Source organism: Oncorhynchus gorbuscha, linkage group LG16 (genome assembly GCF_021184085.1).
Source record: "Oncorhynchus gorbuscha isolate QuinsamMale2020 ecotype Even-year linkage group LG16, OgorEven_v1.0, whole genome shotgun sequence".
Classification (NCBI taxonomy): Eukaryota; Metazoa; Chordata; class Actinopteri; order Salmoniformes; family Salmonidae; genus Oncorhynchus; species Oncorhynchus gorbuscha.
Window position 1 is genome coordinate 29,144,239 of NC_060188.1, and position 124,626 is coordinate 29,268,864.

General features: G+C 43.8%; 4 protein-coding genes across 12 annotated transcripts; 3 read left to right on the forward strand and 1 right to left on the reverse strand.

Annotated features, from left to right (window-relative positions):
• Window positions 1–21,591: 21,591 nt before the first annotated feature.
• Window positions 21,592–43,591, forward strand: LOC124000810 (chromobox protein homolog 1-like). 3 transcript variants are annotated; one of them, XM_046307432.1, is made up of 6 exons: window positions 21,592–21,804; window positions 23,856–24,014; window positions 36,080–36,254; window positions 39,025–39,208; window positions 39,333–39,427; window positions 39,537–43,591. In XM_046307432.1, the coding sequence occupies exons 2-6, from the start codon at window positions 23,906–23,908 to the stop codon at window positions 39,679–39,681; spliced, it is 708 nt and encodes a 235-aa protein (XP_046163388.1). In that variant the 5' UTR covers window positions 21,592–21,804; window positions 23,856–23,905; the 3' UTR covers window positions 39,682–43,591. The 3 variants fall into 3 exon arrangements, with proteins under 3 accessions (XP_046163388.1, XP_046163389.1, XP_046163390.1); XM_046307433.1 differs by lacking the exon at window positions 21,592–21,804 and adding an exon at window positions 21,898–22,149; XM_046307434.1 differs by lacking the exon at window positions 21,592–21,804 and adding an exon at window positions 21,919–22,128.
• A 61-nt stretch (window positions 43,592–43,652) lies between these two features.
• LOC123999741 (endoplasmic reticulum membrane sensor NFE2L1-like) lies at window positions 43,653–57,508 on the reverse strand. The gene is made up of 6 exons (XM_046305772.1): window positions 57,242–57,508; window positions 54,918–55,706; window positions 48,128–48,283; window positions 47,356–47,445; window positions 47,136–47,264; window positions 43,653–46,948 (listed from the first exon to the last, which is right to left on the reverse strand). The coding sequence occupies exons 2-6, from the start codon at window positions 55,455–55,457 to the stop codon at window positions 45,629–45,631; spliced, it is 2,235 nt and encodes a 744-aa protein (XP_046161728.1). The 5' UTR covers window positions 55,458–55,706; window positions 57,242–57,508; the 3' UTR covers window positions 43,653–45,628.
• A 343-nt stretch (window positions 57,509–57,851) lies between these two features.
• On the forward strand, window positions 57,852–67,962 carry LOC123999509 (coatomer subunit zeta-1-like). Of its 6 annotated transcripts, none has more exons than XM_046305373.1 (10): window positions 57,852–58,103; window positions 59,659–59,727; window positions 59,874–59,958; window positions 60,782–60,873; window positions 63,055–63,110; window positions 63,836–63,913; window positions 64,282–64,333; window positions 65,280–65,318; window positions 66,134–66,166; window positions 67,097–67,962. In XM_046305373.1, the coding sequence occupies exons 1-10, from the start codon at window positions 58,044–58,046 to the stop codon at window positions 67,142–67,144; spliced, it is 612 nt and encodes a 203-aa protein (XP_046161329.1). In that variant the 5' UTR covers window positions 57,852–58,043; the 3' UTR covers window positions 67,145–67,962. The 6 variants fall into 6 exon arrangements, 4 of the variants coding, with proteins under 4 accessions (XP_046161329.1, XP_046161328.1, XP_046161330.1 ...); XR_006832472.1 differs by lacking the exon at window positions 66,134–66,166 and adding an exon at window positions 64,663–64,783 and having other exon boundaries at window positions 57,923–58,103; window positions 60,779–60,873; window positions 67,097–67,190; XR_006832473.1 differs by lacking the exon at window positions 67,097–67,962 and adding an exon at window positions 64,663–64,783 and having other exon boundaries at window positions 57,923–58,103; window positions 60,779–60,873.
• A 21,173-nt stretch (window positions 67,963–89,135) lies between these two features.
• LOC124000585 lies at window positions 89,136–100,241 on the forward strand. Of its 2 annotated transcripts, none has more exons than XM_046307078.1 (7): window positions 89,136–89,526; window positions 89,654–89,752; window positions 90,386–90,448; window positions 90,558–90,663; window positions 90,875–91,146; window positions 91,893–92,079; window positions 99,482–100,241. In XM_046307078.1, exons 1-7 carry the CDS (start codon window positions 89,410–89,412, stop codon window positions 99,646–99,648), a joined length of 1,011 nt encoding a protein of 336 aa, XP_046163034.1. In that variant the 5' UTR covers window positions 89,136–89,409; the 3' UTR covers window positions 99,649–100,241. The 2 variants fall into 2 exon arrangements, with proteins under 2 accessions (XP_046163034.1, XP_046163035.1); XM_046307079.1 differs by having other exon boundaries at window positions 89,139–89,526; window positions 90,389–90,448.
• Window positions 100,242–124,626: the final 24,385 nt, after the last annotated feature.

The following is a 124,626-nucleotide window of genomic DNA, read 5'->3' on the forward strand; positions in this document are numbered from 1 at the left end:
TGAGGATCCCTACCTTACGGTGTCAATGCAGCTTTAATCAACCTTGCTCTGAAGCACCACCTGGTGGTCAAAAGCAGCAAAGCATATAGCTGTAAAGCATTCAGTATCTGACAGAGGAGGTATATTAAGGTGCCATTAACGCCTGGGGTGGGAGATTCGTATTAAAGCCTGCTGTAAGTAGTGGGCTTCGGTTTATCGCTTAGACAAGCCAGCTGAAATAATAATGTATTGATTTTTCTTCTTCCCTGTACGACAGTGCAAGCCCTCGACACACTAGACTAGATAGTATACTACAGGATAGGGGGAGTGGGGTACAAAGTGATATACACTCCCAAGGGCACATAGGCTGAGTACGCACTCTGCTCTGGTTGTGCTCTGCTTGTAAATATGTCTATGTTTGGGAGATGCTTATGTAATATTGCTGTAGCTACACACAAAGAGGGCAGAAACATTCAGTGAATTGATTGTGTGTGTGTGGACACATTCTCATACACCGTCACTGCTCTCGTGACCAATGCCTGACTCAGAGGGGTTGGGTGAAATGCGGAAATGTCCTTTCCATGGGATCTGTAGTGAGAGAGTCAGGACCTCGTTTTTAACTGTTTATATCTGTTTCAACGTGTCCTTTAACTGCCACTAAGACACAAGTAAATCATCCAATACTACCTGTTGCTACAGCAACATTTGACATGAACCCAATCTCATTAAGCTTCCTTATTGACATGGGATAACAATTCTCGCAAGCAGTCATGATATGCAATTGAAATACCCCCCTTAATATCAATTGATACACCTGATTACGCACACGGAGTGTACAAAACATTAAGAACACCTGCTCGTTCCATGACAGACCGACCAGATGAGTCCAGGTGAAAGCTATGATCCCTTATCGGTGTCACTTGTTAAATCCACTTCAATCAGTGTAGATGAAGGGGAGGAGACGGGTTCAAGAAGGATTTTGAAGCCTTGAGACAATTGTGACATGGATTGTTTATGTGTGCCATTCAGAGAGTGAATGGCCAAGATAAAAGATTTAAGTGTCTTTGAACAGGGTATGTATGGTAGTAGGTGCCACCGGTTTGTGTCAAGAACTGCAACGCTGCTGGGGTTTTCCTGATAAACAGTTTCCTTTGTGTATCAAGAATGGTCCTCCACCCAAAGGACATTATTATTATTATTATTATTATTATTATTATTATCCAGACAACTTGACACATCTGTGGGAGGCATTGGAGTCGACATGAGCCAGGATCCCTGGGGGATGACAGAATACCCTATAGTCCGTTTTGCCTAATGACAATGGTGCCACGGATTCCCTTGGGCTGTACTCTGCCAGAACCCTTTACTTCAGTATAATGTTAATTGCAATTGTTCTACATGTCTATTGTGTCAGTGACCACCCACAGTATTTGTTGAACGAGAGCACTCAACCCTTTTATCCACAAGGTGGCAGCATTGAATAACCTTTGGGACTCATCCTTCCACATTAACCAGTGTGGACAATCAAATCACTTTTTTTTTAGTCACATGCGCCGAATACAACAGGTGTTTGTTTACCTTACAGTGAAATGCTTACTTACGAGCCCCTAACCAACAATGCAGTTTAAAAATGAAAAATAAACAAATAAGAATGAGAAATAAAAGTAACAAGTAATTAAAGAGCAGCAGTAAAATAACACTAGTGGGACTGTGTACAGGCGGTACAGAGTCCATGTGCGGGGGCACCGCTTAGTCGAGGTAATTGAGGTAATATGTACATGTAGGTAGTGTTATGCCTAGATGATAACAACAGAGAGGAGCAGCGGTGCCACTAACGCAATGGAACGCTAAGAAGATGTGCGCTGCGCTGTATTCAAATCAAAGTGTATGTGTCACGTGCGCCAAATACAACAGGTGTAGGTACACCTTACAGTGAAACGCTTACTTACAGGCTCTAACCAATAGTTTGGAGAGAAAAATGTGTGTGTGTGTGTGTGTGTGTGTGTGTGTGTGTGTGTGTGTGTGTGTGTGTGTGTGTGTGTGTGTGTGTGTGTGTGTGTGTGTGTGTGTGTGTGTGTGTGTGTGTGTGTGTGTGTGTGTGTGTAAGTAAGTAAAGAAATAAAACAACAGTAAAAATACATTTGAAAATAAGAGTAGCAAGGACATATACAGACACCTGTTAGTCAGGCTGATTGAGGTAGTATGTACATGTAGACATGGTTAAAGTGACTTTGCATATATGATGAACAGATAGTAGCAGTAGCGTAAAAAATAGGGGTTGGCAGGTGGTGGGACCCAATGCAGATAGCCCGGTTAGCCAATGTGCGGGAGCACTGGTTGGTCGGGCCAATTGAGGTAGTAAGTACATGAATGTATAGTTAAAGTTATTGTGCATATTAAATAAACAGAGAGTAGCAGCAGCGTAAAAGAGGGGCTGGGGGGTGGGGGTACACAACGCAAATAGTCCGGATAACCATTTGGTTACCTGTCCTAGACTTGGCACTCCGGTACCGCTACAGTCTATGACTGGGGTGGCTGGGGCCTTTGACAATTTTCAGGGCCTTCCTCTGACACCGCCTGGTGTAGAGGTCCTGGATGGCAGGCAGCTTTGCCCCAGTGATGTATTGGGCCGTACGTACTACCCTCTGAAGTGCCTTGCGGTCGGAGGCCGAGCAATTGCTGTACCAGTCAGTGATGCAACCGGTCAGGATGCTCTCATTGTTGCAGCTGTAGAACCTTTTGAGGATCTCAGGACCCATGCCAAATCTTTTTAGTTTCCTGAGGGGGAATAGGCTTTGTCGTGCCCTCTTCACGACTGTCTTGGTGTGTTTGGACCATTCTAGTTTGTTGTTGATGTGGACACCAAGGAATTTGAAGCTCTCAACCTCCTCCACTACAGCCCCGTCGATGAGAATGGGGACGTGCTCGGTGCTCCTTTTCCTGTAGTCCACAATCATCTCCTTAGTCTTGGTTACGTTGACGGATAGGTTGTTATTCTGGCACCACCCGGCCAGGTCTCTGACCTCCTCCCTATAGGCTGTCTCGTCGTTGTCGGTGATCAGGCCTACCACTGTTGTGTCGTCAGCAAACTTAATGGTGGTGTTGCAGCTCAGGACCCTGGGACTGAACACCTCCCTCTGCAACTGGATCCTGGACTTCCTGATGGGCCGTCCCCAGGTGGTGAGGGTAGGTAGCAACACATCTACCATGCTGATCCTCAACACTGGAGCTCCCCAGGGGTGCATGCTCAGTCCCCTCCTGTACTCCTTGTTCACCCAGGACTGCATGGCCACATCAACACCATCAACCCAGACACCCTGGACACTCTCCAATTTGCATACACCTCCAACAGATCCACAGATGACACAATCTCTATTGCACTCCACACTGCCATCACCCATCTGGACAAAGGGAATACCTACGTAAGAATGCTGTTCATTGACTACAGCTCAGCATTAAACACCATAGTCCTCTCCAAGCTCGTTATAAGCTCAGGACCCTGGGACTGAACACCTCCCTCTGCAACTGGATCCTGGACTTCCTGTCGGGCCGCCCCCAGGCGGTGAGGGTAGGCAACAACACATCCGCCACTTGGACCATCTTAGTCTTAGTCCTCTCTTGTAGTCCCTGTTCACCCACAAGTGCTGGCTATGCATGACTTCAACAACATCATCAAGTGTTCTGACGTCACGGCAGTGCTAGGACTGATCACCGACAATGAGGCAGCCTTTAGGGAGGAGGTCAGAGATCTGGCAGTGTGGTGCCAGGACAACAACCTCTCCCTCTATATCAGCAAGACAAAGGAGCTGATTGTGGACTACAGGAAACGAGCGGCTGTAGTGGAGTGGGTCGAGAGCTTCAAGTTCCTCACACACACAGTTGTGAAAAGGGCTTGACAGTGCCTCTCCCCTGCAGGAGGCTGAAAAGAGTACTCAGATAAATCAACAAGTTCTACAGCTGCACCATTGAGAGCATATTGACTGGCTGCATCACCGCTTGGCAGAGGTGGCACCACAGGTTCAAATTGGTTTGGCAAAATTAGTACGTGTCTTTCCTGGGGCAGGGAGTTTTTCCCGATCTCATGAAAGTAAATTACGTTCCCTCAAATAAATAAGCTCAGCGAGTAGATTGATGGGCGCTTCTTTTTGTTCAGGACCGCTTGCACGTGCTGTGAGCGACGCTATCAGCTTCTGTACTGCTCGACTCCAGTGCTCAAGAAGTTGTGAGTGACTCGCGGGAGTGTCGTGGTGCTTGAATGAACGGCCAATCACATGGCTAACTTACAAATAGCACAACTTTTCGATGGTAGGACTGCGACAGAGCAGGTAAATGTTCAACTGGAACGCAAAAATGCACTGAGAACTGGCCCGGTCGGTGCTGCTGCTGCTCTGCCGCCACACCAGATGGAAAAGTACTGGGGCAAATGCGGTCTTGAGCTCCCTGCCATCCGGGAGCTCTATATCAAAGACTCCAGCCACCCTAGACATAGACTGTTCTCTCTGATACCGCACGGCATGCTGTACCAGTGCACCATGTCTTGAACCAACAGGACCCTGAACAGCTTCTACCCCCAAGCCATAAGACTGCTATATAAGGCTGCTAATATAGCTAATAATCAAATGGCTACTCGGACTACCTGCATTGAGTCTGCACAAACACTGGTCCAACACACACACAAAACACATGTATATTAACATCAAACACACGCGCGCGCTGCTGCTCCAGCTCAGTCTACTATCTATCTAGTGGCGACCCGTCATCCAGGGCAGGTGGGTTGAGCCCCACACTTTTAGGTAAAAGTTTGTTTTTGGGCGGGGGGGTGGGGGCTTGCCTGTTTTACTTGTTAGTTTTGCATTAATGCGTGTCACATTTCAGTTTGCAAACAGTGTAAAAAAAAGAAGAGTCATTGAGTTAATGAAAGCCGCATACAAACATGGTCTCTTTTTTGCTTTGAGTAAGGCAGCTCCAAAATGCAGGTGTTTCAGCCAAGCTCAGTGCTTTCTGTGGTGGTGGGGCTAGGCAGCAGAACATGTAGAGCGTTGAGGCTGATTGGCTCAGTTTTCTGTCATGATTGGCTCAGTTTTCTGTCACTCATGGGACAGTACGTCATCCCCAATTCTAAGGTTGGAGCTTGAAAATCTCAGCCCCTTGGGTTCTGTCGTAGAGTTATATTAGAAGTGCCCATCCAAGAAGGCTCAGGGTCATTGGCCTCAGATAGAATGGCATCAAATCAGTAGCTCTGATTGGACTGATAATAATCTGGTCTATTTTCACCAACGCAGCATTGGAAACACATCGTTCGTGGCCGGTGTGCTTGTTTGCCAATAAGCTGTTTTAGAGAAATGTAATCATCGAATATTGTACGAGCTTTCATTGTCTGTTTATATGTAAGAACGGACCATGTTCTGAATTCTGTCGCTGTACATTTCAAAAGTGCTGAACAAATAGTTATATTGACTACATCTATCATCTCTCGCTCATTAATGTCTTAATTGAAATCACGGATGGCCTCTTATCCGCTCATTGTCCCCTTATACCAAAGTTTGTACATCTCAATTGTTAGTAGAAACCACATTTGTTTTAAGCAAGTCAGCCATTTAAGCAAAGTGTTTTTTTAAAGGCAGTAAATGAGGCTGAATGAACTGTAGCAGTGGGAAGGTGTTGGGACTGCTGTTGGGCCCTAACAGTTTGTGGGCACCGTTTGTCACTGTTATAGTGCAATTAATGTGTTGTTTAGTGTTGTGTCGTGGCTTTGCTGGCATGCATCCCACATTTGTTTTGTTTGCCCCACCAATATTTACGTTCCAAAATCGCCACTGTATCTATCTATCCTCTTGCCTAGGTCACTTTACCCATAGCTGTATGTATACTGAACAAAAATATAAACACAACATGTAAAGTGTTGGTCCCATGTTTAATTGGGCTGAAATAAAAGATCCCAGAAATGTTCTTATTTCTCTCAAATGTTGTGCACACCTTTATTTACATCTCAGTTAGTGAGCATTTCTCCTTTGCCAAGATAATCCATCCACCTGACAGGTGTGGCATATCGAGAAGCTGATTAAACAGCATGATCATTACACAGGTGCACCTTGTGATGGGTACAATAAAATAACACTCTAAAATGTGCAGTTTTGTCACACAACACACAGATGTCTCAAGTTTTGAGGGAGTGTGCAATCGGCATGCTGACTGCAGGAACGTCCATCTGATCTGTTGCCAGATATTTAATGTTCATTTCTCTACCGTAAGCTGTCTCTAACGCCGTTTTAGAGAATTTGGCAGTACGTCCAACCGGCCTCACAACTGCAGACCACGTGTAACCACGCCAGCCCAGGACCTCCACATCCGGCTTCTTCACCTGCGGGATCGTCTGAGACCAGCCACCAGGACAGCTGATGAAACTGTGGGTTTGCACAGCCAAAGAATTTCTGCACAAGCTATAAGAAACCGTCTCAGGGAAGATGATCTGCGTGCTCGTCATCCTCACCAGGGTCTTGACCTGACTGCAGTTTGGCATCGTGACCGACTTCAATGGGCAAATGCTCATTGTGTGCTCTTTATGGATGAATCCCGATTTCAACTGTACCAGGCAGTTGGCAGACAGCGTTGTGTGGGGGAGCGGTTTGCTGACATCAACACTGTGAACAGAGTGCCCCATGGTGGTGGTGGGGTTATAATATGGGCAGGCATAAGCTACGGACAACAAACAGAATTTAATTTCATCGATGGCAATTTAAATGCACAGAGATACCGTGATGAGATCCTAAAGGCCCATTCATCCGCCACCATCACTTCATGTTTCAGCATGATAATACACAGCCCCATGTCGAAAGGATTTGTACACAATTCCTGGAAGCTGAAAATGTCCCAGTCCTTCCATGGCCTGCATACTCACCGGGCATGTCTTTCATTGAGCATTTATTTTTAGGATGTTCTGGATCGACATGTACGGCAGTTTGCAGTTGCCGCCAATATCCAGCAACTTTGCACAGCCATTGAAGAGGAGTGGGACAACATTCCACAGGCCACAGTCAACAGCCTGATCAACTCTATGCGAAGGAGATGTGTCACACTGCATGAGGCAAATGGTGGTCCCACCAGATACTGACTAGTTTTCTGATCCAGGCCTCTGCTTTTTTTGTGACCAACAGATGCATAACTGCAATCCCAGCCATGTTAAACCCATAGATTAGGGCCTAATGAATTCATTTCAATTGACTGATTTCCTTATATGAGCTGTAAAATTGATACATGTTACGTTTATATTTTTGTTCAGTGTAAATCAAATTAAATTGTACAGGTCACATGCACATATTTAGTAGATGTTATTACGGGTAGAGTGAAATGCTTGTATTCCTAGCGCCAACAGTGCAGTAGTATCTAACAATACACAACAACACACACAAATCTAAAAGTATGTCACGCCCTGACTGTAGAGTGTTTTATGTCTCTATTTTGGTTTGTTCAGGGTGTGATTTGGGTGGGCAGTCTATGTTCTATGATTTTCTATTTCTGTGTTTGGCCGGGTGTGGTTCTCAATCAGAGGCAGCTGTCTAGCGTTGTCCCTGATTGAGAACCATACTTAGGTACCCTTTTCCCCCACCTGTTTTGCAGGAAGTTAACTTTGTCTTTGTTTAGGGCACATAGCCCAAAGCTTCACGGTTTGGTTTTTGTTCTTCGTTTTGTCAGAGTCATTTTTGAATAAAGAGAAAATGTACGCTTACCATGCTGCACCTTGGTCCAGTCCTTCAGTCAGCCGTGACAGAACTTCTCACCACCAATGGACCAAGCATCATGGTAAGGTGGACTCCTGGACATGGGAGGATGTTCTGAATGGCAAGGGAGTCTACGCATGGGAGGAAATCCTGGCGGGAAGGGATCGCCTTCCATGGGAACAGGTGGAGGCAGCTAGGAGAGCAGAGGCAGCTAGAGAAAGGCTGTCAAGGAAGCCCGAGAGGCAGCCCCCCCCCCCACACACACAAAAGAATTGGGGGGAGGCACATGGGGAGTGTGGCAGAGTCAGGAAGCAGACCTGAGCCAACTCCCTGTGCTTACCGTAGAGAGCATGGGACTGGTCAGGCCCCGTGCTATGGGGTGATGCTCACGGTGTCGAGGCAGAGCATTCACAGGCTGGTGTGCTCGGTGCCAGCATCCCGCATTTGCCGGGTGGAAGCTGGCATCCAGCCAGATCGGGTGGGGCCAGCTCTGCGCTCGAGACCACCAGTGCGCCTCCACGGCCTAGTGTATCCGGTGCCTCGGCCAAGGAAGAGGCCTCCTGTCCGGAGCTGCCAGAGTCTACCTCCTGTCCGGAGCTGCCAGAGTCTGCCTCCTGTCCGGAGCTGCCAGAGTCTGCCTCCTGTCCGGAGCTGCCAGAGTCTGCCTCCTGTCCGGAGCTGCCAGAGTCTGCCTCCTGTCCGGAGCTGCCAGAGTCTGCCTCCTGTCCGGAGCTGCCAGAGTCTGCCTCCTGTCCGGAGCTGCCAGAGTCTGCCTCCTGTCCGGAACTGCCAGAGTCTGCCTCCTGTCCGGAGCTGCCAGAGTCTGCCTCCTGTCCGGAGCTGCCAGAGTCTGCCTCCTGTCCGGAGCTGCCAGAGTCTGCCTCCTGTCCGGAGCTGCCAGAGTCTGCCTCCTGTCCGGAGCTGCCAGAGTCTTCCTCCTGTCCGGAGCTGCCAGAGACTCCCTCCTGTCCGGGGCCCGCTACGAGGGTCCCCGCTCTGGGCCGAGCCAGAGGTGGAGCGGGGTCTATGTCCCTCGCCAGAGCTGCCACCGCAGAGAAATGCCCACCCAGACCCTCCCCTATAGGTTCAGGTTTTGCGGCGGGAGTCCGCACCTTTGGGGGGGGGGGGGGTACTGTCACGCCCTGACCATAGAGAGCGTTTTATGTCTCTATTTTGGTTTGGTCAGGGTGTGATTTGGGTGGGCAGTCTATGTTCTATGATTTTCTATTTCTGTGTTTGGCTGGGTGTGGTTCTCAATCAGAGGCAGATGTCTAGCGTTGTCTCTGAGAACCATACTTAGGTACCCTTTTCCCCCACCTGTTTTGCAGGAAGTTAACTTTGTCTTTGTTCAGGGCACATAGCCCAAAGCTTCAGTTTGTTTTTTGTTCTTCGTTTTGTCGGCGTCATTTTTGAATAAAGAGAAAATGTACGCTAACCATGCTGCACCTTGGTCCAGTCCTTCAGCCAGCTGTGACAAAGTAAAAGAAATGTATTAAGAAATATATAAATATAGGACGAGCAATGTCGGAGTGGCATTGACTAAAATACAATAGAACAGAATACTGTATACACCTATGAGATGAGTAAAGCAGTATGTAAACATTATTAAAGTGACTACTGTTCCATTACTAAAGAGGATAATGATTCCAGGTCTATGTATGTAGGGCAGCAGGGTTGAGTAACCGGGTGGGAGCCAGCTAGAGATGACTATTTAACAGTCTGATGGCCTTGAGAGAGAAGCTGTTTTTCAGTCTCTCGGTCCAAGCTTTGATGCACCTGTACTGACCCTGCCTTCTGGATGATAATGGGGTGAACAGGCCATAGCTTCAGATTGTCAGTGATGCCTAGGAACTTGAAGCTTTCCACCTTCCCCACTGCAGTCCCATCGATGTGGATAGGGGCGTACTCCCTCTGCTGTTTCCTGAAGTCCACGATCAGCTCATTTGTTTTATTCATGTTGAGGGGTTAGTTTTCCTGGCACCACTCTGCCAGGGCCCTCACCTCCTCCCTGTAGGCTGTCTCGTCAATGTTGGTAATCAGGCCCACCACTGTGTCATCTGCAAACTTGATGATTAAGTTGGAGGCGTGCGTGGCCACGTAGTCATGGGTGAACAGGGAGTACAAAAGATGGCTGAGCATGCACCCTTGTGCGGCCCGTGTTGAGGATTAGCGAATTGGAGATGTTGTTTCCTGACCTACCTGTTTCCTACCCTACTTGGAGGGAACTATGGTGTTAAGGCTGAGCTATAGTCAATAAAAAACATTCTTACGTAGGTATTCCTCTTGTCCAGATGAGATAGGTCAGTGTGCAGAATATGAATTTGAATATGTCCCTAAACACTCCAGCCAGCTAGTCTGCACATGCTCTGAGGACGCGGCTAGGGGTGCCGTCTGCGTCGGCGGCCTTGCAAGGCTTAACACGCTACAAACGTCTCACTCACGTCAGTGAGAGCCCAGAGTACTTGGTAGCGGGCAGCGTTGATGGCACTGTGTTATCCTCAAAGTGGGCGCAGGTAAAGCTCTGCCTTATCTCAGCTCACTGGTCACGATAACAACACCCACCTGTAGCACGCGCTCTAGCAGGTATATCTCACTAATGTCTGGAAAAGAGCAAAACCATGTGTTTGATGTTGATACCATTCCAACTATTCTGCTCCTGCCATTACCACGAGCCCGTCCTCCCCAATTAAGGTGCCACCAATCTCCTGTGGCACCCTCTGGCTGTTCTCCAGACAGATGTCTTGACCACCCTCTGGCTGTTCTCTAGACAGATGTCTTGACCACCTCTAGACAGATGTCTTGACCACCCTCTGGCTGTTCTCTAGACAGATGTCTTGACCACCTCTAGACAGATGTCTTGACCACCCTCTGGCTGTTCTCTAGACAGATGTCTTGACCACCTTTTCTCTGGCTGTTCTCTAGACAGATGTCTTGACCACCTTCTCTCTGGCTGTTCTCCAGACAGATGTCTTGACCACCCTCTGGCTGTTCTCCAGACAGATGTCTTGACCACCATCTGGCTGTTCTCCAGACAGATGTCTTGACCACCTCTAGACAGATGTCTTGACCACCCTCTGGCTGTTCTCTAGACAGATGTCTTGACCACCCTCTGGCTGTTCTCCAGACAGATGTCTTGACCACCCTCTGGCTGTTCTCTAGACAGATGTCTTGACCACCCTCTGGCTGTTCTCTAGACAGATGTCTTGACCACCCTCTGGCTGTTCTCCAGACAGATGTCTTGACCACCTTCTCTCTGGCTGTTCTCCAGACAGATGTCTTGACCACCTTCTCTCTGGCTGTTCTCCAGACAGATGTCTTGACCACCCTCTGGCTGTTCTCCAGACAGATGTCTTGACCACCTCTAGACAGATGTCTTGACCACCCTCTGGCTGTTCTCTAGACAGATGTCTTGACCACCCTCTGGCTGTTCCCTAGACAGATGTCTTGACCACCCTCTGGCTGTTCTCCAGACAGATGTCTTGACCACCCTCTGGCTGTTCTCCAGACAGATGTCTTGACCACCCTCTGGCTGTTCTCTAGACAGATGTCTTGACCACCCTCTGGCTGTTCTCCAGACAGATGTCTTGACCACCCTCTGGCTGTTCTCTAGACAGATGTCTTGACCACCCTCTGGCTGTTCTCCAGACAGATGTCTTGACCACCCTCTGGCTGTTCTCTAGACAGATGTCTTGACCACCCTCTGGCTGTTCTCTAGACAGATGTCTTGACCACCTTCTCTCTGGCTGTTCTCTAGACAGATGTCTTGACCACCCTCTGGCTGTTCTCTAGACAGATGTCTTGACCACCTTCTCTCTGGCTGTTCTCTAGACAGATGTCTTGACCACCCTCTGGCTGTTCTCCAGACAGATGTCTTGACCACCATCTGGCTGTTCTCCAGACAGATGTCTTGACCACCTCTAGACAGATGTCTTGACCACCCTCTGGCTGTTCTCTAGACAGATGTCTTGACCACCCTCTGGCTGTTCTCTAGACAGATGTCTTGACCACCCTCTGGCTCTTCTCTAGACAGATGTCTTGACCACCCTCTGGCTGTTCTCTAGACAGATGTCTTGACCACCCTCTGGCTGTTCTCCAGACAGATGTCTTGACCACCCTCTGGCTGTTCTCCAGACAGATGTCTTGACCACCTCTAGACAGATGTCTTGACCACCCTCTGGCTGTTCTCCAGACAGATGTCTTGACCACCCTCTGGCTGTTCTCTAGACAGATGTCTTGACCACCCTCTGGCTGTTCTCTAGACAGATGTCTTGACCACCCTCTGGCTGTTCTCTAGACAGATGTCTTGACCACCCTCTGGCTGTTCTCCAGACAGATGTCTTGACCACCTCTAGACAGATATATTGACCACCCTCTGGCTGTTCTCCAGACAGATGTCTTGACCACCTCTAGACAGATATATTGACCACCCTCTGGCTGTTCTCTAGACAGATGTCTTGACCACCCTCTGGCTGTTCTCTAGACAGATGTCTTGACCACCCTCTGGCTGTTCTGGAGTTTGAGGAAGGTGGAGAAATACACAACTCAGCACAAATGTAAGGCATATGATGAGTTGGTGACTCACTGGTCCAAACTTGGCATCCTCTGCCTCATTGATGTAGTGGTCCTGGGCGATGAAGTAGAATAGAAGCCTGACGTATTCTCTCTCTACACTCTCTCTCACACACACACACACACACACACACACACACACACACACACACACACACACACACACACACACACACACACACACACACACACACACACACACACACACACACACACACACACACACACACACACACACACACACACACTGACCTGTCTCCTGAGAACAACTGGAGTGAGAGAGAGGAAAATAAGATGTCAGAAAATAAGATTCAACTGTCAAATGAAAAATGTCATTCAAGGGAAGTTTTTAAGACTGCAGTGGCAGTCTGTGCTGCTGCTCCAGTTTCCAAATTTGACCATGCTGGTCATTTACATTTGAACATCTTGGTCATGTTCTGTTATAATCTCTACCCGTAGCATTTCTTCCTAGGTTTTGGCCTTTCTAGGGAGTTTTTCCTAGCCACCGTCCATTTGTTTGCTGTTTGGGGTTTTAAGCACTTTGAGATATCAGTGGCTATATATAAATAAATTTGATTTGATTTGATTTGATTTGATCAAAAGAGACAACTATGCATAATCATTTAGCAAAATAAGTGATAACACATGTTTTGGGACTGAGCTGAGCTGTTGGGCAATTCCACAGTACAGAGTGATGATGACAGTCAGATTTTTCACTTTAAAATGTATGTAAAACAAAAAACAATGATTTCAAAGTGAAGCAAACCATATAACTTTTAACAATTTGCGATTTTTTGAATCCCACAGTACCTTCTCCGCTGTGCAATCCGGTTTCCAAGCTGGTCACGGGTGCACCTCAGCCATGCTCAAGGTACTAAACGATATCGTAACCGCCATCGATAAAAGACAGTACCGTGCAGCCGTCTTCATCAACCTGGCCAAGGCTTTCGACTCTGTCAATCACTGTATTCTTATCGGCAGACTCAACAGCCTTTGTTTCTCAAATGACTGCCTTGCCTGGTTCACCAACTACTTCTCCGATAGAGTTCAGTGTGTCAAATCGGAGGGCCTGTTGTCCGGACCTCTGGCAGTCTCTATGGGGGTACCACAGGGTTCAATTCTTGGGCTGACTCTTTTCTCTGTATATGTCAATGATGTCGCTCTTGCTGCGGGTGATTCCTTGATTCACCTCTACCCAGACGACAACAATCTGTATACGTCTGGCCCTTCTTTGGACACTGTTAACAAACCTCCAGATAAGCTTCAATGCCATACAACCCTCCTTCCGTGGCCTCCAACTGCTCATAAACGCTAGTAAAACTAAACGCATGTTCTTCAACCGGTCACTGCCTGCACCCGCCCGCCCGACTAACATCACTACTCTGGACGGTTCTGACTTAGATAAAGGGACAACTACAAATACCTAGGTGTCTGGCTAGACTGTAAACTCTCCTTCCAGACTCATATTAAGCATCTCCAATACAAAATTAGATCTAGAATCGGCTTCCTATTTCGCAACAATGCCTCCTTCACTCACACTGCCAAACATCCCCTCGTAAAACTGACTATCCTACCGATCCTCGACTTTGGCGATGTCATTTACAAAATAGCCTCCAATACCCTACTCAATAAATTGGATGCAGTCTATCACAGTGCCATCCGTTTTGTCACCAAAGCCCCATATAATACCCACCACTGCGACCTGTACGCTCTCGTTGGCTGGCCCTTGCTTCATACTCGTTGCCAAACCCACTGGTTCCAGGTCATCTACAAGTCCCCCCTTATCTCAGCTCGCTGGTCACTATAGCAGCACCCACCTGTAGCACGCGCTCCAGCAGGTATGGTCACCACCAAAACAAATTCTTCCTTTGGTCGCCTCTCCTTCCAGTTCTCTGCTGCCAATGACTGGAACGAACTTCAAAAATCTCTGAAACTTGAAACACTTATCTCCCTCACTAGCTTTAAGCACCAGCTGTCAGAGCAGCTCACAGATTACTGCACCTGTACGTAGCCCATCTATAATTTAGCCCAAACAACTACCTCTCCCCCTACTGTATTTATTTATTTTGCTCCTTTGCACCCCATTATTTATATCTCTACCTTGCACATTCTTCCACTGCAAATCTACCATTCCAGTGTTTTACTTGCTATATTGTATTTACTTATCTCACCTCATATGCTCACATTGTATATAGACTTATTTTCTACTGTATTATTGACTGTATGTTTGTTTTACTCCATGTGTAACTCTGTGTTGTTGTATGTGTCAAACTGCTTTGCTTTCTCTTGGCCAGATTGCAATTATAAATGAGAACTTGTTCTCAATTTGCCTAACTGGTTAAATAAAATAAAGGTGAAATAAAAAAATAAAACAATATGCAACAGTTTGGGCCTTCTGGCTCGTTGCGAACTGTGTTTCTTTCTAACAAAGACATTAATTAATTTGCCAGAATTGTACAGAATTATGACATAACATTGAAAGTTGTGCAATGTAACAGCAATATTTAGACTTAGGGTTGCCACCCATTCATCAATATACGGACAGGTTCCGTATTTCACTGAAGGAATAAATGTTTTGTTTTCTAAATGATAGTTTCTGCATTTTAACATGTTACTGACCTAAGGCTCGTATTTCTGTGTGTTTATTATATTATAATTAAGTCTATAATTTTATATTTGATAGAGCAGTCTGACTGAGCGGTGGTAGGCAGCAGCAGGCTCGTAAGCATTCATTCAAACAGCACGTTCCTGCGTTTGCCAGCAGCTCTTTGCAATGCTTGAAGCACAGCACTGTTTATGACTTCAAGCCTATCAACTCCCGAGATTAGGCTGGCAACACAAAAGTGCCTATAAGAACATCCAATAGTCAAAGGTATATGAAATACAAATCGTATAGAGAGAAATAGTCCTAAAATAACTACCACCTAAAACTTCTTACCTGGGAATATTGAAGACTCATGTTAAAAGGAACCACCAGCTTTCATATGTTCTCATGTACTGAGCAAGGAACTTAAAGGTTAGCTTTTTTATATGGCACATATTGCACTTTTACTTTCTTCTCCAACAGTGTTTTTTTGCTTTAATTAAACCAAATTGAACATGTTTCATTATTTATTTGAGACTAAATAGATTTTATTTATGTATTATATTAAGTTAAAATATAAGGGTTAATTGTTTATGTAACGGTCGTCGGCGGAAGAAGGTGAGGACCAAAGCGCAACGTGGTACATGTTCATGTTATTTATTAAAACTGAACAGCATCAAACAAAGAAACAAAAGAGCACAACCAAAACAGCACCGTCAGGTGCAAAACACACTAAAACTAAAGTATTATCACCCACTACTCAAGGGTGAAAACAGGCTACCTAAGTATGGTTCTCAATCAGGGACAACGATTGACAGCTGCCTCTGATTGAGAACCATACCAGGCCAAACACAGAAATCCCAAATCATAGAAAAAAGAACATAGACTGCCCACCCTAACTCACGCCCTGACCATACTAAAACAAAGACAAAACAAAGGAACTAAGGTCAGAACGTGACAGCTTATTCAGTATTGTTGTAATTGTCATTATTACAAATATATATAAAAATCGGCCGATTAATTGGTATCGGCTTTTTTGGTCCTGCAATAATCGGTATCGGCGTTGAAAAATAATAATTGGTCAACCTCTAGCTACGACAGCAACTGAAATGACTGCAACACTTAACAAAGAGTAGCAGTTAGTTTCAGAGTGGGTGGCAAGGAATAAGTTAGTCCTAAATATTTCTAAAACTTAAAGCATTGTATTTGGGACAAATTATTCACGAAACCCTAAACCTCTACTAAACCTTGTAATAAATAATGTGTTAATTGAGCAAGTTGACGTGACTAAACTGCTTGGATTGTAAACTGTCATGGTCAAAACATATTGATACAACAGTAGCTACGATGGGGAGAAGTCTGTCCATAATAAAGCACTGCTCTACCTTCTTAACAGCACTATCAACAAGGCAGGTCCTACAGGCCCTAGTTTTACATTTACATTTAAGTCACACCTGGACTACTGTTCAATTGTGTAGTCAGGTGCAATAAAAAGTGACTTAGGAAAACTACAATAGGCTCAGAACAGGGCAGCACGGCTAGTCTTTGGATGTACACAGAAAGCTAATATTAATAATATTCATGTCAATCTCTCCTGGCTCAAAGTGGAGGAGAGATTGACTTCATCACTACTTGTATTTATGAGAGGTATTGTTGAATGGACCGAGCTGTCTGTTTGAACTACTGGCATACAGCTCAGACACCCATCCATACCCCACAAGACATGCCTCAAGAGGTCTCTTCACAGTCCCCAAGTCAAGAACAGACGATGGGAGGCGCACAGTACTGCATAGAGCCATGACTATATGGAACTTTATTCCACATCAAGTAACTGATGCAAGCAGTAAAATTATATATTTTTTTAAACAGATGAAAATACACCTTATGGAGCAGCTGGGACTGTGAAGCAACACAAACCTAGGCACAGACACATGTATACACACACGATAACATGGATTTTGTACTGTAGATATGTGGTCGTGGTGGAGGGCACACAGTGTGTTGTGCAATCTGTAAATGTATGGTCATGTTTTTAAAATGGTATAAACTGCCTTAATTTTTCTGGGCCCCAGGAAGAGTGGGGTCCATAATAAATAAAAATACAAATACTCTTTAACTGTGGAATTTCCTTGTACCAATCCACACCACTTGTCAGTCAGCATGGCTCAGGATTGAACAGCCTGCTGCCATTTCATGCCCAACCCACCTTGTTTAGCAATGATTATCGCAGACATTCATTATATAACCATCTTTCTAACCAATAGACAATAGCTGGTCATCATTCACTCTACGTGACAAATGTAATTTGCACAATGCCTTCATACAGCATCAAATAAATGTGAGGAAGTCACAGTACCACTAATGACTAAGGGGGTGATTGGTGGATGACATGGTTACCTGCAGGAAGTCTCCAGAGTGCTGTGCATAGAGGAAAGTCAAGGTAACCTACTTGGAACAGAATGGACTCCTGTATCTCCAGTCTCTGTCAACTGAGAACAACTTCACCACTACATGTTGGTGACAGTGGACCTGCATGGAAAGAAGGATGGAGAGAGATAAATGGTTTATATTTATTGTAACGGCACAAAAACGGACAGAGTGAAAGTTATACAAATCTTTCATCTTTATTTCAATCAGATTGTATATCAAATTATGCGATTAGTAGTTTACAATAATGACTGTTATTTGGTGACGAGCCTGACCTCTCTTGGCTCCTCCTCAATCACTGATCTCTTAAAAAAAGAAAAAAGTTCATTATTTACATTTAATCTTTATTTAACTCGGCAAGTCAGTTAAGAAGAAATTATTATTTCTACCTGGAAGACGCTGTGCCAATTGTGCCATATGGGACTCCCAATCACAACCGGTTGTGATACAGACTGGATTCGAACCAGGGTGTCTGTAGTGATGCATCAAACACTGAGATGCCGCTGCGCCACTCGGGAGCCCTCTTCCCCTGTCGGTTCTCACCTTGCCCTGCTTCTCACCCGTCTTCTGCAACCCGGTCTTGCTGGTGTTCCACACCCTCCTCTTTTACTAACCCCCTCCTCAATTTAGGTACAATGCTCTTAGTTTAACCAGAGATGGTCTATTAAACTAAACCACATGGTTAAATGTTAGCTAGCTAACATTAGTTAGCTAACGTTACCTTCCTAGCTAGCTGACGTTAACCTAGCTTGCCTCATCAATAGCCTGCTTTAATAACAGAAGACCAAATAACTACTTACTTCAATTTCGATATTGAAATCATAGTTGATTAGCTAGGACCTCTATTGGAAAACTTTTGAATTGACCTATTTATTATTGTCAGCCATCATTCACCTTTCGCTGACCCTTTTTATCTATATGGTCCAACAACCTGACCAAGTGCATTTCAGTAGACTGTTACAGGCTATGTTCATTGGCTAGAATTTCCCTGTTATAAAATTATAGTAAGCAGTTGCGAAAGCAACATTTATTTGTGAGAGCAAACTGGAAAATTGGTGTGAGAGGGAGAAAAGACATCCGTGTAGGGATGCAGTCCTTTCTGAGTCTTGACAAGAAGTAGGTATTTCTTCAGGCGAACAAAAATCTCTGCCCTGTATGCAGAAATGCAGTTGTGGTCACTCAAAGTTTACACTCGCAAGCTCTCAAGTTTAATTTGCGGATATGCATGTATGGTGTAGCTACCTCAATTACCTCATACCCCTACTCATCGACTCGGTACAACCCTGTATTAGCAATGTTATTTTTACTCGTTATTGTTATTCATTATTCACCGTGTATTTATTCCTCGTGTTGCTATTTCTATATTTATTTTTTCTTATCTTGAAGTATCCAGGCACTCCACATAGCGCATAAGAACTTAGCTGTGATATATTGGCCATATTCCACACCCCCTCGGGCCTTATTGCTTAATTATAATAGTTGTTCCAATGGTAGCACATCATCTAGGTTGATATCGTGCTGTTATCACTGTATGTAGATTTGTAGACACTTTTTTCGACAACACATCACTTTCTCCCTCTTTATTTTTCTCTCTTCATCGGACCCTCTCTTTTCCTATTACTCTGTTTCTCTATATCTACCCCTCTTTGTCTCTCGCTGCCTCTCTCTCTCTCTCTCACTCCCCCCACCCCTCTCTCTCACTCTCTCTCTCTCATACACAGGGCCACTGGTCCTAGTGAGTAATGGGGTAATTAGACCAATCATGCTGCAGAGACACAAGATGAATTCTGTGTGCTCTCCTCTTTTGTTCTCTGCTAAAACCCAATCAGGTTTCTTTCCTCAACATTACCTGAGAGAGACCCTATCACCCCTCCTCCCCCTCCCTCCTTCCCCACCTCTCCCTTCACCCCTTCTCTCTCTATAGCCGCTTTCATCCTACTGAGGTAGACTTCACCCCTCTCAACCTCGGTTATCCTCTCCTCTTTCAGTAAGATCTCAAACTTGTCCTTGTCTTCGTGAACTGAGATTGCTGTTTTCTTTACTGTTTTTTCTAACAGACATTGTGGCAAGTGGCAGCAACATGCTGATTTGTGAGTACAACTTACATTTGAATATAAAAATGGTCAACACTTAACTAAAACACAATCATCAGCGACATAGACTAAGGACGGACCAGACAATCGGAGCAGTTCTTTGGCCACTATATAATCGATACAAATTCGTTTTTTTCTTCTTCATATACCATGAGAGTTAGGATTTGTTGAAAGTTCCCACCAAAGTCACCTCCTTCCTACTTGTAATTGACTTGGGGTCCTGGGTGAATAATGGGCTTCCTGTTAAAAGGGGTTGCTATTCGCTAATGAAGCTGAACGTGTTGTTTGTCCTCCTCCCCCTACACATCTCCCTCCTCTCCCCCTCTGCATTTCCTTCCTCTCCCCACTTACTCATACTTCTAATGCAGACACCTTTTGTGTGCATGTGTTTGTGTACATGCAAAAGGGGGTAGGGGTGCAGTGTGTGTTTGGAGGGGGAATAGGTGTGTTTGCATGCGTGTGTATGTGCATACATGCGTGTGTGTGTGGTATGTATTCATGCATTTGAAGAACACATGCGTTACCTAGCCTCAGGAGACAGGGGACATGATCACACCACTTGGCATCCTGCCTGACCCTTAACGCTTCTCCACACAGTCAAATCAATTAGGGATCTACATAAACAAATATACATTATACTGTCCACCTGCCCATATAGACCTATGAGTTCATTCCTTCTCCTCTATTTCAATCCTATCCAATTGATTCAATTCATGGTTTTGATGGGAAATGAAGAGGCATTTGCATTTCCATTCCAAAAGTACAGCTCTTTTTTTTGTGTCAAAGGAACAAAGAGGATATGGCCCTGTGTGTGTTGACAAGATCACATACTGTAGATGTGGAAGAGCATGCAGAAGTGATCCTGTTTAAATGGCTTTTGTTTGTGCATTCCAGATACAAATAATAATAATAATAATAAGATCACACATATCATCATCTCTTACACACACACACACGCACGCACGCACACACACACACACACACACACACACACACACACACACACACACACACACACACACACACACACACACACACACACACACACACACACACACACACACACACACACACACACACACACACACACACACACACACACACACACACACACACACACACACGGCGGCAGGGTAGCCTAGTGGCTAGAACGTTGGATCAGTAACTGCCCCACAAGGTACAAATCTGTCATTCTGCCCCTGAACAGACAGTTAACCCACCATTCCTAGGCCGTCATTGAAAATAACAATTTGTTCTTAACTGACTTTCCTGGTTCAATAAAGGTCATAAAAATACAAACACGTTGGATACAGTGTCAGCTGGAAGACCAAGCTCTGCAGCAGTGTAGTCTTCTTTTTAACAAAACTTTAACTAGTGCGTGTGCAGGTAATGCAAGCTTTTTACTGATATTTTGTTAGCATGCATCACTGCCCAGCTCTAAATATTTTACATATTAATTCTGTGTTTTTTTTCGTCTGTTCCTTTTGATTTACATGACAACATAATGAGTGCACATTTTGTTGTCTATCTCTGGAAGCAATGTCTGTCTGGGCTATTGACTGTTAAGTATTATAATTAATCAAACAATTAACAGGATGGCTTCTAATGATATCCCAAAGGACACAGAGAGTGTGAAGATGGCACCTCTCATGGGTGACATCATCATTAGAGGTCTGAGTGTTTTCACATACAGCAGTTTGCCAGTCGGGACATCGGAGATGCTATACCTTCAGTATATGTATGATATAAATATTGGTGCAGTCATGCAAGTGCAGTCAGATGAAAATAAATCTGGCAATGGAGGAGGAGAAGAGAAAGTCTGCCAGTCGCTTTTCACTGGCTGAAGTCAGTGAAGGCTAACCAGCCAACAGGAATAGAAAGAGAAACATGGAGAGCAAGGTGGGGGGGAGACGTGTTCAGGATTCCACAACTGTTGGTGTCATAGGTTATTGAATTACTACTGCTTTCTAAAATGTGACTTTTTTTAATGGTAAATTCATCAATCAATCCTGGAATTCTAGAGAATAGAACCAAGTACAAGACATTGTAAGTAAAGTAATTACTCTACTCATTGACATGCTGGACCAATAACTAAACATTGAAAATAAAGATCATCAAACATCTCTGAGTCATATGTGTATAATACAGAAAAGAAAGAAAAATAAAATGTTTAAAGACTTCATCTCCCATGGTGCCACACAATAACACGCTGCGTAGCCACGCTCGGCCGGAGTTGGCGGGTACGAAGGAGGCACTGGATGGCTTTTGTCTGTAGCTTTACGCTTAAACGAGAATAGTATTTTAAAATAGAGTTTACACGCTGATATTTATATAAGATAAGCACTAAAATTGTTTAGATAAATCATTGGTATCCATTTTATAAAATTAACAAAATTTCCGACCATTCATTCATTCGAGTCAATTCTCTGTAAAGGTAAGTGTCTAGTTACTTCACCATAGCCTTCTGCGCTTTAGCGGTTTTCTCCCCCCCCCCCAGCGTTAACCTTCTATTATGCACAATGCGTGATAAGCACATTTCAATAGGCCAATATATTGACCCTGCCATGTGCATCTTGCTACATTGTTGCATGCGGATTCTGATTTTGAGTATTCACTTACATTGTTTTCGCGCGAGGTCGTGTAGATTGCTCGTGCTATGATTCAGGTCAACATGGACGACTAACGTTAGTCATTCCGTCTCCAGAGCTCTGGGGGGAAAAACCCCTAGCACCACCATGTGAAACGGCTGCGGGAACGGGTTGGTTAATACATTGCAATTGTGTGTAGTCCTTTGCAGTTACCGTGTTTGTGACCATGTTGTTATTTTGTTGCATTGCGTGATTGCCCGTTATTATTGATGCAGGAAAACGATTAGGTTGCTACATTTCATTGCCTTCTTTCGAGCAGGAATGTGTCTCGTCGAATTGGCTAATCATAAAAGAGAGGAAACGTGCGGTAGCAAAGAAATGACTGCTTATGGTACAAATATATTTGCATCGATTTACAAGTGGCTACATTTGCATCATTTATTGGCATCGTCTGTTAACGTTAAAGCCACCAGCGAACTGCAGCGTGCACCTAAACTCAATTCTACCCAAATAGGGCAATGGAATCAGAAATCATCACCTTCTTGAAATTACTTACATTTTTAAATAAGCTGTTGAATTGCACATCAAGGCTGCCATTCAAATGCGTTGTTTAGCCTACAAAATATGCCCTATTTAATTATGTTTTTAATACATTTGCGTTGTCAGTGTTTTGTATTATAGTGACGTTTTACCCCAGCTTACCCCAATGTTCAGTTAAGAGGGGGTGGGGGTAAGCGTTTTCTTGGTGTTGGTTATTCTAAAGGATGAGAACCAGGATGTGTGTGCCACCCCCCCCCCTTTCTTCCTCCAGACCTTCTTGTTCTCACCATGTTGTTTTCTGCCAGTGGTTTGTAGTGATTGTGTGCTTTAGTTGATTCGACTGTATGTGGCATTACTGTGCGTTTGATGTCTAGATTTGAAGCTTGACCCCTTCACCTGCTGAGTCTCGTGTAATGTTATGTGTTTGACTGCATGATTGCTGGTCTGATTGAAATGATTGTGCTTCTGACATTTTAAACTTTCCTACGATATTGGTAGGTGTGCATTAGTCTACACCAAGTCAAGGCTACAGCCCAATGGAATGTTAATGAACTCGTGTAGTCCCTATCCCCTGCCTAGATCATGTATTTGAGACTGGTATCAACCCCTAGTGTCTGGAAATAGTGATGACAAACAGAGTGATTCTCGTCAAATGTGTTTTTCTGTGTATTTGTTTGCATTAGTTGCAGACTTGCAGTACAATCAATGCATGCCAGCTCTTCTAACAGAAATATATCTCCACTCCATGTGTTTAGTACTGACCACATAGTAGGAGCTCTAGTCAAAGATAAAAAAAACTGACCCAAGATAGACCACAGCCTGCTTTCCAATAGGTGAAAATGAATCATAGGCAGAACAAGCAATGAGTTTGGTAGAGCCAAGCACGAGCTAGCGAGATCTTATTGGCGCTTTCTCGTATGTATTTGCATATTTCTTTTAGGGAGAGCCTAGCAAAGGATAAAGTTTACAGAAGTTAGTCCATTCTGTTTGTAACAGATTCTGATTTTGGTCACAACTGTATTGAGATCAAATGTTTTATAGATGAGAAAATTAGCAAGATTTTGGCCATCATCCATCTCGCTCCATCTTCGCCCACATGCTGACCACTGGTCTTCCTCTCATCACCATATTTGGTGGTGAGTGGAAATGCCAGCTGGATGCTTCACATTTATACATCCGATGAAACATCTGTCTCATTGTTCTATCTGTGCTGTAGTGGTATGCATGCATTACATGTTAGAGACGACTGAGAGATGAAACCATGTGTTCTTCTTACCAATGCCATTTTCTACTTCCATCTGTGATTTCTCCCTTATGCCTCTGATCCATGACCCCCCCCCCTTCTCATCCTGTATAGCTCTGTTGACAAGGAACCCACTGGTTCCACTGCCTCCTCCCAGCCTGAAAATGAGTGAGCCTATTGCTGCCGCTACAGAAGCCCCGAGTGATGTGATCCCCAGTGTTACTACTGGTGTTACCACTGAAGGTGTAGATCCACTTTCTACTAATGCAAACGGTAATCCATTGTTTCTGTTTTATGAATGCCATAGGGTTGGGTGGTGGACAGGCCAGATTTGGCAGAATTTCAACACACACAAGTGAAAATTCACATTTGGGGGGGGGGGGGGGGGGGACAATGGACATAGCTTACCCATGATGTTGCACAAGGATTTAAGTTGTTCGCCTTAGTCAATGTATGATTATATTTTGGTTTAAAGTGGTATCTACTTTCCGTGTCATTGCCATGTGTTTTCCCCTATGAGATGACGTGCTAATACTTTTCAGTCTGCATTTTTTTTTCAGGGCTGTGTTTTATTTGAATGTTACAATCAACTAGGTTGTCATTTGTTTAATAATAAGAAAAACCTGCAAAGATAGGTGTTGTTTTTGCATCTCCACATTTTTACCAGCAAATTATCATAATCTATTGGAGAATTTGTAAGTTTGACTTATTTTTTAGCTAGTCTGTAAAAAACAAAACAAAAAAAACATTTTGGGACCCTGATTCCCCCGTCGCCCCAAGTTGAATGGTTTTGACCACTAAAGTTTTGGGTGAATTTGTTTTGCAAGGCACGGTGTGCAGGGTTTGCTATTTTTCGACCATTCCATTGGTCCTTAGAAGAATTCTCTGTCCATCTGCGGCAAGAGAATGTTTCCCATTGCTTCACAACACGCTCCACTGCTTTGATTGGTGCAGCTAGAAACCACAATATCCTATAATGAACATTTCAAGGAATTTGTCATATATTTTGTTGTGTTACATTTGGATTGGTGTTTCGTGTCCGATGCACTTAGGATGTGGTTGCATTTAATTTGCGTCTTGCATCATGAGCAAAGTCATTGAAGTCTCATTTCACTTCCTCTGTGAGAACCATGAGCACGGGCTGATTTTGCTTGGCTGTAAACGCAGCCAATGCCTGTTTGCAGCCCACCAACCAAATATTGCACTGTCCGTGTCCATTACAATGTAGAGAAACATGTCTCTAAACCTTTCATAGTTATCCATATTAAAGGAGCTTCAACTTAAAACTTTCTATGGTGGATCAGCAGTCACAATTTTATGGAAAATCCCAGAACTTTGGAGACCACAATAGATGGCGAAGTCAAAGATAGAAACCACTATCTGTGGTGAAGTTTTCTGTAAATGCTTATGACAAATCCAGAACCAGCCCTAGCCACTTGGCTAATCTTTTGAATACGGTGTAGTTAAAAATACCTAGCAACAACCGATAACATTAGCTAGCTAGATGAGGTTAGCTAGATAAGGCTATCATGCTAGCTAGCTACACTGACAGCAGTCAGTGCCATATTTGTTGATGTTTCTCCACTCCATGTGGAAATCACCTCTGGAAGATCTCAATTGCATAATGCTCGCGTCCTCTCCTCGTCTCCTTCGCAAAACCCATTGGAGGATAATGTCAGAGGGGAGAGACCACTGGCTTTCTCATCCAATGGGTTTTGAGAAGGAGAGAGGATGCAAATATTATGCAATTGAGATCTTTCCCTCTGCATTCCTACTCACCTCCAATTCTTGAATATGTAATGTAGCCTGCATCATTCTTCAGAAGTTGAACCGAAACAAGCGCTTCTGCTCTAGAACAGGAATTACCTCAATATTTTTGCGTGGGGCATCCAGAGGATTCTCTCTGACTTGGCTGCTCACCTTGACAAGATTAGGGGGATATGTGCTAGGCTTGGGCGCTATCCAGATTGTCATACCTTTATACCAACTTTGCCATACTGGGATATTCGGTATACCGGCACTGAACACAAGGGCCGCTGTTTTCAAACCCCACTGGTAAACAAGTACATTTAAAATTCCATAGAGAATGCTAACAAGCGCATTGAAAAAAATGTGTACAGTTTCTGACCTAAACTATACAAGTAACTCAAATGATACACAGTTTGCTGCACACGAATAACAAATATTAGCCAGCAAGGTTCTTGATCCAGGAGGGGATTCTCAGCTGTTAACAAGTGAATGCTTGATTTTGGAAGAATCTAACCACTTAGCTAGATAGCTAACAAGCTACTGAATTAGCAAACCAACACACCACTGCAGAGCATTTAGCACATTTTATTTTTTATATATATATTTTTTTAAAGTAACCTTTTTTATTTAACTAGGCAAGTCAGTTTAGAACAAATTACTATTTACAATGACGGCCTACCCCGGCCAATGCTGGACCAATTGTGCGTCACCCTAAGGGACTCCCAATCACGTTCGGATGTGATGCAGCCTGGATTCGAACCAGGGACTGCAATGACGCCTTTTACACTGAGATGCAGTGCCTTAGACCACTGCACCACTCGGGAGCCCTTAATAGTTATAAGATATCTAGTTGGCAAATATTTAGCTGTGAATTCCATATATATTATATCACCTGTCGCATGCTGTACGACAGTGAGTGACTCAAGGCTCCGGTCTCGTCTTTTGTGTGCTTGTAAACAAACACCAGGTGACTGGGGACTAACGTAAGCTTCATAATAATGTGACCGCTGAAATGAACGCAATGTTATTCTTCCCCGACTCTGTGTTGCACAAGTTGGCTGCCGGTATTTACTTAAGTAGCTACAAATATTCAAATCTATTAAAACATTTTCAAATAAATAGTTTAAATTAGGGATGCACGATATATCGGTGAACGTATCGGAATCGGACGATATTAGCCAGAAATGACATCGGTATCGGCCCAATGTCTAGTTTAACGACAATGTGAAAAACTGATGTCAAAGCTGACGTGCATATTTATATAACTTAGGTTCATGACGTAATGACGCAACGTACAATTTTGCGCTGAACCTGCAACACAGCATTCCTGACCTAGCCCACAATGTCTGCTGTGTGGATCGAGCAGACAACAATTTGAAAGAGTAAGTCATTTCAGCAAGACAACTCAAAGGCGAAAATACATTAATGCCAAGATAATGGAACTCATTGCACTTGACAATCAACCGTTCTCTGTCGTGAGTGATGTTGCCTTTCGTGACTGGTCGAGCACCGGTACACACTGTTACCAAGTGTGCTATTGTTCAGATGTTGCCCCTACCGGAGTTACACAGTAATAGTGTCACTATTTGCGTCACATCATACTATGTAACGCGGTTTCGGTCTTTGCGTGTCAGAAAATATATACGTCAAATAACACTATTTGACTCGTTAAATAAGCTTTTGATTTGACAAGTCAAATAACAGTTCTATTATAGAATGTTGTGTGTTCTAAATTTGCAAGTGCTAGCCAAGCGCCACCACTACTATCAGTAGCACTGTCAAAGCTGTACAGAAAAGTCTGCAAACACCGGCCACGAAACGATGTGTTTACAATATCGCGTTAGTTAAAAAAGCATTATTTGTTCAACCGCAACTTCTGGGGTAGCTAGCTTAGCTTTAGCTTGGTACCTAGCTAGCACCAATACAACCAGTCTGAAAACAATTAACAGTAGTAACTGCAGTCATTTTCACTATTCTTAGGGGTGATTTTGGTATCATTGTAAGTATTGTTGTTCGCTTATTAAAATTGAGTTCATGAAAATAAACAATAGCTTGCCAGCTACTTAACCCTGTTGCCCAAAGCTAACGTTACAAGCAGCCAGCTAGCTTCATCTGGCTAGAGAGGCCTGACCGGGTTATGTGTTGTAAAGTTAGCCACAATAAGGATTAGGCAGAATAGTGGAATTTGCAGTTTTCCTTCAAAGTAAAAGTACCTATTTGAAAGTGATGCAGATGGTGGATTCATGCCATATTTAGACTAGATAATGTTAAACAGGGTTGGAATGTGAAGCAATGAAATGGGTTATCACTACTCGCTGACACCCACAGAACCCAACAGTGAAGGTTTTACTCAAGCATTAGCGTTGTAGCTCTTATTGCGTGACTGTGACTGTGTGAAATCCCCTCCACAGTCAATCTATTGTGTGTATTGACATTTATACTGCACTATACAGCTTTAAAGGATTGTGGATCAATGAAATGGGGTAACCGGCTACTCTATACCCAATTTTTTTCCCAATGTCCTCCTCAGTTATCAGACTCCAAGACAGTATTGTTTTTCCTCAGGAATAGTGTTCAATACACATAGGTTGACAAGACATCTGTCTCAATTCAGTTTTTTCAAGAGTCCTGCAATAAGAACTATGATGCTTAATGCTCTCTCGGTGTCACTGAGTAGACTGATACCTCATGTCATTGATCCACAATCCATAGGTAAGGCTGTACAGTGAAATATGTATGCCCCCAATGCCACTCTAAAGTATAATACATTGTGTGATTTAAACAGATTTTTATCAAAGTAACAAATTGTCTTTTGTTATTATATAACAACATTCCAACCTCATTTAGCATGATCTATTCAATTATGGCATAATTCTACTATTTGTATGCATTTGCATCACTGTCAGTAACTTTTATTTTGAAGGCAAACCGCAAAGTCCACTATTGTGGCTAATCCTTATTGTGGCTAGCTTCGCATAGATGGGTCAAATAAGAACTGTCTTATAAATTAGGGTTATTTTAGATGACACTTAGCTATATAGTTAGCTAACTATAGCTACTGAAACAGAGTCGTTTTGATATGTTTTTGGGGAAGAACATTGTTTAAATCCGTGAGCTAGCTAGCTTTTTTAATGACCAGCACTGTAGATGTGCGAGACAACTTTACCAGCATCATAGCATACGTATCGGTGAATCGTTGTGACATGAAATACGAGTGATAGTGTAATAACTAAAATTATGAACATGTTCAATTATTATGTGACATGCAGTCCTATTCAGGTCCAGATTGGTCAACAAGCTTATTTGACACGTCAAATAGTGTTATTTGACGTGTCTTTTTTGACATGCAAAAATCCAAACAGTGTTCCATAGAAATCCTGGTTGAGAATGAAATGACTGAACAACATAGCAAGTAAGTGAAAGAAATAGGTTTTGATGATGTTTTACTGGTAATGGGGATATATGCAAATGCCAACAAAATAACTTTTTGGTCAGTGTATGCGTGTGTGTGTGTGTGTAACCTTTAACTAGGCAAGTCAGTTAACTTCTTATGGTATAGGGGACGGTTGCGTCCCACTTGGGCAAAAAACAGGGAAAATGCAGCGCGGCAAATAAAATAAAAATTGTATAAAAATCCAACTTTCATTAAATCACACATGTAAGATACTCAATTAAAGCTACACTCGTTGTGAATCCAGCCGACATGTCAGATTTGAAAAGGCTTTTCGGCGAAAGCATAAGAAGCTGTTATCTGATGATAGCACAATAGTAAACAAAGAGGGTAGCATATTTCAACCCTGCAGGCGCTACACAAAATGCAGAAATAAAATATAAAACATGCCTTACCTTTGACGAGCTTCTTTTGTTGGCACTCCAATATGTCCCATAAACATCACAATTGGTCATTTTCTTCGATTAATTCCGTCCATATATATCCAAATGTCCATTTATTTGACGTGTTTGTTCCAGAAAAAAAGAGCTACCAAAAAACGCAACGTCATTACAAAATATTTCAAAAGTTGCCTATATTATGCCAAAATATTTCAAACTACTTTTGAAATACAACTTCAGGTGTATTTTTAAATGTTAATAATCGATCAAATTGTAGACGGGCCTATCTGTGTTCAATACAGGAAGACAACAAGCCAACGCTACGTTTCACATCTTGCGCAACTCTCAACAGTGTTACCCAGCCTTATATGTACTGCATTGTGTCCACCCTCCACACACATTTGTCAACTATGCACTCATCTGTTACTGTTTGCTTTGATCATCATCCTTTACACGATCTCGTTTGTCTTCAGATTTCAGATATCCATGAATCATAAACTCAGCAAAAAAACATCCTCACTGTCAACTGCATTTATTTTCAGCAAACTTAACATGTGTAAATATTTGTATGAACATAACAAGATTGAACAACTGAGACATAAACTGAACAAGTTCCACAGACATGTGACTAACAAATGGAATAATATGTCCCTGAACAAAGGGGGGGGGCTCAAAATCACTCAAAACTCAAAGGTAAGTCAGTGTCTGGTGTGGCCACCAGCTGCATTAAGTACTGCAGTGCATCTCCTCCTCATGGACTGCACCAGATTTGCCAGTTCTCGCTGTGAGATGTTACCCCACCTGCAAGTTCCCGGACAATTCTGGGGGAATGGCCCTAGCCCTCACTCTCTGATCCAACAGGTCCCAGACATGCTCAATAAGATTGAGATCTGGGCTCTTCGCTGGCCATGGCAGAACACTGACATTCCTGTCTTGCAGGAAATCACGCACGGAACGAGAAGTATGGCTGGTGGCATTGTCATCCTGGAGTGTCATGTCAGGATGAGCCTGCAGGAAGGGTACCACATGAGGGAGGAGGATGTCTTCCCTGTGACGCACAGCGTTAAGATTGCCTGCAATGACGACAAGCTCAGTCTGATCCTGTAACAGAACGCCCCAGACCATGACAGACCCTCCACCTCGATCCCACTCCACAGAGTACATGCCTCGGTGTAACGCTCATTCCTTCGACGATAAACGCAAATCCGACCAACCCTGGTGAGACAAGACCGCGGCATGTCAATGAAGAGCACTTTTTGCCAGTCCTGTCTGGTCCAGCGACGGTGGGTTTGTGCTCATGGGCGATGTTGTTGCCGGTGATGTCTGGTGAGGACCTGCCTTACAACAGGCCTACAAGCACTCAATCCAGCCTCTCTCAGCCTATTGCAGACAGTCTGAGCACTGATGGAGGGATTGTGCATTCCTGGTGTAACTCGGGCAGTTGTTGTTGCCATCCTGTACCTGTCCTGCAGGTGTGATGTTCGGATGTACCGATCCTGTGCAGGTGTCGTTACACGTGGTCTGCCACTGCGAGGACGATCAGCTTTCCATCCTGTCTCCCTGTAGCGCTGTCTTATGCGTCTCACAGTACGGACATTACAATTTATTGCCCTGGCCACATCTGCAGTCCTCATGCCTCCTTGCAGCATGCCTAAGGCACGTTCACATGGATGAGCAGGGACCCTGGGCATCTTTATTTTGATGTTTTTCAGAGTCAGTAGAAATGCCTTTAGTGTCCCAAGTTTTCATAACTGTGACCTTAATTGCCTACTGTCTGTAAGCTGTTAGTGTCTTAACCACCGTTCCACTGGTGCATGTTCATTGTTTGTGGTTCATTAAACAAGCATGGAAACAGTGTTTAAGCCCTTTACAATGAAGATCTGTGAAGTTATTTGGATTTTTACAAATTATCTTTGAAAGACAGAGTCCTGAACAAGGGACATTGTGCCCTTTACTTTTTCAGCGGTGCAGTTTGACCGATTATGATTTTTCAACGCCAATACCGATACCAATTATTAGGGGACCGAAAAAAAGCTGATACCGATCAATCGGCCGATTTGTTTAAAAATATTTTGCATTTATTTAAAAATATATATATTTTTCATTTGTAATAATAACAATAGAAAATTAACACTTATTTTAACTTAATATAATACATCAATAAAATCAATTTAGCCTCAAATAAATAATGAAACATGTTCAATTTGGTTTAAATAATGCAAAAACAAAGTTTTGGAGGAGAAAGTAAAAGTGCAATATGTGCCATGTAAAAAAGCTAACGTATAAGTTCCTTGCTCAGAACATGAGAACAAAGACAGCTGGTGGTTCCTTTTAACATGAGTCTTCAATATTCCCAGGTAAGAAGTTTTAGGTTGTAGTTATAGGAATTTTAGGACAATTTCTCTATACAATTTGTATTTCATATACCTTTGACTATTGGATGTTCTTATAGGCACTTTAGTATTGTCAGTGTAACAGTATAGCTTCTGTCCCTCTCCTCGCCCCTACTTGGCTCGAACCAGGAACACATCAGCCACCCTCGAAGCAGCGTTACCCATTGCTCCACAAATACTGCAGCGGAACAACCACTCCAAGTCTCAGAGCGAGTGACGTTTGAAACGCTATTAGCGCGCACCCCGCTAACTAGCTAGCCATTTCACATCGGTTAAACCAGCCTAATCTTGGGAATTGATAGGCTTGAAGTCATAAACAGCGCAATGCTTTAAGCACTGGCGAAGTTGGCTGTCTTTGTTAGGAATAAATAGTCTTCAGAGTTCGCGAAAGAGCCAGGTTCGCAGGCAATATTAACTAAATAAGCAGGTTTAAAAATATATACTTGTGTATTGATTTTAAGAAAGGAATTGATGTTTATGGTTAGGTACACATTGGAGCAAGACAGTCTTTTTCTGCGAATACGCACCGCATCGATTATATCCAACGCAGGACATGCTAGATAAACTAGTAATATCATCAACCATGTGTAGTTAACTAGTGATTATGATTGATTGTTTTTTACAAGATACGTTTAACCACTTGCTCCTACCTGGCACGCAGGCGTCCCATCTAGAGCTCTGGAAATGCAAATGCGCTACGCTAAATACTAATAGTATTAGTTAAAACGTTCATTAAAATACACATGCAGGGTATTGAATTAAAGCTACACTCGTTGTGAATCCAGGCAACAAGTCAGATTTTTAAAATGCTTTTCGGCGAAAGCATGAGAAGCTATTATCTGATAGCATGTAACACCACAAAAGACCCGCAGGGGACGTAAACAAAATAATTAGCACATTCGGCGCTACACAAACCGCACAATAAAATATAAAACATTCATTACCTTTGACCATCTTCTTCGTTGGCACTCCTAGATGTCCCATAATCACTATTGGGTCTTTTTTTCGATTAAATCGGTCCATATATAGCCTAGATATCGTTCTATGTAGACTGTATGATAAACGGGAAAAAAGAGCGTTTCATAACGTAACGTCATTTTGTAAAATTCAAAAAGTCGACGATAAACTTTCACAAAACACTTCGAAATACTTTTGTAATGCAACTTTAGGTATTAGTACACGTTAATAAGCGATAAAATTCATCAGGAGGCTATGTAACTTCCATAGTGTCGTCTGGAAAAAAACATGGCCGAGAGCGCTCGACCAAAACATCCGGTCGGAGAACGGAGGGAAGGAGTTCCCTTGAACCGGTTAGACCAAGAATCAATTGCGAATCAAATGACAAGACTCTAGAGAACGTGTGCTGCTGTAGGCGCTGAAGCCTCGGTCTCATGTAATTCGGTTCACTTTGAACAATTCCTGGAAGTAAGCGCAAGGATATTTATTTCCATTTTCAGTGATCAGGTTTTCCTGCGCTATTCGATGAAACTCACGCTCTGTTAAAGTCACAGCCGTGATTTAACCAGTTTTAGAAATGTCAGAGTGTTTGCTATCCACACATACTAATAATATGCATATACTATATTCCTGGCATGAGTAGCAGGGCGCTGAAATGTTGCGCGATTTTTAACAGAATGTTCGAAAAAGTAGAGGGTCGACTTAACAGGTTAATGCTAGCTAGCAACTTACCTTGGCTTCTTACTACATTCGCGTCTCCTCGTGGAGTGCAATGTAATCAGGTGGTTAGAGCGTTGGACTAGTTTAACTGTAAGGTTGCAAGATTGAATCCCTGAGCTGACAAGGTAAAAATCTGTCATTCTGCCCCTGAACAAGGCAGTTAACCTACTGTTCCTAGGCCATCATTGAAAATAAGAATTTGTTCTTAACTGACTTGCCTGGTTAAATAAAGGTGTAAAAAAATAAACGGTGTCCAAAAATACCGATTTCCGATTGTTATATGAACTTGAAATCGACCCTAATTAATCGGCCCATTCCGATTAATCGGTCGACCTCTAGTGCAGTCCAGCTCTTTAACATTATGGTCCAAGCTAGAGGTGGATTTATAGTTTCCGAAACCTTGGTTATTCTTTTTTTGGGATAGACTACAGACTATCTGTAGATGCTCTATCTGTAACATTTAAACAAATGATCTGCTAAGCCTAACCTTAACCTTTATCCTAACTCTAAACGTGAACTTTACCCTAACCCTTATTTTAAACCTAACTTTAGCATGCAGTTGCTTATCAACAGATGAACCGTTTGTTGATAGACCATCTGTAGATGCTCCACAGATTCTATTCAAATAAACTGACCGAAACCTTTCATTGGCTTTGACGCCTCTTATCCTTTGCCCAACCTATCTATATGTCCTTGAAATGTTCAATCCTTGGGTCAAGTCCCCATACCGGACACCTTAAAACTACCCCAGGAGAATACCAAACTAATTTAACCTCCTCTAAAAACAAATCCACGAGGGTCAGTTGGAGGATCTCTTTTGAATACAGAAACCCATTGCTATGGTTTGGTTATATTGACAGTTACAAAAAAAAAACAATTGAAAGTGGATCAGTCAGGTGTTAGTGATTCAGAGCCAGAGATCTTGAGGCACACTGAAGCCTATGTCAGAGAGCCCATCTCTGACATAGTCCTCTACAATTACATGAGCTGTAATGAAGAAAGGGTTGGCAAACAGGGTTGATAATTAAAAGGTACGAAGGTTGCAGGGACGAAAACTAGTCACCTTTCGGCTGTAAGCCTATGAGTGATGTGCATTTGGAGCAATACCGGCTGTATCAAAGGCTCAGCCAATGGTTTTACATAACATCAGAATGCAGCGCAGCAAGCGACTGCAGAGACAACCAATTTGTGAGTTTCAACATCTGTGCGTGATCTGGAAAGACAGCATAGAGTAAAAAGGCAGTTACAGCAGCTCATCCCCAGAACGATAACGAAGAGGTAACGTTAGGTGAGCTGCCTGACCACGGAGACGGGGGTGAGGAGGTGATGATGCCTACCTCATGAGCAGTATCCGAAAACCAACTGGCATTTGGAAAGTTTGAGGTGAGGTAGAAAGTGGGGTGGAACAAGTATTATTAGCATTGTTAAGTATCTTGCTAGCTGGATCAAATTCTACGTTCGCTAGCCAGATAAATGTTGAGCAACATTAGCCAACTTAACTGATCAAATAATTGAGTTTTTTGTGTGAAAGTGAGCTGGCTAATAAAGTCTGCAACATCAGATGAGCTAACATTAGTAATCTAACCAATTCGCTAGTATTAACTGGTTTACGACTCCTTGCCATTCCTCACGTTGTGTTAACGTTGCTTACTGGACCCTGGTAATCTGTGTGAAATGCTAACGAACTAACCACTATCTGTCAACGCATGTTTTCCCTCTACAGTATGTGGTTAATTTTCAGAATGAGAGAATTAGGTGAGAATGAGGCATTGCTCGTTAAACACGTGGATTCAGGGATCAAGTGTAGCTGGGCATGGCTTAAGCTGGATGCCACTATAGAGGTGAAAGGAACACCACACACACCTCCCTCTTTCTCACTTTTTCTGGCACATTGTAGAACAGATGTCCACATGCAGAAAGTGTATGATGTGCAATGTAGCCCAAATATATTGCTTTTGTTGTGTTGAACTTGCCAGTAATGTGTGTGTGAGTGAGGGGGGATTATATATATTTTTTTAACTCAATGAATGTATTGCACACATGTAGCCTTGTGCACTTGATCATCTACTATAGTGGCCAATATAATAGAGCAAAAATAGACTGCCTGTTTGTTTCATTCTATTTCTACTTTAAGATGTTTTTTCCCCAACTGCAATATAGGTGTGTGGTCACAAGTGTTCTATTATAAAGGCTGTCATAGCTAACTGCAATATTACTGTATTGTTTTTTTTTCTCACGACGGAAAAGTCTAGGCAACAAATAACATTGGATTGCTTTCTTTACATGTTTTAGCTGTGAGTTAGGTTCACATTAACCACTTATTTTACACTGATCATGTAGATCATTCTTTGTTGTTCAATTAGTTAAAACCTGCCTTCCTCCTAGCACGGATTTGTTTTCGCATGTTTCAATGCAATTTTTTTGGGGGGGGGGGTCACCTTTTTTGGGCCCTCACCAGTTTGCATCCCTGAGGTTTCCATGCTTGAACTGCTGCTTAATTGCAGAAAATACATAATTTTGTATTTTGATTGGCAAAGCAAGTCCAACAAATGTCTTTGGGACGATTCCCACCTGTGTAACATGACTCAACCTGACCGTAGTGAAGTGTGACCATAATCATTCGGACGTATATCTGTGAACAAAGTCTGAAGTCTAACCAAACTGTTCTGCACTCCTCCCCTTCACCAGAGCCTCCCAAGGAAGAGGTCAAGTTGGCGGCAACAGCAGGCAAGAAGCAGACCAAGAAGAAGGTGGAGGAGGTGGTAGAGGAAGAGGAGGAGGAATATGTGGTGGAGAAGGTGCTGGACCGACGGGTGGTAAAGGGACGCGTTGAGTTTCTGCTCAAATGGAAAGGGTTCTCAGAGTGAGTGAAGAATGTAATGCTAGTCACATATAAACTAAGTTGGCATACATTACATACAATCCTGTGTACATTTTATTGGTTTATAATTTTTCATCTCTTTATTGGTACCCATGGGGTAGTGTAGCTGCGGGTCTTGTCACCATGCAACAGGATTTGTCATACCCCCTGGGCCCTCTGGATCTGCAACAGGCCGGGCATATTGGTTTCCGTTTTCCTCACAGAGCATGTTGTGCAAGGTCAACAATGGTTTCCACGGTCTCTGTCTTAAGACGAGTGGTCGTGCGGAACACTTGCCAGCGGTTGGCAAAGTACGGTGCATTCGGAACGTATTCAGACCCCTTTACTTTTTCCATATTTTGTTACTTGATGAAGCAAGATCGTGTTTTTAGAAATGTATACAAAATAAAAAAAACCTTTGGCTGTGATTGCGGCCTTGATTCTTCTTGGGTATGACACTACAAGTTAGGCAGACCTGTATTTGGGGAGTTTTTCCCATTCCTCTCTGCAGATCCTCTCGAGCTCTGTCAGGTTGGATGGTAAGCGTTGCTTCACAGCTATTTTCAAGTCTCTCCAGAGATGTTCGATTGAGTTCAAGTCCGAGCTCCTGCTGGGTCACTCAAGGACATTCAGAGACTTGTCCCGAAGCCACTCCTGTGTTGTTTTCGCTGTGTACTTAGGGTTGTTGTCCTGTTGGAATGAGAACCTTCACTCCAGTCTGAGGTCCTGATCACCCTGTAGCAGGTTTATCAAGAATTGCTGTACTTTGCTCCGTTCATCTTTCCCTCTATCCTGACTAGTCTCCCAGTCCCTGCCGCTGAAAAACATCCCCACAACATGATGCTGCCACTACCATGCTTCACCGTAGGGATGGTGCCAGGTTTCCTTCAGCTGTGACACTTGGCATTCAGGCCAAAAATTTCAATCTTGGTTTCATCAGATGAGATAATCTTGTTTCTCATGGTCTGAGTCTTGTTGCCTTTTGGCAAACTTCAAGCTGGCTGTCATGCCTTTTACTGCAGAGTGGCTTCCATCTGGCCACTCTACCTTAAAGGTCTGATTGGTGGAGTGCTGCAGAGATGGTTGTCCTTCTGGAAAATTCTCCCATCTCCACAGAGTAACTCTAGAGCTCTGTCGGTGACCATAGGGTTCTTGGTCACCTCCCTGACCAAGGCCCTTCTCCCCCGATGGCTCAGTTTGGCTAGGCGGCCAGCTCTAGGAAGAGTCTTTGCATGTCTCTGGAATGATTTTAGAGACTGTTGCATGTCCAATACAAAATTGGAAGGACAGGCTCTTGTAGGTCTCACCTGCACAAAGACACTGATTACCAAATAAGGGTTACAAACCAAGACAACAAGTCAACCCAGCTAGCTGCAAACTTAACTAGCTAACAGATACACTTGTGTTTTATTTAGCATTTAAGAGCTCAGAACATTATATGGGCATTGTGAGAAAGTCAACCATGAAGCCAGCTGGCTATGTATGCCCACATGCTAGCCAACACCAAACATTAGAAATATAGCTGCAAGAAACATTTTAAATAATGCTAGCTAACATATTGTTTACATGTTTTGTGTGGCTAGCATACATAGTCAGCTGGCTAGCTTTTACTTGTCTTCATGGTTGTCTCTTAGGCATCGTGACAATCTAATATCAAACATTTTAAATATTAGGATGGCTATCGCTCGCCAGTTGCCAGGAATGCTGTCTTTTGAATTTAGTATCTTGCTTCCCGATTAGAGGGGCCACCAACTCCACCAGCTGGGAAAGATTATGGAAATGGACTACATCACCCAACTTCAGCTACCGGCAAAAGTTTGCGTAGGCTCCTTTAGGGCCCTCTAAAAATGGTTATTTTTTTACCTAATTCCGTTAGCCCCCCACACTTTTGAGGTCTGGGAAAAATCTAAGACATTTACATTCTTGGGTGTAGATACCCTTTATATTAAAGTGTGCAGTCTGGCACCAGCAAAATACCTATAGCACACAGTATTTCAGATTTGTTAAACAAATCACTACTGGATTCTTGCAAATAATCAATTCTGCCAGGTAGGCACAGACTAATTTTGTAGTTAACATTTAAATGAGAATGTTTTTGGGAAAGTCTTTCCATCTGCCTGAAGACTGTTGTAAATCGCATCATCGCTAATGGCTTTGTGGTTAGACAAACGTGCGCACACGGGCTTTCCCGCACCGTTGCCTCTTCTAAGTTAACGGAAAATACGAATCCCGTAGGCTATTTGTTCAGGTCTTTTTTATAATCTTGGGTAAATAAATATTCTAATAAATACAATACATTTAGTTGATGTCCTAAGTTCAATACATGTTTGTCGTTGAATTCCATTTCTCCATATCATAGATTTTATAGGGCCCTACTCTTTGGGCTTGGCACTGCATAAGCCAAAGCCTGCTACCTAATCTCCTTTCCTTTTGGTTGGCTCTTTTTGCTCTTGTTGGTTGTTCTCATTGTTCGACAAAAAGTCAATAGCCATCTCAAACACTTCCAACTTTTTCTGGTCCGTGGTGACACAGTGACTTGCTTGGTTGGTCTTCAGCTGCTGTATATTTGGCATCTGTCTGTTTTACTACTTCGTCTTCCAGTGTTGCGGTGGTAGTCCTGCCACCCTGGGCCCTGCCCCTTTTTTTCATGCACTTTTATAACATCGGACTGATTTCAATTGTTAGTTGGGCTGGGGAATGGGGGGGTTGAAATGGAATCTGATGGTTGTAGCCCAGGTATAAATGTACCTTTTTTACACTTTGTTTACCACAGTGAGGACAATACATGGGAGCCGCAGGACAACCTGGATTGCCCTGACCTGATTGCTGAGTACATGCAGAATCATCATAACAAAAAAGAAAGTTACAAGAAAGAGTCTGGTGGCAAGAGGAAAGCTGGTGAGTCTGACACAGAGGCAGGGGGTGAAGAAGGCAGGCCCAAGAAGAGGAAAGATGAGGTGAGAGCCTGTACTGCGCTTCAATATTAAAGAACATGCCTGAAACTATAGACCGTGAACGTAGTCCTGTACTGAACCTTCTCCCCCTTCTCTCCGTCGCTCTCCTCATCTATCATTCTTCCAGGCAGAGAAGCCCAGAGGCTTTGCTCGTGGACTTGACCCCGAACGGATCATTGGAGCCACAGACTCCAGTGGAGAGCTGATGTTCCTCATGAAATGGTGAGTTCTGGGCAGCATTGGGATTTTGACACTTTTCGCTATACATTACTGGGAGAGTGGGACATACAACTGGTTTAAGTGGCTTCACCCTTAAATTCTGTCTCCACAGGAAGAACAGTGATGAGGCGGACCTGGTGCCGGCCAAGGAGGCCAACATTAAATGTCCACAGGTGGTCATATCCTTCTACGAGGAGCGTCTGACATGGCACTCCTACCCCACTGAGGAGGAAGAGAAGAAGGATGATAAGAACTAGCCACAGGTCCAGGGTGAAGGAGAAGGGGGTACAGAGGGTGGGGTTTAGAGTTGTGGGGAGGGACAGAGAAGCTGATTTGTTTCAAAAGCTTCATTCTACAAACCCGGACTGTTGAAACTAAAACAGAGGTTGACAGATGGGTGGGGATGATGGGAAGACTTGTCAAGGAGGTGGGTTGGGGGGCATGGGTAAATAGAACTCGTAAGTCTCAAGATCACTGTATCAGGCCTCACTTTTGGGTTTTATCAGCTAAGACCATGGGATATGTCATTTTCAGTCCCTGAGCACTGAAATGGCTTTAAAATCACCAGCTCCTCTTACTGTAGCTTCACCTCAGAAAAGCTTTTGTCGAGATACACTTTTGAGTGAGCGAGGTATCCCTACAGCAGCTGAGTTTACAAAATGGAAGGGTCAGATTCCAAAACATGATCCAGCAAACGTTCTCCGCTAATTGAATTGAAATAGCCAATCTTATTTTCCAGTTTTCCTGTGTGAAATGTTGAAGTTGATTTCTAGTCAGAACATTATCTTGTACCTACACATCCCTCATCGAGCAACTTGCAGGGGCTTTTTGTTTCTCTTTCGACGTTTTAAGTGTTGGCACCTGCCCTCCCTTGCCATATCATTATCATATAATGTGTAAATAGTTGTGGTTTTATTTGGTTATGAGAGCGATCTAAGAAGGATTCTATTTGAGTGTTTTGGATGTTCAGACTGGAGTTAACCTAGATTCTGGTCTTTAAGTGTTACGCATAGGTGTATAGAGTTGTGAACAATGGTGTGAAGCAGGGTTTCCGCTAGGAAAATGTGGTGCTGGACATTATAGACTGGCAGCATTTTAATTTACCGGACATTTGAGACATTTTCCCGGCCCATATGAATTGTGCGTGTAACCTGTTTAGGGCGTACAGCCATGGTGATTCACCTGAAAAGAACATGCAAATCGAGGATGCAACTGCGTGCATCCTTACCAAATTCCGATGCGCACTTTGAAGGTGTTAGAACAACTGTCCACATGTACTTGTCCTCAGCCAACAAGACGAGTAACGAACAGCAACAATCACCTGCCTATGTCAGTCTACTATCCCCCACAGTGGAACAATAAACCTATTTATTGGTCAGCTTGTCGTTCTGTGCGCGAAAGAAATGGTCTACTCCAAACAGACTCTGGGACAGTTGTGGGACGACAGATCCCAAATTCATACAACCCGTAGGCCTAGGCTACAACAAAACAGAAACGTTAAAGCAACGAGGCTGATGCTACCGATCAGAACGTTTAGCTTAAAATGTTCATCAACTATTATTTCTTCAACACTTTGCGAATGTTTGTCCCGTAATGCAATTGGCAAGAAAACACTGTTGTGTGCGGCTTCATGGGATGAAAATATCCATTTGATCTCCCCTCTTAGTCTAAAGATGCAACAACTAGCATGTGTTGCTAATATGACTAGGATTGTGCCTTTCAATACTGGACAATGAAAGAAAGTTGATTTGAAAACCAATAGAAAATGAGAGAATTAGGCTGCTGGTTTCAATGGCATACGGAACTCTAAATTGCCTTTACGTTTCTAGGGTCGGATGTTGGCTAGGCTACTTTGAAGCAAGGGAAGACATGCCTCATAATATGAAGAAAAACATTCAGGTTTCAAGCAATTTTTAAAAAAGCATCCTGCCTCCATTTCATTGCTAAGTGGTGTGTGACGCGCTGAAGCCTGCATATTGTTGCCTGGGCACTTAAAAGAAGGGTGCTTCTATTGCCAGTTAAGAAATTAAATAGTAGCTATTTTTAATTATGGCCATCATCTTATTTCAACACACGATTGCATTTAGTTGTGCAATGATTGGGCTTGTAAAAACACGTTTGACTCCGGTAGCAAGGAACACGCTGTTTGAGAAGCTGTACCAGCAGCTCCTCTGTTCTGACAGATTTTCCGCTCAAATTAGGCTCTGCATCTGTATGCTGTGTGCATGTGACGAGATGCATAAAGACTAACGAAAATACACACAGCAATTTAATTCGACCAAATTATGCAAATGAACCTATAGACTGATAATCTTGACCGGTCATATGTATTTGCATCGACTGGAATTTCCATCAATGAATAGGCTAAAAAGCCATTTTCAATGGGATTTTTTTTTCTTCTCACAGAGAATTGTCCGGCTGCATTTTTATTTATCGGCATTTCACTTTTTTTAAATCTGCCAAAAGCAGGCTATTACTAGCCAACAGAATCCCTGGTATGGAGCAACTCACTTTGTTGTAGAGCACCAGTGTGACCTATGTAACCTGAGTTGTTTGTAGGCTCGTACCCATGGCTAATAAAACTTGATTGGTGTGATCCACTTTCCTGTCAGATAACATACTCTCGGAAAACCGGCAATAAGTAAGAAGCTATAGACGAAGATGCGAAAGACGGGCTTTCACTCAGATTCATCTTTGGTGGAAAGCTTCATTTACTATAACGTCCACATAGTCTGTCTCGCTTTCTTGTCGAGCTCTTCCCATGTGCAGTACATGCTCACCATTCACAGGCTTGAGGTGATTGGGGCTTTTAGGAGGTTTGGCATTGCCATCAAACTGCACTGTAAATATGTGGATTTGGATTAAGGGGGTGGGAAGGGTTGGGCCCAGTCAATGCCTATGGTTGGCTGTGATTGTGAAGATGGGATGGACAAAAAAAAAGTGTTTTCTTGCAATGCAACCAACATAAGCCAGTAATGCAAGTGTCAAATCTCTCCCAAGAGGTATACACAGAGGTAAATGTAGTGTCTATGCCAGGGCTCTCCAACCCTGTACCTAGAGAGCTACAGTCCTTTATATTTTTGCTCCAACTCTAATCTAGCGCACCTGATTGTCATAATTAGCTGGTTGATAAGCTGAATCGGGTCAATCAAAACGGGAACCTACTGGAGAGTACCTCTCCAGGAACAGGGTTGGAATACCCTGGTCTATGCACATGCCTCTGTTTTACTAAACCCTTGTTTTAAATAAAGACTGGTCCCTAGGTATAGTCTATATTGTGATTCAAAGTAAACACAACAGTTTTATGGTGACCTGTTTATAGTGTAAAGTAAATATATTCAAGGTGTTGACAGCTCACGTGAATATAGATCAATCTAGCAACTTCTCCATCTCACACAGCTGACAAAAAGATGATGGGCCTCCTGCCCAAGAAATCGCAAGACCAGATCATGATGGCCTCTCCAACTAAGCTTAATTCTACTTTCAGACTTTACCTTTGAGCTCTGATGTTAATACTCGCCCAGTCTGCACCTGTTATATTAAAATGAGCTGCCAATTAAAGATCTGACACACTCGCAGAGGTGAGTGGGTTATGTTAAACATCTGACACCCTCAGAGGTGGGTGGATTATATTTGAGTTTGGTTTGTGGGGCTTAGCTACCGCTGGCTTAATTTCAGAATTGTTCACTGCTCTACTGCATCTGAATATTCCTCTTCTTTAAAAAAAACTAAATTGTTAAGTAATCTATTTTAATCACGGCTAACAATAGCTTGAATGAAAGTGTTAATCGATTGAACTGATTAATCGTGACTAACATTTTAAATGTTGAGGTACTGAAGACAACCACCTGTACCAGGGGTTTTACAGCCCTGGTATAGAGCCTGTTGCCTTGGATTGATTTTGCATTGGCATTTTACTGCTCATTTTAACATTACAAAGAGGGCTGTATATCTTTTCTACTATACTAGACCGGAAGATTTCTATATATATACACAGTATATCCTAGACAAGTGGCTCATATGTAACCTTTTAGTTCTTTTTGTCTTTGACTATTTCTTGTGTCTACTGAAGATGCATGTTTCTTGCTTTCAATCAATGTCACCATTTGCAGTGGTTACTTTTACTTGTATAAATGTTTTTGGACAATAAATCTTTTTTGTTAACAATGGCGTTTCATATAATTTTATGAAACAAGTTAACTTGTAATTCTTTAGTACATATAAGTATTATTACTAATATCACTCAATCGTCAAGGCAAAAGGGGTTAAATGTTTTATTCACCCAAAAGTAACATCCCTTGGTTGCCAGGAAGTACTCAAAAGTATGAAACAGGGGTGAGAACCTCCTAAAACACAATATTGTTATTTTAAAACCAATAATACCATATAGCACCCAATTCAGGGTTTAAATATATATACATTTTTTTTAAAGTACTTTTATGATATTGGACACTTGACAAAGCATAAAGGTAGTGTGAAGCCACAATCACAGTACTAGTAGTGGCATTTCATAAATTTTACTGTTTAACATTTATGAAAATGCTGTGATATTTTATGCAGCATTAAGTTATATTCCAGTATGATACCGGTGATAAAGGCATTCAATTTCAACTTGTTACAAATAAAAGTCCACAACCATATCATTAACACAATATTGTTGGCACTGGGCCGGAGTAGATATTATATTCAGGTACTTTAAAGCAGTCTATTTCCTGAATATCATTGTACCATTGTCTGCATCATGTCACATCCCCTGAGAACCACAGATAGCTGTGTGGGTAACTAAGGCTTTACTAAAAGCACTATCCAACTCCTTCACTGACAGCCATAATGCACCAGTTAATGGTAACTTGTCTGTTGTGTTCACTTTAGACCGGAGCAAATATTTTTGGTTCCCTTTTGTTCTCAACCAGGCTCCCCTGTCCTTTTTACTTGGGTATACACTCACCGGTCAATTTATAAAGGTACGCCACCCTGTTCATGAAAATGGCTAACTCTTACAGACAAGACAGGGAGTCTTGTGGCTGAGGCTTGCTTTGTAAAGCTGGCAGATTGGCATCGAGGCATTCAGTTGCTATTTGTTTGAACGTTAGAATGGGCAACGAGTGACCTGAGCGTGGTATGATCGTCAGTGCCAGGCTCACCAGATCCAGTATCTCAAACTCTCACTCCCACAGTTTCTCACACACAACAGGGTCTTGGGTTTACCGAGAATGGTGCGACATACAAAAACATCCAGTCAGCGGCAGTCCTGTGGGTGAAATCAGCTCGTTGATGAGATGTCGAAGGAGAATTGCAAGAATCCTGCAAGCTAACAGGTGGGCCACAAACAGGCAAATAACGCTGCAGTACAACAGTTGTGTGCAGAACGGCATCTCGGAACGCACAACTTGTTGATCCTTGTCACAGATTATTGCAGCAGACACCATACCTTGTTCCACTCCTATTAGCTAAAAACAAGAAGCGGCTCTAGTGGGCATGTCATCACCAACACTGGACAATTGAGGATTGGAAAAACATTGTCTGGTCTGTGGAATCTCAGTTCCTGTTGCGTCAGAGTCAGGACTTGGCATAAACAGCATGAGTCTGTGGACCCATCCTGCCTGGTACAAGCTGGTGTGGGGAATGTTTTTCCTTGATACCAATTGAGCAACAAACGTTTCCGACACGTTGTAGAATCCATGCCCCGAAGAGTTCAGGTTGTTCTGGAGGCAAAGGGGGCTCTGAGATGGTACTAGATGTGTACCTAATAAACTGTCTGAGTGATGACTTCAAGGAACCTAGGCCTACCCTCAACATATAGGCACTGGAAGACTGGGACAGCAATGTGCTCGCATTGCGCCAAGAGCCCGGTCTTGTCTGTTGGCTGAAGGCCGTAGGCTAGCCATTCCTCCTTGTCACCTTAGTGGTTTATGTACTGTATTTCTTTGGAAGGCTGACATGGTCCTCCCAACAGTTATTTTGCCCCTGAGACAGGTTTTCCCTTTGTTTTTCCAAGATGTTCACAAGATTCTTGCATGATCATATTTGTGCTACATGTCCTTTCCAGCAAATAAACTATCAGAGCAGATTAAACTGATTTAGGTTTCCTCTTACATCTTTCCTTTTCAGTTCCCTCTTATTGTGAGATATTTAATCTTTACAGCCATCCCCTTGTCAAGCGACTCCTTGAGTGCTACACCAAACTGCACACCCAACAAATGTTCACTTTTTTCTGCTCTTCTGTTTCTTGTGGGGCTTGCGGTTTTGTTCACTGGCTGAACCGTTCCGTGTAGCAAGCAGGACCTGTCCATCATTGCCAAACTGGAGGGTGTAGTCAGTGGCAGGCAAGGGTCTTCCTTGCTCATCCCGCAGACGGGAAAAAACCTCCTGGTAAAGACCACTGAGCCGCTGCTTCATTTCCCGGACAGAGCGAAGGTTCTCTGCCTTTTGCTTTAACAGACGGGCCTTGTGGCGGTATAATCCTTCTACTCCCTCCTCGAGCTCAAACAGGACATCAAGCTTGCGTCGGCGGCAGTTCTGAGCGGCCATCTTGTTTTTGCCCCGCCTGCGAATGTCTCGGATCAGGTTGAGCTGGGCCTCACTGAGACAATGCTTGGTCAGAAGTTCATTGAACTCCTCCACGGGTAGGTTGACAATGAGATCGTTGGAGAAGGGGATCTTCATGGCGAGAGCCCGGCGCTCATCACGGCCCCAAAGCTTATCGGAAATGTCATGCTCATAGGTTTTGCTGTAATGTGATTTTCCCTGCGTGGGAGAGGTGGCCCTTGGCTGGTTGTAGGTATGGTCGTGGCCCACTTGTTCCAGCCAAGGGAGGTTGTTGAAACGCCCAGGCTTCTGGTAGCTGCACATCTTACGGACTTTTGGGGAGTAGCCTCCCACGGCACCTTCCTCTCGCGTCACAATATCCTCCATGTCAGAGCTGTAGCCCACAGCCCCTTCGTCAGAAAACACAGAAGAGTCAGATGATGAAGAGGATGAAGAAGAGGAATAGGATGCCTCTGAGCTGCTAGGGGATGCAGGGCTGTGGCTGAAGTTCAGAGAAAGTCCAGAGTCAGAGTCTAGCTCCTCAAGTTGGGAGGCCTGTGTTGGGTTGAAGCCTTCCTCCAGAGCCAGGTCCAGGAAACTAATCTCATCCAGCAAGGCATCATCCAATAGGGAGCCGAGTGGGCTAGGCAGGATTGGTTCCTCCAGAAAGAGGCTTGACTGAATGGAAGACCTGGGGTTGCCAACTGTGCCATTGAGTGTCAAAGGAAGAGTGTTATCTGTCAGGTCAGATGGGCCAAAGGTCAAGTTATGGTCAAAGTCAGGTCCGCTGGAGGACTGACTGAGCAGGGCTGGCTGGAGTGGGTCCTCCAGGGGAACACTGCCCCCAAAGCTGGAGTTGAAGGGGTAACTATCCTGGCTGCTTCCGGGCAGGATTGCCTGATGAAGGCTGACATCCTGGTGAACGGGGTCCATCAAGCTGGAGCTCTGAATAGATCCAGATTGCATTTCATCTCTGCCAAGGTCCATATCCATATCCTTCCAAAATAGTACAAGAAGTTGGATTACATTTATTTTGAATTACTTTCAGGGCAAGGGTATTTCAACGTTTATACACCTTCTTGACATTTTAAATAAATTATGATGTTTATGAAGGGGATAAAAAAAAAAAATCAGAAACCACGTAGAACTTACTTCTGGCTCCATGGTGGCGAGAATATCATGCCACTGCTGCTCCAAGTCCAGAGAGGGTTCCTCGTGGGACAGCAGGGGGGGACAGGAGAAGCTCTCGGACAGGGGTTGGGTCCTCTCCGCTGGCGGCTTCCCTCCGACCTACGCCAACTGGGTCTGACAGCTAAAAACAGAAACATCACAATGGTTATCCTGTGGTCAACAACCCTATCAACGGTCATCTCTTACCCTAGTACCATCAAATAAAACTGTACCTCTGTCTCCTCTCCAAAAGGGAAGGTGTCTTCCAAGAGCCGTAGACATTCCTGGAAGGACATTGAGGACTGAGCTTCCAAGCTGGCAAACTGAGAAGAGAACAGGAGTGAGCAGAGAGCTACCTGGATGTTCTGGATGGTGACAATGGTTCCTTTTCTTCTGAGCTGAACTGATACAGATGGTGGAAATGATTAGGCTTTTCCAGAACATGTTATGGCAAGAGGGTAAAACTCAACAGTTGGAACAGCGTGGCTTTATCTGAAACGTTTTGTAGTGTGGTATCAAATGTTAATTTCATTTCACTATACTGTATTTCTCCTTGGGTCAAGGAAACTCATGCTCCAGCTATACACCACTGATGAGTGCAAATGCCTTTTAATGGTATGTGGCTGCCCCTGTTCCCAAAATTAGGTTTAGTGGATTAGCAAGAGTTTCAGGTCTCTTCTAACCCATAGGAGTGCAAGAGATTGGGGCTAGAACCCAGAAACCTGCAGTTCATGTTCTTATTGTACACACATGGGAAGACTGCTTCCTATCTCCACCTCATCTACCCCAAACACTCTATCCTGCTTCACGACACACAGCCAGGATAGAAAACTCATATTTGGTTTCAAGCAACCGGAGCATTACTCTTTCCCAAAGTGCACCATGTCTTACATTTCAACATGTGCGTTTTATAACGTAATTGAACCAGGATGTCTAAGAACAAGTCCAAGGGTACAGGTATGTATGAAATATGGACATTTTATAAGCCTCCGGACTGAGTCCCACCTGATCAGATAAATCCTGTGCAAGTTCTCTATTCGCAAGGTCATAAGAGCGTCCACCATCCCTCCAGATTTCTCTCCAGGTGTCCCCCACCAGCTCCTCCTCAGGCCTCTGATGACGTCCAAGATCAGAGTGATCCTGCCAAAGCATATCTGTATCCTGTGAACACATAATAATAATTGAAATGTTAGGTGCACCGATGTTATCTACACCTTATTAAGCATATTAACTAAGATAATCAATCATCCATACAATGACCAATGTATCCTCGTATGTTTTATTCAAGTTCTCTCTGTACTATTCTGCCCTACCAAGCAAAAAGGCAGTAACTACTAATTTGGTTGAAAATGAGTCATTTGTGTTACATTAAATACATGCTTAATCATGTGGACAAGTATCCTGCCTCTATTGTGAAAGTGAAAATGGGGGTCATATTAGCAGTAACTGCATAAGGTTACTGTGAAACAAAGGTAAATAAAAGCCATTTTTCCCCCCCTTAGTTCCACGCTATGAGCAGTTACTACCTTTTTGCTCGGTAGGGCAGTATTGTTAGATAGGACACGGGCCAGGAACAAAAAGAGAAAGGGGATCGCAGCCACCTTGCATTTAATCTACTACAGTTTATTTTTCCATACAGGCCCATACATTAGTAGACATTGCATACAAACGGTGAGATGGCTATGAATAGACTTAACCTTTTCCTTAAGTTGGAGCTTAGTGATACCAACTGTTCCAGTCATGTCCCTAAACCAGTTCTAAATTTGCAGCTGATCCTCTCGCCCTCCACCGAAAGGGACTATTGGAGTTCGGGATGTTGCCATTTGTGATGCCCCGATTCTAACCTTACAGTACAGCGACCTGAGTGAAACTGATTGACTTTCTTTGCCTGTTTACACTTGGACTATTTGGAACATCTTGTGACCCCTTGAACAGTATTTGACAACATGTTTGAGGTCGGACCAGGGGTTGGAACTGAAATTATATACTACACATTAGGAATATTCTGGTAACAGAATAACATTATCATGGAATGGTCTGCCTACCCATGTGAGAGACGCAAACTCGGTCTCAACCTTTAAGTCTTTACTGAAGACTCTCTGAAGAATCTCTTCAGTGGGTCATATGATTGAGTGTAGTCTGGCCCAGGAGTGTGAAGATGAATGGAAAGGCTCTGGAGCAACGGACGGCCCTTGCTGTCTCTGCCTGGCCGGTTCCCCTCTTTACACTGGGATTCTCTGCCTCTAACCCTATTACAGTGGCTGAGTCACTGGCTTACTGGGGTTCTTTCCCTTGGAGGGGTGCATCACTTGAGTGGGTTGAGTCACTGATGTGATCTTCCTGTCTGGGTTGGCGCCCCACCTTGGGTTGTGCCGTGGCGTAGATCTTTGTGGGCTATACTTGGCCTTGTCTCAGGATGGTAAGTTGGTGGTTGAAGATATCCCTCTAGTGGTGTGGGGGCTGTGCTTTGGCAAAGTGGGTGTGGTTATATCCTTCCTGTTTGGCCCTGTCCGGGGGTGTCATCCGATGGGGCCACAGTGTCTCCTGACCCCTCCTGTCTCAGCCTCCAGTATTTATGCTGCAGTAGTTTGTGTCGTAGGGCTAGGGTCAGTTTGTTATATCTGGAGTACTTCTCCTGTCCTATCCGGTGTCCTGTGTGAATTTACGTATGCTCTCTCTCAGAGGACCTGAGCCCTAGGACCATGCCTCAGGACTACCTGACATGACGACTCCTTGCTGTCCCCAGTCCACCTGGCCGTGCTGCTGCTCCAGTTTCAACTGTTCTGCCTGTGATTATTATTATTTGACCATGCTGGTAATTAAAGAACATTTGAACATCTTGGCCATGTTCTGTTATAATCTCCACCCGGGACAGCCAGAAGAGGACTGGCCACTCCACATAGCCTGGTTCCTCTAGGTTTCTTCCAAGGTTTTGGCCTTTCTAGGGAGTTTTTCCTAGCCACCATGCTTCTACACCTGCACTGCTTGCTGTTTGGGGTTTTAGGCTGGGTTTCTGTACAGCACTTTGAGATATCAGCTGATGTACGAAGGGCTATATAAATACATTTGATTTGAACCGGCTCAAGGTTAGAAAATAACGGTTCTGTTCCGGAAGAATAAAGATCACTTTTGCTCTGTTTCCCTTCCTCAAATTTTTTTGTCTGCTTTTCTGTTCCCTGAATCGGTTCCAACCCCTGCCTTTGACCATTCCCTGAGGCCTGTGGTACTGCTACTCTGCAATCACTTATGGGTTTGGGTCAATGTGTACCTGAATGTGACTGGAGGGGTTTACACAGCATATTTTCCTCAAGCATAAGCACAACACGAGAATTGTTGGGGGGGGCAAAGAAGGCAGCTCTGGACAGATTTGGGCATTGGGTGGTGTCCAGAGGGCTCTGGGTATAGGGCTATACATATACATGTGCTTGTCTGAAGAGGTGATATACTAGTAGCCTAAGCTAGTAAACAAGTATTGTGAAATCAAAGGTATGAATGTGTGCTAGAATGATGCCACCTCGTGTTACAAAACAAACGAGCTGTGGTCACGGGTAATGTTCTGAGTGAAATATACCTACAAAGCACTCAGTCCAAGTTTCCAAGACAAACATCTGTAGTTACAGCCGAGCTGGCGAGTCAACACTGACGTTGTCAGTTTGCCACTTTCCACAATATTGACATGTCACAATGTTACTTCCCTGAGAGGCTCAGACAAATGAGCCTGGCAGCACTTCAGTGTTTCATTGAGCAAGTCAAGGTAATAGAGCAGAGATTAGTTGTAATAGAACTGAATAATAAGTCCGGGAAGTTAAGACAAATGATAAACTGGGTAGTTCGAGCCCTGAATGCTGATTGGCTGAAAGCTGTGGTATATCAGACCGTATACCACGGGTATGACTAAATATTTATTTTTACTGCTCTAATTACATTAGTAACCAGTTTATAATAGCAATAATGCACCTTGAGGGTTTGATATTTTTATTGAACTTTAACTAGGCAAGTCTTAAGAACAAATTCTTATTTACAATGACGGCCTAGGAACAGTGGGTGAACTGCCTTGTTCAGGGGTAGAACGACAGATTTTTACCTAGCTCGGGGATTCGATCTAGCAACCTTTTGGTTACTGGCCCAACGCTCTAACCACTAGGCTACCTGCCGCCCCACTGATGGCCAATATACCACGGCTAAGGGCTGTGGCCTAAGAACAGCCCTTAGCCTTGATATATTGGCCCTTAGGCGTGGTATATTGGCCATATACCACACCCGTCTGGCATTATTGCTTAATTATAGCTCATGGCTTAAGGAGAGGTCCTTGACCCCTCTATGTGTACGAATGAGCGGAGAGGGCAAAAGGTTCACAGAGCAGTATCCCAGTGGAAGCTTTGTTGACCTTTCTCCTCAAACAATACTGTAGGACTTGTGATGTCTGGCACTTTAGACATGTCCAGCCTAGCCCTGTAGCAATAACAGCATCTATAAGAGGGGGAGATGTGTTGGCATGCCCCAGACAGTACAACACATTTCTGCCATAATATGATGCAGCTGGAGTTTAAAAAACAATACAGCCCAGCTGTCTCCGTGCGGTTGCTGCTTCCCGGATGAGTTAGTCTGGGTAAAGGTCATTATCAGGGACGAGTCGTTCCTTGGAGGGAACTAAGATAATCAGTGTGTCTGAATTGTTACATCATGATTGCAGCCCCTAACTTAGTCTCAGGTGGTCAGTTCAATATCACTTACTGGGATCTTGGTTGACCCAGAAAGCATAACCATCGATGGAAGGAAGAGCATAACTATGTTCCAAAACTAAATATTTTTCAGCAGGAATACATCCATGGGGAGGGTTGGTGGGAAAACATGAGGCATGTCAATTTTGAACTGAGTACCAGTTAGCAATGCCAAAAAACATGCCCTCCTGTCCAGAAATAGCCAACAGGGCTACATGTCGAGTCTGAACTGCATACTTGGTCAACTGTGACATTGGACAGGCCAAATGACACAACTTTCTCTGCCCTGAGAGTGGCAGCTGATTTGGGAGGCTAAAACTAAAGCCTCCCCCGGTGTCTGCCGTCATCTTGGCTGAGACTGGGTACGCAGTCAAATGGCCCAAAAGACCAGAAGCCAGAAGATAGCAATGACACACAGAGGACTAAAACAAAACAACCCCCATACTTTCCCCAATCCAAAACTAGCTCATTATGGAGTGTTGAGGAGTCCAGTGTAGGGTGCATACTCAGGCATGTTGCCAAGCAGATATATATTTAGACCCTACAGTGACTGAAAACTCCATACACTCCCAAAGTGACTAATAGTGTACCTCAGTGCTAAATGAAAGTGATTTGGGAATTCCCCTTCAAAAGTCTAAGTTGGAGCAGGAAAAAAAATGTCCCCTGTGTTTGCAATATTCAATAAATAAATACATGTTTTAACAGTATCTTCTGATACTATTATTTCCATAGTAAATTCAAGTATTATTGTGATTGCACTTCTAAATATGATTGGTGTACAAATACAATTAGCCTACACAGAATGTGTGTACTTATGATGACTATACCAGCCAGTTTATTCCTACACCAAATCAGATGGGCTGTGATGGGTGTGGAAAGCTGTATGTATGGGACAAATCTGAACAGCCAGTGGCTAAAGTGGGACACATTTCCAGTCACACACCCTTCTCTGGTCTACTTTCCCCTGACACACAGCAGCCTGGGCCTGGCCAGCGCACCTCTCACAGTTAATGGAACATATAAACAAGCAGCTCTCCTCAGCTGTTGAAAAACAAGAGGAAGCCCAGCCAAGCTTTCAGCATGCTGCTGCGTTAGCTCCGCGTGATTCTGTCATTGCCCAATTAGTGTTTTGGGTGCCAAAACACAGGCTCGAACAAAAGTGAGCAAATGCTAAAACATAATGATGGGGTTGGGACTTGGGTTAATTGTAATGTCTTACAATTAAACAAATGTAACTGTTGCAATACACATCAAAAATAGACTAGATAAAACAAGACTGTTGATATTTTTCCTGTCTTTAAAGTGATTCAAGTCTTGTTTTCAAGTTCAGCAAGTCCTCAGAGAATAAACATTGACTAATGACCTAAATAATTTGCCTCGTCATATTGGTTATTATACTTCTGCTATTGAAGTCTTAAGAGGTCAGCCCAACAAACACCATGCCTAATATACAATTACATGAACTTTTTTACTAGAATAAAACAAACGTTATAACATGAAAAATATTTCACTTTCAGGCCTTCCCACACTGTACGTCGGATTCAGTCTGTTACATGTTACCAAATCAAAATCTTTATCAACCTGGTCAGATTGTATGATTTGCTTCAGTTTTGTCATCACATTCTGCGATTGGCCTGAGAGGTTACGTCAGCTGACGTAAACTAGACCAACTGCAGCGGTGTATTTGACCAGCGCATGTACCGGCACCAGCAGTGCAAGTCTCCCACACTTATGCACTAGTGAAATGAGTTCAGAAACACTGGAATGTGTCTATTAATTGATTTCACATACAACCTTTATATGTCAGAATCAAACATGCTTCCCAAAAATAACATGGTCACTGTGGTAAAACGTTTATTTTGATTTGCGATTTTGTGCATTTATCAAAATCCCATTAGGTAGCCTGATTTCTGAAGTCATGTAAAGATTAGAGAAATTGTTCTTCTTGCAAAGCATGTAAACGTTTAAATCAAACTGTTATACTAATCTGACTATTCCATCATATTATTGTGGGCATACTCTGTGCCGGCTGTGTTCCTGTTGGTCAGTCACTGGGATTGGCTTGTAACACCAGCCACACGATATAGGCTCAACACTTTGTCGGAGGCTACGACCACACATAGTGGTACTTAAATCGGCAGACCTAGACCCTGTCGCACAACAACCGGATGTTCCGGTTTTCAGGGGAAATGGAAGGAGCCTGTGACGCTACTTCCTCTTTTGGATGTTAACAAGGCTACACTCCATCTTAACTCCTCCTCCACATGTACTAGATTGGTTGAACAGTGCAGAATGGAACCTCCGCCAACATTTTTTCCCCTTCTCGTCAAGACCAGTAGGTAGGGGGATCTAATTTCAGGCATGTCTTTTACGCCTGCTAAGTTATGTTTGATTTTATTTGTTAGTCACACTGAATAAGCCAAGACGTCTGACAATCGTTTACAACCTAAGAATTTGAGCACAACGTGGAAATTGTGGCACAAAACGGCTGAAATCGTACAGTCTGAACGGGCCTTTAGGATTAGTTATCAGTCACTTATTCTGAAAAGTAACCTACACTTCATTCTTGACTTGCAATCTTAGATGCATTCCTTAATGCTGTAAATTAAGGGAGTTGTAAATGTCTTGCAATCTCTTATGCAGGTTTGAAATTAACAGCATGATACAGCAAATACAACCAGGAAGCTTTCACTTGCTTGAATCCGAGGAGGGTGGGAATCCCCACTGTTTAGTGTAAGGCTGTTTTCATACAAGGGTGTTCTTCTCTCCCAGTTAAGCCTCCTTTTATAGAGTGATCCTGCCCTTGATCCATAATGATATATGACAGGCGTATCACTTGCCTTCTGTAAATCAACAGTTTGATAGTTGCCTAATTGAACACACTTCTCTAGTGGCAGAGTCTTGGACTGGTTTGCAGTAATGTAGTTCACTATTGTGTATCTAAGGATGGAATTAATTTGTTTAAGGCACTGCATTGTATTTGAACATTGAATAAGCTCTGACACAGCCAATTCTCTTGAACACTACTCTATGCTGCCACTGGTCTTACTGACATAGAGTATACCATAGTTTACCTCTTCATAGAGATCTTCATCCTCCTCCTCGTGGCTTCTTCTTAGAAGCGGCGCTGTGGTGTCCAGACTGTCCTCTCTGATTGGCCCGTAACCCGACTCCTGCGACCCCGCCACCAAACTTGACCTCATGACCGACTCCACCTGGTCACCCGCATGATCCTCCAACCCACCTGCCCCTGCCTCCAGGGGGGCTGGCTGACCTTGAGCCCCCACCACCAGGGCATCAGGCTCGCGCCGCACAAGCCAGGTTTCTAGCTCCGAGCTAGGCACCCAGAGGCGGTCCAGGGAGTGGACCCAGCCCAGGAGTCTCCGGGCTGTGAAGAAGCCGTCCAGATCTACACTCTTGGGGTGGAGGTCCTGGCCATCCAGCTGATTGTGGAGGTTGTGGAACTGAGTCTGGGTGAGGGCAGAGGTGGGGCCCAAGATCATCTCGTTCCAGGGGGGCAGGTAAGGGCCCACATCTACTCTGACGCCAACCAGACTGAGCAGGATGGCTACCTGGATCAAGCCCTCTGTGAAATATTTCTTCAGACACACCATGTCTTGTCTTCGGAGTTTACGGGGTGAGTGCAAGACACGAGGGAAAGGGAATGGAGATGTGGTGGGGTGGCAAAATGCCAAGTGTAAGCCTCTGATGACTTATTGTCTGTTGATGGGTTATCTATAGCTTCAAGTCAATGTAATAAAGAGGGAAAATAAGGCTATTTAGGATACACCAAAATAGACACTATGGTGAAATAAAAAAGTTGTGTATCCTCTCCTCTTCACCCTTCCAAATATCGTTAAATCCTATACAGACAAACACAACATGAAAAAATAAAGTTAGGTAATTCAATTAATTGACAAGTTATTTCAAAAGAATATCACATTGAAAAGATCATTCATAAAATTACAAGTAGTGAATACAACGTAATTGATGTAATAGCAGAGGAAGAGGCTGCTGAATTCAACACTGTACTATAATATCAGGGCCGCTTTTAGGCATAGATCAGGGCCGCTTAGGGCCTCCGGCCGCTAGGGGGCCCACAACCCCAAAATAAAATATTTTTACATTAGTAGTTAGTAATCATGGCCGAATACCGACTGGGCCCTGACCTCCATGAGGCCGCCAATCATTTTGTTAGTCATTCTCACTCAGATACTATATTAATATGGCATAAGTAATTGCGAGATTTGTAGAATTGCATGAATGTGCTCTAAAACAGCAGACATTTCTCCACCCCATAGCAAAATGTGTAGAATTGCAGGAAATTGCTGTAAAACAGATTTGTTTTGTCTCTGCCCCATGGCAAAATATGTAGAGTTGCATGAAATTAACTTTAAAACTTTCATTTCTCTCTCCACTGTCAAGAGGGGGGCCACTAACATGTTTTGAGTAAGGTAGGAGGCCCCCCAACCAAATCTCGCTTTGGGCCCCCAAAATATTTAAGTCTGCCCTATATAAGATTATTGTACACTTAAGATTAAGACACATTGGGCATTTTGAAACACTCTCCCTAAAGATGACAAACATGGAAGTGTTCTTGTTATCAACAGATACCAGTGACTTCACTTCGACCTACTTCCTTCTATTCGTTCTAGAAGTTGTTTGGTAGATAGCGCCAGGGCGGGTACTAGACAGACAGTGGTGAAGGTTACACCACATGATGTAATCACACTGTAACCCGGGAAATAACAAGCATATTCTGCCAATCAATGGGTCAATGAATGACTTGACAACACATTTCCTCATCATTACTTCGGCAACTGTAGACTACTGTTTGTAATGCTATATGCCATGTAAATAAACTAGTGACCAATGGTATTCTGCAATGTTTTCCATAGGCAAGTATATTGCATTTGTTCCTGCATGAAACATCACCTCATATGAGGAGACAGTTCAACAAAATATGGTTTAAATGACTGAACATGAACCTGTCTGACAGGAAGAACGTTGAGAATTTAACCTGTAGGCTTCTTCATCGAAGGCCACTGAACGATCCCGCGAAATCATTAGAGGTTCATTTAAAAATATCTGGAATTATGTATGAACGTCAAGGATCTAAAAACCGTTGACTATACTTTTTCACCCCCGTTATTCAGAAATTTCCCACTTTAATTGGCAAATAGAAATGGGTCCAGCAACTGAATATCCCATGTAAAACTGTTATTAACTGTTATTATTAACTGTGCCATAAACTCCACTTCATCTCAATTTAAGGTATACAATGTGTATAGCCTGTTTACATATTTATTTACATGAATAACACCAGTATTAGGCCGACATAACCGCCGAATAACACAAACGAGTAGGTAATGTCAGTGTCTTGTTTTGATTCTCTTACCGGACTATGGAGACAAAAGTTGTCAACAATAGGCACATCACTGGAAAAGCAGCAATCCTTTTGGAAGATGTTGTATTCTGACTCTAAATCGGAAAGTGAAGAGTTTTAAACCCTGCTCAGTTCACCACGCAGTTTGCTGTCCCCTCCCTACATGACGTAAAGCCTACCGTTTCACTTGTCTTTTTTCTAGAACTGTGCGGCGTCAAAAACCATGCCTCTCTATAGACTATACCGCCCCAACCCTACCAAATCAATGGCTAAACACACACACACACACAGCCACGCCGTGCGCAGGCTCGAAAGTAGAATATCATACTGTCTGTGCTGTCTGTCAATCCATCCCTATGTGCATTGCTGCCATCTGCCGTGTTAGAATGAACTAGGAAAATAATGACATCCGCGCTGGGCAACCCAGACATGCCTCGCAACATGGATTGAATCACATATTTTAGAATAAAGTAGGCTATCACTTGTAACAAGAGTAATTCACGTATGACATGCACTAAACACATGCGATTAAATATACTACTGATAGGATTTATATGCATAATGTCCCATAATGCACTGCTTGGCCATATGAAGTAGGTGAAGTCACCAAAAACCGAATCGGTGTTAATTTTGGAGTAACGCGTAAAAGCACCGCTATAAGAAACGGACACCATTGTGGTTCCTAGAGAACAAGGACCTAACATCATTCACGAACTAGAGGGAGCCAACATGGCCGAATGAAGGGCTTGGTTTCGCGGAGCCTCCTCCAGGCCCGCCCACCCATGAGTCAGAGGATTTTGCGAGGTCTACTAGAATGACAGCTCAAACCTGTCCACGTCAACACCAGAGAACCACTATGGAGATCGCGTCTCTGGTAAGCAATCGGTAGGGATATGGCGCTTTAAACATATTTATAAACGAGCATTACCTTGCAAACGCATGTTTAGGCCTCGTCGGCCATTGCTTGAATAGCCCTTTGCTGCGTAAGATGTTGTATTCAGTATTTTACAGTATGGACAGCCTAAGATGTGATTGTTTGAGGTCTCTGACTGGCTGGATCTAATCTTTTCAGGTGCGATAGCAGACATTAGGAGGTACTGTATTCTGCACGACTGTCGTTGTTATCTGAATGTAGTCTATGCGCTATTTGAGTGTAGCGTACTGAAATTCCACAACCAGCAGCAACATGTGTTGTACTTTTTCCTCGTCAATGGACAATTGCTGTTGTACAAACTCGAACAGTTGCCAAATCATCCCAGAGGGGCATACTGTCTGAAAAGCTACCCCGTGTCACATATCTGATATTATAACCCAATTTGTAATGATTTACACTTAAATGAATGGCATGAGGTGTCGGTTATGCGTTATACTTTTACTATAACTGTGACATCACCCTGCCCAAGCATTGAAGGGTGAACACTGGATATATTGTGTGCCACGTCTACGATATTTGGTTTCAACCAGAGGAGGTGCGTTGCGCAGCATTTTACGCTTACCAAAAACTTGATTCCACAGGTGGGTTTTTAACAAAATATGTATAGAATAATTTCACACTTTTGAGCTAAACTCTAGACAGATTATCATTGTACTAAGATAAATTAAGGTTTACGTTTCGACTTTACAGTTGTTTTTTTATACTGTAATTTAAACTTTAAATAATACAAGCAGCGCTGGACAAGGCCGCAATTACTTTTCGTTGATTACACCCGCTGTACACCACTTGACCCCCAGCCTCAAAAGATCTCTTTCTCTCTCGTATATATACACACTTTTTATTTATTTTTATTTATGCTGATATCATTTCAACTGATGTATTGCTCTATGTAAATTGAAGTGTTTTCTGTTAGTAGGCAGTAATTAATGGCTGCAGAGTACAGTGTCTGGATGTGGATTTCAATTAGTTATGCACTCTTGATATTGATATTCACTGTACTTAATGCATAAAGTAATGTTGCACAAAGGACCACAGGACTGGTTACCTGACACCTGCACCTCATTGAACTGTTCAAGGAATTTGTTCCACTATTGACTGTTTCTAATTGCCATAGACATCTGGATGACTGGTTTGGACTTTTCCTCCAGTTCAACTCTAAAGTCCTGAATGTGATGTTCCTGGCCCAAGTTCTGTGATACACTTAGGCTCTGAGTCTGTGGTAGTCAGTGCATAACAGAACTTTGGCCCGGTTCAACCAAGGCACCGTGGGATGGAAGTAACTGAAGGCTCTGGGACCATTGTCATCTACACTCCCATCTCTTCCTGATCTTGTCGTATTCCTCATGCTTTTGAATAACTTGACTGTATTATCATCACCAATATCATCATCAGTGCTCTAGTAATAACTGTTAGGAATGTGTTCAGTATGCCTAGGTCCTATGGAAATGCAAATTGTCCTTGATTCTGGTCAACATGTGGTCATACTGTCTTTCAGGAACCCTCACTGTACACAGTGAAAGCAGTCTTCATTTTGGATAACGATGGCAATAGACTTCTATCAAAGGTATGCTAATAACAGTTGTCCAATAGCGACCCACGTTGGTTATTGTTGTGGAGTCGACATTGTGAGTTCTGCCCCAAATGAGCACTTGTTGTAGATGGTGTATTAATCATAAGTAATGACTCAAAATTGTCTTTGTTGTGTCTTAGTACTACGACAAAGAGCTCTACCCCTCCATGAAGGAGCAGAAGAACTTTGAAAAGAATGTTTTCAACAAGACACACAAAGCTGACAGTAAGTTTTTACCCCATAAAAATGTCCCAGGAGACTATTGGAGTGGATAGTTGAGCTTGAGGCCTGATATTCTGGTCCATTTTATAGTTTTAATAAACCACTAAGATAAAAAAATGTATATATTTTTTTAAAGCTTCTAGCAATGTGGTGAGAGTTGAGAAGATGTGCACTGTCAGTGAAATCAGTATCAACAGGATCATAATGTAAATCATTGCATTTGTGTACCAGTCGTCTTTGGCTTCTCATCAAGCATTATTAGGTCATGACCTGTTGTACACACACCTTCTGTGTATCCTCCACCATAGAAAACCATGAGGCAGTGTTAGCTGTATAGTATTAGCCTGTGGCTCAACCCTCATTGGTTAGTTTGTCTAAAAGTTGAGAAACAGTATTGGTTCCTCTGGGTTCTTCAGTCCTCCCAAGCTCACCTTACAGTGAACAAAAGGGGAGGGAACCAGTTCAGCGACAGACAGCTCTCACACTCTTTTGTTCCAATGAAATTCACAGCAGTCATCTGACACCCCGGGTCCACCTGCCCCTAAGGAGGATACCCACTCTCTATCTCGATATCCCTCCTTCCTCTCCATCCCTTCTTCCCCACACACATAGGAGATTAGCATTTTATGTGACAACACTCGTTTAAATTGGAAGCCTCCATTATTGGCAACATCCATGAAACCTCTCACTTGGGTATGTCTCTATATGTGAATAAGGTGTGGATGTGCTTTAACGTTGCAATAAAGGTCACTTGGTGGCTTGAAATCTCAGCGTCTCGCTCTCTCTCGCTCTCTATCTCTCTCGCTCTTTCATTCTCTCTAAGCAGATGAGATTGCCTTTGTGGAGGGGATGACGATCGTGTATAAGTGCAGCATTGACCTGTTCTTCTACGTGGTGGGCAGTTCACAGGAGAATGAGGTAGGTAATGTGCTTCAGATGCAGAAGGAGTACAAGGCTAGACTGGTGCTTCAAAGACTGCATTATGGCCCGGATCCTGACTTGAGATCCGCAGTCCGCATGCAACTCAAGTTTTTTGCACTAATCTTGCATTGACATCAATGCATAATTCACACAAAGTCAGCGTTAAGCCCTCGCATATCAATTTAGAATTCGGATCTCAGAAAGCAACATGTCATTTTCAGTAGTGGTGCATGTGTAAAAATGGCTTCCCCCCTATTACAACCTGTGTTGTGATAATTGCGTTGTTTCATCTTTAACCTGATAATTATTATGTTGTGTGTGTGTGTGTGTGTGTGTGTGTGTGTGTGTGTGTGTGTGTGTGTGTGTGTGTGTGTGTGTGTGTGTGTGTGTGTGTGTGTGTGTGTGTGTGTGTGTGTGTGTGTGTGTGTGTGTGTGTGTGTGTGTGTGTGTGTGTGTGTGTGTGTGTGTGTGGCGTGGCAGTGAAGTCTAGTGGTTAGAGTGTAGGACTAGTAACCGAAAGGTTGCGAGATAGAATCCCTGAGCTGACAAGGTACAAATATGTCGTTCTGCCCCTGAACAAAGCAGTTAACCTACTGTTGCTAGGCCGTCATTGAAAATAAAAACGTGTTCTTAACTGACTTGCCTAGTTAAATAAAGGTAAAATAAAAATGTATGTGTGTGTATATATATTTATTTATTTATTTATTTATTAGGTGTGTGTATATGTGCCTGAAAGCCGAGACAATAAGAAGACTCAGTGGTAGAATACATTCAACCACACCTTTGTTTTATCACACAAAAATCCACAAAGCGCTGCCTCCACTACTCCAGCACCATTTCAACTTCAACATCATCAAGTCACCCCTGATTAGTCTAATACAGTGACAACTAAAAGATACCAAAAACAATTTAGTCCAATCAACGTAAGCTATATATGATGTGGCTGTCCATGGTTCGGATTTCTGTGTGAGTGTGCATGTGCATTCGTGCGAGTAGGAAAACTTGTTGACTCACCCTACTTGTAGAGAAACGCCAATGCCATCCTCCTCTCTTTCATGTTGACAAAATGGTCTATCACTCTGTTATACAGTACACACTTATTTTTTGTTGTCCTAGACTACCTGGCAAAAATGCTTGCTAGCTAGCCTAACTTCCTTTCATAGGCAACGTTAGCTAGTTAACATTAGCCTACTACACCTAGCTAAATATTGAACTTCCATCCTCTCAGGCCAGGGGCACAATGTATTAATTAATGGTTGGATCAGAATCTCCATTATAATCATTGTCCAGTACAGATAATTCTTTACAACCACAAGTCCAAATCCCTATCTCTATCCATGGCTAATTTAGGAAAGTGTCAATTTGAGCTAGCTAGCTACAACAATACAACAATACAATGAGATGCAACAATTGAAGTTGTTTCTGTCAATGACGTATGCTCACAATGCGATTTGATAGGAGTGATGCCAAAATCCAGACTGGCTTCCCTTTTTTTTTTGGTGCGCCAGGACTATTCACAGTTAAGCTCAGTTTAGCTCAATGTTGATTGGCAATTAAAAATAAAATACAAATTTAAACAAGGAAGGCCAAATGCTCACTGACTTCCCTTGCATTCAATGCTACAGGTGGCAACAATGTCATTCTAGTTTGGACCAGATGGCATCAGATAGATGCCGATACGTAGAAACAGAGGGCTGCTGTTTGGCTCGCTCGGATGCTTTCTCCGGTGAGATGCATTCAGCCTCTTTTGGAAATTGAATGAAAATGATTAAACTCGGAGAGACAAAAGATTAAAAAAATATATACTGTATATATTGGTACATTTTTGGGGAAGCCTGACTGCCATTGGCATCCATGAATACATGCCACAGGTCATTTGTCTGCATGACGTCATCAATGGAGACGCTATATATAGAAAATGCCCATGAGAATAAATGGCTGATAATTTCATTTTCTTTAGCACTTCTTGTTGCTGTGTACATTGCAAAGCGAAAGACCAGCCCCTTTATGGCATCTCAGCATTTATATACAACAAGCAGAGTGATTCAACCACACCTGACTTTTTGCTCTCTCTTTCCCACACCCTTTCTACGTTTATTTCTCCTGGCTTCCATCTATACCTCTCAATTCTCTTGTTTTCCTTTCATCCTCCACTGCTCTCTCTCTCTCTTCCTATAGCTCATGCTCATGGCTGTACTGAACTGTCTGTTTGAGTCCCTCGGTCAAATCCTAAGGTAAGCGTACAAGTGTTGTCCTATGTTGAAGTAACCTCACATTTTAAAAGTGAGGAGGTCAGTCAACCTTTAGAGGCTAACGATTGTAGTAACATCGAGGAGAAAAACTTAACAAAGTCAACAGCCACGCAAGAAACGATTATTCCAGTTTTTGGGGTAAATAATTAGTGAAAACATCACTCTTGTAAATATAGGGACAGGTCAACAAAATGAGAAGTTCATTTCTGATTTGAGTAACTCTGGTGTAATTGTTTCCTTCATGCGTTCAAAATATGGAGAACCGAAACAGTTGATGCCCGCAGTAAGTTAGTGATTGTTTATTTTGGGTTAATTGATGATCGGATGACAGTGACACACCCAGAGCCCTCTGTGTAGTGGAACAGCTTGACAGGGGCTGGAGCCGTTACCATAGAAACCAATGCAGTAGCAATGCAGGGAGGGAGAGAGTCAATTCATCTGTTTGCGCTCTACTCATTTCATGCAGTTCTCCTATTTAACAAAAACAAAATGCCAACTGTTAAGTATCATTTCAAACCTTGACAACTGGCACTACAGGAAGTTAATTTAAGTCGGTGTTTGAAATGTACAGAATTGCCTACGGTGACATCGGCAGTAGTGTCCCCTACATTTCTGGTCACAAGGCAATAATATGAGACCCAATCACAGATTGGGCTCCACGTACTAACTACAATTCAAGTAAGTCAGTCAAGTTTTCTTACTTCCAGGAAAAATGTGGAGAGAAGGTGTCTATTGGACAACATGGACGGAGTCTTCTTAGTAGTGGACGAAATTATCGACGGGGGGTAACGTATAGATTGCATTTGGATTACTGTTACATTGCTATTTGTGTTGATAATTGGATTCTTTCCCACATTTCTTGTTTTTATTTTTTATTTTATTATTTGTGTCCTTGTTTGACATTTTACTGCCTTGTTAGGAGTTATTAACATAATAATTAAACTGCACCCGCTATAACATCTGTTAAACTGTGTACACGACCAATCAACTTTGATTTGAGGTATCATTCATGGGATGGGTTTGGGAGTTACTGGTACAATATCTTACATTTACATTTAAGTCATTTAGCAGACGCTCTTATCCAGAGCGACTTACAAATTGGTGCATTCACCTTGTGTTCTCTGAGTTACTGACCCTAGCATTGTGTTACCAGGGTGATCTTGGAAAGCGACCCCCAACAGGTCATCCAGAAGGTCAATTACAGGGTAAGACATCTACAATCACGGACTATGTCTACTGTATGGATGAATACATAGATTCTGATATGAGTACAATACTCGAAGACAAAGATGACTATAGGAAATTATGATATTTTCAGACCGACTGAGGTAGGGATTGTGTTTAGTGGGATTGTTATGGAATCTGATAACCTGTATGATTGATGAAAATGAATGAACTTATTTGATGTCACAACACCAAATGCCAGTCTTCAGCCCCCCTCCCCACCATCCCCTCAACACCCAAGTCCATCTCATCTTCCTCTTACATGTGTCCTCTCTCTCCCCTGACCCCACCCATCTCCTCACACTGTCAGCTGGATGGTTCAGAGCAAGCCTACGGCTTCGACCTCTTTGATTACATCGTTGGTAACATTGATGGACAGACGGACAGAAGCCAGTGTGCATAGCAACAGACTGCCCCAACAACCAGAGAGGGCGAGTGAGGGAGTGAGGGAGGGAGGGAGGGGTTGAGGGAGATCCAGTGCAGGTAACTGCATGGTGAGAGAGCATGCCACTTTAGGTTCACAATGTTGGAACAACTGTCCACTAAGTCTGTCTTGCTAGGGTTTGTCAGTGGTTAGACTGAGGTTACCCAGAGTGTTTCAAGGAGTCCGTATGGGGTTCCAGGAAATCCCATAGGTGTTGGTACACTTTAAGAGCAGCGGGGCCCTTTGTAGTACTCCCTTGCACAATGCATGCCTTGTGTGAGGCAGCCATTTTGATTGGATTGCGGTGGTCATTGACATATTCACCAGTGTCAGAGTGCATTTACATTAGCAATGCAAGGCATCACATGATTGTTATAAGGGTATTATGTTATCTTAGTTGTTGCTTGCTTTATGTGTTTGACTCTTTACACACACACACACAGCCCCTAATGGTGTGTGACTGCTATGACGTCATGTCCCCTCTTTTACTGTATCTATTCCAGGCGGATGAGAACCCACTGTCAGAGCAGAGCGTGGCTCAGGTGAGGTCATAAACACACAAACAAAGCAATGTCACTGCATGTATAGACTATGATTATCTTTTCCATTGATACAGCTTTAGCCATTAATTTCAGCTCACACCTGATGACATAACCTTCTATTCTACTGTCATGTACAGTATATTAATTGCATATAAACTATAACATGAGTCTTATCAGGGTTGGGGTCAGTTTGATTTAGAGTTTTTGTCAATTCGGTAAGTACACCAAAATTCAAATTATCTTCAATGCTTTGGAATAGGAATTTGGTGTACTTCCTGAATGGACTGGATTTGAAATGGATCTGACCCCAGCCCTGATTCGTGTCTTTCCAGTTACCCATTTTCATCATTTCTATACTAAATGTTCTGTAGAATAAAGCCACAGTACACAATATATGGATAATTGTCTCCCAGTATTGTTCAATTTGAAAACGATCATATTACTACTCATAGTACCTGATTGTTTGAAGGTTGATTTAAAAGATGGGGTCCAGTTATTGACATCATACTACAATAGGGTTTCCATTTGACTAAAGTCACTGCATTCATACAGATTTATCCATTTGAATCGTATTCTTTGAGTGCCAAACACACTGCATTCATACAGAATGCTTTCAATATCATTTTGCCAGCTTTGCCAGCATGAATTAACCTGCATCTGGATTTGATGCCATGCTCACACCTGCATAGTAAATTATGGAATGGGCCACATTGCATGATCAACATGGCTGCTGAATTGCTCTTACCTTCATGCAATGTTCTACCTGTTCCTTCCTCTTTCCTTCTTCTCCTAACCCTCCACTTTAACCCTCACAGCACATTACGGACAAATTGGCTATGACCTCCAATGTAAGTCCTCTCACTCCTCACCCTCCAACATGGGACATTTTGAGTCTCTATTGGGGTGTGTTCAGAAGACCAGAATGTTGCAGATAGATATGAAGTGTATAGAATGGGCACATCATGACTGTTCTATACTGGTCATCTCTCTGTGTGACTTTCAGACTGCGCTTTACTCCTGGGTCAGACCCTGCTTGCAAGCAAGGGTTCATATCCAAAGCTATTAACTATTTGTCTTGTGGCAGTTTCTCTCCCTTGTTGGAACCAAACGTCAATGACAATACCTTTTCGATCCTCTAATAGAAATGGAATTGTCATGGTGCCTATATAAAAACACTAGACCTTGACAATAAACCTAAAACAATAAACACTAACATTAAACGAAACCGTAAACGACTAGAGGCAGACAGTAAACGCTAGTCACAAGTTCATAATTTTAGCTGGGTTCCTTGCGCCCCCTGGTGTTTAGTTTTATGCTATGCATCTCTATTTCAACAGCCCAAAAAATGCAGTTTGTTTCTCTTGTGGAATTTCGTTTTAGCAGGAAGAGTGACATTTTATAAGTCACTGAGTCACACTTACATTATGTCATTGCCGATGTTGAATAGAATTAAATTGTTTCTAAGCAAGATGAAAATGCATTTGTCTGCTCAGAAGCTGACTGTCACTTTTTTGTGTCTACTACACAAAATACACTTACAACGTTTGATGTTACACTTGCAAGTTAAAGGAGCTCATATTTCATGTAAATAATGAAAGTATGAGCAGTTCCATTCAAATTCACATTAATACAACAGTGACACCTACTGGTTGAAGTGTCACAATGAACAATAGATATAACACTGCATACTATAATAGGCTACTTACTATATGATCTGTGATAATGTTGTTTTTCCACATTGAATCTGAAAGTGTTCTTTCTGGGGTTTTTCTTTCCAGATAATGCAGTCTGCCAAAGAACAAATAAAGTGGTCAATACTCAAATGATCTACACCGCCTGTCCAAAGGTCAAATGTCTTACATTCGTACTGTTGATTCCACTGTATGTGTAAATATTAAAGGTGTATTTAGCGCTTTATGCTTAAATAGGCTATATTTATGGTGACTAGTGGCAAGTATGGGCATTTTTCATATGAAGGCAAGCTGACATTTTGTATGTATTATTTTGGAAATTATCTAATTAATTTATTTGATTTGCAATAAATTGCAAGATATTATGCTAGATTATAGCATATGATTTTGTTAATTTCCCTTAACCCACCAAAATACTCTAAAGCAATGTTTTAACCAAACCAAGAAATCAACTGCATTTTGTTGTAATGTGTGCAGACCTACACAACTAGGGAAACTGTTGCTTGGGCTTCAATAATTATGAAGTTATGTTACAGAGAACTTGAAATATGAAGTTGTGTTATACTACACTTTTAAAGCTTTGTAAGTTGAACAGAAAAAGGCAATAGCCTGTGTAGTGTTACAGTAGTCCTGTATCTAGTTGAAAGTCAGGTTACCCCATGTTAATTTATGTTTTAGAATTATTTTGTGTTCATACTAAAACGAAGTTGGAGTAGGTGGGTAGGCCTATGTTTTTTCTAAAGCACTGAGAACACCATTAGGACTATAAGAATAACATATTTTGTTACTAGTCTATGATGGACAAATACACTTTTAATATTTCAATTTTTAACGCCAACGAAGAAGAGGCTAATCATTTTTCGCTTTGTTGATTTCTATTGACAGCTTCTTTTTTTCAAATGTAATCTGTCTGTTGTCAAGCTAATTAAAATGTATATTTTGTGTTGTCAAAATGGCTCTTGTTCCATATATCATACGTAATTTGACACTGTGTTTTCTTGTTTCTTCGAAAAGGGTTCCTGTGAGCAGTGAAAGCTGTAGCCCACAGTGTCTTTTGAAATGAATATTTTCAATGATAATCTCAGTTGTGAATAGTCATGAGACATGGGGTGTGGTGTCTGTTTTGATTGGACGTCAGGGTCTTACGTCAGCATCCCCCGCCTTCATAGCAAGAGCCAATGAAGCGTTTCAGATGTTAAATCTCAATGTGATTGGACGTGTCTGCTGCAGGGTGGAGCTTTCTATATTCCATATCAGTCTGTGCTAAATATCGTTTTAATTGTTCAATATAGGCCATAATTAGGTGAAATTAAGCATGGACAATGAAGATGTGTCTGTGGTAAATGTTATAGTATATGTAAAGAAATTGAATAGCATACAAACGTTGCTTGTAGGCCTATTTTAGATTACATTGCAATGCTTTAGATTTAGAAATTGGTATAACTGGTACGATATTATATAATTGGAAAACATTATAGGTTTAAGAATTATTTCGATTTTGAAATTATAATGTTGAACGAATTTGATGGCAAGAGGGTATGTAGGTCTCTTAAAATAAACAATTGTTCAAATGTACAAGGATCAGCTGCTACTTTCATATAAGGATGGAAGAAACGGAAACGGATGAAAATCTTTATTTAGCCTACACCTCTCAATCTTTAGTTGACGATGTTCTATGCACTTTTACTGCCATTCGTGTTTAGCCTACTTTCGTTTGAATTGCATTATAATTGCATTATAAATAAAACATTTTATTATAGGCTACACACGCCATACAACGCTTCTCAATCTGGCGTGTGCCTATATGGAAATACATGTGTAATGGGGAAGACAAAGGCAACATGTTCACTACACAGGGTATGTAAGCTATACATTGTGTTAGGCGATAGCGGTCCATTCATTGGTTTTAACGGCAACAAAAACGAATTAATATTTTTATTGAACGCATGAAACTGCCTGCTCATAATTATAATCGGCTTGATGATTAAACCTGTCTGCGTACACTGTGCCCACCAAGGATTCGTTTCCCCAACTATGCCATTGCTGCCATCTAGTGGCCTTTCACCGCCTTGCAGCATCTCATGTGGAGTAGTTTCCTCTCCCCAATGAAAAGTCACTGATAGGGATATCGTTGACATAGTATTGGAATTGACAAACTACCATGACAATCAATCTCATAACCAAGCCCAATCAAATAGCTGGGAATATTTCCATCTCATCATGGATTGCCTAGAACTAGTGCCTTGTAAGGTAGGCCTATGTTTATAGCCTATCATGTTTTTTTCATTACCATTAGGCTTATTCCAGAAACATAGGCTAATAATAATTGAAAAACCATATAAGCCTAGGTTATTTCCAAGCCTTTTATAATTCAATAATAGGCCTATTGTAGCCGGAATTTATCTACAGAGATTGAAAACATCATTTTTTTATAGCATTGTTCACATATCCTCTGTACCATAGCCAAAGCTTTATTTTTTTTCAAATCAAATATTATTTGTCAAATGCTTCGTAAACAGCAGATGTAGACTAACAGTGAAATGCTTACCTACAGGTTCTTTTTCAAAACAATTTAAACATAAAATAGAAATAGTGACACAGGGAATAACAAATGACAAGAAAGAGTAAAAATCAAATGGCTACATACAGGGAGCACCAGTACTGAGCTGATGTGCAAGGGTACGAGGTAATGGAAGTAGCTACAGTGGCAAGAAAAAGTATGCGAACCCCTTGGAATGACCTGGATTTCTGCATAAATTGGTCATAAAATGCAACCATAGACAAACGTAGTGTGCTTAAACTAATAACACACACATGGGTGGTCTTTTTCTTGTCTATTGAATACATCATTTAATTTCCAATGTAGGTTGGAGAAAGTATGCTAGTAGGCTAAAAAGCTAATTAGAGTCAGCTAACCTGGAGTCCAATCAGTTGGATATATTGGTTAGAGCTTCCCTGCCCTATAATAAACACTCACAAAATGTGAGTTTGCTATTCACAAGAAGCATTGCCTGATGTGAACCATGCCTCGTACTAAAGAGATCTCGTCAGAACCTAAGATTAAGAATTGCTGTCTTGCATAAAGCTGGAAAGGGTTACAAAAGTATCTATAAAAGCCTTGATGTTCATCAGTCCATGGTAAGAGAAATTGTCTATAAATGGAGAAAGTTCAGCACTGTTGCTACTCTCTGGCTTTTCTGCAAAGATAACTGCAAGAGCACAGCGCAGAATGCTCAATGAGGTTAAGACGAATCCTAGTGTCAGCTAGAGACTTACAGAAATCTCTGGAACATGCAAACATCTCTGTTGATGAGTCTATGATACGTAACACACTAAACAATCGTGTTCATGGGAGGACACCACAGAAGAAGCCATTGCTGTCCAAAAAAACACTGAAGTTCGCAAAAGAGCACCTGGATGTTCCAGTAGCAAAATATTATGTGGACAGATGAAACTAAGGTTGTGTTGTTTGGGAGGAACACACAACACTATGTGTGGAGAAAAAAAGGCACAGCACACCAACATCAAAACCACATCCCAACTGTAAAGTATGGTGGAGGGAGCATCATGGTTTGGGGCTGCTTTGCTGCCTCAGGGCCTGGACAGCTTGCTATCATCAATGGAAAAATTAATTCCTAAGTTTATCAAGACATTTTGCAGGAGAATGTAAGGCTATCGGCCTGCCAATTTAAGCTCAACAGAAGTTTGGTGATGCAACAGGAGAACGACCCAAAACACAGAAGTAAATCAACAACAGAATGGCTTCAACAGAAGAAAATACGCCTTCTGGAGTGACCCAGTCAGAGTCCTGACCTCAACCCGATTGAGATGCTCTGGCATGACCTCAAGAGACCAGATCACACCAGACATCTCAAGAATATTGCTGAACTGAAACTGTTTATAAAGAGGAACGGTCAAAAAATTCCTCCTGACCGTTGTGCAGGTCTGATCTGCAACTACAGAAAACATTTGGTGGAGGTTATTCCTGCCAAAGGAGGATCAACCAGTTATTAAATCCAAGGGTTCACATACTTTTTCCACCATATACCGTGAATGTTTACACGGTGTGTTCAATAAAGACAAGAAAACATAAAATGGTTTGTGTGTTATTAGTTTAAGCAGACTGTGTTTGTCTTTTGTTGTGACTTAGATCAGATCACATTTTTATGACCAATCTGTGCAGAATTCCAGGTAATTCCTAAAGGTTCACATACTTTTTCTTGCCACTGTATGTATGTATGCATGTATAGATAGGAGTAAAGTGACTAGGCAACAGGATAGATAATAAATAGCAGCAGCATGTGTGTGTCATCAGCATGCATGTGTGCGCATGTTATGTGTATGTGTGTGTTGGGGTGTCAGTTTAAGTATTTGTGAGTGTTTGGGTAGAGTCCCGTGTGTGTGCATGGAGTCAGTGCAAGAGAGTTCGTGCAAAAAAGGGACAATGCAGGTAGTCGTTTCGTTAGATATTTAGGATTTTGTTTAGATGTCTTAAGGCTCGACGGTAAAAGCTGCTCAGGGTCCTGTTGGTTCCAGACTTGGTGCACTGGTACCACTAGATATGCGGTAGCAGAGAGAACAGTCTATGACCTGGGTGGCTGGAGTCTTTGACACCACCTGGTATAGAGGTCCTGGATGGCAGGGAGCTCGGCCACAGTGATGTACAGATCCGAACTCGCCATCCTTTGTATAAGTGCCTTGCGGTCGGGTGCCAAGCAGTTGCAGTACCAATCGATTATGCAGCCAGTCAAAACTCTCAATGGTGCAGCTGTAGAGCTTTTTGAGGATCTGAGGGCCCATGCCGAATCTTTTCAGAGGGGGAAGAGGCACAGTCGTGCCCTCTTCACAACTGTGTGTGTGTGTGTTGTGGAACATATTAATTCCTTAGTGATGTGGACACCGAGGAACTTGAAGCTCTGCCTCATCGTCGTCGGTGATCAGTCCTACCACCGCCGCGTCGTCAGCAAACTTGATGATGGTGTTGGAGTGGTGCTCGGCCATGGAGTCATGGCTGAACAGGTAGTACCGGAGGGTACTAAGCAGCGCTCACCCCTGAGGGGCCTCGTGTTGATGGTCAGCATGGCGGATGTGTTGTTGCCTACCCTCACCACTTGGGGGTGACCCGTCAGGAAGTTCACAATCCTGTTGTAGCGGGAGGTGTTCAGTCCCAGAGTCCTGAGCTTGATGATGAGCTTTGAGGGGACTAACCTGCCTAAAAGACTATCATCCCATAGCACTCACATTTATAGCCATGACTTGTCTTTGAAAGGCTGGTCACTTGTGGGGGTGGTATGCGAATTGGAGTGGGTCCAGGATGATGTGAGCCATGACTAGCCTTCAAATTATTTCATGGCTATAGATGTGAGTGCTACTGGGCGGGAGTTATTTAGGCAGGTTAGCTTGGCATTCTTGGGCACGGGGGACTATGTTGGTCTGCTTGAAACAAGTTAATATTACAGACCAGGTCAGGGATAGATTGAAAATGTCATTGAAGACACTTGCCAGCTGATCAGCGCATGCTCAAAGTACACATCCTGGTATTCTGTCTAGCCCTGCGGCCTTGCTAGCAAGCTTGCGGCTGGGTATCCCTTTGTAGTCCGTGATAGTTTGCAAGCCCTACCACATTCGTTGAGCGCCAGAGCAGGCACAGTAGGGTTTCGATCTTAACCCTGTGTTGACGCTTTGCCTGTTTGATCGATCGTCGGAGGTCGGAGATAGATTTCTTATTAGCGTCCGGATCAGTGTCCCACTCCTTGAAAGCGGCACCTCTATCCTTTAACTCAGTGTGGATGTTGCCTGTAATCCATAGCTTCTGGTTGGGGTATTTTTGTATGGTCACGTTGTCGATGCACTAACGGAGCCGGAGACTGATGTGGTAAACTCCTCAATGTTATCAGATGAATTCCGGAATATATTCCAGTCTGTGGCATTACATGGCATGAATTGGTTAATTACATGGGATGATACATGTCCATAGCGAAAGGGTCAGTCATGACATCCTCTATCTCTCTTGTCCTTCGCTGCACTCAGCACAAGCTATCATCATCAACGCACCAGTTGACTCTGAGCACGCGACGCACGTGTGCCACATCCTCAGGAAACTCGCAACATCCATTATGGCCTTTTAGAAGCGAGGCGTGAGTGTTAATAGATATCAGATACATCTCCATCTGTCACAGCGGACTCAAAAGCAACCCAGCTGGCTTTTTTACGAGATCATTTTTTTAAAAGCCGACTAACATCTGTTTTCCGGACGTTTTCTCAAATGTGTTCACGTCCCGCCACTGTCTGAACTGTATGGGCAATAAAACGCACACAAACACGTGGTTCCGTCCTCTCATATCAGACAGAGGCAGAAGAGAATCTTGAAAGGTCAGAGTTCAACTTCACGAGAGGAAGAATAAAATAACAACAACGGTAGGCTAGCAAATAGCCCCATAATTAAATTAAAACAGACCCTTTAATACACATCAGATATTCATTGTTTTTTTTATGGCTTGATAGACCAATAGGTCTTGGCCTAGCATATATGCTTGCCAAGTAAAACTATGAATTCATATTGGTTTCAGCCACAGAGCTAATCAGAGAAAAGTAAAATAATTGTAAAAAATTTATAGAGAGAGTATATATAGAGAGAGCGAGAGATAAAAAAAAAAATATACAAATGCCTTTCACAGCCAACTTTATTTGAGAACCACAAACCCACAAAAGACAACAGTTTTTTTAGGTTGTATGATCTTTAAGCAGCTTGAGTTCAGAGAAGTGGCCATATCATCAGTCAAAATGTCCCCTCAAAAAGCTGCCAGTGACTGGTGAGAGGATGAATGAGGTGGGGGGGGGGGGGAGATGGAGAGTGAGGAGGGCTCTCTGGCAACACAACCTCCCTAGCCCCCATCCCAGTGACTCCCGCTGGCAAAGCCTAAGTGGGAGTGGGAGTTTGACAAGGGGGTTTCACACAGGGACAGGCTACAATATGAGAGAGCGAGTGAGTGGGAAAGAAAAATACAGAGAAATGGAATGAGTGAAAGAGAGAAAATACACAGGGAGTGAAATTGAGAGGGTTGTGAGAGAGGAAAGCAGTGATGGGAGAGAGAGAGACTGTGGACAATAGACACGCACATGCACACACACACACTGGCTCTGCAGCCCGGGGTCTGGCCTCCATCAAAGCAGGTGTGACGTAGAGGTGGGAAGCGCACACTTACACACATTCAGCCCCTTTTGTGAGAGAGCCAAGTCAAATAGTCAAATAGGGTGAATTATGTTACACAGATCTGACAGAGTGACAGGGGGTGATTTGTACAAGCCAGGCAGAGGCAGTGCATGGCCATGATGGGGCCATGGTGCTCTGGGTAATGGGAGGGGTTCTGGAGGGGTATCCAGGAGTGGAATGAGGATTTGGGGCTGGGATTCCTAAGATACGTGGAACGTCAGATTCTCCCAAAGCTGGGTCATGGGATTATCTAGGGAGCACTTAGCTAAGACAACACTGGACAATGTTACAGACAGACATTGAATGTGGTTTCATCAGTCTGTAAATCCTGCCCGTGTCCACTCTCAATGTATTTTCCGTCTGTTGTGTTGTGTAATGTTACTGACGTGTTACTAACGTTTTTAATGTTCTTCATGTAGGCTACCTAAGTAGCCGGTATTGACAAAATCTAATTCAGAAAGGACACCCACATAAATAGGTGTGTATATCCTTTCTTTCTGCCTATCTGTTCCCCTAAAATAGGCCTACATCCCAATACAAAAGTAATCTAGTTATGCCTGGTCTCTATCAATACGCCTATAACATCAACCTCAAGGTTTGTTCTGCTCAGTTTCATTTAGTTCCATAAGATGATCCAGCTGGCTCCCAACTGTCTATGTGACAGATGCAGCCCAGTTCCTCTATAGATATATATAATATATATATAGCCATGAAGTGCAAAGGCTGACTCTATTGGCTGGAATGTATTACCATATCTCTTGCTGATTGGTGTGTGACCTGACATTGACAGATTGGTCTCCAGCTGATTGGATATACCAGTGACGTGTAAAAGTGGGCTGAGCTGGATGGAGACAGCGAAGGGTGGGGTGGAATAGGGGGTACACTGTCAATCATCAACTGTGGTCAAAGACGTGCTATTTTTTGTTTTCTTTAAATAAGACTGTGGGGTTGCATATTAGTTGTAGCTGTAGTCTAACGTCTTGTTAATAAAGAATACAAAATGGAAAGTGTTTTACTGATAAACTAGACTATGATAATGAAAACATCTTATGCAATTACAATTGAAATAAGATCGTAACATTTTCATGAACTACACTGTATTTTCTAGGCTATAACTGTCAAATGCCTCTGCCTTATTGTTGTACACTTTAATATGAGCCCTTCCACCCTGTGGGTCTATTATTGACGGTCTGTGGAGTACAGACCATAATCATTTTTGCAACTATAATTTGACTGATAGTAGTCCCTATATCTATTATGTTTTAATGAGTGCATTGGTTTTAATTGAACAATCAATAACCCCCTTCCCAATCTTATTATCTTGCAAAGATTGAATTTGTTGAATATGAAAGTTTAATTTCATATTCTCACCTGCACTATGGAAGCACAATATGTCCTAAAATGTGCACATTTTTTACTCTCCAATATTTTTCTATTGCCAAATGCTTTAGTCTGTGAAATGTCATATTTAATGTCATCTTGAAATGTAATTACATTTATATGAAGTTCCAGCTGGACATACAATTAATTATCACATCCACACCGGGTTGCGAACGACGCCATAAAGAATAACGGACAGCCAGTATTCGAGGCCAGTCATTCTCTGTGCCCCGCGCGCCCTGCCCGGTGGAAACAGTCGGGTCTGTTTCAACAGAACACCAGTCCTGTCTCCTGCATCTTGTCAAAAGTCGAGCCAGGCTGCCAAACTCTCGTCTCTCAATCAGCGACGGGAGGACCACATGCTCATTGGGGCCGTTTTTTTTACCCTAGCGTGCCACATGCTCCATTTCAAATAAACAGTCCTGTTTGGCGCACCAAAGCCAGCCATCTGCCCAAACAGAGCGCGCGGGATATAAATGATGGCCCATTCTTAAACAAATAAACTCGAACACAATCTCAGACCGCGGACGCACACAATCTTTGTCAAATGGAGCCGAATTAGAAAAAAGAAAACGATTTGTCGTCTTGAAAGGTAAACAAGGCGACAGGTTTCTGAAAATATGAGGTGACAGGCGGGGCTGAGAGGTTTCACAGAAAATAGAATAAACAGGAAGTCAATCAAGCAAAAGTAAATTCGAGCCTGATGTTGGAAATTAAAGGCTAAAGTAGGCTAACCTAGACTACCTTGTTTTGAAAATGGGATTCTCAATGCCATATAAGGCCGAAGCTTGTAGGCTATTTCCCCAATATTGGACCTGGCCACTCGGTCTCCAAAACGCCACATGCTGTCACTAAAAGAACCAGAGCGCCCAATAAGCCTCTATATTTAGGCTATGTCACAATAATTTGATGTGCTGCTTTAGGGCTATACCCTACACATAAACTTTGAATTCCGTTTCAAATGAATTCAAATTATTTGAAAAATAAACATGTCGGCATTAGTTACATTTGATAATCTATTGAAATGTAGAAGGGCCTATATTTCCCCAAATCTGGACGTTGTAATTGTTTTGCCTACCAAATGTTTATATATAAATAGTTCACATCAAGGTCCATTTCATGCAAAATATTGAGGGCCAATTATGAAGTTTTTATTCCTTCAATGCATACACTCTAACGCACATGTTTGACAAAAAAAAATATTTGGTTCGCTATGATTTGTTTGTTTATAACTAAGTAACCCTTAATCAATGAGTAATTTGTATTAAACTTACATATTTAAAGGCTTATTCATAATTATTCGATTTTGGGAATTAATAATCATTTCTAGTATCTCGTAGAAACAAGAGCTGTTTTCCCTATACACTGAGTATACCAAACATTAAGAACACCTGCTCTTTCCTAGACAGGCCACTCGATATTTAGATGTTCCTAATATTTGTATAGATAGGCTACGTAACCATGATGGGCATGCAAGCGGTACCTCCTTTTAGCCAGTAGATGGCAGAAGAGTACAATGGTCTTCAGAAAAGCCAAGCACACTAAAATCACTCAGTCTCTTACCGGCACATCTCTCGCTCAATCTGAACGTAAAATGAAAAAGGTGACGTGTGTTACATAAAAACGACACTAAAAGGAACCAACAGTGGGCTCAAATCTTTATCACGAGATATAATGATGGTATCCACCTGGACTGAGAATGCATATTTAAAGCTTCTTTCTTACACACATTGGCTTACATTCAGTCTACAGTATGAACACAGACCCGCCTTCAATAGCAAATGTGGTCACTGCCGTTCCAGAAGAATCTTCCCAAAACTAAGATATTTACTTCAAATGTGAGGCAGTTTGAAGACAAAGGAGGAGGATTTAAACATAAACAGCTACACAGTGTGGGAAACAGGAGGTAAACATACGTGGTGGAAGTTTACAGAAGCTGTAGTGTATTTATGTGTTCTTTCCAGTACAATTACAAACCATTGGTTTACAATGCATATCAAACCATTGCCAGAGTTTTATGAAAATGTCACGGTGTGAGTTTTGTAAACAAGCACTCTCTCACCCCCATCCTGTACATGATCAAGTCCATAGGAAGGCATATGTGGAATGCGGCGTTCTTAAAACGTTGCCATGACGTTACTTTGGGGTTTGACACCCATGGGTCTTGTCTGATCGGGTCAGATGGGGACCAAAGCTTATTCAAACTTTCAAACGCTGCCGCCGTCAAATGCTTTCAATGGCCATCACATGCCTCCAGCTGCAGTTACTTAGCTGGACCAAATAGTGGTGGTGACTGGGAAGGGAAGGCTTCTCGCTTGGCTGTGGCTGGCTGTGATTGACAGAGCATGGCAGTTAGGCTGGTTGTGCGGGAGACTGATGAAGCCTCAGTACCCTGTCACTGGACAGATTTACAAAGGCCGACAGAGTCAACAAAGGCTTGTCAGAATGCTCACACAGGCACAAACACATTTCTCTGTCTTTGCCTGTCTCTCTCCTGTCTGTCTGTCTGTCTGTCTGTCTGTCTGTCTGTCTGTCTGTCTGTCTGTCTGTCTGTCTGTCTGTCTGTCTGTCTGTCTGTCTGTCTGTCTGTCTGTCTGTCTGTCTGTCTGTCTGTCTGTCTGTCTGTCTGTCTGTCTGTCTGTCTGTCTGTCTGTCTGTCTGTCTGTCTGTCTGTCTGTCTGTCTGTCTGTCTGTCTGTCTGTCTGTCTGTCTGTCTGTCTCTCTCTCTCTCTCTCTCTCTCTCTCTCTCTCTCTCTCTCTCTCTCTCTCTCTCTCTCTCTCTCTCTCTCTCTCTCTCTCTCTCTCTCTCTCTCTCTCTCTCTCTCTCTCTCTCTCTCTCTGAGAAATCGGCGGAGGGCTGTCGGAGTGTTGTGATGTCTGACGATGGGTGTGACTATCACACACACATGTAATTGGTGGCAGGCCTTAGCAAGAGAAAGGGCGGGGGGGGGGGTGTTAACGACAGAGAAAAAGGCTTGAGATGGAAAGCAAAAGTGATAGAGTGAAAGGTTTTACACAGCGTCCAGGTTACACGCCTGCTGAATGAAGATGTCCCCATTCAGAGGGCACAGTAGTTCTAGCTGTTACCTACCTTTGGAGATTGTCGCAGGGCCACATAGAGACCCATGATCCTCCTTGGGAGTATAGTGAACTTGGGGTAAGATTAACCACCGGTCTGGAGAAGCATACCTATACAGCATGACACTGTTATCAAATGTTTTATTAATCCTGCAAATTGTAAAGACAATGGTCTCTCTGTAAGTGTTTGAGAAGAGTTCACAGCAGACACTGTGGCAACTACAGGACATCACACTACATTCAGACACTCAGAGATTCTCAGATATTTCTTTGCATTCCGTGGACAACACTACCAGATATAGATAACATCAAAGCACATGTTTCGCTAAAGCACGTAAGATACCTCAGCCTTGCCTGGAGGTGTGCGGTAATGCTCAATGTAAAAAAAAAAATGGATGACACACTTTCAACTATGTGTGCTTTGTCTATTTCTGCTAACTGGTGATTCAGCTGACTCGCTCTGGACGGAACTGCTCTATTCTTCTAGGAAATCAGATGCCATGAGTGGCTAGCGGGTACCAGGAATCATCCACCACAGAGAGTCAAGTTCTCCCCGGTCTGAGGCTTTGATGAGTTTTTCTTCGAGTTCAAGATTTTCTTTCCTTGTCTCCCTTTTCTTCGAACTAACTGCATCTAAACTGTTCAATGAAATGTTAAAAGAAGAAAAAAAGAAAGGCCGCTTGATCTGGTGGCATAAGGATCTGAAAATCACTTGAAGAGCAAGAGATTAAGTACTAAAGATTTCAATTGGCTCACATGCTGCACCAATGGGGAACAAAGACCACCTTTTGTGTTACATATAGAGGTACAAGCTCAGCAAAAATAACCCCTCATGGTGTGATGTGACCGAACGCAGCCTGCCTCCCAAGTCCCCCTGAGGCCATGCCAACACTGGAAAGCCGGAGACCAAAATGGCCTCCACAAAATGGAACAACGACTAACCAATGTTGCTCCATGAAAATAAAGAGGAAGACCTCAGATGTGACTGAAGGTAGAAGGAAGGTAATGCCAATACACTAGTGGATAAAAAAAGACGGGCCAGTGAGTGGGTGCTCCTCAATAACGTCAATATGTCACGCTCAATGGATCACGTAGTGAGACACATAATCGTATGAAGGGTGCGAGACCTGCCGAGACACGAAATCAATCCGCCAACCACGCTTCATCCCCGGGGCCTCTGGCTCTTAGGCGCTGAATTATGACACGCTAGGCAGCCCGCATGGTTGTCCGCCATGTTGCCCACTCCGCTGGCCTCCACTCCTTCTCCTGTGCAAACTCCTACCTTTAAGGATCCGATCAATTCCGCCACCCCCGCAGGGTTTTGACAAGGCACGGTCCAGCGTGGTGATTATGGTCGAGGGGACCGTGGTCGGTGATTAAGGCTGACCGGAGGATGGACGGGGATCAATGGAAGAGCGTCGGAGTGGCCGAGGAGCAGAAGACGGTCCAGTGTTTAATGGCCGTTGGGGGATAGATGGTGGGGGGGGGGGCGGAGGATTCTAATTGAGCTAATTGCAGGGCAGGCTCCTGTTATGATATTAGAATGGATTTAATGTGCAAGACGTTACGGGGTAGAGGGATGAGGATCAATGAGCGGGACGGGATGGGACCAGAGGCTCTGGAGTGCAGGTTGACGTATTGAGACCTCTGAGGAGAACCATGGAGGAAAGCACAGGCAGGCAGTCACATGAAGGAGTGTGCGAGGCTGAGTGAGAGTCGAGGACGTATTCCCCGCCCGAAGGAAGAGAAAAATCCGGACTGATGTCAGACGTGCTCGGTAACAGTAAGTGCGCATAAGCAAGCGACTGACTGGATTGTCACGGCGTAGCCCGAACTGTCACGCGAATCTTCGATTGGCATCGATGCATAATATGTAGCCTATGCTGATGTCAGTGGACGATTTGATTGAAAGCGTTGACTTACTGGCACGTCTCAAGTCAACGGACCTCCGAGAGTGTAGTGCCTAATTCTAAGTACAAGCAGGCGTTCGTATCAGTGCGTGAGGCCATACTGGCGGAGGACTGAGAGAGATTTATGATGGAAATGATGCTAATTGCACCCAGCAGTGTGAGGCTGGAGCTGTCTCTAGTCTTCTCTTGCCCCCACGTCAGCTCTCCACGTATGAAACCGTTACGCACTGTGAAGGATCCAACCTCCACGGGTTGGAACGCTCGTTTACGTCACACAGGAATAAGAAAACACCTCTACGACTGACACAGGTCACACATCCCACCGCGGGTCTTTCTTCTCTCCCGACGCAGAGCCGCGTTTCTGCCAATCAGGACCCCGCGTGCGCTTGCAATAAATCCACGGGTCTTGACGGGCCTTGCAAATAAAGCAAACAGCCCCCCTGGTTCTGTCGTGATGCTTGATTTCCATCCGCCCACTGGAAAGTAGGCCCAGCCATCTATCACCCGCTGGATCTGCCTTCCTCTCAATCTCTCGGCACTCACCAGAAACGAGACCCAGCCTGATTGGGCTTAATGTCAAACACATGGTCCTGGTCGGCCGGCGCAACTTTCCCACCAGAGCTCTAGAAGAGACGCCCTCTCTGATCAAGAGAGGAACCAACCGAAAGTCAGGCGTTTTTAGACCACCGCTTTGGCAAGTGGTAAACAAAACAGGATTTTCTCAGGGATTTTGACGTGTGGTTTGGTTCGGGCCTAGGGATTTTCTTTGCCTTTGCGTATTGGTTAGCAATGGTGGTGGGGTGGTTACCGATGAATAGGAAAATAATTTATGTTTGGATGGATGGTGTTTGAAGGTATCAGTGTGTGCGTGTCTATTGTCTATAGCCCTGACTAAGGGTTCTTGATTGAACCTCCCAGCGCCCCCCCCCCTCCCTCCCCCTTTCTTTCTCTCTCTCTCTCTCTCTCTCTCATTCATTCATTCACAGTGCGGAAGGCCTTTGGTGGGCTGTAGAAGCCTTTTAACCTGGAAGTGCTCTGATTGGACCAGGGGTCAGTCTCTAGGCCTCTAAAGCCACTCTGCCCCATCCGTCACTGTCACACCACTATTAGTGCTATTATCCTCAAAGTAACTCTGAGAATTACAGCACATGCAAAAAGCCCGCTGTCCGGACTCTGCAGTGACCTGCGCCACATGATATAAAGGGGGAAACTCCCATTGGTGACGTCACTGAGGAGAGAGGGAAAAAGGACACTAAGATGCTTACACAGAGGCTAAAATGGCTGACACAGAGGCTAAGATGGCTGACATAAAACTTGACAGACTGGCTGACAGGATTTTGGCTGGGTGAATGGCATCTGGACAACTAAAGCACCCAAAACTATACTACTATTCCGACACCCTAAGAAATGTGTAGTAATGTGCTGTGTCTGGCATATTTGGGGTCAATCCTGTCTCAGTATCAATCAATTCAGCAGATTCATTTAAATTCTCTTCAGATTTATACCAAGGCCATACATTGCCATATTGTATTTTTTGATGACTGTGCTCATAACTATCACAATAATGCACCTTGGCCAACCGAACCACATCCCTTTATTTTCAACAAACCACCTCCATACATTTACAACCAAACCACCTCCATACATTTACAACCAAACCACCTCCATACATCTTCAACCAAAATACCTCCATATATTTTCAAACCGCATTAGTCTCATTGGAGAAAGAGAAAACACTGTCTTTGTAAGGGTTGCTGAGTAGCTGGAGCTTCTGCTCTCCGCATGGTTCCTCATGTCTGAGGCCTCTCCCTCTACTCGTATCTCAGGAAGAGACATTCACTGTTCACAGCCTGGCCAGGCCTGCGACACAGAATGCCAGAGCATTGTCCCATAACACCATGTGTCAGTCTTAGTTATGGCCAGAGCATGCTTCTCCCAGAAAACATCATTTCCCCCAGAAATCAGCCGCTGCATATTCATGAGGGGCGAACAAAACGGTGTCAGCGGAGAGGAAGAATCGGCACGGCGGGGGGCAGACCTGAGAGACAGAGCGTGGAACGTTCTCTAAACATTAGCCTTCAACCTGTCCATCAACGGTAGGCCTGTGGACTTGAAGCACAGCAGGTAGCCACAGACTCACTCATGCTGCACCCAGAGAAGCACAGGCAGCCAGGCACACACAGATAAGCTACGACCACAGGCACATATGCCCAGCACAATGAAACGAACAGACTCACATTTCATTGGTTCACAATCACACACTAGATAGAAATACAGGAAGAGAGTAACAAATGATTAGATACATCTATATTGGGTGGTGTTATGTCTATAAGCATGACTTCTTTCATTCATGTGTAACTCATGTGTTACTGTGTGTGTGTGTGTTTCTATTTGTGTGTGTCTAGGCCTCAGCAGTGGTCACTGATTCCATGTGAATGTGTGTTTGTATACTTGTATGTGTGTGTTTGTGTGAGAATGGATTACAGTTTGTATGAGAGTGCTTGTGTGTGTCCGGCTCTGTTCATCAGCAAAGTAATCATTTACAGCCCTACAGGGCTGCTGGGGGAAGGGGTTAAAGTTCAAACCTGATGCCCCCGTCTGGTCAATCAAAACCCACTCAATGCCAAAGTCCAGCCTCTCTTTTTATAGCCCCATTCATTCTATCAATCTGTAATGGGGGCCAGGCCGGGAGGGAGGGAAAAAGTCCTGCTCCTTTTGGGTGGAGCCTTCGTTTTTCAATTATCTCCAGGGGCATGGGGCCACAGTTTCAATTTCACTCTGGAGGAGAGGTTCCGTGTGTAACCTTATCGCTGCCTGATAAACATGACGTTTTCCTTTGAACCCCTGGCCCCTCTAATATTGCTATAATCTGTGTTTGGCTCCTCGGCTGTCAATAGGGACACCCCTGGGTGGGGCAGTCAGACCTCTGAGCAGGGACCAGTCACCTGGCTTGACGGAGATAGGCTTCTAAAAAGAAGTGTGATTGCATGAGAAGGAGGGGGGATGAAGCAACAAGCTATGGCTGGGGTTGGGCTTGTGTGTTTTCTGTGTTCTCGCTCTCTCTTGCTCTCGCTCTCTCTATTTTTGTTCTCCATCGAAGACGGGAGGCAGAGTATAGAGTAGATTGCCTGCTGGTCCTCTGCAGGCGAACGCTCCTCAGAGAGAACGATAGACGTCGATGCATTATCAATATTCCTCCCTTTTCAGTGTCGGACCCACTTAAGTGTGACAAATATGCAGTGGATGAATCAATAGGTTATTCCTAGGGGGGAGCTGCCCTGTGCTATCTGTGACACAATGTCTAGGGAAAGGGACTGTTACATTTATGTAGCTCCTTTGTGTCTAGGTAGAGTGAAACTATGCACTTCTTGGATAGACTTATTCAATATCCATGTCATAGTTCAATGCCACACTTTATATAGGTTCTGACATTTTAGGTCACGATGAGATTAAGTTCTGCAAACATTTCATTAGAAGAGCACAAGGGGAACTATCAGGATATTAGGAATGAACAGGGCATTAATGAAAAGGCTATTGATTCATATTGCACATCAGGAGACAAGTTGTGGGACATATTGTTTACTTCAGTGGTTATGATGGTTATTAGTCACTACCCCCTGGGCACAAACGTAATTCAACGTCTCGTTTGGATTTATATTTGGTTGAGTTGTCAACTAACATGAATTAAATGTGAAATCACCAAAGAAATGCACCATGCCATTGGATTTGGGTTCAAAGTTGGGTGAAAAAAAGGACCAAATTCTTACGTTGATGACTTTTTGCAAATCCAATCAGTTTTCCACATTGATTCAACATCATCACATTGCATTTGCTTTCTTTGAAATGACATGGAAACAATGGCGATTCAACCAGTTTTTGCCCAATGGGTAGAAAACACCAAGGAAGGGCCTCCCGGGTGGCGCAGTGGTCTAAGGCACTGTGCCTCTAGAGATTCTGGGTTCGAGTCCAGGCTTTGTTGCTGCCGGCCGTGACCGGGAGACCCAGGGGTGGTGCAGAATTGGCTCAGCGTCGTCCGGGTTAGGAGAGGACTTGGCCGGCAGGGATGTCCTTGTCCCATTGCGCACTGGTGACTCCTGTGGTGGGCTGGGCGCAGTGCACACTGATGAGACAAGACAGTAACTACCAATAGGATACCACAACATTTGGGAGAAAAAGGGGTCCATAAAAAAGAAGAAAACACCAAGGATACATTGGCACCATGAAAATATTTCAATAAACCACACACAGTGTGCATCTGATCACAAGTGACAACCCAGGAAGTGGCTGATGTAGAACATTGTGGTGCCATTGTGTTTTGCTCTTTAAGGAGAGGAAGCATCTGTTTTTCAATTCAACTTTATCCCAGAAAGTGTCTATTTTTATAGCACCCATCAGATCAGAGGTACATAAAACACCTGAGTTCACAGAGTTCATATGAGAACCTACATTATGGGTCCAAACACACACACACACACACACACACACACACACACACACACACACACACACACACACACACACACACACACACACACACACACACACACACACACACACACACACACACACACACACACACACACACACACACACACACACACACACACACACACACACCTCTGATACCTGTTCCCTGAATCTGTTTCCTCTTTTGAAAGCTCATGTACTTGTGGATTACAGTTTTTTTTATGTGGTCCATTTTCACAACTCTTAGAAAAAAACTCAAAACAGATCATCACAAAGGCAGTTGTTACAAAATTCTAAGCACATTTTCAACTGACTAAGTGCAACACATCCAATCATGCAGTCACTTTTTCACCAAACTTTCATCTAGAAATCCACGTTTCACATTGCAATACATGTTCATATAAAGTAATTGCCTTTCACAATGCGATGGTCACATTACTTTTAATATGATTCTGTTCTCTTTTGTGAAAATACATTTTACTACTACTTAATCTGACTGCTCTTAATTGATGATCACTTAATAGTTTGGTAAAACCTATAGATTTTACATATCTACTATAGATTTTGAGAACTACAGTACAGTACATAATGAAAATGTATTTCTGTGAAGTAGAAACATATCAAGTATAATACACTGAATGTACCACTATGATGATGACTATTATGATTTGACTACAAAGTAAGTAAACAAAAATCACATATTGACAAGACCAGAGATGTATTATATGTAACAAATCAAATCAAAGTTTCTTGGGCGCACACACAGATTAAAATCTTCACATGATGCCCTGCAAACAAATACTAGTCGTTAGGATGTCCCTGGAACATTACAAAATAGCACAGTGTTTCCCACTTACTTGACACACTTTGACATACATTGTGTATGTTTATTTATACAAGCATTATTATTCAACATGTCCTCACCTGGGATTTTAACTCACATACTCTTGGTTCACAGCATTCCAGTCTTCCTGCTATGCCATCATGTCTGTGTCAATGACTGATTTCACCTGTATTCCTACACTTTAGACTTCAAAGTAATTCTCAGCTTTGTATAATACACTCAAGACAAACTATTATATCTATCATAGTGATTCAGGAGTAATACGCCCCTAAAACATTAGACAACTATACAGAAAATCCTTGAATTGCTAAGATAAGCCAATGAAATCAATTATTTTATTTTATTTACCTTTATTTAACCAGGTAGGCAAGTTGAGAACAAGTTCTCATTTACAATTGCGACCTGGCCAAGATAAAGCAAAGCAGTTCGACAGATACAACGACACAGAGTTACACATGGAGTAAAACAAACATACAGTCAATAATACAGTATAAACAAGTCTATATACAATGTGAGCAAATCAGGTGAGAAGGGAGGTAAAGGCAAAAAAGGCCATGGTGGCAAAGTAAATACAATATAGCAAGTAAAACACTGGAATTGTAGTTTTGCAATGGAAGAATGTGCAAAGTAGAAATAAAAATAATGGGGTGCAAAGGTGCAAAATAAATAAATAAATAAAATACAGTTGGGAAAGAGGTAGTTGTTTGGACTAAATTATAGGTGGGCTATGTACAGGTGCAGTAATCTGAAAGATGCTCTGACAGTTGGTGCTTAAAGCTAGTGAGGGAGATAAGTGTTTCCAGTTTCAGAGATTTTTGTAGTTCGTTCCAGTCATTGGCAGCAGAGAACTGGAAGGAGAGGCGGCCAAAGAAATAATTGGTTTTGGGGGTGACTAGAGAGATATACCTGCTGGAGCGTGTGCTACAGGTGGGAGATGCTATGGTGACCAGCGAGCTGAGATAAGGGGGGACTTTACCTAGCAGGGTCTTGTAGATGACATGGAGCCAGTGGATTTGGCGACGAGTATGAAGCGAGGGCCAGCCAACGAGAGCATACAGGTCGCAATGGTGGGTAGTATATGGGGCTTTGGTGACAAAACGGATTGCACTGTGATAGACTGCATCCAATTTGTTGAGTAGGGTATTGGAGGCTATTTTGTAAATGACATCGCCAAAGTCGAGGATTGGTAGGATGGTCAGTTTTACATGGGTATGTTTGGCAGCATGAGTGAAGGATGCTTTGTTGCGAAATAGGAAGCCAATTCTAGATTTAACTTTGGATTGTAGATGTTTGATATGGGTCTGGAAGGAGAGTTTACAGTCTAACCAGACACCTAAGTATTTGTAGTTGTCCACATATTCTAAGTCAGAGCCGTCCAGAGTAGTGATGTTGGACAGGCGGGTAGGTGCAGGTAGCGATCGGTTGAAGAAATGAATGAATAGAATGAATAGAGAATAGCCAGATTAACTGATAACTAAAACAGCAGTGCAGATGGCACTTTTTCCAAGTGCGGAGATGTATTATCGATAATGAATGTGTAGGGGACTTCAGAAAATGCTATAGACTTTGTAGCACAAAGATCAGCGTACCCCAAATCCAAAGGGCGGCAGGGTGGCCTAGTGGTTAGAGCGTTGGACTAGTAACTGAAAGGTTGAAAGTTCAAATCACCGAGCTGACAAGGTACAACTCTGTCGTTCTGCCCCTGAACAGGCAGTAAACCCACTTTTCCTAGGCCGTCATTGAAAATAAGAATTTGTTCTTAAATGACTTGCCTAGTTAAATAAAGGTCAAATAAAATCATCATAGGTGGGGTCATATTGAATAGTCAGTGCTAAGTGATCAAGTCAAATGTAATCATATTCTCATTGATTAAAGATGTATTTTTTGTACACATTTTAGCTGACCAGTGTACCGCTTAACTTAAAATCCCCATACCATTGAATTACTTGACTTACAAGCAAACAAAAATGTGACATTTTCAGTTTCACATGTGAAATAAATGTTTTCACATATTGAGCTGAAATGTTCATGTGAAAACAAAAGAGACACGTGAGGTCAGTTGTTCACATGTGAAACTACATGTTCACATGTATTCAATATAGAGTTCACACCAACTTTTCGCATGTGAGGAGGATAACATGTTTTCACGTCACGTGAATTGTAGATTCACATGTGAAATTTGCCATTTTACACGTGAAACCTAACTCTCACATGTCGAATTGCATTTTCACGTGTGAAAACGTATGTGCACTTTCACGTGAACAATTTTCACATGTGAAAATCTAACTCTCACGTGGAATTTTCAGTTTCAAATGTGGAAAAATGTCACATGAAAATCTAACTCTTACATGTGGAATTGCTTTTTTTGCATGAAATGGTTTGAAGAATCTCAAATATAAAATATATTTTGATTTGTTTTAAACTTTTTTGATTACTACATGATTCCATATGTGTTATTCCATATTTTTGATGTCTTCACTATTATTATACAATGTAGAAAATAGTCAAAATAAAGAAAAACTCTTGTGTGTAGGTGTGTCCAAACTTTTGACTGGTACTGTATATTTTTTTAAATATAGGAGAAGGAAAGCCTTAAGATAAATACTCCACTTGTTTAAATAGAAAAATGTAGATATTTCTTGAGTAAAGCAGTAATATGTTGGATGAGTGTGTTGTGGGCAACTCGACCCACCCCCTCCCTCTACTAGGGGGTAACTGCCCCCTGGGGGCTAGTTACCCCTTTATGGTTATGAATGTGTTTCTACCTGTCATTTAGACAATGACTAGCCCGGTAAGTGCTAGTTTATGCTAGCAACTTCACTATCCGTAAATGCTAGCCAGGTATCTAGTTAGCATAAACTGCTAGGAGTTACCCCGGTACTTTAAAAAAATGCGCCTTTTCTAAAAACTAAATTTAATGAAATAACAAAAAAAGTGTAAACTGTAGCCATTTATTTCCCTTTATAGTTTATTCGCCTAAGCATGATCTTCATCCACAAACCATTTTATTTCACAAACGTAGCTTTTTTTGTGTCAGCAATTAGACAGTGTTTTTTTAGAGAATTAAACATTGTTCTTAGGGAGGGCTTGTTACCCCCTAGTACCATATAGCATCGTGATGGAATTGAAATCCACATAGTGTACGTTATCTCTTCGAACACACCCTCCCATTCAAATAATTGTTAAATAATTAAACAATAAATGTACTTGAAAGTCATGAGCATGCCCAAAGCTATAACTGCTGCTTTCATCTTGAGCAGTCTTTGCCATGTCATGCCACGGTACATTAAACCGAAAAATAGCTTATTAAATCAAGTGTGTGGAATACAGTTCTACTAAATGAGCTACAATAAGTACAACCGTAACAAATATTGTTCCCCGCGCCACGGTTGCTGCGGGTGCCTACCCAGCATTGACGCGAAAGTCGGGGAGCCGAGCACAGTGTATTGACCAGCATGTTCAAGAAGCAGCCAGTGTTTCAGCGGGGGAAAAGGATAATGGGAGAGAGATGAGAAGGAAAACAATAGCAAAGCGCATTTTCGACCTCGAATATGAAGAAGAGGAGGAGGAAGACCCTAAATATGAAGACTTTGGCATCACGACATCGCACAGCCAGCCTCCATGTGTACGTAAACGTTTATTGGTTATTTGTAGTCTGGTCTTTATATAGTAGCTGCCCATTCGGTGAGGAGCGAGTATTTGTCGCTCACGATTTATGTCGCTAATTACCCTACCCGGACTGTCTATTACAGCACAGACTGCAGAAGAGAAGAAAGCACACACACCCGGTGAAAGAGAACGTAGAAGAGAACCCACCATGCAACACCGCTCTCCAGAAGTTGAAAACGAGGGTTTGGCTCGACTATTATCATATAATATTTTTGGGACAAAGTTTGCTCTATTATCTGTCGGGGTTGGCACGCGTCTGCTCATTATGATGGCATCATATGGGCATCTTGACCGACCGTCATAAATCATATTTGTACGTTCGTAATATAGCAACTCACTTCCTCGCTTGAGGGTTTTACAACTTGGAAGCCACAAGGCTGTAGTAGTAGTGACACAGAGAGCATTCACCTCTCAGCGGTGTTTTGTCATAATGGCGCTAATATGAGAGAGAGGCATGGTGGGGGCAGCCATTGATCTCAATGATGGAGCGAGGAGGAGAGGAGGAGAGGGGAGCACAAACGTTTGGCAAGGGGAGGTGGTGAAAAGAACGCCAAGCCAAGCCAGCAACAAGTAACATGTTGCTGCTACTCCTAAATAAAAGAAGGATTCTGAATCATAGCTTTACAATGAAACTCTATTTATTTTTTGGCAAGACATAAGAATTTATGAAGAGAGATGTTCTGATGTTTCAATCTAGCTATGATTTTGACCATAGCTGACAATACATTATATAACAAATCAAATTAAAAAACACTGACTGACCCACAATTCCATATAAGTGAGACAAATTGTATGATTCATTTCTTATCTCCAAGCAGGTACTAGTGTCAGACAACCCCAGTGTGGAACGCATCGAGGATGGCGACTTCATGGCAGAGGTACTCTGGATGACGGCAGTGTGCGAGTGCGTGAGTGCGTGTGTGTGAGTGATTGCTTGTGGTTTAGACCTTCTATGTATGACTTTTTGACTTCTTAATTTCTCTCAAGGGTCCCGGAGGCCTACAGTCACGCTCGAAGGCTGACCTGGTTGCCATGGTGCTGAGCATGCAGCGAGAGATGGACAACCTGAGGGAGCAAATCAGATGCCTCACAGGTGAGGGCCAGCAAGAGAAGTAGGAGGAAGTTGCCCCTAGACACTGATCTGAGTTCATTTTTATATTTTCCCTGCTAATGATTAAGGTCAGGAGTCAGGGAGGAAATGCTGTTCCTAGATCTGTGCCTAAGAACAACCCAGGATGCTTTAATCTCTTGGATTTTTGTGGGATTCATACTAATGACTGCCATACTATACTATGGTATGCTAGCGTGTGGAAAGTTGGCACGTAACCTGGAGGCCCTGATCGAGAGGACGGAGGTGTGGTCGAGCAGCACGGACCGGAGAACTACATCTCCCAGCATGCCTGAGATCCTGGTGAGGAGTGGTGCCATGACAACGTCGGCCCTGCTGGCCTCTCCAGGGGTGCTGAACGGGTGCTGGGCGGCCAAACTAGAGCCCCCCCACCCCCACCAGAATGGATACCCTCCGGGGTCTCATGAGGGGGGTTCCCAGATCAACGGACCACCCCTCTATCAGGAGGTGACGAACCCTTTAAATGTCTTTGATTTCAAAAATATATAGCATATGTTTTCAGGAGAGGTTAAAAACTGTACTAGGAGTCCTTTTTGATGTCATGCAATATGCAAAATGATATCTATTCTTTGAAGTTGACTGAATAGGCCTTTGGTCTTTGTCTTATAGCAGAATGCTAATATACAGCCGGGTCCATAATGTTTGGCATCCTTGATAAAGATGAGCCAAATAGACTGTATGAAATAAATAATACAAATACTGAGTTATATTGTATCCCAAAAAATTGGGACATGTCCAGAGACTGAGATGGCCATTGCGAAATGTTGATCTTGCAGTCAATTAACCATTTCTTTGTGAATTTCGATTAGTGCTGGGGGTTATTGTCTTGCTGGAAGATCACCTTAAGGCCAAGTGTCAGCCTCCTGGCAACCACGTTTTTTTTGGCTAAAATGTCTTGGTACTGGGTAAAGATCATGATGCCGTTGACCTTAACAAGGGCCCCAGGAACAGAAGAAGCAAAAATCATTTTGACCCCTATGTCTTTCTCTGGGCAATTGTATTAGTATAAAATAATATAATCGGCAAAAATGTTTAGCTTAAAATATAGCTGAGTATTTGTCTTTTTTTTTAAAGTACAGTCTTTTTTTCTCATCATTATCAAGGGTGCAACAATTACGGACTCCACTGTATCTCTAAAATGGGACGGGCCAGTACAATTTTAAAGGTGCAACCTAATGTCTTTTACTATTCAGTTCATCACTGCGGAGCTGCTTGACCACTGTAACACGGGGACCACTGCCCAGAAGCTGACCAATGACCTGCTCCGGGGCCTCTATGAGAGGGACTGCCTGGCCTCTCACTCCATCTCCGGCATTGTCAACAACAAGAGGGGCCAACCCAAGCCTGCCCTGCCTGCAGACGAGATCCAGGCAATACTGAGTAAGGTCTCGTCTGTACTGCAGCCTGAGACAGCTAAACACCTCCCCTCATAACAGCTAAACACCTCCCCTCATAACAGCTAAACACCTCCCCTCATAACAGCTAAACACCTCCCCTCATAACAGCTAAACACCTCCCCTCATAACAGCTAAACACCTCCCCTCATAACAGCTAAACACCTCCCCTCATAACAGCTAAACACCTCCCCTCATAACAGCTAAACACCTCCCCTCATAACAGCTAAACACCTCCCCTCATAACAGCAGCACCTCCCCTCAAACACCTCCCTCCACTCATAACAGCTAAACACCTCCCCTCATAACAGCTAGACACCTCCACTCATAACAGCTAGACACCTCCATAACAGCTCACCTAAACAGCTAGACACCTCCACTCATAACAGCTAGACACCTCCCCTCATAACAGCTAAACACCTCCCCTCATAACAGCTAAACACCTCCCCATCATAACAGCTAGACACCTCCCTCATAACAGCTAAACACCTCCCATAACAGCTCATAACAGCTAAACACCTCCCCTCATAACAGCTAGACACCTCCCCTCATAACAGCTAAACACCTCCCTCATAACAGCTAAACACCTCCCCTCATCATAACAGCTAAACACACTCCCCTCATAACAGCTAGACACCCACTCCACTCATAACAGCTAAACACCTCCCCTCATAACAGCTAGACACCAGCTAAACACATCCACTCATAACAGCTAAACACCTAACCCACATCATAACAGCTAAACACATCCACCAGCTCATAACAGCTAAACACATCCACTCATAACAGCTAAACACATCCACTCATAACAGCTAAACACATCCACTCATAACAGCTAAACACATCCACTCATAACAGCTAAACACATCCACTCATAACAGCTAAACACAGCTAAACACACCCCCTCATAACAGCTAAACACATCCACTCATAACAGCTAAACACACCCACTCATAACAGCTAGACACATCCACTCATAACAGCTAAACACATCCACTCATAACAGCTAAACACATCCACTCATAACAGCAAAACACATCCACTCATAACAGCTAAACACATCCCCTCATAACAGCTAAACACATCCACTCATAACAGTAAAACACATCCCCCCTCATAACAGCTAAACACATCCACTCATAACAGCTAAACACACCCACCTCATAACAGCTAAACACATCCACTCATAACAGCTAAACACATCCACTCATAACAGTAAAACACCTCCAGTCATAACAGCAAAACACATCCCCTCATAACAGCTAAACACATCCACTCATAACAGCAAAACACATCCACTCATAACAGCAAAACACATCCCCCTCAAAACAGCTAAACACATTCACTCATAACAGCAAAACACCTCCACTCATAACAGCAAAACACATCCCCTCATAACAGCTAAACACATCCACTCATAACAGCTAAACACATCCACTCATAACAGCAAAACACATCCCCTCATAACAGCTAAACACATCCCCTCATAACAGCAAAACACATCCACTCATAACAGCAAAACACATCCCTCATAACAGCAAAACACATCCCCTCATAACAGCAAAACACATCCAGCAAACACATCATAAACAGCAAAACACATCCCACATCCATCAAACAGCAAAACACATCCCCTCATAACAGCAAAACACATCCCCTCATGACAGCAAAACACATCACAGCTCATAACAGCTAAACACATCCCCTCATAACAGCTAAACACATCCCATCATAACAGCAAAACACATCTCCTCATAACAGCAAAACACACCCCCTCATAACAGCAAAACACATCCACTCATAACAGCTAAACACATCCACTCATAACAGCTAAACACATCCACTCATAACAGCTAAACACCTCCACTCATAACAGCTAAACACATCCCCTCATAACAGCAAAACACATCCCCCTCATAACAGCAAAACACATCCCCTCATGACAGCAAAACACATCCCCTCATAACAGCAAAACACATCCCCTCATAACAGCTAAACACATCTCCTCATAACAGCAAAACACATCCCCTCATAACAGCAAAACACATCCCCTCATAACAGCGAAACACATCCCCTCATAACAGCAAAACACATCCCCTCATAACAGCAAAACACATCCCATCATAACAGAAAAAAACACATCCCCTCATAACAGCAAAACACATCCCCTCATAACAGCTAAACACATCCACTCATAACAGCAAAACACATCCCCTCATAACAGCAAAACACATCCCCCTCATAACAGCTAAACACATCCCCCTCATAACAGCTAAACACACCCCCTCATAACAGCAAAACACATCCCCTCATAACAGCTAAACACATCCCCCTCATAACAGCTAAACACATCCCCCTCATAACAGCTAAACACATCCCCCTCATAACAGCAAAACACATCCCCCTCATAACAGCTAAACACATCCCCAGCTCATAACAGCTAAACACATCCCCCTCATAACAGCTAAACACACCCCCTCATAACAGCAAAACACATCCCCCTCATAACAGCTAAACACATCCCCCTCATAACAGCTAAACACATCCCCCTCATAACAGCTAAACACATCCCCCTCATAACAGCTAAACACATCCCCCTCATAACAGCTAGACACACACCCCCATAACAGCAAAACACATCCCCCTCATAACAGCAAAACACATCCCCCTCATAACAGCTAAACACATCCCCCTCATAACAGCTAAACACATCCCCCTCATAACAGCTAGACACACCCCCTCATAACAGCAAAACACATCCCCTCATAACAGCAAAACACATCCCCTCATAACAGCTAAACACCTCCACTCATAACAGCAAAATACCTCCACTCATAACAGCAAAACACCTCCACTCATAACAGCAAAACACCTCCACTCATAACAGCTAAACACATCCACTCATAACAGCTAAACACACCCCCCTCATAACAGCTAAACACATCCACTCATAACAGCTAAACACATCCACTCATAACAGCAAAACACATCCACCCATAACAGCTAAACACATCCCCTCATAACAGCTAAACACATCCCCTCATAACAGCTAAACACATCCACTCATAACAGCTAAACACATCCACTCATAACAGCTAAACACCTCCACTCATAACAGCTAAACACATCCACTCATAACAGCTAAACACATCCACTCATAACAGCTAAACACACCCCCCTCATAACAGCAAAACACATCCCCCTCATAACAGCTAAACACATCCCCCTCATAACAGCTAGACACACCCCCTCATAACAGCAAAACACATCCCCCTCATAACAGCAAAACACATCCCCCTCATAACAGCTAAACACATCCCCCTCATAACAGCTAAACACATCCCCCTCATAACAGCTAAACACATCCCCCTCATAACAGCTAAACACATCCCCCTCATAACAGCTAGACACACCCCCCCATAACAGCAAAACACATCCCCCTCATAACAGCTAAACACCTCCCCTCATAACAGCAAAACACATCCCCCTCATAACAGCTAAACACATCCCCCTCATAACAGCTAAACACATTCCCTCATAACAGCTAAACACATCCCCTCATAACAGCAAAACACCTCCAGTCATAACAGCAAAACACATCCCCTCATAACAGCTAGTCACATCCCCTCATAACAGCTAGTCACATCCCCTCATAACAGCTAGTCACACCCCCTAATAACAGCTAAACACACCCCCTCATAACAGCTAGTCACACCCCCTGATAACAGCTAGTCACACCCCCTCATAACAGCTAGTCACATCCCCTCATAACAGCTAAACACACCCCCTCATAACAGCTAGTCACACCCCCTCATAACAGCTAGTCACACCCCTCATAACAGCTAGTCACATCCCCTCATAACAGCTAGTCACATCCCCTCATAACAGCTAGTCACATCCCCTCATAACAGCTAGTCACACCCCTAATAACAGCTAGTCACATCCCTCATAACAGCTAGTCACATCCCCTCATAACAGCTAGTCACACCCCCTAATAACAGCTAGTCACACCCCCTCATAACAGCTAGTCACATCCCCTCATAACAGCTAGTCACATCCCCTCATAACAGCTAGTCACATCCCCTCATAACAGCTAGTCACATCCCCTCATAACAGCTAGTCACATCCCCTCATAACAGCTAGTCACACCCCAGCTAGTCACACCCCCTCATAACAGCTAGTCACATCCCCTCATAACAGCTAGTCACATCCCCTCATAACAGCTAGTCACATCCCCTCATAACAGCTAGTCACATCCCCTCATAACAGCTAGTCACATCCCCTCATAACAGCTAGTCACATCCCCTCATAACAGCTAAACACATCCCCTCATAACAGCTAGTCACGCCCCCATATGGCAGTTGAACACTTCCCGCACTTACCTCATGCTACAATGGAAATACTTTTCACATGAACTTCATACCTTCCTATCAAAGTTAGTTGAATGCAGGGACTGTAAGTCGATCTGGACAAGGTTGTCTGCTTAATGACTACGGTAACAGTGTTGTTATTTCTGTTTGACTTCTAATCTGCCATTGTCGGGACCCGAACTGCCGTTTGTAGACCACGGTATTCTAGGTACAGGCTTAGAGATGTATAAAGATCTCACCTTTGTATCTGTGCTATTTTAGCATCTGACAACATGGGCAGCGCCATTGAGTCTATCACCATTTGAAAGATTTTTGATGAGTTTGGTGTTTGAAGAAAAGCGTAAAACTAATATTGGTGATTTATCCACACCTGCAGTGCTGGAGTCTTGAACCTAATCTTGTCATTCATTTATTGTGCCCACTAGATGGCGGTGATATACAGTGCCTTGCGAAAGTATTCGGCCCCCTTGAACTTTGCGACCTTTTGCCACATCTCAGGCTTCAAACATAAAGATATAAAACTGTATTTTTTTGTGAAGAATCAACAACAAGTGGGACACAATCATGAAGTGGAACGACATTTATTGGATATTTCAAACTTTTTTAACAAATCAAAAACTGAAAAATTGGGCGTGCAAAATTATTCAGCCCCCTTAAGTTAATACTTTGTAGCGCCACCTTTTGCTGCGATTACAGCTGTAAGTCGCTTGGGGTATGTCTCTATCAGTTTTGCACATCGAGAGACTGACATTTTTTCCCATTCCTCCTTGCAAAACAGCTCGAGCTCAGCGAGGTTGGATGGAGAGCATTTGTAAACAGCAGTTTTCAGTTCTTTCCACAGATTCTCGATTGGATTCAGGTCTGGACTTTGACTTGGCCATTCTAACACCTGGATATGTTTATTTTTGAACCATTCCATTGTAGATTTTGCTTTATGTTTTGGATCACTGTCTTGTTGGAAGACCAATCTCCGTCCCAGTCTCAGGTCTTTTGCAGACTCCATCAGGTTTTCTTCCAGAATGGTCCTGTATTTGGCTCCATCCATCTTCCCATCAATTTTAACCATCTTCCCTGTCCCTGCTGAAGAAAAGCAGGCCCAAACCATGATGCTGCCACCACCATGTTTGACAGTGGGGATGGTGTGTTCAGGGTGATGAGCTGTGTTGCTTTTACGCCAAACATAACATTTTACATTGTTGCCAAAAAGTTCAATTTTGGTTTCATCTGACCAGAGCACCTTCTTCCACATGTTTGGTGTGTCTCCCTGGTGGCTTGTGGTAAACTTTAAACTACACTTTTTATGGATATCTTTAAGAAATGGCTTTCTTCTTGCCACTCTTCCATAAAGGCCAGATCTGTGCAATATACGACTGATTGTTGTCCTATGGACAGAGTCTCCCACCTCAGCTGTAGATCTCTGCAGTTCATCCAGAGTGATCATGGCTGCATCTCTGATCAGTCTTCTCCTTGTGTGAGCTGAAAGTTTAGAGGGACGGCCAGGTCTTGGTAGATTTGCAGTGGTCTGATACTCCTTCCATTTAAATATTATCGCTTGCACAGTGCTCCTTGGGATGTTTAAAGCTTGGGAAATCTTTTTGTATCCAAATCCGGCTTTAAACTTCTTCACAACAGTATCTCGGACCTGCCTGGTGTGTTCCTCGTTCTTCATGATGCTCTCTGCGCTTTTAACAGACCTCTGAGACTATCACAGTGCAGGTGCATTTATACGGAGACTTGATTACACACAGGTGGATTGTATTTATCATCATTAGTCATTTAGGTCAACATTGGATCATTCAGAGATCCTCACTGAACTTCTGGAGAGAGTTTGCTGCACTGAAAGTAAAGGGGCTGAATAATCTTGCACGCCCAATTTTTCAGTTTTTGATTTGTTAAAAAAGTTTGAAATATCCAATAAATGTCGTTCCACTTCATGATTGTGTCCCACTTGTTGTTGATTCTTCACAAAAAAAATACAGTTTTATATCTTTATGTTTGAAGCCTGAAATGTGACAAAAAGTCGCAAAGTTCAAGGGGGTCGAATACTTTCGCAAGGCACTGTAGCTTAAAGCCATTTACAAGCTAGACAAAACAATTTGCAGAAGACACCAATGCGCCAAACAATGCTCATCACGAGCATCGACGGGGCTGAAGTGGAGCGGGTCGAGAGTTTCAAGTTCCTTGGTGTCCACATCACCAATTAACTATCATGGTCCAAACACACCAAAACAGTTGTGAAGAGAGCACGACAACACCTTTTTTCCCCCTCAGGACATTTGGCCTCCAGAGTCACAAAAAGTTATACAGCTGCACCATCGAGAGCATCCTGACCGGTTGCATCACCGCCTGGCAACTGCCTGGTACCTGACCGTAAGGCGCTGCAGAGTATAGTGCATATGGCCCAGTACATCACTGGGGACAAGCTTCCTGCCATCCAGAACCTATATACTATGCCGTGTCAGAGGAAGGCCCAAAGAATTGGCAAAGACTCCAGTCACCTAAGTCATAGACCTTTCTCTCTGCTACCGCATGGCGAGCTGTACAGGAGCGCCAAGTCTAGGACCAAAATGCTCCTTAACCGCTTCTGTCTCACCTCTGTTTTTACACTGATGGCACTCGTTTTTTATTATCTATGCATAGTCACTTTACAAATTGCCTTGACTAACCTATATCCCCGCGCATCTACTCGGTACAGGTACCCCCTGTATATAGCCTCGTTATTGTTATGTCATTTTCTTGTGTTACTAGTTTATTTAGTAAATATTTTCTTAACCAACTACATTGTTGGTTACGTATGCGTTTCACAGTAAGGTTGTATTCAGCTCATGTGACAAATACAATTTAATTTGATTTGACAATGCTCTGATCATTGGCGGATCGCCCCCAACCCATAGGAATCCCCACGCAGTTGACTACTTTAAAATGGTGGAACCCCTTAATGGCAATGTCCTTGTTATTTCCAAGTAATGATAACTTTACCTCTCTATAGGTTTCTGACCTTTGACCTATCACCCACAGGAGCGGTGCAGCACTACTTCCCAGGGAAGACGGACTCGGAGATCAAGGGCTACATCCGCCAGAAGCTGCAGAACGAAGCCAAGCGGCTCCGCAAGAAGCCTCATCTGGCCGTGAAGGTGGAGCCAGAGGCCGGGTCAGAAGGGGCGGAGAGTACTTTCTACATCTAAGGGGAGTGAAGTGCCCCGTCCCTGTCCAGGTTAAAGTGCAATTATGGGAGGGAGACTCACATAATAACTGCTGTGAGAGGGAACCAAAATGGAGCAGCCTTATCAACACCAGTCTAGTCTATCTGTTTGTCTGTCCATTCCCAGCCATGTCTCTGGTCCGGGAGAGAAATAGGTTAGTGAGGGAGGAGTCTATTTGTCTGACAACGTGATCATTCCAGGGGAAGTGTTATGGACTCCAGTCTGATCGAGACTAGTTACTGCTCAGGTGAAGTTAGATGATACTGTAGCTTATTCTTCCTCTGCCCTCTGGCATCGTTCTCAAGCCTCAGCTAGCCAGCCAGCAGTAGTAGGCCTAGTAGATGGCAAGTGATTTGTATCCAAGTTCCGTACTCTTGTTTCTCTGAAGGAGGTGGCAGTCAGTCGGTGCTCTGTAGGGAAGTCGACAACACAGCCGTCAGTGAAGCTGCGCTGCACTCTGTGTCACTTCAGTTTGATTTACAGTACTGTCATTGACCTCGTGAAATGAACCTAGCCTTAGTATTGAATTAATTACAATGTTGCTGAATAAAAAATGATTTTGTTTTTCCCCAAAGCATCATTGTGCTTTTTAAATAAATAAAAAAAGTATTCTAGAACTGATACTTACACTTCATGTTATCATAGCAGTAATACCCTCAAGACATTTTAGAAATATCTTCGTTTTTATATCTATGGTATCTTATAAAACATAACATTGAAATGATTTTAATATGAAGAGATCTAACCCACCCTTTTCTAATGATTACTCTTTACGTTGTATGGTGCATCAAAATGAACGCCTAATTATTACCTAACAACCATGCCAATGCAACTGGAGACCAATGACCAATCTTTCAAAAGGACCTGTGTTCTTCCTGAAGCCCCAGGACGAACAAGAGTTTCCCCCAGGTCCTCAGAGGAACCCAGCCTGGTCCTCACTCACCAGCTGTGCTCCTCACAAAAGACCCACAACGGAAAGCCTTCCCACCGGGAACAAAGGATGGCGTGGGAACCACATATGCTCCATAATCAATACAACCCTGTCCTATCTCTCTTATCCCACACACACACACACACACACACTCAAGACAAGACGCATGTACCCCACAAATCTGCTCCATCATCATCTGTGCTGCATGAAGCTAATCCATTTTAGGTGTCAATACCACTGCAGATAAGTGTGTGACAATGGTTTGTGTAGGAGCAGGCTTTTATTTAGACCTGGGTTGGACAAGGGAGTGTGTCTTTTTTAGACAATCAGTTATCTCAGCCATCAAATCAAATTATATTTGTCACATGCACCGCATACGACGGGTGTAGACTTTACCGGGAAATGCTTACTAGAATTTGTATTAGCAAAAAATGAATTGGTAATACAATAAAATGACAATAGCGGGGCTATGTACTAGGGGCGTGGTACTGACTCAATGTGCAGGGGAGGGGGTAGGAGGTAGTTGAGGTAATTAAGGTAATATGACATGTAGGTAGGGGTAAAAGTGACTAGGCAATCAGGATAGATAAGCAGAAGTAGCGGCGGCGTTTATGAGCAGTATGAAAGTGTGTGTTTGTGTGTGGCGTCAATATGTATTCGTGTACGTGTTTTGTGTCTGTGAGTGTATGTGTGTAAAGTCCAGCGAGTGTGCCTAGAGCCAGTGCAATAATCAAGTCTGTTTCCTGTCATCTAACCCCTTTCTGTGGATGTTATGTGCATCTGCGTTGTTTTGCCACTGTGTCTCTGTCCTGCAGTATCCATGACCGAAGTGTGATCCTGTCATTGTCTCAGCAACTCATAAAAGATGTTGCTTTATATCTTGAACATATTTATTATGCCAGTGGTGGGAAAAGTGCTCAATTCTCAGAAGTAAAGATACCTTCATATAAAATGACTCAAGTAAAAGTGAAAGTCACCCAGTAAAATAGTACTTGAGTAAAAGTCTAAATATACTTAAGTATCATTACAAAAGTAAATGTAATTGCTCCAATATATTTAAGTATCAAAAGTAAAAGTACAAATAATTTAAAATTCCTTATATTAAGCAAACGAGACGGCACAATTGTCTTGATTTTTTAAATTTACGGATAGCCACGGTCACACTCGAACACTCAGACATTATTCAAAAACATAGCATTTGTGTTTAGTGAGTCCGCCAGATCAGAGGCAGTAGGGATGACCAGGGATGTTCTGATAAGTGTGCGAATTGGACCATTTTCTGTCATTTTGAGTGTCAGGGAAAATGTATGGTGTAAAAAGTACAGAATTTTCTTTAGGAATGTAGTGAAGTAAAAGTAAAAGTTGTTAAAGAATAAAGTAAAGTACAGATACCCCCAAAAAACAACTTAAGTAGTACTTTAAAGAATTGTACACCACTGTATTATACTACTCAATGCATTGCTCTGTGACACCATAAATATTCATTTGTGATACAGAGATCTTCTCTTTCAGTAGATCTTTGAGACCATCTAACATCTAGATAGTCATCTCTCAATTAAAGGAGGCAGAGGTTTCTCCTAAGGTAACGATCGGGCCTAGATAACCGTGGCCCCTTCAAGCCCCTCTTCTCTAAACCGTGGTGGCCATAGAGATGTATAACCTTACCATGGCTCTCTCCCTGAACTGGGTCGGAAACAGCAGGGAGGGAAACAGATTGCCTTAAAAGTGAATTGAGTGTCTTTCCCCTGCTGTGATTTTTAATATATCATTTATGCCACGTTTCTGGTGGTAAGCAAACATATCCCATAATGCCTTGGAACGCAGGGTGCCAGGGTACCCACAGTGCCACACACACACAGCCCACGCGCCGTGTTTACTTTACGTTCATCTTCCATCTCTGTCAAACCGCAGACAAATATTTCTGTGGGAAAATAGACTGTCTAATTGACAGAATAATGATGTGCCTTTGTTGTGAGTAGTTTGCCAACAATACATTTCTTCCAACAAAGTATTTTAGATTTGTAGCTCTGGAGAAAATAGTTTTCCTCTGTAATATTAATGTACAACTGTTACAGTTAGGATTTGAAGTTGTTCTCTGCTCAAGAATGCTGTAAGCTATGAGCAATATTTCTTCAAATCCGCTTTATTCCAGTGAGTGTATGTGGCCAGTCAGGCTGTTTAGAGAACACATGCTTTCCCAATGTCCTCAAGTGTGATGTGTCCCATAGACAGAGAATAGAGAGGCTTACAGGTGTTACAGTACTCAGAAATAGGACTGTATGGAATCTAATAACACTGATAAGAGTGGCTAACACGGTAGCTGCCCAGTCATCCACGCTGGCACTACTATCTTATTCATTTCACATGATATTCAGCAGACAAACCAGAGTCCTGTGATGTCACAACAACATTGGCGCCGTACAGTCATCACAGCAATGCAGGATAATGTTGTTGAGATGGGGTAATTTTCCTCAAGTCCCAATGAGGATATAGGCTAGTGTGCGGAACAGAACAGCGTAAGGCTCCTAGGGAAACGGGTCTGGTCTACATGATTGAATGGCTAGTGATGCGCTCCTCTGCTCAATTTAATGGCCTCGCTCTCTCTCTGAGAAACAAACAAAAGGGTTAGAATAAACGAGAGGGTAGAATAAAGGAATTGACGTGTGACTAAATGTGTGTGTAAACTGGGCACACATTTTGTCTTTACATACAAAACCTTTGCGATCCATATGTATTTGGAGAACACACACGTTAATGAATGTGTCTGTATTCAAGCATGTACACATGTCCACGTGAGTGTAATCTCTTTGTCGTGGCGCAAGGAGCAGTGTTCGTGCTCTCTCTGATGGTAGCCACTCCTCTTGGGGACGACTCAGTGTCTGTCTGTCTGTCTGTCTGTCTGTCTGTCTGTCTGTCTGTCTGTCTGTCTGTCTGTCTGTCTGTCTGTCTGTCTGTCTGTCTGTCTGTCTGTCTGTCTGTCTGTCTGTCTGTCTGTCTGTCTGTCTGTCTGTCTGTCTGTCTGTCTGTCTGTCTGTCGGTCGCCCCAGCAGCCAAGCACACAATGCACCAACCACCACAGCATGGCCGGTTGCCCAGGTAACTCCAGCCCCCCGAGATGGCCGATCGTAGTGTGTGTGTGAGGGGAGAGCAGGGGGATGTCTGATTCTGAACCAGGGGACAGGGCTCGACTCAGCCCCAGCCCTGGTCTGCCTCACAGAGCACTAACACCTGCCCACCCCCGATCTGTGGGGAATAGTGGCAGAGAGCAGATGACGACCCTTAAAAATGTAGTGAGGAGAGAGAGAGAGAGAGAGAGGGTAAAGGGTAAAAGGGAGGTGGGCCGGGTACGTAGGCAGGGTTAGGGCCCAAATGAGAGCATCTGTCCAATGAGAGGAGTGGAATTTATTTATTATCTGCTTGGAAGAGGTTGTTCCACAGGGTGGTTTGATTAATGTCCAGCCCTCCATCTTGTCAGTCTGTTTTTGTCCGCTGAAAGGAAAACAAAGCGCAGGGGGCCGGGGGATGCAGGGGGGGGGGGGGCGACGGTTAATGGCTGCCGCTGCCGCTCCTTTTCATGTCATCTGGGCCTGTCAGCCCTGATTGATGGCTCCGACAATGATTGGACAGACCCCCAGCTCAGTGCTTATCATGGGCAGCATTGTGACAGCGAGAGAGAGAGAGAGAGAGAGAGAGAGAGAGAGAGAGAGAGAGAGAGAGAGAGAGAGAGAGAAGAAATTTACTCGTCCAATGGTGTAAGAGAAAAAGGTGCAACTCACCAATAGCAAGGGAGAAGCAGATCGAGCAAAGAGAGAGAAAAGAGAGGGATTGGGTTGTCCTATTGCATTGCTGGGAGAGAGAATGAAAGAGAGAGAGAGAGAAGAGAGAAAGAGTGGGAGAGAGAGAATGAGGAGGGAGGGATTGTGAGAGGTTTTGTTTTGAGCCTGTTCAATTACTCTACAAGGTTCAGGAAACGTGCCTAGTGTGTCCATATCTTTGTCTTGGCACAGACACAGTGGGCACTGACACACTTGGTGTTAGTGGATTCATCTGCCATCACCAATATTGCTCAGTTTACCAACCTGTTTCCATTCCCTCTGTTTCACACCCTTTACCTCTGTCAACCTCATTGGGTTATACAGAGTACACTGGATCACTGAAATTGAGTCATGTTGGAGAGCACAAATGAAAGAATGCAAATATGAACACCACCCTGGAAACCAGACGGTGTATGTGCTTGTTTCAATTTAGATGAAAGACAATAACATATCATCACAATTACTTAGGTCATTTACATTTACCAAGAAAATTCAAAATAAATACCAGGCAATTAGAGGAATGTAAAATAAACTAATTTATCACATTTATAATGACATACATAACACCGAAACACAACCAGCTTCAAATGTTCAACATGTATATTCTTCTTAAAAGTAATGCCAGCTGTCATAATCTGCCCTAATTTGTATACAAAATATTAGGAATACCTTCTTTATTTTGAGTTGCACCCCTCCCCCTTTCTGCGCTCAGAACAGCCTCAGTTTGTCGGGGCATGGACTCTACAAGGTGTCGAAAGCGTTCCATGTTGACTCCAATGTTTCAAGTTAGCTAGATGTCCTTTGGGTGGTGGACCATTCATGATACACGCAGGAAACTGTTGATCGTGAAAAGCCCCAGCAGCGTTGCAGTTCTTGACACAAACCGCTGCACATGGCACCTACTACCATTCCCCGTTCAAAGGCACTTCAATCTTTTGTCCGCCCATTCCACATCTGAACGGCACACACACACACACACACACACACCATCCATTTCTCAAGTGTCTCAAGGCTCAAAAATCCTTCTTTAACCTGTCTCCTGCACTTCATCTTCACTGATTGAAATGGATTCAACAAGGGATCATCAACAAGGGATCATCAACAAGGGATCATAACTTCCACCTGGATTCACCCGGTCAATGTATGTCATGGAAAAAGCAAGTGTTCTTCGTGTTTTGTACACTCAGTGTATATACAAACACACATTCACATGGGATCAGTGACCACTGCTGAGGCCTAGACACTCACACATGACACACACAAATAGAAACACACACACACAGTAACACATGAGTTACACATGAATGAAAGAAGTCATGCTTATAGACATAACACCACCCAATATAGATGTATCTAATCATTTGTTACTCTCTTCCTGTATTTCTATCTAGTGTGTGATTGTGAACCAATGAAATGTGAGTCTGTTCGTTTCATTGTGCTGGGCATATGTGCCTGTGGTCGTAGCTTATCTGTGTGTGCCTGGCTGCCTGTGCTTCTCTGGGTGCAGCATGAGTGAGTCTGTGGCTACCTGCTGTGCTTCAAGTCCACAGGCCTACCGTTGATGGACAGGTTGAAGGCTAATGTTTAGAGAACGTTCCACGCTCTGTCTCTCAGATCTGCCCCCCCCCCCCCCGCCGTGCCGATTCTTGTTCATAATGTTTTGTACAGTGTACGTCCACTTGTGACACTCTTTATGTCGGCATTGTGTCGTGTCGGGATAAGTTATGGCTAAGGGGCAGGAGTTTTTCCTGACCACATGAACAGACCAGACAACTAAAACGTCTGTAACTTTATGATGCATGTCACATGATCAGGAAGTACCCAGAGCCTTAGTTGTGACAATAGATTTCTGGGAAAATGTCTCGGGAGGTTGTACTGTACGCATAGTGTCCCTGTCACCATGGTATTACGGGGCAGGACTGCCTGGTGAACCATAGTCTCACAAGTCAGGTAGGAGCACGAAAGTGAAAGACAGACTTCAAGGCCAGTTGAATCCCTCTGGTTAACGCTCAATACAAATGAGACTGGGAGATAAACCCCTCTCTTTTCATTCTCATATTTTCCACACGTTCTTCCACCTATCAGTGCTTTCCTCAGTTATCCATCTTGAAAACCAACACCTTTCAGCACGTGAAAGATTACATAACCCCTACTGCACTGACTCCGAGTGATCAGAGTCCTGCCTCATCTCTTAGTGGTTCTGAATTTGAATTTGGACCCCTCTTCCTGATCCAAGCTGTCACAGGGGAGAGAGGAAGAGATAGGAGGGGGTCTCTCAGGGCCCTCTCAGTCACTGTGATTACATTTGAGAATGGGAACATATGCAAAAGGGGCCTCGGCGGGTGGGGGGGGGGGGGGGCTCCTGATCCCGTGGCGCCGCCCGGTTCCTCCACCCCCCCCCTCCCTCCCCAGTGAGCCAAATGGATCCACAAATTGAGTTGGTTCTGCTTAGCAAATCAGATTTAGCATGGGAGGGCCACACCATTACTGGGCTGCAGAGTGTTTAGGGTCATCTGGTTTAGTTGGGGAATTGATTTTTGTGTTTTAACCCCCTTGTCCTCCTCCTGTTTCCCTGTCACCCATGTACACATTTCTCTCCTTCCTTGTCCTCCTCCTGTTTCCATGCCACCCATGTACCCGTTTCCCTCCTCCTTTGTCCTCCTCTTGTTTCCCTGTCACCCATGTACCCATTTCTCTCCTCCCTTGTCCTCCTCCTGTTTCCCTGTCACCCATGTACCCGTTTCTCTCCTCCCTTGTCCTCCTCCTGTTTCCATGTCACCCATGTACCCGTTTCTCTCCTCCCTTGTCCTCCTCCTGTTTCCCTGTCCCCCATGTACCCATTTCTCTCCTCCCTTGTCCTCCTCCTGTTTCCCTGTCCTCCATGTACCCGTTTCTCTCCTCCCTTGTCCTCCTCCTGTTTCCCTGCCCCCCATGTACCCGTTTATCTCCTCCCTTGTCCTCCTCCTGTTTCCCTGCCACCCATGTACCCGTTTCTCTCCTCCCTTGTTCTCCTCCTGTTTCCTTGCAACCCATGTACCCGTTTCCCTCCTCCCTTGTCCTCCTCCTGTTTCCCTGTCCCCCATGTACCCGTTTCTCTCCTCCCTTGTCCTCCTCCTGTTTCCCTGCCACCCATGTACCCGTTTCCCTCCTCCCTTGTCCTCCTCCTGTTTCCCTGTCCCCCATGTACCCGTTTCTCTCCTCCCTTGTCCTCCTCCTGTTTCCCTGTCCCCCATGTACCCGTTTCTCTCCTCCCTTGTCCTCCTCCTGTTTCCCTGTCCCCCATGTTACCCGTTTCTCTCTGCTTTTTGACCCCTTCTTTCCCCATGTCTGTCTCCATGTCTGTCTCTATTTCTCTTCATATAATTTGATTCCTCAGCTAAGTGAAACATGGAACTCACAGCCCGAGCACATTGGAAGCTGTACGTGTAGTTTAGGTGTTTGAACTATATGTGTGTATCAGTGTATCAGGAAATATGGAGCCAACTTCCCATGATTTCTCAACTAAATTGGACATGGCCATGTCAAGAATGCTTCATGTTTTTTGTTTATAATCTAAAGATATGTTGCTGATAATATGCTAGTGGAAGACAAAACCTTTGCTCGCAGCTGGGCGACACTAAGAACAGTTCCGCAGAAAACGTATTTTTAAAAAAAGACAACGTTTTAAAGTGTTGTTTTATTCTCCTTCCACTATAGTTGCTTGAGGACGAAAGACAGACACTTCAAAGCAATACCACTGGCTCTAACCACCTTCCCGAGAGCGACAACGTCTAAGCTCCCAACCACAGCTCTCGACTTCTAGAAAGATCCTCATGAAAGATGCTACACATCAGGGGTTTCAACATGTTGCATGTTTACAGCTATTTCCTGTAATTCTACACACTCTGTAATGGGGGGCGGAACAAATGTTGCAGTTTTAAAGCAGTTTTTAATGTCGAATGTGATATTTATGGGATATTTGAGTGACTCAAAAGTTACAACAAAATCTATAGGCCCCAAAAAAAACCTAGCTAAAAAAACATTAACTGACATGGGCTAGTTGATCTGGACATTTCTGACAAGCTATAAATAGCTCTCTAGGGTATACAACGACTGACCTGACAAGAGGAACTGATGATGCACCTCAGTACCTCCAGGCTCTGATCAGGCCCTACACCCAAACAAGGGCACTGCGCTCATCCACCTCTGGCCTGCTCGCCTCCCTACCACTGAGGAAGTACAGCTCCCGCTCAGCCCAGTCAAAACTGTTCGCTGCCCTGGCCCCCCAATGGTGGAACAAACTCCCTCACGACGCCAGGACAGCGGAGTCAATCACCACCTTCCGGAGACACCTGAAACCCCACCTCTTTAAGGAATACCTAGGATAGGTTAAGTAATCCCTCTCACCCCACCCCCCTAAGTTTTAGATGCACTATTGTTAAGTGACTGTCCCACTGGATGTCATAAGGTGAATGCACCAATTTGTAAGTCGCTCTGGATAAGAGCGTCTGCTAAATGACTTAAATGTAATGTAAATGTAATGATGCACTACCCAATTGCACCTTGTGCATTCCATTATTACGATTTTCAAGAGTAAGTTGAAAGCCAGACTGAGGGTTCGTCCTCCCCGCCGAACCCTCAGTTTGGGAACCACTGCTATACTAGCGGCTAGAAGCACATTACTGTTGTTGTTCACGTGAGTCACACACTGCCGGGCACAGCTTTAATAGCTACATGGTGATAATCAATTACCCCAAATTAATTAACACCCCTGTCTCATTGCAACACTCCCAACCATCCATCCATACACACACACACACACACACACACACACACACACACACACACACACACACACACACACACACACACACACACACACACACACACACACACACACACACACACACACACACACACACACACACACACACACACACACACTTCTCCCTCTCTGGGAGTTGGTCACATAGTCATCCAGTGGAGACAGACTAAAGCGAAATAAAAAATCCTCGAGCCAATGTTGAGCCGTGGCCTGGTAAAGGTGAAATTATACAATCGTGTTGCTACGTTATGAAAGCTAACCATACTGTTACATGCACTCTTAGGAAAAAGGGCTCCAAATGAGATCTCCCCATAGAAGAACCCTTTTGGTTCCAGGGAGATCCTTTTTTGGTTTCAGGTAAAAACACTTTTGGGATCAATTTAGAACCCTATGTAGAAAGGGTTCTTCGTGGAACCCAAAAGGGTTCTGCTTACAACCAAAAAGGGTTCTTCAGAGGTTTTTCCTATGGGGTCAGACGAAGAACCCTTAAAGGTTCTAGATAGCACCTTTTTTTTCAAAGAGTGCACTGCCTGTTGTCTGTGACTGTGTCAAATCGATTCTCATAACTGTACTTAATATAATATTATATGCCATTTAGCAGACACCTTAATCCAAAAGAATTGAATCATACGTGCACACATTTTTACATATAGGTGGCCCCAGCAGGAAACCAGCCCACGACCCTTGGCATCACAAGTGCCATGTTCTACCAACTCAGCTACACAGGACTGCTCACAACCTGTTACGTGATGATATTGGTGGTGCATAAGTGTTTGTGGGAAGGGTTTCCTAATGTCTGAAGTGACTTAGCTGCTCCGTTCACTCAGTTAGACATGTCTCTCCTCAGTCCTTGTCCATTTTCTCTCCCTCTTTTCCTCAATGCATCTGCCTCTCTATCTTAAAATGCCTCTTTTTCTCCACCCTCTCCCTCTTTTGCTCTATGCATCACTCCACCTCTCTCTGTTTGATTGGTCTCCTCCCCTATTTGTGTGTGTGTGTGTGTGGCTGTGTGTGGAGAGGAGGAGGGCTACAGGCCCAGAGGGGATTGTTGTGGGAGATGAGCAGGCAGCCAGCAGGGATTCTAACATCAGCCAAGCACAGGAGGAGACCAAACAGACAGAGAGAGAGTTGGAGTGATTTACGGAACACACACACACACACACACACACACACACACACACACACACACACACACACACACACACACACACACACACACACACACACACACACACACACACACACACACACACACACACACACACACACACACACACACACACACACACAAGCTTGTAGTCCAGCCTCCAGGAGAGGGTTGGTGTGGCAGGACCACGGGGGAGTGGAGGGTGTTTTAGGGGGGTGACATCCCTCCCCAGCGGTACGCACAATAGGGGGGTTTCTTCTGTGCCCCTCAGTGGCAAGGGGCCCCCTCCCCTCACCCCTGGGGCCCGGGCCCCTCTGGTGTCGTTAAGTGAGCCCTGAGTGAGATTGATTGGGGTCAAGACCCCCCAACCCCCTATACCCCGGGGCAGTGCCCAGCCCTCATCCTCTCCTGTTCCACCCCCTTCTAAAATACGCTTGGATCAGTCCAGCTGCTCCCGTTCCTCTCACTCTCACTCCTCTCTCTACAGCCTACTCTCCCCTCTTCTCTCTCTTTTGTGACCCTTCCCTCCTTTTCTTTTCCCACTCTGTTCTCTGTCTGTGGATTCTCTCTGATTAGGTTTGTGTTAACTGCCTCTTTGCTGGAAGACCGTAAATTACACTGGTGGGAGGAAATGGGGTCCTCCGGAGTCCTCCTTTCGCCCCTCTTTCTACAGAGACAGAATGAGTGAAGTCCATTAGAATGTGTAACACATTTCCCCCTCACAAGCCGTCTTTGTGGAGCTGAACTGATGATCAAATGAAAGCGGTGTTTGTTGAGGAAATATGGTTTTGAACCCAAAAGCATACAGATACTCATCCCAAAAAACGGTGAATTTGTCTATTTTGAATATGAGCCACTGTGTTGTTGATGGAGTACACATGGGATTCCCAATACACCCACCTCTCTCTTTCTTTACCTATACCAATATATCTCTCCTCCCTCTCACACACACACACACACACACACACACATCCACACACACAGAATCCCCCTTTCTCTCTCGGCCCAGTGGTTGTTGTTTACCTTCAGCTGAGATGAAACCATCGGTCCGTTCCTCTCAGTGCAGGGAGGACATTTGTCTTGCCTGGCAGCCCTGCTCTCCCTGACCCCTCCGTTGGTCATCTCCAGTGACCAGCCATGGAGCACCCCCCCCCCCATCCTCCCCTCTGCACCCCCATACCCACCCCATCCACGCACCCCATCCAGCAGAGGATACTACAGTAAACCATGGGTCCTCCTGGACCACAGGTAAACAACACGCTGGTCTGAGGAAGGCCTCAGCTTTCTTACATTTACATTTACATTTAAGTCATTTAGCAGACGCTCTTATCCAGAGCGACTTACAAATTGGTGCATTCACCTTATGACATCCAGTGGAACAGTCACTTTACAATAGTGCATCTAAATCTTAAAGGGGGGTGAGAGGGATTACTTATCCTATCCTAGGTATTCCTTAAAGAGGTGGGGTTTCAGGTGTCTCCGGAAGGTGGTGATTGACTCCGCTGTCCTGGCGTCGTGAGGGAGTTTGTTCCACCATTGGGGGCCAGCGCAGCGAACAGTTTTGACTGGGCTGAGCGGGAGCTGTACTTCCTCAGTGGTAGGGAGGCGAGCAGGCCAGAGGTGGATGAACGCAGTGCCCTTGTTTGGGTGTAGGGCCTGATCAGAGCCTGGAGGTACTGAGGTGCCGTTCCCCTCACAGCTCCGTAAGCAAGCACCATGGTCTTGTAGCGGATGCGAGCTTCAACTGGAAGCCAGTGGAGAGAACGGAGGAGCGGGGTGACGTGAGAGAACTTGGGAAGGTTGAACACCAGACGGGCTGCGGCGTTCTGGATGAGTTGAAGGGGTTTAATGGCACAGGCAGGGAGCCCAGCCAACAGCGAGTTGCAGTAATCCAGACGGGAGATGACAAGTGCCTGGATTAGGACCTGCGCCGTTTCCTGTGTGAGGCAGGGTCGTACTCTGCGGATGTTGTAGAGCATGAACCTACAGGAACGGGCCACCGCCTTGATGTTGGTTGAGAACGACAGGGTGTTGTCCAGGATCACGCCAAGGTTCTTGGCGCTCTGGGAGGAGGACACAATGGAGTTGTCAACCGTGATGGCGAGATCATGGAACGGGCAGTCCTTCCCCGGGAGGAAGAGCAGCTCCGTCTTGCCGAGGTTCAGCTTGAGGTGGTGATCCGTCATCCACACTGATATGTCTGCCAGACATGCAGAGATGCGATTCGCCACCTGGTCATCAGAAGGGGGAAAGGAGAAGATTAATTGTGTGTCGTCTGCATAGCAATGATAGGAGAGACCATGTGAGGTTATGACAGAGCCAAGTGACTTGGTGTATAGCGAGAATAGGAGAGGGCCAAGAACAGAGCCCTGGGGGACACCAGTGGTGAGAGCGCGTGGTGAGGAGACAGATTCTCGCCATGCCACCTGGTAGGAGCGGCCTGTCAGGTAGGACGCAATCCAAGCGTGGGCCGCGCCGGAGATGCCCAACTCGGAGAGGGTGGAGAAGAGGATCTGATGGTTCACAGTATCGAAGGCAGCCGATAGATCTAGAAGGATGAGAGCAGAGGAGAGAGAGTTAGCTTTAGCAGTGCGGAGCGCCTCCGTGATACAGAGGAGAGCAGTCTCAGTTGAATGACTAGTCTTGAAACCTGACTGATTTGGATCAAGAAGGTCATTCAGAGAGAGATAGCGGGAGAGCTGGCCAAGGACGGCACGTTCAAGAGTTTTGGAGAGAAAAGAAAGAAGGGATACTGGTCTGTAATTGTTGACATTGGAGGGATCGAGTGTAGGTTTTTTCAGAAGGGGTGCAACTCTCGCTCTCTTGAAGACGGAAGGGACGTAGCCAGCGGTCAGGGATGAGTTGATGAGCAAGGTGAGGTAAGGGAGAAGGTCTCCGGAAATGGTCTGGAGAAGAGAGGAGGGGATAGGGTCAAGCGGGCAGGTTGTTGGGCGGCCGGCCGTCACAAGACGCGAGATTTCATCTGGAGAGAGAGGGGAGAAAGAGGTCAGAGCACAGGGTAGGGCAGTGTGAGCAGAACCAGCGGTGTCGTTTGACTTAGCAAGCGAGGATCGGATGTCGTCGACCTTCTTTTCAAAATGGTTGACGAAGTCATCTGCAGAGAGGGAGGAGGGGGGAGGGGGAGGAGGATTCAGGAGGGAGGAGAAGGTGGCAAAGAGCTTCCTAGGGTTAGAGACAGATGCTTGGAATTTAGCGTGGTAGAAAGTGGCTTTAGCAGCAGAGACAGAGGAGGAAAATGTAGAGAGGAGGGAGTGAAAGGATGCCAGGTCCGCAGGGAGGCGAGTTTTCCTCCATTTCCGCTCGGCTGCCCGGAGCCCTGTTCTGTGAGCTCGCAATGAGTCATCGAGCCACGGAGCGGGAGGGGAGGACCGAGCCGGCCTGGAGGATAGGGGACATAGAGAGTCAAAGGATGCAGAGAGGGAGGAGAGGAGGGTTGAGGAGGCAGAATCAGGAGATAGGTTGGAGAAGGTTTGAGCGGAGGGAAGAGATGATAGGATGGAAGAGGAGAGAGTAGCGGGGGAGAGAGAGCGAAGGTTGGGACGGCGCGATACCATCCGAGTAGGGGCAGTGTGGGAGGTGTTGGATGAGAGCGAGAGGGAAAAGGATACAAGGTAGTGGTCGGAGACTTGGAGGGGAGTTGCAATGAGGTTAGTGGAAGAACAGCATCTAGTAAAGATGAGGTCGAGCGTATTGCCTGCCTTGTGAGTAGGGGGTAAGGTGAGAGGGTGAGGTCAAAAGAGGAGAGGAGTGGAAAGAAGGAGGCAGAGAGGAAAGAGTCAAAGGTAGACGTGGGGAGGTTAAAGTCGCCCAGAACTGTGAGAGGTGAGCCGTCCTCAGGAAAGGAGCTTATCAAGGCATCAAGCTCATTGATGAACTCTCCGAGGGAACCTGGAGGGCGATAAATGATAAGGATGTTAAGCTTGAAAGGGCTGGTAACTGTGACAGCATGGAATTCAAAGGAGGCGATAGACAGATGGGTAAGGGGAGAAAGAGAGAATGACCACTTGGGAGAGATGAGTATCCCGGTGCCACCACCCCGCTGACCAGAAGCTCTCGGGGTGTGCGAGAACACGTGGGCGGACGAAGAGAGAGCAGTAGGAGTAGCAGTGTTGTCTGTGGTGATCCATGTTTCCGTCAGTGCCAAGAAGTCGAGGGACTGGAGGGAGGCATAGGCTGAGATGAACTCTGCCTTGTTGACCGCAGATTGGCAGTTCCAGAGGCTACCGGAGACCTGGAACTCCACGTGGGTCGTGCGCGCTGGGACCACCAGAGTAGGGTGGCCGCGGCCACGCGGTGTGGAGCGTTTGTATGGTCTGTGCAGAGAGGAGAGAACAGGGATAAACAGACACATAGTTGATAGGCTACAGAAGAGGCTACGCTAATGCAAAGGAGATTGGAATGACAAGTGGACTACACGTCTCGAATGTTCAGAAAGTTAAGCTTACGTAGCAAGAATCTTATTGACTAAAATGATTAAAATGATACAGTACTGCTGAAGTAGGCTAGCTGGCAGTGGGTGCGTTGTTGACACTACACTAATCAAGTCGTTCCGTTGAGTGTAATAGTTTCTGCAGTGTTGCTATTCGGGGGCTAGCTGGCTAGCTAGCAGTGTTGTTTACGTTACGTTGCGTTAAAACCTCTTAGTCCGCCCCATCCCGGATCCGGGATCGTGACTACAACCTCAAGCTCATTACCATAACGCAAAATTAGCAATTTCTGAAAATTGCAAATTAAATGAAATAAATATGCCTATCCTCAAGCTTATCCTTTTGTTAACAATCCTGTCGTCTCAGATTTTCAAAATATGCTTTAGAACCAGAGAAAATCAATAATTTGTGTAAGAGTGGTGATAGCTAGCTTAGCATTTAGCGTTAGCATTTAGCACGCAACATTCACAAAAACCAGCAAAGGGATCAAATAAAATAATTTACCTTTGAAGAACTTCAGATGTTTCAATGAGGAGACTCTCAGTTACATAGCAGATGTCCAGTTTTTCCTGAAAGATGCTTGTGTAGGACACAACGTTCCGTTTCGTTACTATGCATTTGGCTACCGAAACTAACCGAAAATTCAGTCACCTAAATGTCAAACTTTTTTCCGAATTAACTCCATAATATCGACTGAAACATGGAAAACGTTGTTTGAATCAATCCTCAAGGTGTTTTGTCATATATCTCTTCATTGAAATCCCTTCCCTGGAAGCGTGCATTCTTCTCTGATTCGGATGGAAAAATACTGGTACCTGACTTTTGCGCACCAATTTCCACGCAGACACCGTGCGGGACACTTGGTAATTGTAGGCTCTTATGGTCAATCTTCCAATGATATGCCTACAAATACGTCACAATGCTGCAGACACCTGGGGGAAACGATAGGAAGTGTCCGTTCATTCCTGTCGCATTCACAGCCATATAAGGAGATCATGGAAAACGTGCCTCCAGAAATCCTGTTGATTTCCTGGTCACTCAAACATCTTGGTTTTGCCTGTAGATTCTGTTCTATGGCACTCACAGTGAAAATCTTTACAGTTCTGGAAACGTCAGAGTGTCTTCTTTCCAAAACTATCAATTCCAAGCATAGTCGAGCATCTTTTCGTGACAAAATATTGCGCTTAAAACGGGCATGTCTTTTTATCCAAAAATGAAATACTGCCCCTAGAGTCTTAACAGGTTAAAAGAACGACAATAGCTGGCTAGCTAACCTAGAAAATCCCTCTAGACTACACAATTATCTTTGATACAAAGACGGCTATGTAGCTAGCTATGTAGCTAGCTACGATCAAACAAATCAAACCGTTGTACTGTAATGAAATGAAGTGAAAATGTGATACTACCTGTGAATGCGACCGGGTTGTTGAGTTCTATTCAGAAGACGTTGGCTAGCTAGCAGAGTCTCCTACGTTAAGGACGACAAATAGCTGGCTAGCTAACCTCGGTAAATTAAGATAATCACTCTAAGACTACACACTCTAAACCTAAACAACACAATTATCTTGGATACGAAAGTTGTCTCAGCCTGCCTGTCATTCTAGTATGGTAACTTGCTTGCTGCATAGCCTCATGGGACATGTAGTAAGTGACTAACCTTATTCAGGTTTTCTGTGTGGGTCTCCTACGTTAAAAGAGGTGCACTTCTTACTGATGTCGCACATAAGACATTCTTAAGTGCTACCTATGAGTGAATGCATTTGTCATATGGCTATGAAAAGGCTAAAGGCAATGCTAATGTGTCGCCAATAGCTTTAAAATATGCATTTGATTAAAATGACATGCAATGACAAGCACATCAATGCATTCTAAAATGTGTCAATAAAGCGGGCTTGAAGAATCAATAGCTCAAATCTCATGTCACAACATTAGTGCATTGAAGGTATTTTACACCAGGGGATGAGAACACCGTGCCACATGTTTCGGTTTGAATGAAAAGCCTAACACAAAGACACACAACATCAGCAACAGTTGAAGCCGCTGCCTGACATTACCATCAGGACAAAATTGTGTTTTTTAAATGGCCCTAATTTTCTCCTCTCTCAATTGCCTCATTGTCTCTCTCCCACCTTTATTGTTGCCCCCTTTAATAGTCTCTATATCCATCTCTCTGTCTCTCATATTCCATTTCTCAGTCTCTCATATTCCATCTCTCTGTCTCTCATATTCCATCTCTCTGTCTCTCATATTCCATTTCTCTGTCTCTCATATTCCATTTCTCTTTCTCTCATATTCCATCTCTGTCTCTCATATTCCATCTCTCTGTCTCTCATACTCCATCTCTCTGTCTCTCATATTCCATTTCTCTGTCTCTCATATTCCATCTCTCTGTCTCTCATATTCCATCTCTCTGTCTCTCATATTCCATCTCTCTGTCTCTCATATTCCATCTCTCTGTCTCTCATATTCCACCTCTCTGTCTCTCATATTCCATCTCTCTGTCTCTCATATACCACCTCTGTCTCTCATATTCCACCTCTCTGTCTCTCATATTCCACCTCTCTGTCTCTCATATTCCATCTCTCTGTCTCTCATATTCCACCTCTGTCTCTCATATATTCCATCTCTCTGTCTCTCATATTCCATCTCTGTCTCTCATATTCCATCTCTCTGTCTCTCATACTCCATCTCTCTGTCTCTCATATTCCATTTCTCTGTCTCTCATATTCCATCTCTCTGTCTCTCATATTCCATCTCTCTGTCTTTCATATTCCATCTCTCTGTCTCTCATATTCCATTTCTCTGTCTCTCATATTCCATTTCTCTGTCTCTCATATTCCATCTCTGTCTCTCATATTCCATTTCTCTGTCTCTCATATATTCCATCTCTATGTCTCTCATATTCCATCTCTCTGTCTCTCATATTCCATTTATCTGTCTCTCATATATTCCATCTCTATGTCTCTCATATTCCATCTCTCTGTCTCTCATATTCCATCTCTCTGTCTCTCATATTCCATTTCTCTGTCTCTCATATTCCATTTCTCTGTCTCTCATATTCCATCTCTATGTCTCTCATATTCCATCTCTCTGTCTCTCATATTCCATCTCTCTGTCTCTCATATTCCATGCCACTGTCGATCCTCAAAGATCATCTTCCTATCTCTGTATTACCCCTCTCTCTGCCTCCCCCCTCCTTCTCAACATTTTACCCCCCTCCCTCCGACAATCCCTCTCTCTCTCTCTCCCTCCCTAACTCCTTCTCTCTGCAGGAGCAGCGCTGTAGCAGAGAGATAATGGCCGCCGGCTCCTCAATCTTGGGAGTGTAATGTGTTTTTGACGTGGGATTGTGCCGCCCGCCCCGAGGGAAAGCATGGAGACGACACCATGATCGAGTGTCAGGTGCTGCTGGCAAATATCTCTGTGTGTGCAGTGTGTGTGTGTGTGTGTGTTGGCAAATAAATGTGTGTGTGTGTGTGTGTTTGTGTGTGTACATTGTATGTGTGTGTGTTTGTGTGTACAGTGTGTGTGTGTGTGCAGTGTGTGTGTGTACATTGTATGTATGTGTGTTTGTGTGTGTGTGTAGTGTGTGTGTGTACAGTGTGTGTGTGTACATTGTATGTATGTGTGTGCGTGTGCGTGCGTGTGTGTGTGTGTTTGTGGGTGTGTGTGTGTGCTTGTGTGTACAGTGTATGTGTGTGTGTGCCCATGCTGGAAGGCTGCTGTGAATCGCTCTGCATACTGTATCAAAAAGTTACATAATGATGTCCATTTTATAGCTAGTATCCTTGAATGGTGGGATCATCAATATCATCTTCCCTCTTGTAAAAATAGCTTCTCTTCTAACCCAAGAATTTCTTCAGAAATGGGTTGGAGCAACTCTATTCAAACATAATAAAGTGATGGCCTCAAGCTCCTACTTTTATGACCAAGGAATCTCCATGCCATGCTGTGCTCTTCATTTACTGCAGTGTGACTTGTGGTTTGATTGTACTGTGTGAGTCTAATGGGCTGCGTGAGCTGCAGGAGAACACCCGCTGGCCCCACAACCCAATGTGCCGAGGCCTTGATTTGTCCTGCCCTGCAAACTCCCTGTCTCAGGTATTTGATTTGAACTTTACAAAAGGATAATAGAGAATCTGCTACCATATCATTCAGCACTCTCACTCTTAGTCCAAGTAAATCAAATCAAATCAAAGTTTATTGGTCACATACACATGGTTAGCAGATGTTAATGCGAGTGTAGTGAAATGCTTGTGTTTCTAGTTCCGACTATGCAGTAAAATTTAACAAGTACAAATTCTAACAAATTCAAAATTTGTCTGTCATAGTTGAAGTGTACATATGATTAAAACTACAGGCCTCTCTCATCTTTTTAAGTGGGAGAACTTGCACAATTGGTGGCTGACTAAATACTTTTTTGCCCCACTGTAAGTAAACATTATTAAAGTGGCGTTATTTAAAGTGACTGGTGATACCTTTATTAAGTCTGTTTATTTAAGTGGCCAGAGATTTGAGTCTGTATGTTGGCAGCAGCCTCTCTGAGTTAGTGGTGGCTGTTTAACAGTCTGATGACCTTGAGATAGAAGCTGTTATTCAGTCTCTCGGTCCCAGATTTGATGCACCTGTACTGACCTCTCCTTCTGGATGATAGCGGGGTGAACAGGCAGTGGCTCCAGTGGTTGTTGTCCTTGATGTTATTTTTGGCCTTCCTGTGACATTGGGTGCTGTAGGTGTCCTGGAGGGCAGGTAGTTTGCCCCTGGGGATGCGTTGTGCAGACTGAACTACCTTCTGGTGAGCCTTGCGGTTGAGGGCGGTGCAATTGCCGTACCAGGCGGTGATACAGCCCGACAGGATGCTCTCGATTGTGCATCTGTAAAAGTTTGTGAGTGTTTTAGATGACAAGCCAAATTTCTTCAGCCAATTTTCTTCAGCCACGCTGTCTGTGTGGGTGGACCATTTCAGTTTGTCCGTGATGTGTAGGCCAAGGATCTTAATAAGTTCCACCTTCTCCACTACTGGACTTTCATGACACCACACTCCGAGGGCCTTCACCTCCTCCCTGTAGGCTGTCTCGTTGTTGTTGGTAACCAGGCCTACCACTGTAGTGTTGTTTGCAAAGTTGATGATTGAGTTGGACACGTGCATGGCCATGCAGTCATGGGTGAACAGGGAGTACTGGAGAGGGCTGAGAATGCACCCTTGTGGGACCCCAGTGATGAGGATCAACGGGATGGAGATGTTGTTTCTGACCTTCACCACCTGGGGGCGGCCCGTCAGAAAGTCCAGGACCCAGATGCACAGGATGAGGTCGAGACCCAGGTTCTCGAGCTTATTGACCAGTTTGGAGGGTACTTCGGTGTTAAATGCTGAGCTGAAATGAACAGCATTCTTACATAGGTATTCCTCTTGTCCAGATGAGATAGGGCAGTGTGATGGCGATTGCATCGTCAGTGGACCTATTGGGGCGGTAAGCAAATTGGAGTGGGTCTAGGGTATCAGCTAGGGTGGAGGTGATATGGTCCTTGACTAGTCTCTCAAAGCATTTCATGATGACAGAAGTGAGTGCAATTGGGCGATAGTCATTTAGTTCAGTTAACTTAGCTTTCTTGGGAACAGGAACAATGGTGGCCATCTTGAAGCATGTGGGGACAACAGACTTGGATAGGGATTGGTTGAATATGTCCATAAACACACCAGCCAGCTGGTCTGCGCATGCTCTGAGGAAGCGGATAGGGATGCCGTCTGGGCCAGCATCTCTGCGAGGAGTAACACGTTTAAATGTTTTACTCACATTGGCCATGGAGAAGGAGACCCCACAGGCTTTTGTAGTGGGCAGTGTCAGTGGCATTGTATTGTCCTCAAAGCGAACAAAGAAGCTGTTTAATTTGTCTGAGAGCAAGACGTCGGTGTCCGCGACGGGGCTGGTTTTCTTTTTGTAATCCGCGATTGACTGTAGACCGTGTTTGAGCCGTTGGATTGCAGCTCTACTTTGTCTCTATACTGCAGAGGGAATAGCTACACTGTTTGTATTCGGCCGTGTTTCCGGTCGCCTTTCCATGATTTTGCGCGAATGCTGCAATCAACCCACGGTTTCTGGTTAGGGAAGGTTTTAATGGTCACAGAGGGTACGACATCTCCAATGCACTTGCTAATAGACTCGCTCACCGAGTCAGCGTATACATCAATGGTGTTGTCCGAGGCTATCTGGAAGATATCCCAGTCCACATGATTGAAGCAATCTTGAAGCGTGGATTCCGATTGGTCAGACCAGTGTTGTATTGACCTGAGCAAGGGCATTTCCTGTTTTAGTTTCTGTCTATAGGCTGGGAGCAACAAAATGGAGCCATGGTGAAATTTGCTAAAGGCAGGGAGGGGAGGTCTTTGTATGTGTCGCGGAAGTTCAAGTTGCAGTGATCCAGAAAGCTACCAGCTCTTGTCGTGGATTCGATATGCATAGAATTTAGGAAGTATGGTTCTTAGGTTAGCTTTGTTAAAATTCCCAGCTACAATAAATGCAGCCTCAGGATGTATAGTTTCCAGTTTACATAGAGTCCAATGAAGTTCTTTCAGGGCCGACGAGGGATCTGCTTGGGGGGGATATACACGGCCGTGACTATAATCCAAGAGAATTCTCTTGGAAGATAATGCGGTCAGCTTTTGATTGTAAGGAATTCTAGGTCGGGTGAACAAAAGGACATGAGTTCCTGTATGTTGTTGTGATTACACCAGTAAATCGTAAGGCATACACACCCCGCCCTTCTTCTTACCAGAGAGATGTTTCTTTCTGTCGGCACGCTGTGTGAAGAAACCGGGTGGCTGTACCGACTCTGACAACATATCCCGGGCCATGTGAGCCATCTCTGTCGGCGCCATCTTGTCATCAACTCCAAGTAGCTATATATCTCCGCATAGCAAAAAGAGGGAAGCATATCAGCCTATGCAACATGGCTGTCGTTATGTGCCATCTTGAAGTAGGCCTATATACCACTGTTCCTTCAATATCTAACCATCACACATACAGGTTCGACAGCCTAACCACGCAAACTTCCAAAACAGAGAAAGAATTCTGAAGATGCGTCTGAACATTTCCCTCGGAAATGTCAGATTTGGAATGCCATAGATTTGTGACGTGACAAAGGGCCTGGAGAACAGCGAGAGAAAAGTACGCTACCTGATACTGCACATCTCTGTAAGAGGGGCCTTCCTCTGAGAGAGCACCATGCTTTATGACTTCAGGGCCTGACCTCAGAGGCCTGAGCAGAGAAAGAGAGAGCCATTAAAAAACAGATATTTCTCTGTCCTGCTGACACGGGGGATCCCGTCATCAGAGGCCTGCGGCAACACAGAAGCCCTGTGTATAGATCATGTCCACGTTCTGATTTCAGACAGGTGTAGACGATTAAAAGATGCATTGTGAACTGACTGTGATCAGATCTTTAACTGATTTTGATCAGATCTTGTAAGTATAAACGGAAAAAAAGGCAGCATGTTAGAACCATTTATAAACGGGTCTATTGAGGCCATACATTACCAGCCTGATTGACTCAAAGGAAGAAGAGGGTTTTTTTCTGGCATGAAGAAGATAGTTTGCTGGGAAAAGGGGGCAACTGATGACAGCTTCGAATTCAAAGATGTTGAGTACAAACCTATGCTGTAACTATCTACAGTAAGGGTTAATTTGGCTGGCAAACTAAATACCAGTTTCTTCATCCCATCCATGATTATTGTGTTTGTCTTGTATGTTTGATGTCTGTCTGTGTGTGTGTGTGTGTGTGTGTGTGTGTGTGTGTGTGTGTGTGTGTGTGTGTGTGTGTGTGTGTGTGTGTGTGTGTGTGTGTGTGTGTGTGTGTGTGTGTGTGTGTGTGTGTGTGAGTGTGCGGGTGTGTGTGCTGGGCTGAACCGAACAGCTGGCTCATTTCCACTCTCTGGGTTAGTGACGGCTCTCACTCACAGACACACCAGAGGATTTTCGGGCCTCACAGGGCCACCCTGCCATCTGATAGGGCCACTACAGGAGTGCTATTTATCTAAGGTTAGGTTACAGCAATTACAGCAGGGTCAGGCAGACTGATACAGACACACACACACGAATGCTAACACACACGCACGCACGCTCACACACTCACGCGATGATACGCACACACGCACACACACACACACACACACACACACACACACACACACACACACACACACACACACACACACACACACACACACACACACACACACACACACACACACACACACACACACACACACACACACACACACACACACACACACACAATTATAACAAAAGGAGTCAGACTCTCTCTCTTTCTCTCTCACACACTCTAAACACAGCGAAAGCACTACCACGTCTGTCACTGACAAGCTTCTAGCGAAATTACAAATCTGACATCGACCTCAGTCACGCTGCCCTCTCCTTTCGTCAAACTCTCTACCCCATCTCCCCTGTCCCCCATCCACCTTCGCTAACCCCTTTCCTACCTGTCACCTCATCAATGACAATGCTTTTACAGCAAAGCCCTCCTCACCCCTTAACGTCCCCTCTCCTCACCCCCTAACTTCCACCTCCTCTCCCCTCCTCTCATGGCTGCTTCCCTGTTCATGAAACCAGATGCTGCTCGGTGAAACACTGGCCTACCGCCAACAACCTCATTACATTGTGCATATGGTGGATCACACAGTACTGGTTCACACATTACTGGTTCATACAGTACTGGTTAACATAGTACTGGTTCACACAGTACTGGTTCATATAGTACTGGTTAATACAGTACTGGTTCACACATTACTGGTTCATACAATACTGGTTCATACAATACTGGTTCATACAATACTGGTTAACATAGTACTGGTTCATATAGTACTGGTTTATATAGTACTGGTTCACACAGTACTGGTTCACATATTACTGGTTCACACAGTACTGGTTCACATATTACTGTTTAATACAGTACTGGTTCACACATTACTGGTTCATACAGTACTGGTTCATATAATACTGGTTCATATAGTACTGGTTCACACACTACTGGTTCATATAGTACTGGTTCACACACTACTGGTTCATACAGTACTGGTTCATACAATACTGGTTAACATAGTACTGGTTCATATAGTACTGGTTCACATTGTACTGGTTCACACAGTATTAGTTCACGCAGTACTGGTTCCTACAGTACTAGGTCATATAGTACTGGTTCACAAAGTACTCATTCATATAGTAATGGCTCATATAGTACTGGTTAATACAGTACTAGTTCCTACAGTACTGGTTCATACAATACTGGTTAACATAGTACTGGTTCATATAGTACTGGTTCTTATAGTTCTGGTTCACATAGTACTTCTTCATACAGTACTGGGTCCTACAGTATTGGTTCATATAGTACTCAGCTCAGAGAGAATGAGGTGGATATCTAGGTTCTAAACCATGTGTGGGAGTAAATCAGTAGAGGTTACCCTTGATTCAGAACAAGCGGGGTTAGTGTGTGTGTGTGTGTGTGTGTGTGTGTGTGTGTGTGTGTGTGTGTGTGTGTGTGTGTGTGTGTGTGTGTGTGTGTGTGTGTGTGTGTGTGTGTGTGTGTGTGTGTGTGTGTGTGTGTGTGTGTGTGTGTGTGTGTGTGTGTGTGTGTGTGTGTGTGTGTCTGTGTCCTCGTGCATGATTGACATGTTTCTTTGTTACTGAAGAGCAAATTCTATACGAGTCTGTTCCTAATAACACATTTTAGCCACTGAATTAAATTGTGCCCCTTGAATTAAACAAGTACAAGACATGAAACACATCATGTTATATGAAGAG

Excerpts from the sequence above, each read along its gene's own strand:
- LOC123999509 (XM_046305372.1), top strand. The coding sequence starts at position 58,044 with ATGACAGCTCAAACCTGTCCACGTCAACACCAGAGAACCACTATGGAG. Across the intron at positions 59,959-60,778 it reads CAAGACACACAAAGCTGACA|CAGATGAGATTGCCTTTGTG; the intron begins GTAAGTTTTTAC and ends ATTCTCTCTAAG. Across the intron at positions 65,319-66,133 it reads CAGAGCAGAGCGTGGCTCAG|CACATTACGGACAAATTGGC; the intron begins GTGAGGTCATAA and ends TAACCCTCACAG.
- LOC123999741 (XM_046305772.1), bottom strand. The coding sequence starts at position 55,457 with ATGGTGTGTCTGAAGAAATATTTCACAGAGGGCTTGATCCAGGTAGCC. Across the intron at positions 48,284-54,917 it reads ATGAAGATCTCTATGAAGAG|GATACAGATATGCTTTGGCA; the intron begins GTAAACTATGGT and ends ATGTGTTCACAG. Across the intron at positions 47,265-47,355 it reads CTTTTGGAGAGGAGACAGAG|CTGTCAGACCCAGTTGGCGT; the intron begins GTACAGTTTTAT and ends TTCTGTTTTTAG.
- LOC124000585 (XM_046307078.1), top strand. The coding sequence starts at position 89,410 with ATGAGAAGGAAAACAATAGCAAAGCGCATTTTCGACCTCGAATATGAA. Across the intron at positions 90,449-90,557 it reads ATGGCGACTTCATGGCAGAG|GGTCCCGGAGGCCTACAGTC; the intron begins GTACTCTGGATG and ends ATTTCTCTCAAG. Across the intron at positions 91,147-91,892 it reads GACCACCCCTCTATCAGGAG|TTCATCACTGCGGAGCTGCT; the intron begins GTGACGAACCCT and ends TTTACTATTCAG.
- LOC124000810 (XM_046307432.1), top strand. The coding sequence starts at position 23,906 with ATGAGTGAGCCTATTGCTGCCGCTACAGAAGCCCCGAGTGATGTGATC. Across the intron at positions 24,015-36,079 it reads ACTTTCTACTAATGCAAACG|AGCCTCCCAAGGAAGAGGTC; the intron begins GTAATCCATTGT and ends CCCCTTCACCAG. Across the intron at positions 36,255-39,024 it reads AAATGGAAAGGGTTCTCAGA|TGAGGACAATACATGGGAGC; the intron begins GTGAGTGAAGAA and ends TGTTTACCACAG.